This window comes from Hemicordylus capensis, chromosome 2 (assembly GCF_027244095.1).
Source record: "Hemicordylus capensis ecotype Gifberg chromosome 2, rHemCap1.1.pri, whole genome shotgun sequence".
Classification (NCBI taxonomy): Eukaryota; Metazoa; Chordata; class Lepidosauria; order Squamata; family Cordylidae; genus Hemicordylus; species Hemicordylus capensis.
In genome coordinates this window covers 177,268,896-177,390,868 of record NC_069658.1, presented here as the reverse complement: position 1 = coordinate 177,390,868, position 121,973 = coordinate 177,268,896, and the positions used below count along the sequence as shown (strand labels likewise).

Below are 121,973 nucleotides of genomic sequence, written 5' to 3'. Positions count from 1 at the left end.
TGGAACATCTGAAAAAAATACAAGCTACCTGTAGCCAAGAATTGGTGGGACCATAAAATTGAAAAAGTTGAAGAAAATGAAGATGTAAAAATATTATGGGACTTCCGACTACAAACAGACAAACATCTGCCACACAATACACCAGATATGACTGTAGTCGAGAAGAAAGAAAAACAAGTGAAAATAATCGACATAGCAATACCAGGGGATAGCAGAATAGAAGAAAAAGACATAGAAAAAATCACCAAATACAAAGATCTACAAATTGAAATTGAAAGGCTGTGGCAGAAGAAGACCCAAATAATCCCAATGGTAATCGGCGCCCTGGGTGCAGTTCCAAAAGACCTTGAATAGCACCTCAACACCATAGGGGCCACAGAAATCACCATCAGCCAATTATAAAAAGCAGCTTTACTGGGAACAGCCTATATTCTGCGACGATATCTATAACCATTGACAATAAAATTCTGGCATCCCAGGTCCTTGGGAAGGACCCGATGTCTGGATAAAACAAACCAGTCAATAACACCTGTCTGACTGTGTAAACAAGAAATAATAATAATAATAATAATAATTAATAATAATTTGATTTCTATACCGCCCTTCCAAAAATGGCTCAGGACGGTTTACAAAGAGAAATAACAAATAAGATGGATCCTTGTCCCCAAAGGGCTCACATTCTAAAAAGAAACATAAGACACACACCAGCAACAGTCACTGGAAGTACTGTGCTGGGGGTGGATAGGGCCAGTTACTCTCCCCCTGCTAAATAAAGAGAATCATCACGGTAAAAGGTGCCTCTTTGCCCAGTTAGCAGGGGTAACATATTGACTTCTTTTTGGTATTCTTTGGCTTTCTCAATTATCCAGCATGCATCGGCAATAATGTATCTTGTTCCTTGTCCTTTTCTGAAACCAGCTTGAACATCCGGAATTTCCCTTTCCATGTAGGGCTCTAATCTGCATTGGAGGATCCTGAGCATTATTTTGCTAGCTTGTGAAATTAAGGATATTGTGCAATGGTTTGCACAATCTATTAATTCTCCTTTCTTTGGTATGGGTATGTAGACTGACCTCTTCCAGTCTGTTGGCCCCTGTGTCGTTCTCCAAATTTGCTGGCATAGTTTGGTTAGAGACTTGACTGATTCTTCTTCTGTTGCCTGCCATATTTCTCGAGCTATTCCATAAATTCCTGTAGCCTTCTGACCTGGTAATGACCGGAGGTTAATCTAACTTCATCTTCCCATACTAAAGGTTCTTGCAAGTAGGCAATATCTTCTAGTGTATCTTGGATGTTGATGCCCCTGCTGTACAGATTTTAAGTATACTCCTTCCATCTCCATTTCAGCTTCTCTGAATCAGTTAGCACCTGTCCTTTGGCATTCTTTAACATGCCAATTCGAAGTTCGAACCTCCTTCTGAGTTAGTTATAAGTTTATTCGGTCATTGACCAGCAAACCTCCTTCTGAGTTCAGAGAGCTTTTGGAAAACTGTCCTTGTTTTTCCATGTCTGTTTCCATTCTCAAGTTCTTTACAGATGTCATTGTAGTACTGCTCCTTGTCTCTTCTAGTTCTAACAGCTTTCTGAAATTCCCTATTAAGTTCCTTCCTGAGGTCTTTATCTTTCTTGACTTTGGCTCCTCTCCTCTTCTTGGCAATTTCACTGTCTGTTGTTGTTGTTGTTTATTTGATTTGTATAGCACCCTTCCAAAATGGCTCAGGGCGGTTCTGACATTCATTTTGCTTTCTTCTGTTTCTTGGTCTTTGGCAGTCTCTTTTCGCATTCGTCCTTAACAACTTATTTGATTTCATTCCACAGTTCCTCTGGTTCCCTATCAATGAGGTTCAGAACTTCAAAGTGGTTCCTGATGTTCTGCTTGAAAATGGAGGGTACATTCTCAAGATCATATTGTGGAAGCTGGATAGCTTTGTTTTTCCACTTTAGCTTGACTTGGAGCTTGTACATGAGCAGTTTGTGATCTGTTCCAAAATTGGCCCCCAGCCACATTTCTGTGTACTCCAACTGGTGATGTCCATGTGTATAGGTGCCACTTTGAAGAATGTGTTCGCAATGAAGAGATCATTGGATTGGCAGAAACTAATAAGTCATTCCCCTGCTTCTGTTTCGGACTGTATAAGCCATACAGTCCGACTATATTTTCCTCCTTACCATTTCCAACTTTGGCATTCCAGTCTTCAACAAACACCAGCACATCTTGCTTGCATGTTCTGTCAATTTCAGACTGAACTTGAGCCTAAAAATAATCAGCTTCCTCTTCTTCTGCATCAGTCGTTGGGGCATAGACTTGAAAAACTGTCATGTTAAAGGGTTGTCCACGAAATCTAATTGATATTAGTCGGTCACTGACAGTATTGTATTCTACCAAAAGAAAACCACAGGGATCTGTAGGCGCCAGGAGTTGAAATCGACTTGATGGCACACTTTACCTTTACTGTCATTGCTATATCCTTCCTGACTATGAAAGCAACACCATTCCTTCTTTGTTTTTCGTGTCCTGAGTAGTAAACAGTATGATTTTCTGATTGAAAGTGTCCAATTCCAGTCCATTTCAATTCGTTGATGCCCAATATGTCAATTTGTAGTTGACTCATTTTATCTTTCACTGTGTCAAGCTTTTCCATATTCATGCTTCTTAAGTTCCATGTACCCACTGTAATTCTGTCTTTGCAGCTTCAGATTTTCTTTCCCCACATGGCAACATCACCAGCTAGACATCCAGATCCAGAAGGCTTTAACCTAACGGCGTCATAAACACCATCAGTACTCCGAAAGATCCTCAGCTCTTCCTCAGTAGCATGTTTAGTACTATCCGACCTGAGGGGCCCATCATCCGGCACTACACCGACAATTGTTCTATCTTGTCTATCTAAGTGGTTTTCCTGGTAAAATACAGGAGTGGTTTACTATTGCCTTTCTCCCATGCAGTATGAAATGATGCCTTTGTCATCCGCCTCCAGCACATTCCTCTATTGCAGCTGACCAATATAGGTGCCTGCATGCTTTAGCTGGCAGCTGGGATGACTTTTATGCCTTGGGTGACCTCCCGGCATATTCCTCCCTTATACCTCCCAGTGTACTTGGCTCATTCTTCCCAGGAAAACACATATCCCCCTGCCACAATGAGGCAGCATAGCAGGACTTGGGGCCACACTCACTGGGGCCCCCCAAATTCGCTTTAGTCTGTCCTAGGTGGTGTAGTCTCCATGCTGCGCCACCGACCCGCACGGCATCAGATGGCCAAGTGTGACTGTGATCTGTGCCAGGCCGCTGAGCATGACCTCTGCTTTAGAGACAGAGGGGGGAGTGCGGCAAGAAATCTGTGGGGTTGGGAATATGTTATGTTGCATGTTGAAATGTATCTGCTAATGCATATTTGCATAAATATACCTTTTTTATATTATTACATTCTTGTGACTTCCGTTGCTGTTTGTGCCCTCAAGGACTCACATGTTAAAAGTACTACATGTGTCATGGTGTGTGTGTGTGCATGCGCTTAACTTGCAGTGTGATGGTGGGGGGACCTCCAGAGGTCTTTAGGTCTAGGCTCCAAAATCACCTAGGTGCACCTCTGATGCCAGTAGCACGGTGCTTTGGGGGATCCCCCCACTGCCAGGTGCTCTTGCCACATGGTTTTGTCCACACGACCGGGGAGTGGTGTAGAAGAGTGTGCTTGTGCCCTTCTACTTCACTATTAGCCCAGGTAAAAAACCCAGGCTACCCCAGTGAAGCTCAGGACCAGTCTCGGCTAATCACACGAGCAGCCCTACCCAGGCAGGGCTGTGCAAGCCCAGGCAGGGCTGCTCCCATGAATTACCTTATTATCTAGAACCCCAGAAGCCTGTCTGTCTGCTGGTTTCTCCACCCAACTCCAGCCACCCTTACATCTTTGGAAGGGCTCATTTCTCCTCCACTTCCCACCTCCAGCTTCTTTTCCTATTTAGAAGTGTTTGTTTAGCTTTTCTCTTAAAGCCCTTCAGCAGCCTCATGCTCTTGGGTCTCATTAAATCTTTCAGGACCATAGGATATTATGAAATCCAGATAACAAGGTTTTGAGGGATTCAAGAAAAGGCCCCTGATCCCTTGCAATCTGAGCCACATTGCAGGGAAATCCCCTTCTGTGTTTCTGACCTGGAAAGAACAAAGTGTTTCTTTCTAGCTTGATTGCTCGTGTTCTGAGCACATTTTCTGACTAGGCCTATGTTGGCTGGCAGTGCCCATTCTTGCAAAACCCATGACACATGCTTACTGCCTCAGGGACAGGAGGAAGTGTTCTTTCTCTCTCTTTCATTTTCTCAAAGACATTTTCTCAAAGACATAACAGCATTGAATGAGCTCTCCCCACACCCTTTTACTGGTACCTCCAGCTAGCCTTCTTCCACAGGGTGGGGAAACTCCCTAAATATATAAGCAGTCATTCCAAAGATCAGTGGAGCAAATCACAAAAGGTACACTGGAAATGCCAAGAGAATAATCTTCAGTGGGCGGGTGAGATCTACAATTGAGTCTCAGTTTAACTTAAGGTGGATTGCACTAGTAGGAGCATCACAACTATTGTCTGAAGAATGAGAAGGAGAAGGGAGATTTAAGAAGAGAAGAGACAAAGGGCCTTCCTGCTCAGACTAAGAGTTCTCTCTACAAATACGAATATGACAAATATTTATATAACATTTTTCAACAAAAAAAATTCCAAAGTGGTTTACATAGATATAAATAAATAAATAAATAAAATTGCTCCCTGTCCCCAAAGAGCTCACACTCTAAAAATGAAACATAAGATAGACACCAGCAACAGCAATGGAGGGATGCTGTGCTGGGGATGGATAGGGCCAGTTGCTCTCCCCCTGCTGAATATTTATTTATTTTTAAATTTATTTTTTACATTTTATATCCCGCTCTTCCTCCAAGGAACCCAGAGCGGTGTACTACATACTTAGGTTTCTCCTCACAACAACAATCCTGTGAAGTAGGTTAGGCTGAGAGAGAAGTGACTGGCCCAGAGTCACCCAGCTAGTTTCATGGCTGAATGGGGATTTGAACTCGGGTCTCCCCGGTCCTAGTCCGGCACTCTAGCCACCACGCTGACTTCTGATAAATAAAGAGAATCACCACTTTTTAAAAGGTACTTCTTTGCTCAGTTAGCTAGTCCGGCATTCTGTTTCCAGCAACAGCCAGCCAGATATCTCTGGGAAGCCCACAAAAGGTCGTGATGGTGATGGTCCACCCATTTTGTTTGCATTAGCACTTGATATTCAGAGGTATACACTGCATCAGTAGCTGGAGGTTTCTTTAGCCATCAGGGCCACAGGAACATGGGAATATATTGCCATATACTGAGTCAGATCATAGATCCATCTAACTCAGTATTGTCTACACAGACTGGCAGTGGCGTCTCCAAAGTTGTAGGCAGGAATATCTCTCAGCCCTATCTTGGAGAAGCCAGGGAGGGAACTTGTAGCCTAGATGCTCTTCCCAGAGCGGTTCCATCGCCTAAGGGGAATATCTTAAAGTGCTCTCATATCGAGTCTCCCATTCATATGCAACCAGGGTGGACCCTGCTTAGTTAAGGGGACAAGTCATGCCTGTTACCACAAGACCAACTCTCCTCCCTTTCTGATTGAACTGTCCTCCATGAATTTGTTTAATCTTATTTTAAAACTTCCTATGTTTGTGGCCATCTATGCAGTGTATTCATAGACATCATATATAATTGTGCATTTTGTGAAGACATATTTCCTTAAGAGATGCTACTGCCAGTCCTCTTCATTGGGTATCCCTAAGTCTAGTATTATGAGAAAACATTCCTGTTACAAGAGAGATAAATAAACTAACAGGTGATAGGAGAGAAGAGAGGAGGTGTTATTTCCAGAACTCAAGAAACTGCAGGTCATGCAAAACTTTCACACAATTTCCAAATGCAGTCTTACTCCCTGTATATAAGCTGCAGCAAGCTTTCACACTACTTTCTAGTACATTCTCACCCTTTGAACTCATACTGAGCAGGAACCTCACGTGATTTTTACAATGCCACCTCCTGGCCAGCTCTTGCATTCTGAGAAGAACCTGCCATTTTACTCAGTCACCAGAAAAATAGTAATGAAAAAGGATGGGTTATTCTCAGAATGCAAGAGCTGACCAGCAGGTGGAGCTGTGAAAATTGAGCAAGGTCCTTGCTTGGCATGTATACATAGGATAGGATCGGTTTAGGAAGCAGCACAGAAGCTGGCTGCAGTGTGTGCACAATGAGTAAGATGGCACTTGGTAATTGTTCCACATTTTATTGCCATCAAGAAAGATCCACAGAGGTTACACAAGAGAAGGACAATAAGAAACTAAAGATTTAAATAAAAGATTTTAAAAAAAACACAAAAACACCACAAAACCCACCCAGTGCTGTGTTGCAGGTTGCAGGGGCGTACCAAGGTTGGAGTGGGCCCAGAGATGAGATTTTAAAATGGGTTAGGGTGTAGCCGATTAACTACACTATAGTGTAGCAGATTAACAGGGGACGGGACTACAGTTACAAGGTGTAAACAACTGCAGAACCAAATAATACAACAATATCAGCTTTATGAAATACAAGAGGGCAATTCATGCTTGCTACCACAAGACCAGCTCTCCTCCTCTTCTGTGGGTTCCAAATGAAACTTCTGTTCCAAACCTAGCAATGTTTGTCAGGGCTGTAGCATGGAAGGATTTAAAACACAAAACACAAAATTTTGCATTTGGAAACGGCAGGGGAAGGGTTATCCAGGCAAACCAGTATAGAATTAGCAAATAATCAGGAAGAATGCTAGGCTAGCTCCACTCTTCCCCAACCCTCAAGTATTGTGAGCCATTCTGGGAGCAAGGATCTTCTTCTTCTTCTTCTTCTTCTTCTTCTTCTTCTTCTTCTTCTTCTTCTTCTTCTTCTTCTTCTTCTTCTTCTTCTTCTTCTTCTTCTTCTTCTTCTAGAACTTGTTGGGTTGAAAAACAATTGAATATGTTTTCAACAACCATGGCACCATCAAAGAACCAATCAATAAACCCCTTGCCACCACCCCCTCTTTCCTTTCTACAGAGAGGGAAATGACTCATTGCAAGTCGGAAGAAGATCAATTCACATGGGTCATCTGGACTTAGAGAGAAGAACCCAATCACTTAAAATCATTTTTAAAAAGTTAAAAATAGCTCAGGCACAAACAACGGCTAGAATCATGCTCTCACTCTCTCACGTGCTCACTCTCTCTCTCTCTCTCTCTCTCTCTCACACACACACACACACACACACACACACACACACACACTCCATAAATGTGTGAAGCAGGAAAAAACAAATCACACACAAAAACCACACAGATGAGACTTGTTTGTTTGACTTTCCTTTCCACTTGAACAGCTTGCTAGCTCCCAGTCCCATCTCCGTCACTCAACTGCACTCAGTTGCCGAGTGGAGGAGGAGCTCAAGTCAAGGAGGACCAATGGCAGCAGATGCTGCTGCTGAAAGACAGGGCTGCTTTAAGCCTCTCTCTGCTGCAGCAGCCATTCTCCGACTGACAAAAAGGAAATTGGGAGTCACAGAGAACCTGCTTGGGGGGACTGAAGCTCACACTCCTGGCTATGGGACTGGAGAGAGGGCAAGAACTGGCCTTGGGGGCCCCTCAGAGGCTGTGGGCCAGGAGACATTCATCTCCTTTTGTCTTATTAGCAGTACACTCTGTCAGTTGAGGTTCTTCGTAAATCCAAGTTCTGGGCAGGATGAATGTGAGAGTAGTACACTGTTCCTTTAAGAATTTTTTGGATTTCATTATTGTTAAGATGTGGCTGAAGCAGGGTCATCAGAAGCATGTTGGAGTGTGAGCTAAAGATAAGCAAGCTGAGCTCTCCTAGAAGGGATCTTCAACAACAACAATAACAACAACATGGCAGTGGTTAAAGAAGAAAGAAATAGAAGGTCTCATTTTTGCAGCCCAGGAACAATCACTATGAACAAATGTTATAAAAGCAAAAATTGATAAGACCCAGAAAGACAGTAAGTGTTGATTATGCAAGGAAGCGGATAAGATGGTTGAGCACTTTGCATGTTGTTGTAAGAAAATTGCTCAGACTGATTATAAGGAAGGACACAACAAAGTTGCTGCAATGATCCAATGGAACTTTTGCAAGAATTACAAATTGCCAGCAAGCAAGAATTGGTGGAATCATCTAGGGATGTGCATGGAACTGGTCCGGAGGCCCTTTATGGGCCTCCAAACCCGTTTGAAGAACTGGTGGTTCCACTGCGTGCGTGACATGCATGTGTGATGTGCAACATGCGCAGCAGGCGCGCATGAGAGAGAGTGGCCACATGAGCACACAGTACTTCCTTCTTTCTGGCCAACAACGGAGGAAGGGACAGCAGGGAGGTACACTGCTGCCCCATGGATTTTGGCAATGTAGCAAAGTGCTGGCAGGGGAAAAGCAGTGGGAGGGGTAAGTGCACCCTCCCCCACCCTTAAAGAGCTACCCCCACCGCAGCTCCACAGTTCCGTGCACATCCCTAGAATCATCCGATTGAGAAGGTCACAAAAAATGAAGAGGCAAAAATCCTTTGGGATTTTTGAATACAAACTGATAGGCATTCAGCGCACAATACACCTGATCTGACAGTCATAGAGAAGAATCGGGTTCTGATAATTGATATTCCATTCCAAGGGGAAAGACAAGTTCATAAAAAACAACTGGAGATTATTACTAAATCCAAGGACCTTCAGACTGAAATTGAGTGGCTCTGGGGAAAGCAAACAGTAGTGGTGCCAGTAGTTGTTGGTGCCCTTGGTGCAGTACCAAAAGAACTTGAACACCATCTTGATACTTTGGGCATCAATAAAATTACAACACATCAGCTGCAGAAGGCCACACTACTCGGGACAGCCCGAATACTATGACGATATCTTTAATTTTTCTTTAGTTAGCCCTGGAAAGGGCCCAATAATTAAAGTACCAAATCCAGTCAATAATGTCTGGTTGACTGTGTGTAAATAGCATAATAATGCTCTCCTGCTGTTGCTTCCCAGCAACTGATATTCAGAATCATAGTTCCTAAAAACCTGAAGACAGCATATAACTATCATAACAAGTAGACATTGATAGATTTTTCCTCTATGGAATTTATCTAACTTCATTTTAAGGGCATCTAGTTGAGTGGTCTTCATCACTTCATGTGCCAACAAATTAAGAAATTGATTGTACACTATGTGAAGAATTTAAATGATAGCAATGGTTTAATGAATGTAGAAGAGGGGGTTTTGCTTTTTAGTTTGAATAAAAATACCATAGGAACATAGGAAGTTGCCATATATTGAGTCGGACCATTGGTCTATCTAGCTCAGTATTGTCTTCACAGACTGGCAGCGGCTTCTCCAAGGTTGCAGGCAGGAATCTCTCTCAGCCCTATCTTGGAGACGCTGCCAGGGAGGGAACCCAGAACCTAGATGCTCCTCCCAGAGGCATAATAGACAAGAACTGTGCATAGGAAGTTGCCATATACTGAGTCAGATCATTGGTCTATCTAGCTCAGTATTGTCTTCACAGACTGGCAGTGGCTTCTCCAAGGTTGCAGGCAGGAATCTTTCTCAGCCCTATCTTTGAGAAGCCAGGGAGGGAACTTGAAACCTTCTGCTCTTCCCAGAGCGGCTCCATCCCCTGAGGGTAATATCTTAGTGCTCACACTTCTAGTCTCCCATTCATATACAACCAGGGTGGACCCTGCTTAGCTAAGGGGACAAGTCATGCTTGCTACCACAAGACCAGATCTCCTCATACATCTCCATGTATGATGTAATGTTGCTCCAGTGCTTCCTTTTCACAGATTCATGCCCATCACCCACAGCATCATGCTCATGGAGATCATAGAGAACATTCCCGTAGAGGCCCATGATCACATCAGTCCTACAGTTACGATTGCCATCTATGACTTCCCCAGAAGAATCAGATCTTCAGTTGTATGCAAGTCAGACTCAAACCTGAAAATGGCATGATAGTGTAAGCAGAAATAAAGGTGGGTAAGAGCTGAGACACCAAAAGGAAAAAATTTCACTGCCAGTTTTTGGAGGGCATTTTCACACGCAAGTCTTAAAGCAGTTCTTGCAGCAATTAAGAACATAAGAACATAAGACCAGCCCTGCTGGATCAGACCCAAGGCCCATCTAGTCCAGCATCCTGTTTCACACAGTGGCCCACCAGATGCCACTGGAAGCCTACAGGAAGGAGTTGAGGGCATGCCCTTTCTCCTGCTGTTACTCCCCTGCAACTGGTACTCAGCGGCATCCTGCCTTTGAGGCTGGATGTGGCCAATAGCCCTTCGACCAGTAGCCATTGATAGAACTCTCCTCCATGAAGTTATTCAAACCCTTCTTGAAGCCATCCCAACTAGTAGCCAACACGACTTCTTGTGGCAGAGAATTCCACAAGTTGATTATGTGTTGTGTGAAAAAGTACTTCCATTTGTTGGCCCTAAATTTCTTGGCAACCAATTTCATGGGATGACCCCTGGTTCTAGTCTTATGTGTGCGAGAGAAATATTTCTCTCCATTCACTTGCTCCACACCATGCATGATTTTATAGACCTCTATCATGTCTCCCCACAGTCGTCTTTTTTCTAAACTCAAAAGCCCCAGGTGTTGTAGCCTTGCCTCATAAGGAAAGTGCTCTAGGCCCCTGATCATCTTGGATGCCCCCTTCTGCACCTTTTCCAGTTCTACAATCTCCTTTTTAAGATGTGGTGACCAGAATTGTACGCAGTACTCCAGATGTGGCCACACCATAGTTTTGTATAAGGGCATTATAATATTAGCCGTTTTATTTTCAATCCCCTTCCTAATGATCCCTAGCATGGAACTGGCCTTTTTTCACAGCTGCTACACATTGAGTCGACACTTTCAACATGCTGTCCACAACAACCCTAAGCTCACTCTCCTGGTCAGTCAATGACAGCTCAGTTCCCATCAACGTATACTTGAAGTTGGATTTTTTTCATCCCAATGTGCATCACTTTACACTTGGCAACATTGAACCACATTTGCCACTTTTTCGCCCACTCATCTAGTTTGGAGAGATCCTTTTGGAGCTCCTCATAATCTGTTTTGGATTTCAGCACCCTTAATAGTTAGGTATCATCTGCAAATTTGGCCATCTTGCTGCTTACCCCTACTTCTAGATCATTTATGAATAATTTAAAAGACACTGGTCCAAGTACAGATCACTGGGGCCCCCCACTTACTTCTCTCCATTGTGAAAACTCCCCATTTATACCTACCCTCTGTTTCCTGTCCTTCAACCAGTTAGTAATCCACACCTGTGGTATACTATGTCAACTGGATCACCTTTATCCACACACTTGTTGACATTCTCAAAGAACTCCAAAAGGTTTGTGTGGCAAGATTTACCTTTGCACAAGCCATGCTGAATCTTCACCAGCAGGGCCTGTTCTTCTATCTGCTTTACAATTTTATCCTTGAGGAAGCTTTCCATCAATTTGCCTGGAACAGACATTAAGCTAACCAGCCTGTAATTTCTCAGATCGCCCCTGGATCCCTTTTTGAAAATCGGTGTAACATTTGCTACTTCCCAGTCCTCCGGTACAGAGCCTGATTGTAGAGATAAGTTATATATTTTTGCAAGGAGGTTGGCAATTTCACATTTGAGTTCTTTGAGGACTCTTGGATGGATGACATCCGCTCCTGGTGATTTGCTAGTTTTCAAATTTTCCAAACAGTGTCGAACATCATCACTTGTCACTTCTATCTGACTCAGATCTTTAGCCTCCATTCCCAAAAAGCCTGGTTCGGGAACAGGTATATGCTCAGTATCCTCTGCCATGAAGACGGACACAAAGAAATCATTTAGCTTCTCTGCACCCTCCATATCCTCCTTAATAATCCCTTTCACTCCCTCATTGTCTAATGGTCCAACCACTTCCCTGACAGTTTTCCTGAATCTGATGTATTTAAAGAAGTTTTTGTTATTTCCCTTGATGCTTTTAGCTAAATGTTCCTCAAACTCTCTTTTCACCTCCCTTATTGTCACCTTGCATTTCTTTTACCAGAGTTTGTTTTCCTTTCTGTTCACTTCATTTGGACAGATCTTCCAATTTCAGAAGGACGTCTTCTTCCCTGTTATGGCTTCCTTGACTTTACCTGTTAGTCATGCTGGCATCCTCCTGGACTTAGTGATACCTTTCCTCCTTTGCGGTATACAGTCTAACTGTGTTTCTAGTATTGTGGTTTTGAGTAAACTCCATGCATTCTGGAGCGAAGTGACTCTTCTGGTTTTCCCTTTCAGCTTTCTTTCCACCATACTCCTCATTTTGGAGAAATTTCCTCTTCTGAAATTCAAAGTGTCCTTGTTAGACTTCTCTGGTGATTCTCTCCCTGCATGTATGCTGAATTTGATCGCACTATGGTCACTGTTTCCTAAAGGGTCGATGACACTAACATCACACACCAGGTCCTTGGTGCCACTCAGGATTAAGTCCAAGGTCGCCTTCTCTCTGGTTGGTTCCAAGACCAACTGTTCTAGGGCACAGTCATTCAGCGTATATAGAAATTTAACCTCTTTGTCATTATCTGACTGTGAATTTACCCAGTCTATGGCTAAGAATGCAGATGATCTTCAAACTCTAGTAATGAAAGTCATGAAGCACAGTGAAAAAATGGGTCTATGACTAAATGTAAAGAAGTCTAAACTAATGACACAGCAACCAGCCTCAGAATTGATAATGAAGATGCTGAAGTGGTGGATATCTTCTGCCTTTTAGGATCAGCTATCAACAGTAAAGGATCCAGCAGACAAGAAATATGCCCCAAACTAGCACTTGGTAGGGTTGTTTCAATGAAGGTCTTGGAAAGGATATTTAGATGACATGACATGTCTATACCTACAAAGATTAGAATCATTCAGACAATGGTTTTCCCCAAGACACTCTATGGATCAGAAAGCTGGACTTTGAAGAAGCAAGATAGAAAAAGTATTGATGCTTTCGAATTTTGGTGTGGGAAAAGACTTTTGAGGATACCATGGACAGCCAGGAAAACAAACAAATCAATCATAAAACAGATCAATCCAGAATTTTCACTCGAGGCACAAATTACCAGGCTCAAACTGTCATACTTCGGACACATTATGTGAAGACCCAGTGCCTTTGAGAAATCTATGATGCTGGGAAAAGTTGAAGGAACGAGAAGAAGAGGACGACCAGCAGCAAGGTGGATGGATTCTATTACGGCAACAATTAATGCACCACTGAGAGACCTGAAAGGCCAAGTTGAAGACAGATAGTCCTGGAGATAATCTATCTATGTGGTCGCTAAGAGTCAACACCAACTTGACTCTATCATTCAATCAATCAATCAATCAATCAATGTGTGGGCAATTGAAGTCACCAATTATTACCACCCTGCCTCTCCCTGAAGCCTCCCTGATTTCCTTCTGCAACTCCCAGTGACTGTCAGTGTTTTGATATGGAGGGCGATAGCACGGCCCCAGTGACACAGTAGGATATTTCCTTTCATTGTTTTGGTAATCTGGATGTGAAACTAAAGGCTTGTGGTGTCCTTGTAAGGATCAGTTTATATCTTCAGCTGAATGAAGTAGTGAAGCTTTTCGGAGCCTGGATTACTTCAGGTTGTATAGGGGGTGAGGGCAAGGAGTTCCATTTGAAGTCAGATAGCATGTCAGGGAGGAAGATTCAGCTTTCCCTTTTCTCTTCAAATACTACAGAAATCTCTACAATCAATGTGACCATAGTAGGACCAAAAGAGTGGTGTGAAAGAAAGTGTGTAGTTGTACAAAGTTGTCTTGGGGAGTGCTTCCACATTTGGACCCATTACTACTACGACGAATGTTTATATAACACTCTTTAACCAAAGTTCTCAAAGCAGTTTAACTAGAAAAATAAATAATACATAAATAAGATGGCTCCCTATCCCCAAAGGGCTCACAATCTAAAAAGAAGCATAAGGCAGATACCAACAACAGCCACTGGGCAGATGCTATACTAGGGTTGGATAGGGCCAGTTGCTCTCCCCCTGCTAAATATAGTCCCTGCACCATATTCCCCCCCCCCTTAGTCCTTCTTACATTTACATTTATGGTTTTGTTCTTGATAACTGTTCATAATTTCCATGCCTACAATTGCTCCTGAAAATCTGCAGCTGGTTGTACATTAGTGGTGGGAAATATCTGGCCAAACCACCCCCACTTGAGCTCAAAAAGCAAGTCATTAAAAAAAACTTTAAAAACAACAACTTTGAAGCTATTGATGGGACAGCGTTTCTGAGCACATAGCAGAAAACTAATGGAGGGAGTGGAGTTCCACAGTATCAGCTACCACATCATAACCCACACAGCCAGGTGATACAATAATGCCATGTTCACTAGGAGCTTTAATTATACTTCTACAATTATAATGAAAGCTATGGAAATCACTTTTTTTAAAATCAGCAATTAAAAATAGTGGAGGTCACACTACAGCTTTTAAATACAATGTTTGATTTTTGTCTTCAAACTTGAAATCTACAGGGAAATTTATCAAGCATTAAGTGTGATGCCATGTATGGCTGGGATGCCTGTATTTGGACTGGCAGGGCTTAAATTGTGCAGGTCTACCATAGCATGTTAATCAGAGAATCCCAGAGCAATTTGCAGACTATGACTTAAATCTCATATCACTTACTTCTTTTTTGAAGAGAGCTGAAATTGAATGGAATGTATGGCCTAAGAAGATTGATCCCATCCAAAGGCGTAGCTATGGTGGGGTAGCCATAGATATTCCATGTTACGCACTATTGTATCACATCCCCCCAGGTAATGGGGGAGGAATCATCTACAGCTCACTGTGATCAGTTTGCCTGTCACTTTGCAGATAAAGTCGCTCACATCCGTGTTGACCTGGACTCCAGAGTTTTGGCAGTTCTGGCAGATGTGCCTTTGGTACCATCTGGTCCCGTTGGGTTGGATTCTTTTTGGTTGGTGCGGCCTGAGGTTGTGGACAAGATACTGTGCAGTGTGCAGGCAACATCGTGCGCTCTTGACCCTTGCCCTTCATGGCTAATAAAAGCTGCCAAGGATGGTACAGGCAGATAGTTGGAGGTGATCATTAATGCTTCATTAAGGGAGGGCTGGATGCCACCATGCCTCAAGGAGGCGGTGGTAAGACCACTATTAAAAAAGCCCTCCCTTGATCCCTCCAACCCGGACAACTATGGACCTGTGTCTAACCTTCCCTTTTTGGGCAAGGTGATAGAGCATGTGGTGGCATCCCAGCGGCAGAGTGTCTTGGATGATACGGATTCTCTGGACCCTTTCCAATCTGGCTTCTGCCCTGGGTATGGGACTGAGACTGCCTTGGTCGCTCTAGTGGATGACCTACACTGGGAACTAGACAGGGGGAGTGCGTCCCTGTTGGTTCTGCTGGACCTCTTGGCAGCATTCGATACCATTGACCATGGTATCCTTCTGGGCCGCATCTCGAGTATGGGAATCGGAGGTATTGCATTGTAGTGGTTCCAGTCCTTTCTTGCAGGGAGGGTCCAGAAGGTGGTGCTGGGGGACTACTGCTCGGCCCTGTGGCCGTTGGCCTGTGGGGTCCCGCAGGGTTTGGTCTTGTCCCCCATGCTGTTTAACATCTACATGAAGCCGCTGGGAGAGGTCATCCAGGGACTTGGACTGAGTTGTCAGCAATATGCAGATGACACTCAGCTCTATCTCTCCTTGTCATCTGATCCTAGGGAGGTGGTGGATGTCCTGAATTGGGGGCTGGAGACCATGATGGGTTGGATGTGAGCTAATAAACTAAAATTGAATCATGACAAGACGGAGGTACTGTTGGTTCTGGACGGGGTTGTTGTGGATTGGGTTTTGTATTGGCTAAAAATTTTTCTGTTTTGAGTATTGGGTGCTTTGTTTGGGCTACAAAACAGCCGAAATGGCCTGTTTTGGACACAAAACATTTTGTATCCAAAACGAAATGCACATCCCTGAGAGGAACATGTATTTTCAGAGAGGTTATGAAGCTCCAAGCCACCTAATGGCACAGTGGGGAAGGAACTTGCCTAGGGAGCCAGAGGTTGCCGGTTCGAATCCCCACTGGTATGTTCCCTAGACTATGGAAACCACCTCTATTGGGCAGCAGCAATATAGGAAGGTGCTGAAAGGCATCATCTCATACAGCATGGGAGATGGTAATGGCAAACCCCTCCTGTATTCTACTAAAGAAAATCACACAGGGCTCTATGGTCGCCAGGGGTCGCCACCAACTTTACAGCACAACTTTACTTTACTTTATGAAGCTCCAGCAGAGCGAATTATCACAGAACAAATTTGCATCAAGGGGCTTTTCTTCAGCAATGGAGGATTTCAGGAAGGAAGGGGAAGATCCCACATGGTTCTATATTGACTTCAGGCAGTTAAACTGCTCTAGCGAGCTCACCATGGCCTGGACTCTGTTATTCTTGACGCTTCTCAATTACTGCTCAGGTAAGGGAATGCAGGGCCCGCATCACATTGCTCTCTGACCACAAAGCAATGTATCTTCAGTATTCATTGGGAAAATCATTATGTGGTATATGAAGGCAGCATTAATGTACGGATATCTTGACTGTTGGTTTGTCTTTTTTGTAAAGGTGTCCATTCCCAGGCAAGTGTGACTCAGCCTGCCTCCCAGTCTGTGTCCCTGGGCCAAACAGCAAAACTCACCTGTAGGAAAAGCAGTGGTGGTCGCTGAGGCAGCTTTTACTGGTATAAACAGAAATCTGGACAGGCCCCTCGCTTTGTGCACTGTAGTGGTTGCAGCAGAGGAGAAGGGATCCCAGATCGGTTCACTGGTTCTGCCTCTGGAGACAACGGCTATTTAACCACCACCAATATCCAGGCTGAAGATGAGGCCGATTATTACTGTGCTGTCTGCTATAGCACAGTGGTAGAGCAGAATGGGGAACTGAGACAAAAACCTTCGCCTGAGTGGAGAAGAGAATCAGAGCTTCCCTTGCAGTTTTCCCAGAGGTGCACCGAGGTGATTTTGGAGCCTGGAACTGAAGGCCTTTGGAGCCCCCGCCCCCCACTGCAAGTTAAGCAACATCCCTTACACACACACACACACACACACACACACACCATGACACATGCAGTATCATTTACACGTGGGTTCTTTAGAATGCAAACAGAAACTGAACTCACAAGAATGTATGACTAAAAAACAGTTATATTTATGGAAATATGCGTTAGCAGGAACATTTCAGCACGCAGCGTAACATATTTCCATCATCCATATTTCTTTCCCCACTCCCCCCATTGTCTTTAAAGCAGAAGTCAGCTCCGGTGCAGGCAACAGTCATGCTCGGTCGCCTGGAAAACAATGGGCCAGGATAGACTAAAAAGGATGTTGGGGCCCCCAGGATGTGTGGAGGCCTTGGAGTTCACCCAGAAATCCAGGGGTAAGAGTGCCTCTGAATGTTCCCTCTGATCTTTTTCATCTGTGTGCGGAATGAGTTTTGTTCCGAGTGGAAGAATCAAGGCAGTGTGCGCCTGATCAGCACACCAAAGTGGAATCCTTGTCCCCAGACCCCAGCCCAAGAAGACACGTAGACTTAGTATGGGTAAAAGGGCCACAACTTTATTAACTGTAACAAAAGACATGGCGGACGGGAACACCAGGTGATTAATCACCCTTAGAGAACAGTGCGGGCCAATAGGACCGGGTTAGAACTCTGACGTCCTACCCAGCACCTTACTGGGCGACACACCCTGGCTCGGGAAACGGGCAGGTACGCCCCGCCCAATTCCTTCAAAGCCAACCCCCCCTTTGTAAGAGAGGATCTGGATACTTCAAGGTCTTCACCCACCCCGGACCGCTCAGCCCAAAGGTGGGTGAAGTCCTGAAGCAGGTTTCATGGCAATCCATTCTCCCTGTACCACACAGGCCACAAAGGAGCGATTGACCAATCACCCTTTTAAAAATCCAAGGGTGCTCACCAATGTTCTAACCCTCGAATTACCACCCCGCCCGCACTGTTACTGCCATTGTGACCGGCCTAACTCTAACTACACACCTGGAACACAGAACGGAGTAGGCGAAAAAACCCACAACAGTGGCCAATGCGTTGGGAGCAAAAAATTCCTACTCGGCCCCGTTGGGCGACCAGTCGCTAGACCCGCTCTGTACCAGGGAGGGAGGGAGGGGAATGCCTGGCCAAAACTGAGGAGAACGGGGCGGGGATCGGCTGATCCCGGCCGAAACCCCACCCCCTAACCCAAAGGGCCAATCGGCCCGCTTCTTGGTCCTCATGCAGAGCGGGGCTGGGACACACTCCCTCCCCTCTGCACGAGGCCAAGGGGAGGGGGATTTCTGTAGTCCTGAACACGTAATGTAGGTTCTCTCTCAGTCCATTGCTGCTGTCATCGGAGTCCTGGGGAGGATGCAGTCCACCGAAGGATTCGTAGAAGCCAGCCTTGAGAGTATCTCTGCTGTTCTCAAGCCTTTTCAGCTCCCCTTCCATCTCCAAGCAGTTTACGTAGATAAAATATGAAAGACGGCTCCCAAAGGGTTCGCAATCTAAAAAGGAAGATGGTAGACCCCAGCAACAACACCAGGAGGGGGACAGTTGCTCCCCCCAATCAGCTAAATAGAAAAGAATCACTGAACAGAATTGATTGAACGGATCAGGACAGAGAAACAGAGATATGGCATGCTCTTAAAAGTGGCAGTAACAACAACAACAACATCAATAACAATAATAAGGATAATATCATTGAGGTAAAAAGAGCTCCGATGGATGGAGTAGGCTGTCCTTCTCTCCAACACGGTTTTGCAGATCTAAAATTCTGACCAAGAAGCAGAAGTCTGCAACAATAAAAGTGAGACCTCATGCAGGTAGGGACCTATCTGTCCCGCAACCTCCCACCCACTGTGAAGCGAATGCATGGTTTATGGTTTTATTTGGGGAGAAGCATCTCCATCAGCAACACATAGAGAAGAGATCCATAGGGATTTGAACAAGCAAGCTACCTTTAAAAAGGAGAGGCCTCTGGAAACCTCTGGCAACGCTGACAACTAGGAATATGCATCTCTGGTTGGAATAGCTTGGAATTCAAGTTAATGCAAAAAGACATACATCCAAGTCAGTTGAAGTTAGGATGACTTCCACAGTGGCCAGTAGTCAGGGATCATGGGAATTGTAGTCAAACATCTACAGGAGGGCCAGAGTGGTGCCGCCCTGGACTATGGGATAGCCACAGTTGGGATACCTACTCTTTATCGTTCTGGTCACTGGACTGCAAAAAAAAAAGGAATATTGTTGAGCTGCAATCGGTGCAGCAGAGGGAAACTGAAATGATCAAGGGGCTGATCCTGCCCTTACTAAAGTGCATGTGACGAATGTAGAGTTTCTTCTGGCTTTCTTCTTAACTTTTCCCAACCTATCTAGGAGAGTCACTAAGAAATGTCAGTGCCGAACTTTAATTTTTTTTTTTAAATGGAATCTGGTATGGAAAAGGCCCAGTATGGATAGGGGTTCATCCAACCAGTCAGGCCCAGTACACTCACCCCATCCTCACCACAGGACTCCTGCCGTCTTTGGTGATGTGCCTTCCTCTCCTTAAGCAGGTGCATTCACCTCCGTTCACTCTGGTGTCAATTTCTCAGGCCGGGCGTTCATGCAATCCATGTCTGAAGAGTCTTGAATGCTAAAATGCTTAACATCATCTTCAACAAAGACACAACCTTAGAACAGAAGTTGGTTCCCGCCCCCCCCCCCCCCAATCTGTGTGCAAGAAAGCATGATTTGCACCTAGGCTGTAGGCACCTTTCTTGCTGACAAGGCAATCAAACTATTTCTTTAGTCAAGACAGTTCTCAAAACCCTTGCATGACACAACCAATTTAAACATTTGCATGTGAAATGATTCCTTCCATGTTATCAATAGACAGAAAAACATCAAAACCTTGAGCCCAGCATTCAAAATCAAGGCTTTCCTTGAGTAAGGAATAAGGATCCGAGATGGCCATGAATGCACTAAACAAGAAGTCATCTCTTCATGGGTGACTCAACACTTGGGACACAGAGCATATAAAACACGCAACGTGATCCATTTGATTCAGACTTTATCTGTGGGTGGTCAGTCGATCCAAATTTAACACTACACAACTGGCTGAAAAATATGTCCACAAGGACCTGACAGAATTTAAAGACACCAATTGTCTTGCCCAGTTGAGCCATTGGAGATTCCAAGCTCATGGGAATCCAGTACACTGGCTTAAAGCTGCCCAGACTTGGAATTTTAAAAAAATGGTATCATGCCCAATTCACTCTAAGGGAACCTAGAGATTGTGTGCTCAGTCAAGATGAGGGATGCAATTTAAAAATCGAGGCCCACACAGGCCCTGATCTTGCCCAATTCCTTACAGAATTTAAAAACCCTAGAGATCTTGCCCAATTCGATCAAGACAGAGTTTAAAAACCCTAGAGGTCTTGCCCAATCAGAATACAAATGTCAATATCAAGCTGGGGGATGCAATTTAAAAATCGAGGCCCACACAGGCCTTGATCTTGCCCAATTCCATATACAATTTAAAAATCCTAGAGATCTTGCCCAATTCGATCAAGACAGAGTTTAAAAACCCTAGAGGTCTTGCCCAATCAGAATGCAAATTTACATGTCCAGACACACATTGTGGTCCGAACCTTGCCCAATCAGTCTGGGAATATCTCTTGTGCCATAACAGAGGTACCCCAAGATGTGTGCCCTACTGTTCAACATCTCCTGGTGTCAATGAAAATGTAGTGCTTTAACTGTCAAAAAGAGAGAATAAACCCAAGGTGGTATGGAAGCTTACTGGGGTTACAACAACAACAACAACAACAACAGCAACATGAAGCTGACGTTGTTTCCAGTTGTAGCTGTTCCTCAGAAGTAACTGTGAATGATACAGACATTGTGTTAGGCAATGTTCTGAGTACTTTTTCATTTCACCCTTTGGCCGAAAACCTTGGGGCAATGTACATCCATCTCTTCCTGTGCTCCCCACTCATGATTTAACCTCACAACTGTCTCATAATGTAGGGAAAGTAGCAAGAGATTGCTCAGGTTTCCCCCATGGACCTTTAGTCTGGATGAGGATTGGAAGCCAAGTCCTGATCAGATACTAACTACTGGCACATTGCTTGGGTTTCTATGAAAGCTGCAATGTCTGGGCAAGATGGCAACACTGAGGGAGGAGAAGACCAGTCATACTGTTCTCCCTGCTCAAACTGGGCCAGGGTTCCAATGCTTACTGTGGCTGATCAAGGCCTGCTTTGAACAGGGCTGGTGGGCCAGTCTGCTCTGGGTTTGGGGCCAGGAAGAAGAGACATTTTTTACGGCTTGCTCTTTCCCAACTGCATGAGGTGTGTGGCCCAATTTCATGGTGCCTGGGGAAACTAGAGCCTGGTATTTTGCCACATTTTGAATACTTACTGTGTATCGTTCCGGTCACCCGATTACAAAAAAGAGATTCTGTCGAACTGAAGAAGGTGCAGCAGAAGAGGGAAACCAAAATGATAAAGGGGCTGATCCTGCTCTTCCCAAAGTGTGTTCTTCCACTGTAGAGTCTCTTCTCTCCTTCTTCTTAGCTTCTCCCAACCTCTGTAAGAGAGTCATTGAGAAATGTTAGACTGCTTTACATTTATTTACTAATTCGGCATCTGTTATGGAAGAAGCCCAATACAGATGGGGCATCATCCAACCAGTCAGGTCCAGTTACTCACCCCATCTACACCAGTGGACTCCTGCCGCCTTTGGTGATCTGCCTTCCTATCCTTAAGCAGGTGCATTCACGGCCATTCACTCTGGTGTCTATTTCTCAGGCCAGGCGTTCATGCAATCCATGTCTGAAGAGTCTTGCATGCTAAAATGCTAAACATCATCTTCAACAAAGAAACAACCTTCCACAAGGCTTTTTGTGTCTGTGCAAGATAGCATGATTTGCACCTAGGCTGCAGCCACCCTTCTTGCTGACAAGGCAATCAAACTATTTCTTTAGTCAAGACAGTTCTCAAAACACTTGCATGACACAACCAATTTAAACATTTGCATGTGAAATGATTCCTTCCATTTTATCAATAGACAGAAAAACATCAAAACCTTGAGCCCAGCATTCAAAATCAAGGCTTTCCTTGAGTAAGGAATGTGGATCCGAGATGGCCATGAGTGCACTAAACAAGAAGTGATGTCTTCATGGGTCACTCAACACTTGGGACACAGCGCATATAAAACACGCAACGTGATCCATTTGATTCAACCTTGATCAAGAGCATGAATAAAAGTGGGTGGTCAGTCGATCTAAATATAACACTACCCCCGGCTAAAAAATATGTCCACAAGGCCCTGACAGAATTTAAAGACACCAATTGTCTTGCCCAGTTGAGCCATTGGAGATTCCAAGCTCATGGGACTCCAGGCCACTGGCCTAATGCTGCACAGATATGGAATTATTTAAAATAATGGTATCGTGCCCAATTCACTCTAAGGGAACGTAGAGATTGTGTGCTCAGTCAAGCTGGGGGATGCAATTTAAAAATCGAGGCCCACACAGGCCATGATCTTGCCCAATTCTTTACAGAATTTAAAAACCCTAGAGGTCTTGCCCAATCAGAATACAAATGTCAATGTCAAGCTGGGGGATGCAATTTAAAAATCGAGGCCCACGCAGGCCCTGATATTGCCCAATTCCTTACAGAATTTAAAAACCCTAGAGGTCTTGCCCAATCAGAATACAAATGTCAATATCAAGCTGGGGTATGCAATTTAAAAATCGAGGCCCACACAGGCCTTGATCTTGCCCAATTCCATATACAATTTAAAAATCCTAGAGATCTTGCCCAATTCGATCAAGACAGAATTTAAAAACCCTAGAGGTCTTGCCCAATCAGAATGCAAATTTAAATGTCCAGACACACATTGTGGTCCAAACCTTGCCCAATCAGTCTGGGAATATCTCTTGTGCCATAACAGAGGCAGCCCAGGATGTGTGCCCTACTGTTCAACATCTCCTGGCATCAATGAAAATGTGGTGCTTTAACTGTCAAAAAGAGAGAATAAACCCAAGGTGGTATGTTGCTTACTGGCAACAACAACAACAACAACAACAACAACAACATGAAGCTGACCTTGTTTCCAGTTGTAGCCGTTCCTCAGAAGTAACTGTGAATTATACAGACATTGTGTTAGGCAATGTTCTGAATACTTTTTCATTTCACCCTTTGGCCAAAAGCTTGGGGCAATGTACATCCATCTCTTCCTGTGCTCCCCACTCATGATTTAACCTCACAACTGTCTCATAATGTAGGGAAAGTAGCAAGAGATTGCTCAAGTTTCCCCCATGGACCTTTAGTCTGGATGAGGATTGGAAGCCAAGTTCTGATCAAATACTAACGCCTGGCACATCGGTTGGGTTGCTTTGAAAGCTGCAAGGTCAGGGCAAGATGGCAACCCTGAGGGAGGAGAAGACCAGTCATACTGTTCTCCCTGCTCAAACTGGGCCAGGGTTCCAATGCGGTGGATGTGGCTGGTCAAGGCCTGCTTTGAACAGGGTTGGTGGGCCAGTCTGCTCTGGCTTGGGGGCCAGGAAGAGGAGGAGTCATTTTTTACGGCTTTCTCTTTCCCCACTGCATGGGGTGTGTGCCCAAATTTCATGATTCCTGGGGAAACTAGAGCCTGGTATTTTGCCACATTTGGAATACTTACTGTGTATCGTTCCGGTCACCAGATTATAAAAAGGGGATATTGTCGAACTGAAGAACGTGCAGCAGAAGTGGGAAACCAAAATGATAAAGGGGCTGATCCTGCTCTTCCCAAAGTGTGTTCTTCCACTGTAGAGTCTCTTCTCTCCTTCCTCTTAGCTTCTCCCAACCTCTGTAAGAGAGTCATTGAGAAACGTTAGACTGCCTTATATTTATTTACTAATTCGGCATCTGTTATGGAAGAAGCCCAATACAGATGGGGCATCATCCAACCAGTCAGGCCCAGTTACTCACTCCATCCTCACCACAGGACTCCTGCCGCCTTTTAATGTTTCATTTCTCCCTTTGGCCAGAAGCTTGGGGCAATGTACATCCATCTCTTCCTTTTCTCGCCATTCATGATTTAACCTCACAACTGTCTCATAATGCAGGGAAAGTAGCAAGAGATTGCTCAAGTTTCCCCCATGGACCTTTAGTCTGGGTGAGGATTGGAAGCCAAGTCCTGATCAGATACTAACGCAAATTTGCAATGCAAATTTAGATGTCCAGACCCACATTGTGGTTCGAACCTTGCCCAATCCAGTCTGGAAATATCTCCTTTGCCATGATGCACCCTTAAGATGTGCACCCTACTGGTTAACTTCTCCTGGGTTTTGGCATAAATGAAAATGTGGTTCTTTACTTATCAAAAAATGAATAAACCCAAGGCTTTATAGAAGCTTATGGTGGAGGAGGACGAGGAGGACGAGAAGAAGAAGAAGAAGAAGAAGAAGAAGAAGCTGCTTAACTTCTTTCTCGCTGTAGCTATTCCCCAGATGTAACTGTGAATTATACAGGCATCACTTTAGACATTTCCCCACAAAATAGACAGAATATTTATACTAATTTGCCACTAGTGAGCAATTACAGTCTTACCCACCCTTTGGCCGAAATCTTAGGGCAATGAAAGTACATGGATCTCTTCCTTTGCTCCCCACTCAACTTTTAGCCTCACAACCATCTTATAAGGTTGGGTAGATAGCAAGAGATTGGCCCCAATTCCCCCCAGGGAGCTTCAGGCTGAGTGAGAATTGGGCTCCAGATCATCATCTGATCCTTATCTCCTGACACTTTTCTTGGGTTGCTTTGAAAGGCACAGGAGGAGAGGTTGGTAACCCCCAGGGAAGAGGAAGGCCAGAAGGACAGTTATTCCTGCTCAAACAGGGCCAGGGTTCTATCATTGATGGTTGCTGGTTAACAGTTGCTGCTCAACGGCTGCTTTGAACAGGGTTGTTTGTCTTCTAGGGGTAGTTTTCCAGTGCCTGCTCTGCCCCCACAGCATGTGGGGTGTGCCCCATTTCATGGTGCATTGGGAAATGAGCTTTTTGCTTGTTATGGGATTTTAGTTTTGGTTGGCCACTTGGGGCCTGTGGAGAAAGGCAGGGCGCAGATGTTCAAATAAAAGTCAAGTAATGATTAGCCCGGTCTGCTTGAAGAGGCAAGGTCCCCCTGTGGACTGAGCAACGGGGCACCCAGCAAAGCGGTGATGCCCTTTAGGTTAAGCAGGGGGAGAGCATATGGCCCTGTCCAGCCCCACCACGGCATCCCTCCAGCGGCTCTTGCTGGGGTCTCCCTTCTTTCTAGGTGGACTGTGAGCCCTCTGGGGACAGCAAACCTTTCCCCTGTGCAAACTGCTCTGAGAAGAGTTTGCTTTTTGTTGAAAAACAGTCTACAGATAATAGTAACAATAAAGAAACAAGAATTGAGGACCATGGTGCTTTCTATCTTCTAAATAAATATATATATTTAAAAATAATTATATGTATTATTACTATTATTATTATATTTACACACAATCTAGTAGATGTTATTGACCGCATTTGATATCATCATCATCATCATCATCATCTTCATCGTCATCGTCATCATCGTTGCTACTACTAGTATCCCAGCTAAAAGAGCAAAGAGGCAACTTTTGAAAGTGGTGATTCTCTTATCTGTAGCAGGGGGAGAGCAACTGGCCCTATCCATCTCCAGCACAGCATCCCTCCAGTGACTGTTGCTGGTGTCTATCTTATGTTTCTTTTTTAGATTCTGAGCCCTTTGGGGGACAGGGAGCCATTTTTAAAATTTATTCATATTTATGTATACTACTTAAGAGGACTTTTGTTGGGAAGTGGTATAGAAATATTATGAGTATCAGCTTTCTTCCTCGTCCCTGTTTTTCCTGCTTGTGCCACTTTCTAGTTCCCAAGCTACTGCTGAGTGTTTCCCAATATAGTTTTTACTGGGGAGGGCTAATCCAGTCCTGGACGAAGCTATAATTAAGCAGATGGACTAATAGCACAGCAGGAAAACGACTAGACTAGGGAGCCAGAGGTTGCCAGTTCCAATCCCCGCTGGTACTATGGGGAAAACCTCTATCGGGCAGCAGTGATATAGGAAGATGCTGAAAGGCATCATCTCACACTGTGCAGGAGATAGCAATGGTCAACCCCTCCTGTATTCTACCAAAGACAACCACGGGGCTCTGTGGGTGCCAGGAGTCGAAATTGACTTGATGGCACACCTCACCTTTTCCAGCGGTTACCGAGGAATACAGGAAGGTCCTCAATGCTTTGCATTCTCAGCGGGATGCTGCTGTTCCTCCGTCGCTCCCACAGTCACTGGCTGCTCTGGCTAGTAGCTTCTTTCCTTGGTCAGCTTGGCTCTTTGTATCCATGGCGCCACACACCCTGGAAGCTGCCATATACTGAGTCAGACCCTTGGTCCATCTAGCTCCAGATTGTCTCCTCGGACGGGCAGCGGCTTCTCCAAGATTGCAGGCAGGAGCCTCTCTCAGCCCTATCTTGGAGATGCTGCCAGGGAGGGAATCTTTAACCTTCTGCATGCAAGGCTGCAGATGCACTTCCCAGAGCGGCCCCTCCATCCCCTGAGGGAGGAATATCTTACAGGGCTCACATGATGTAGTCTCCCCTTCCCATGTAAACCAGGATGGATCCTGCTTAGCAAAGGGGACCATTCATGCTTGCGACCAGCTCTCCTCCCCTTCCTCTCCAAGAAGCCAAGCCACCCAGCTGCCTAGGAGCCACCGTGAACCAAGAAGACCTCCAGCTGACAACAAAGCCAGCTAGGGAAAGAGCTCCAGAGGGCCACCTGGGCCCTTTCAGCTTATGGCCACGCCCCCAAATGTGATGTCACACACAGGTATATGTGGCTAGCATGCAGGAGGGCTCCCCGGGGAGACGGGTGCACCTGAGCTCTCTGTCCCCTGACTCCAGTGGCAGCAGATGAGTCAGGCAAAAACGGTTGCTTTGGGATATCCCCCCTTCATGGAAGCCTCTTTAAAGGTCTAATTTGGGCTGTTGGTGGTTGTGGTCTTCCAGGCAACACTGCCTCCAGTGTGGTGTCATGGTTAGCGTGTTGGACTAGGACTGGGGAGAACGGAGCTCTAATCCCCATTCAGCCATGACATTCCCTGGCGGACTCTGTGCCAGTCACGTCTCTCTCAGCCTCGCCCACCTCACAGGGTTGTTGTGAGGATAAACACAACCACGCACACTGCTCTGGGCTCCTTGGAAGAAAAGCGGGATATTACATACATACATACATACATACATACATACATACATACATACTCCACTGTGCCCCCTGGAGCTGTGGGGGGCAAGTCATTCAAGTCAGGGCATCACTTCTAGGGTCAAGGGATCCACTTTCCACTGCTCAATCTACAGCTGTTGCTTGAAGGGAGAGATCCCTTTGGTTCTCCACAGGAGTTCCCCAAACGTTGGTTGGCTGATAGAAGCCAGGAACAGAAGGGGTCTCTTCTGCCAGTGGAGGCTGGTGGGCAGGGCAGTGAATGGGGCACAGCTGCGGGTAACCACAGGCCAACCCGAGACTGAGAATTCACACACACACACACACACACACACACACACACACACACACACACCCTTTTATCACTGTTTGCTCCCAGATGATGTATAATGAAATAATAACAGAATTGCACAGCCTGCAATAGTTTGAATAATAGTTCTCTGCAAGAGAAGCTGCTTTACCCATGAGTGCAAAGCATTGTCAAAGCTATGTCCCTCTGGTAGTATTCCATCCCCCATAGGTTACAGCGACCGACTGTGGAATGTAGATATGTAGAAAAGCTGATATGACTAGGATGAAGCTGGCTATCTGCCCGTGTACATGTTTGTGGTTTGTGCCTGGCCTTGGTTAGGTACTCTGGCAACAACATGCTGTTTTCTTTCATGGATGACTTTTGAATTTTTCTTGTATAAAGGTATGGATGTTTGAAAGAATTCTTGGTCCTGCACATTGGCATTAGCCAAGGCAGCACCTCTGTTCTTAAGGCAGAATAAAACGCTTTGATCTTAAAGTCCTCTCATTTGGGCTGATTATTGACTCCATCTGCCCAGAAATGAACCCCCCTTATTGGTTACAAGGTTACCCTGATACATCAAGTGGTGCCGTGACTCGGATATGGGGTGCAATCAGGGACCCCACTGGGCGGTGCGTCCCCTCCGAGGCTCTTGCTGGGTGAAAAGGCATGCCGGCTACCGGGAAGTTTCCTGGGTCCTTTTTCACAGGCAGAGCAGCCCCCGAGTGGCCACCAGAAGTGAGGAGTCCAGAGAGGCAGATCACTGGTTGAGAAGCGCACAAGGGTTAGAGTCCCAAGGAACAGGTGAGTGTTGTGCAAGCCTGGACACTATAGACAACGCAGAGTTAGGGTCCTAATATAGTCCAGGTGCACAGGGTGGGTCAAAGTCCCACTTGGTTTGAGTCCCACTCACTGGGTTAATCCCACCCACTGGGTTAATAGTCCCAAGCCCCACATAGTGTTGGGGAATGCTCAGAGCAATTTTGAAAGGGGAGTCATGAACCCCGTTGGAGTGTGTTTTAGGGAACTGGCAGGTTCTTATGGGCGGTGACCCGTTGAGGAAGAAGGTAATGATTGCTTTTTGTCCATGGACTATTGAAATATCTTTCAGCTGCTTTTGTTTTGTACCCAGACGGGTAGATAAGGGTTGTGGGTTCTGGAAGACCACATTGGTCGCTGTTGGCAAGGTACCTGCCAGCCCACTGTAATGATCCCCCCCTGTGTGTTTTACTATTAGCAGATTCTTCTATTCTGCCTGGGAAGTTTGTTTACCAGTATATGTTCAGAGGTTTATGGGATGAAATTAAAAGAGGAATTGGAACTGTGTTTTGCTGTAATCATGCTGTCTGTTGTTCATGCTGTCTGCTGTCTGTTGTTCAAGGCCAAACAGTCGCTGTTGTTGCTTTAGCTGGGAAGGTAGCTGGGAAAGAAGGGGGGCGAGGGTGAAAGCGCAGCCGCTGATGGAATGTATTGCTATGTGGTTGGAAGTTTGAGGGACAAAAGGGAAGTTTTTATTTAAACTGAATGAAATGTATGGAGTGGCATGTTGGAGATTTATAGACACTGTGGTCAAGAGTTATGGTTTTGTCTTGATTAGTATATGAGGGAAACAAGATAAAATTGTGGTTTGCAATATGAGGGAGGTCGGGGACAGAATGTTGATTTATAGACCATTTTGCTGATAATTGCGTTTTCTGGGCATTTCTTTTTTGTGTGTTCCGCTTGACTGGATAACTTGCTCATGGGCAAACATGCTTGGGTGATTCAGCGTTTATTAAATTGTTAAATGAAGCCACAGTTTTATTTGTTTATATGTAGTTGAAGTATGAAGCTGTTCATTTTGTTATGTTTTCTACAAAGTATTTGATTATATCACTGAACGTGGACCTGTGTATGTGTGTGTGCTTTTGGAATGATATTTAATTGTATCACTGTGAGCTTTTCTGCCTCCCATCAAGAGCTTTGTTTAAATATTGCCTGCGTCTGATGTTGATTTTAGGGTTGCTGTGGGGGTGTTTGTGTATATCTGGAGCGCTATGAAGGAGTGCTAAACGTGCTTAAAAGTTATGTCATCACAGTTTCTTTTGTTTCAATGCTGTTCAGAATATGTAGTTGTTCATTTTGTTGTGTTTTTATGATGGTGTTTAGTTGTAACACTGAGATGGGAGCTTCCCTGCTTCCTATCACAAATGTTACTATGTGTTCAGTGTTACTATGCTTGATGTTAATTCTAGGGGAACTGTGTATAACTCTGCCCCACCCCCCCGCCATCTAACACTGTTTAATATTGACTGCGTCTTATGTTGATTCCAGGGGGATGTTATGATTCCAGTTATGCTTCTGTTGAGTTTTGTGTGGAATTCCACATTTTGTTGGAATGCAGAGGGTATTCCGCCTTTCTCCCTATTCCTTTTGGTGTTCCTCTGCCTATTTTGCTTATTCATTTTGCTGATGGGACTTTTGTTATATATGTGAGAGTGTTTTGGTGATTTGCTATTATTTCTGTGACTTGTTACAGAACATTACTTGCCCTGGGATTGAGTTCCAAATTTATTTGGAATAATTAGCCGTGGTCTTAGCTACAAAGGGAACTTTTGCAGCACCCCGGTCCTGGCCAGAAACGGGTTCTGGATGACAGTTTTCCTTCTTGTGGGTCTTCCTCCTTTTGTAACAAGGGGGGGTATACTGCTAAGAGGCTGGATTGCATATATATATGCAAAGGAAATGGTGAGTTCTGTCCACTCCATTCTCCACCAATGTCAGATTGCGTGTGTCCTTCTTGTTACTCAGATGCAATTATTTTTTATTTTTTTGTCAGATGAGATTTTATACTGTAGTTATTACAAGCCTGTAATTATTTCTTGAGCTAAAGGGGATAAGCTTGTATAAACGTATATTTTTGGTTTTCTTTGCAATGTTTTCTGTAAGGCCTGTGGTTATAATGAAATTGCTTGATGGTAATTGCTTGAAATTGCTTGAGTGTATGTGTGAACACTCAAACCTACACAAGCCGGTATATTTCTTTGGAAGGGAAGAAGTATATGGTAGAGTGTTTCTAATGTGGAGTCTCCTCACTCCAAATACTGAGTGAGAAGGAAGGTCTCTGAAGAGTCACTTGTTGTTGTAGGTGACGGAGAAGGATTTTAAGTTAAATAGTCTAAGGGAATTATTGTTTTATATCTTTGCAATATGTATGAAATGTTTCTGCTAACTGTTTTTGATGTAAACCAAGAGTATTATCAATGGGTCTGAGGCTTCAAAATTTACACATTTTGTCCTACCGCCAGCCCTGCTTTTCCTTCACAGTAGCTGGATCTTGAAATTCCAGATCACAGACATGAGATTGGTGAAAGGAATTTTGTTTTGCCACTCCTCCAAGTAGAGGGGAGTTCCAAAGGACTGGTTTGCATATTACCTGGAAAACCTCCCAGATTGAAGGGGATCAAGTTTTTGTGTGTTATCATGGAATCCATACCCTGTTTTCACAGCTCCTGACTAGAGATTAGATAATATCTGTGTTTATTACAGGCTTCGCTCCTTTGCAAGACTATGGACATTTTTCTTGATGATATCTTTTAGTAAGGAAGCCTGTTTATTTCATGAGACTCTAGACCTCACGTAGAGGTTTTTAATCCTATTTTAACAAGTTATAGTGTTTTACTTGGACTGTTTGGACTGGGGGCAAGGTCTGTTTATTGTTGCCCTACCGAGCTTGCTAGTGATGAGGCTGAAGATGGAGAGCTGGAACACTTTCTACATGTGGCTTAGATGGGGATAGTGAAAATCCCAAAGGCCAGATGTTACTGGCAATCGAAGTCAGATACACTGGATGGAGATTGATTGCCCTGACAAAAATCTGTGAGTATGTAGGCAGCCAGCGTGGAGGTTAGGGTGCTGGGCTGAGAAGGGGAGACCTGAGTTCGGATCCTCATTTGACCATGACACTTGCTGGGTGGCACTGGACAAGCCACTTAGAATGCCTGCCTTAAAGGATTATTGTGTACAGAAATGAGACTTATGTAGTACACTGCTTTGGATTTTTCAGAAGAACAGAGAGAGACTCAGAAGAGAGACTCTATGAGGCTATGGGGGAATGGGACTGTCAGTTCCACCGAAAGGGCCTTTGTGACATTCAAGCGCTGGAATCTCTGTTGTGGCCTCTCGAATGATAAGACTATGTTTGACCTGTCAGATTTTGATGTTTTCCCACAAGGGGGGAAGAATGTGGACTTCCTTATTGTTTTCTCTTTTGGTTTTTAATGTTTTTGCCTCCTGCTTAGGATCGCTCATTGGGTGATCACAAGCCCCAATTGAAGACACTATCACCTGTTTTGGACTTTGGGGAAGGGGAAAGAGGGCAAGCAGGAAAGCAAAACATAAGTTGGAAAGGAAATGCCAAAAGATCAAATTGAAAATAACCTCAGGTTTATTTATTTGTTTATTGTATTGGTCTGTTCAGGGACTCAGTCTCAGCATGCTGTCCCTACCCAAGGGGGGGGGGGAATTGGAAATTCATGTGTCTATCTTTTATTCCCAAAATAAGCAGGATTGTCTTGAACTGTCTTTCCCGAGAGAAATGTCTTTCTGTTGAAAATCAAAGCAATGATCAAGTGAGAGGGAAGTGAGCCTTTGGAGGACAGAACAGGCTAACCAATGGCGGCTGCCTGAAAAGGGGGTTCCCCATCTATATTCCCAGTCCAGGTCAATGATGAAGGGACATCCATTGGCTGCCCTATTTTGGATTCGAGGAAAGGGCCGTGGTGCAGGTTTCTTGTTCCTGCTTCTCGTACGTCCCGGAGTGTTGTAGTTACTGATGCCAAATATCTGAATTTATGCCAAATATCTGAGGAAGGCCTGTATGCATCCAGAGGACGGCCTTGCATATGTCCCTGCCCTGAGGAGCCTATACCCGTTATATCTGTCCCCCGAGAGAGGCGGTGACAGAGGGAGTGGGCATTCATGTCGTGATTTGAAGTGTCAAGCAGCCATGCTGGGTGAAGAATTCCTGGATGGATAAGTTTTTAAAGAAACATTTGACATGTTTGGCTTTGGAGCTTCATTGAAACTGGGTTAGAGCATTGCCGTTGGCTCTCTCGTGTACGTCTGACCCTTTTGCCCCTTTTTGAGGTGTTCTATGGGCGGTTCCCATTTCGAATATCACGAATGACATTGACTTGCTTGTGAGGGGGGATGATGAACAGCAGGTGTATGTACAGGAACTGGTGCAGAGACTTGTTACCGGATTTGCCTGCGTCCCCAACCTACTGCTAACCAGCCTCTACGTGTACAGTCTGGGGAGCCTTGATGTCCGTGACTGTGGGATTGGGGATGGCTCTTGCAGCATACTTGTGAATGTATTTATGTGTATTTCTGTGTGTTTCTGTGGATTTCTGTCACAGATATTGGTTTGGGTGCCCCAACTCAGTGGGGTAGGAGAAGCCAAGTTATCTGTTTGGTCACTCAGGTTTGGCTGTGGGTTGCTGTATTCATATTGTTCCCAACCACTTGGGGCCAAGTGCAACCCCACCCCAAGGTACAGGCAGTAGTCCTTGCCACCAGGCTTAAGGGCTGCTGGCTGACATACTGCGAAATTTGCCTGGTTAGGGGGTCCAGTACCCCTCACATGGTGGATAAGGCCCCCACGTGTGGGATGAGGTCCTGTTTGGGTTGGCAACACTAACTGACCTTGCTTGGAGACCCACATGGAGGGGAGGTGGGGCCCAGGTTAAGACCTGGTTCTTCTTAGGAATACCTGAATGGTGGAGAGTGGAGCATTGGTTGCATTATCCTGTTGGCATCCAAAATGATACCACATGGCTACTGTGCCCACACCTGGCTTGTTGGCATTGTGAATGGGGAATTTGTCCCTGCATAGGATGATTATGGGCCCCCTCGGGAGGAGTGTCTGAGTGCACAGCTGAATGTGGGGAAGTGTTTCCCTCTGCATGATGGAGAACATACAGGTCCCTCAGGTACATTGTTCATTTGCATGAATATACTGCGCAAACACTGAGAGAACAGAAATTTCTACTAGATTGAGTCATTGTTGTGCTACCTATATTTCATTTCTTACCCGTTATGAGATTAAAGGGAAAAGAAACTGTAAGGACAGAGATATGGATCAGGCATCTCCCCTATCCTGAATGAACCAAGGATGTATTGGTTCTATAGCCGAACAGCATATAAAACATAACCTCCTGAGTGGAAGGGCCATTACGTCCCAGCCTATAGGGCCCCTTGGGTGGCAATACATAAGCGTGTGAACACCTCCAGAGTATTGAATCTAGCTTTCTCTATTGGCATCAAATGTCAACCGATGGCAGTGTGGAACACAGGGTTTCACATGGCCTGGAGGGCAATCCTATCCAGTCGGGGTAATTGGACTGGAAAAGGCGATAACCATCATCTCCCAGGAGGTTGAGGAGTCGTTTAATGCTGTTTTGTGTGTATTGTTGGACTTGCAAGGAGAGGTCCAGTCTTTATCTGTGATGATGATCTCTGAAATGTTTCCAATATGCTCATTGCCCAACAAGGGGGGGCATGTGCCCGTTGTTATTATATGGATAGTGACAATCAACGATCGATGTGTTCAATCAACAATTGAACCGGAAGGCCCAGGAACTTAGGAATGCCCTGCAGGTGTTTTATAACACAGGGATCCACACAAGTTGGGATTCCTGGGAACGGCTTCCCAGCTGGTTGCCTGACCTGAAATGCTCAGCTTGTATTGTCTTGATCAATATCATGAAGGTTCCAAATGGAACTATCCTGTGGCTTCCATGTTTTACTCTAGCTTAACCACTCATTTCTATGCCCTATGGCTTTGGGAGAGCACATTCCATGCAATTGCAAACACTGTTAATGTTACTTTTACTTGTAATACTATTGAAGGAAATGACTGATATAGCACTGCGTTTGGGGGTGGGGGCATATTTTCAATATGAACACGATAATTATCCTATTTCTAAATGGATAATCCCTGATGTGGGTGTCATTGCATGAGGGAATACTTATAAATATGCCCTTTATTTTGATTGAAGGACTTGACAAGATAACTGTGTATAAAAATGTGCAGATGTACGTGATATCCTGGTGTAACTTATTATTTCCCATGTTGGTTGTCAGAAGGAAATTATTTACTGTTTCTCCTGTACAGAACTGCTTCTTATGATAATGTGCACTGATGGTTGTGATGGCTTTGGCAATTATTCTGTTCGCTTGTTGTTGTTTTGCTAATTGTGTACCTCCCTTTGGTTGGTTGGTTAAACATGTTGTTCTAGAGAAACCAATGTACTTAAACGTGAGATGCTAGCCATGATGTATATGGATGGACAAAATGTTTTTAAGGGACAGGATGGTACTCTGGATAGGATGATATTCAATGAGTTGATATATACACTTAGAGACAGCTACCTAGAGGATGATTGTGTATAACAATGCCTTGTATGACCTCTGAATATGATATGTGTGAAGTGTTGGTGCACTCTAAGGAGGGGGGATTGACGGATCTGAAGGTTCAGATACTAACGACAGAAAGGGGGGAACTGATGTATAATGAAATAATAACAGAATTGCACAGCCTGCAATAGTTTGAATAATAGTTCTCTGCAAGAGAAGCTGCTTTACCTGTGAGTGCAAAGCATTGTCAAAGCTATGTCCCTCTGGTAGTATTCCATCCCCCATAGGTTACAACGACCGACTGTGGAATGTAGATATGTAGAAAAGCTGATATGACTAGGATGAAGCTGGCTGTCTGCCCGTGTACATGTTTGTGGTTTGTGTCTGGCCTTGGTTAGGTACTCTGGCAACAACATGCTGTTTTCTTTCATGGATGACTTTTGAATTTTTCTTGTATAAAGGTATGGATGTTTGAAAGAATTCTTGGTCCTGCACATTGGCATTAGCCAAGGCAGCACCTCTGTTCTTAAGGCAGAATAAAACGCTTTGATCTTAAAGTCCTCTCATTTGGGCTGATTATTGACTCCATCTGCCCAGAAATGAACCTCCCTTATTGGGGACAAGGTTACCCTGATACATCACAGAGGTCCTCAACCAGTGGTCTAGTCCAGATATTGCTGGACTAGAACTTGAGTTCCTTGTTGGCCTTCGAGAGAGCCCTTAACCCTCTGTTTGGCCTGGGGGCTTTACAGAAAGGGCTGTTACCCCGAATCTCCTCCGGAGGAGAGAGTGTGCTTTCATACACCAGCCAAACATACCCCAAAGTCCATTCAAGGTCCTTACAGCAATAATGTGGACTTGGGGATTTTTATTCCAGACTATAAGACAGATATGATTCCAGCATTTCAGAAGGCAGGATTACCACCAAAGCACAAGTCTGGCAAGGTTGGTGGATAGTATACTCATGCTTGTCTGTAGTGCTTTGGCCCTCTTGGGTAAGCCCTCCTTTCAAAGTGTCTGCAATACAGATTTACCACAAGGTTTTACAGGGAGAATGTTTTCTGTCCACTCATGCGCACACACACCAGGGAAGCCCTATTCAGACATTATGTTGTACTAGTGTACAGATATCTACCTGTTCATGTTTTTCTGTGAATGACAGGATGGGCTTCATTTTTAAAGGGAACCTGGGTACTGGCCCCACAAGTGTTTCATACAGATCTAAGATGGGTACTGCTGCACCTGTCTTCAACATAACATGTGAATCACTCTACCTGTGTTCAGAGCGGTATCTGTGGACAACGTACCCTCATTGTGCAAATGTTGAACATAACATGTGAATCAGGCTACTGAGTTCTCAACCTTGTGTTGCACTGTAGCATGCTAAGAAGCAGAAGCCCTGATGTGGCCATGCAGACAGGAGCGGGCTTGCTTTTGGTTTAGCTGCCACCCCACTGATGTGCCTGAGTGCGCCTCCTCACTTTCCCCCATATCAATGCACCACCTCTGTCCATTCCATCGGGGAAACCTCCAGTGCATCACTTGGAAATGTGGTTGCCTACCTTCCGCTCTGATGCTTCATGTCCCAGCCCTTACTGACAAGGATCCTTTTACGTGTGTCCATCTACTATCAGTGTTGGAGATTTTGTTCGTCTCTAACACTATGCTCAGTTTGTGCCTGAATCGTCTCCTCGGAAAGGAGTGCTGGTGAGTGTTGCTGCTGGGTCTCTCAAGAATTCCAATGGCATAAGCATTATGATATACAGACACTAGGCAAAAGAAACATTCCCTAAAGCCTGATTTTAGACATTTACTGTGCAATGGATTCCCTTTCAATAGGATCTGGGCCCGGCAGGAGCCGCTTATCGGTGGGTTCTTGGGACAGCTCTACAGTCATGTTCAATGGCCTGCAGCCACCTGGACAGAGCAGTTGTGCAGTTCCTGTAGGCACAATTGCTGCCCGACTGAGATCGGGGGCAAGAGTTTGGGGTGAAGCTGTTGTGCAATTCGCCCTGCCCATTGGTTGCGGGCCTTTAAGCATGCCATTCAGAATCCCGTCTCTAGCTGTTAGAATCTCATCTCTACCTGCTGCTGTTTCTAAGTTAACCTGCTAACTCAGAACAGCAGGCTATTACCATTGGAGAGATAAAATGTACTAGTAGATATTGAGGGCCTATCTAGAAACATCCGTCTTTTGGGCTACCAACTCCAAATGGCAAATGGATAATATCCATGAGATATTTTGGAAAATATCATCAAAGCCTGAGAATAGGGCATTATAGTTTTGATCAATCTGGAAACGGTTGTAAAGGAACTGAATAAGAGATAGTATCCAAAATACCTGTGATGTGAGTGAAGAGTGCAGTGACCTTCCAGTTGCAGATCATCTCAATGGCCATTAAGCAAGATTGACAGGAACACACTCTGATCCAGTTTCTTACTTAAGGTTGATGAATGTCTGTCACATATTCACTCGATCATTGAAACATCGGGCGGTAACTCGCATCTCTGAATAGGCTCCCCTAACAACACCGCAATTGCAACCTCCATATCACCTCAAGCACAAAGCTTTTCAATGGAGTTGTTGTTTCGGACATTTAGCCATGAGCTGGGTGAATATGTATGTATGAATTAGCCTTTAAAATTGTTTGCTTTGGGGGTCAGGATGGAGGAATCAACATTCTTACAATTTGGCACTTGCATCTCTGCATATCTTCGAATCCACTAGAGACGTCTCTTTCAAACTGTAACAGAGGTTACATGCACAAAGGTGACCAATTCAGATGTAGCATTTTCTCTGTTTTGTGTGTTTCCAGTGCTCAACTGCAGCCTCTATGAAATATTTTTCTTCATACAAGGTATATTTTTGTCTCCCTTACAGGTGGAAGACAGCTCGGAGCTCTCCTTTCAGGGAGAAGATGATGTGAATGTGTGGAATGGAGGAACACAGGCCAAATCAGGCAAGAAATTCAAGTATTGTTTGGGTTCCATGTCTGGGGGGAAGAAAAAGAGCTACCTGACCATCCTAAGATGAAATGTTCCTCCCAGGAAGTACAGAGCATCTGTCTTGGTGGAGGGAGTGTAAACAAGAAGGAGCGCACCAGGCATCAAGCAATTGCATCGTCTGCAGTTGGATTTTCAAACTGTGTTTTGGGGAACCCTGGAATCCCACAGAGGCATCTCAAGGGCTCCTCAATGAGAAGGTCAGGAATGGTGGGCAAATTCTGCCTGAAAGACAACCTGCTCTTTTCTTTTTAACCAACCTTGTGCTGGAGCTAGAAGAAAGAGTTAACTATGTTTCAAACCACAGTCAAAGTCCAGGTGAGGAAACAGTGAGTGTTGGAAGTTAAAGGACTTTGAGCTGTCTCTTTGTCTCAGACAGTAGAGGACAGACCAGTAAGTCAGAGGGCTAGAGAGTCAAGACATTGGTCATACCTTCTCCACTGCTCTGATGCTATCCCTTTGAAATGTAGATTGCTACTCTTAGGGATTCAACTTCCTCCCCCTCTCTCTTTCCTACCTGCCCTGCGACCTTGCAACATGGCAAGCCTCTCTCCCTGCACCATATGTGCAGAGAAGATGCAGAATCCATCTGCATCCAGCTAGATAGATAGATTAGAGATCCTAACCCCTCACTTTCCTGTCTAGAATGGAGTTCCTTCATAAATGCCTTTTATATTGCTTTGAAACTATGAATTGGCTCCAAGTTACTTTACTCTCAGCACACACGCATGCCTAACTAAATCCGCTGTGTTGTGCCTCTGTGCACTCTGCTATAATGAGAAAGGGATTCTCTCACCACCAGAGGCATAACGATAGGGGGGGCAGGGGGGGGCACGTGCCCCCGGCGCCATTTTTGCGGGTCACGTGGGGGGCGCCGCCATGACCCCCGCCGATCCCCCCAATTTTTTTAAAAAAATTTAAAATAAAAAATTCTCCTGCTCAGCAGCAGCAAAGGAGCGCGTCGGCGCCCCCTCCCGAGTCCCGAGCGGTCCCTGCCGTGCCCGCACCCCCCCCATTGCTTTGCTGGCCCCCCCACTTCTTCTCGATTTCTACAAGGAACTGGGACGAGTCAGAACGAGACATTCAGATTTTGAATGGAGGAGACCTGGGCTAGCCTGATGACATTGCCTCATCCGATTGGCCCTTCGGCGCAGTGACATCAAGGCTAGACGGAGGAGAATGGGCTTGGGCTTGATGATCAGTTTGAAGCAAGAGAAAGCCGGAGGAAAAAGCCTGAGTGGAGCCCTGCAGCAGGGATTGACATGGGATAGAAATATGGGCGCAGAGATACTGCTCAGTGCCAGTGGCTGAGCCAGTAACAAAAGCAGCCTCAGCCTACCTTCGACCCCAGCAGGGAACTCCAACCAGGAACAGATGCAAAGGGGTGGATTTTTCACACAAAGAAAAATTCCCCTTTTGTTGTGCTGCTTCTCACTCTGAATTCTGCCTTGTGCTCCGCCCCGCCCCGCCCCCTTAGTAAGCACTGCAGTTGTGCAGCAAGGAAGCGAAGCTGCATCATGGGACGGAGGAGGGAATTGTTTGCTGGGCTGCTCTCAAGGAAAATACAAACAACACCTTATGATAAAGCCCTTATCTGTTTTCCCCCTCTGTGTGTGTGTGTGTGTGTGTGTGAGAGAGAGAGAGAGAGAGAGAGAGAGAGATTTCTAACCCCCCCCTTGCTTAGAAGCCACTGGCATTTGATTTGTGTGTATGTGTTTCTTCCCTTCCCAGCCCGTGTGTGTGTGTGTGTCTTCCTCACTTCCCTCCTTCTTCCCCCTGATTTGGAACTGCTTATTTACTTGGGAGAAAGACCCCACCCCACACTTGATTTGGAACTGCTTATTTATGTGGGAGAAAGACCCCCACCCCACACTTGAAAAATCCTCCTTTTTGTTTTGCCTTGTGCTCCCACCCCCTTGGAATGCAGGCTTTCAAGTGGAGACAGTACTGCTCTCGCTCACACGTGGCAGCGAGAAGGGGCGCAATTTCAGTGCTTGCCCTGGGCGCCATTTTCCCTAGTTACGCCTCTGCTCACCACAGAGAATTTCCAACAGTGAGGCCCTCCATTTGGTGTTTCTTTTTCTATATAAACTGCTTTGGAAACATTTGTGGAAAAGCAGTCTATATAAATAGTAGTAGTGAATAGTAAGAACAAGCTTCCCCCAAGAAGGCTGAAAGCAGGATGCCATCCATCCTCAGGCAGTCAAGCTCCACATTATTGACCCTTCCAAGAGAATCTACAATTCCTGGGGAATATCATTTGTATGTATGAGGGCCAGCTTGGTTCCAGCATTTTTCAAAAATGGTGCGTCATGCTTACAGCCAGAGCAGCATTCTAGAGAGTGTGCTACACTTGGACTAAGACCGCCTGTGATCAAATGCTGGCTTTCCCATGAAACTGACTGAGTGATATTCCCCAGGAAGTGTTAATTCTCCTGGAAGGGTCAATAATGTGGAGCTAAGACTGCCTGAGGATGGATGGTATCCTGCTGTCAGCCTTCCTGGAGAAAGCAGAATGTTCTTATTAGTCACTACTACTACTACTACTACTATATAGATCTTGCTTTTCCACAAAGGATGTGCTCCAGTTCATGGCAAGGCTTTTTCAAAAAGTGCATTCCATTAACCCTCCTGTTCTTTATGTTACACAGGTCCCTGTTTTCCAAATTTACATTCTGTTGGACCAAGTTCATAGAACTCAGGGTACATGTACTGTGCGAAGCCCTTCAGTACATCAAAGCCAACCATGGAAGATACCTGTGAAGGCATGGGACTGGAAGACCACACTACCCAGTGTACAGCCCAATGGGATCTGGCCCACTGATGAATGGGAAGACGTCATTCAACTCGACTGACCTGTCTATATGACACAACCACTTGCTGTGGCCCTTATCCAGCCCTTCTTTCCCCCATCAGGAAGTCATGGCCAGAAGAAGTTTTCCGTTCTTTGATGCTCTCTTCATTTTGCTAGAAAGACCCAATAAAGGTTGTATTAATTGCGGGATTTTGTTTTCAGTATCATACAAATTTGGTGTCTTTCACATTTTCATACCAAGGACAATACATTATTTTAATGTTTTATTTTTATATAATGTGTACTGTTTATTGTAAGCCTCCCAGAGACATAACTTTTGGGTGGTACATAAATACGTTAAATAAAATAAATCAATTGATAATGTAATTCTGCTCTTGGAATCTTATTTTCTCTCTCTTGGGGTAGTTCTTCAAACGGGCCACCATGCAAGCACATCGCTTGGAGCATGTGCAGGCAAGGCGTCAGCCTGGGCACTGCTGCCTCCGCTCCTTCCATAAAGATCAAATTTCAACATTTTAACGAGTGGGGAGCAGGCTGTGCCCTTCCTTCTGGACGCCCTGATTGATTGGGTAGTGTCTCTCCAGTGGTGTTTCTGCCTCTCCCACTCTTGCAAATGTCAGGGGAACCTCACTTTTCTAGCCTCCATACATTTTCTGCAGGGAAGAAAAATAAACCAGGCAAAAGAGGAAGCAATGTAGAACACAGACGTCAGTGATTGTTGTTGGAGGTTGTTAATTTTCACCCCCAGTAGGTAAAGCAGCAGAGCACTAAGGAATGAGCACACACTCCCGTCCAGAGTAGGTAGCAGAGGATGGTCTAGTTGTTGCAGCTCTTTAGAGAAAATGCATGGAGATTCTTGTTGAACTGAATACTAAGCATTGATTGGTGAAGTACACTTGGATAGGAAAGCCTAACCCTAATCTAAAGGCCAACATGATGAATAGGTAAGGAGGGAGACAGATGTTTCCATCGGTTCTCTAAGAGGAAAGGAAGGATTATGACTCATGAGCACAGGAAGTGCGGAAGAGTCAGATCAGGGGTCATAGAGTAGAGGCAGGCAGAACAGTTGAGGGAGACCCCCACTCACGACCTCTACTCCCAATGCCCTGAGTGGTCATCATGAGGATAGTTGGTGCAAGAGGTCGATGCACTGGAACTCCATCTCCAAAAATTCATTCATTCATTCATTCAATTTCCAAACCGCCCTTCCAAAAATGGTTCAGGGCGGTTTACACAGAGAAATAATAAACAAACAAACAAGATGGCTCCCTGTCCCGAAAGAGCTCACAATCTAAAAGAAACATAAGACAGACACCAGCAACAGTCACTGGAGGTACTGTTCTGGGGGTGGATAAGGCCAGTTACTCTCTCCCTGGTAAATAAAGAGAATCACCGCGTTAAAAGGAGCCTCTTTGCCAAGTTAGCAGGGGAGACTGTGTGATTGGAAAGGCTGGTGCTACACAACCAAACGAAACCCCCCTCCTCTCTCTGGATGAGCTGCCTTGGCACCCTTTCCCTCTTCCCAGGAGGCTTGCTGGCCAGCTAATTGCTCAGCTAGGGAGGCATCTGCAGTCAGTGACATCTAAGGTAATGAGGACTAGTCATCCTGAAGAGGTGATAACGCACAATGTAGCATTACCGTGTAAGGACTGGAGGGAGGACTAGGCCTCGCTTAGAGCCAAATCAAAGGGACCAGCTCAGAGGACTGGGTGGGATTCCTGGCTTCACCCCCAGCAGAAGCTCTGGTCTCCTGGTGAGTCTGTCCCAGGAGGAGGAGGAGGAGGAGGAGGAGGAGGACCCCGAGGAAGAAGCAGGCCGAGAGCTGCTGGGGAGCTGGGAAGGCCGCAGCCTGTGAGGAAGAAGGAGCAGGACATCCGTGCAAGGCCTCCGGGGGGAAGTGGTTCTTCTGTGAGGATCGCTGGGGATCTGCATTGCCAGGTTACTGAGACCTCTCTCTGGTCATCTCTTTGATGAAAAGTCCTTGCTGCACCGCTTTTCCTTGGAATCCGAAACGAAATCCTGGCTGCTCTGGGTCTGCCTTCGGCACCTGCCTTTGGAGGCCGAGGACTGCTCAGCCCTTTGGGGAGGGTTTGGCCCCTTAATCCCCCACCCCCAGGCACCGGATATGGGGAGCGTGTTTCCCCACATCAAAATAATAAAGTGGATGGTGGCAGCAGCCTCCTGGGAACCCCTTCCGGGCAAGGATCCCACCCCAGTGAGGGAACTCCTCCCCGCTCCCCCTGGGCCTCCTCCTTGACGAGAGCTGCTTTCTATCGGTTTGGTTGACCTTTTGGGGCTTGATCAAAAGGGAAGGTGGATTCTTCATTGCTTCCTGTGTTTGAAGCGGTGTACATGATTAGGTTTACCCTCACAACAAGCCTGTGAGGTAGGTTAGGCTGAGAAATAAGTTACAGGCCAAGAGTCACCCAATGAGCTTCATGGCTGAACAGGGATTTGAACTCAGGGCTCCCCAGTCCTAGTCCAAGTCTACACCACACTGGCTCCAGTGTGGACAGCTATCGGATGCAGAAGTTGGCCATTCCTTCTCCTTGTCGCCTGTGTGAGGAGGTGTGTCAAGCTGCACCTTTCCAGTCACTTCCCCATTGCAGACTTCTTGTTTGTCTTGTACTGCACGGTCTCAACACTCGGTCCCAGTTTGTATGTTTCTGGAAGAGTGCGCTTGTCTGTGGCTGGATCCCATACCGCTCAAGTAAGGGATATACTGGCGGACCTCGATATCCGGCAGGGTTCCATTCTCCGCTACAACTGCCAATTCCGAAACGGCATATACCAAGGCATTAAGTCAATGAAAAAATCGCTTGGGAAATGGCCACAGAATGTTTAAAAGAGTGAAATAATGCACCCTACTGTGCTCTGCAGGCACCCAGCTAGTCGTCCACCCACCCACCCCCGTCTTAGTCCTTTCCATTATTCAGTGATTTTTTTTTTGCAGAAAATAGTGTTTTTAAAAACTTAATGAGCTCCATTTTACAACATGGCAGCTGGAAATATTTTTGGAGGATATTTTCGGGCATCTCCATACCGTGGATACATGGAAATTAACCATTTCTTTTCCATTTATGCCGGGGTCGGGTGTCAATTGCCCGACCACGGATACGCTAAACCACAGATATAGGATCCATGGATAACTGGGTTTGAATTCAACCTGAGGACAACTTCAGCCATGCCCTTTTAATTCCACAATGCTCCCATGATATCTGTAAAGAAGATCCAAAGAAGGCCCAGGGAATGAATGAATGAAGGGGTTTTCTTTCATATCACCATCTCTGGGAGGGCTAAAAAGGGTTCTGCTTTACAGGCAAGCCCTGTTCTCCATGGATCCTCCTCCTTCATGGCCAGGAGGCACGTTGGTGCTGGCCCTTTCTGGCCCTCTTCATGCAACCTCACTTAGTGACTTGGACAACTATGGAGCAAGAGAGGGTGGAGGGGGAGAAAAATGACACAGCACCGACAAAATGAAGGCAGAAAGCGGGGGGAGGAAGAATTCCCCAGGTGCTGGTAGATTTATCTCAATGTTGTTATTGGTATATTTTCACAAAATAGTTTTGGTGTTGCCTATGTGCTAACAACCAAAAAACCAGCCCACTGACTTCTATCAGAGGTTTTTACTTTTTAATGGCATATTAGATAGATAGATACCCATGGTCAGCTTATAAAACAACTAAAAATGGTAGAATAAAGAAATCCTACAAAAGATTAACAGTTGCTAGAAAATAACAAAACATCAGTCACATACAGTACCAATCAAAGACTTAACTAGCAATTGCTAACAAGAAATATAAATATAAACTAAAACTTCAGGAAGAACATACGCATGAAATAAAAAACTGACGTAACCACATAGCATTAGAGCAAATCTTCACCACCTTATATGTAATAGATGGAGATTGATCTGTCCAAAGATAAGAGACACAAAAGTCTTCTGAGCATCCTGGAAAGGGTGCCAGACAAGGAGATATCAGGGAGGGTCTTAACTCTCTGTAAAACAGACAAGGGGGGAGCAATACATGTTGGATGGTTTCAATCTCCCTAAACCACAAGGGCAGATTCTATCTTCCCTAGGTATACTCTTTATTCTCCCCGCCTGCACAACCGACGGGAGCAGGTCATACCTTGCTCTAAAGCAGGGCTGGGGAACATTGGCCGTCCAGCTGTTTTTGATTTGGGATCGTGGAAAGCTCGTGTTGCTTTTCATTATCCAGGATTCTCTGCTTCAGAGCCTGTAGAGCTCAACAAAACCAGATAATCCATGGAGAATCCCAATGAAAGAATTTTAGCATGGATTGCCTGGGCCCAAGAAGATTGAAAACTATCAGCCAAAATGGCCAAAATCCATCCTTGAGGAAAGAAGTTTATCCTAAGCCAAAATGCTAGGATCAACATCCAAGCTCTAGCCTCAATTCTCAGAACACCCAGATCAAATCTCAACGTCACAGAATGAGCACATCTTGGTGCTCTTAGTATTGTCCTAAGAAATTGATTTTGCACAGCCTCCAGGGGTTTATAAGAAGGATAGGGGCCCAACTGCGTGCCATACAGTGACTGACTCCTAGCTTTGGTCTCCCTGGCTTCTCCGAGAGAGGGCTGAGAGAAATTCCTGCCTTCAGCCTTGGAGAAGCCGCTGCCAGTCTCTGTAGACAATACTGAGCTAGATGGACCCATGGTCTGACTCAGTATATGGAAGTGTCCTAGGTTCCTAAGAGGACAGCATCCAACAGGGATGCTTTCGACCAGTGTTTCTCAATGTTTTTGGAGTCAAGGTACATTATTCATCCACAGTTTCCTGGACCAGAAGTTAGTGAGGGAGTTGCACTCCTCAGCCCCACCCCCACCCCCACCCCCAGGCACCTCCCAAAAAACAATTTTGGGCAGTTCTCTGGAGCTCATTTCCAGGTGGCTCTCTCCTGGATAAAGTGTGAGATGAATGTTATCCAGCAGCAAGGGCTGCCTGCAGATGAGCTCCGGAGAGGTCCCGGTGGCCCCCGCCAGCCCAAAATTGGTTTTTTGGGGGGTGATTTTTATTAGTGATGCCTCATGGACTGGTACCCAATGCCTCACAAACCGGCACTGGTCCACGGACCAGTGGTTGAGAAAGAGTTGTTTAGACTTAATGGAGAATTACACAGAGAAAGCACAAGTGTGTTGGTGTGTTGAAGTATTTGTGGCTTTGGAGATTACAAACTTGGTTCCGGGGTGTCCAGCATCTGCCACATTCATTCTGAACTCTAACTTGAGCGAGGTGCAATTCAGCATTGGCTGCTAGGTGCCATCCACCAAAGTGAGAAGCACAGAGATTTGCATAGACCAGCTTGCCTACCAGTGGGAGGAGAAAGGTGTGTGGGTCTGCTGGCCCTCCCCTCCGCTCTGCTCTTTGGTGGCACAGGCTTGTATGTGGGCTTCTTGTATTTTACTGCGGATGACACTTGCCCTTGGCTAGCAGCAGCAGCTGCTCCTGCTCCCAAGACTCCAGGATGCGAAGGGCACTTGCAATAGGGGGCTCCCAGCACCAAGGCCCTGATCAGGCCCATAGGCAGCCTTAATGTACACCCTGGGACATCCCCTGGCTACGGGTCCCTGCTGCTCCCATGGCAGCTCTTGTGGAGAAGTGCCAAAAGATAGTCGGCCATTTCCACCGGGGTGAAAAGGCTCAGCATATGCTGAAAGAGAGGCAGCTTGAGCTGGACCTACCTGACCTACCTGAACACCTGATCCCTTTGCAGGTTCCTACCCAGTGGAACTCAAACGTTCTTCTCCAGGAGGGTTTGGTTGGGGGGGGGCGGTTCTCCTCCATGCTGTGCCTCAGGAGAGGCAAAGAGATTTGATTTTCTAATGTGCTTTTCTCTGCAGTGAGTGTAATAACGATCTGGTTTTCCTGGATCTCAGATGGACAAAAGCAGTACCTGGGTGCCTTCCTTCCTTCCTTCCTTCCTTCCTAGAGCTCTGGTTTGGTGGTCTGTGTGTGAGATGGTGTTGTGGAGAGAAAGGGACTGTGGCAGCTCAGCTCTATGTGTCTGTGTGTAATATTTCTTGGTGATTGCTGTGATGAGCTCCATGTATGGCCTTGAGACTGACTTGTGCTGCACTCACTGCTCTGCTCTGCTCTGCAATCTGAATTCTTCTTTGCACTTAGATTAGAACACTCTCTATCTAGGGTTACCTTTGAGGATGATCAGGAAGCTACAGCGGGTCTGGAGTGCGGTGGCTCGCCTACTCATGGGTGCCAGAAAATATGACGGGGTAACACCTCTCCTGCAGTCATTGCACTGGTTGCCTATTCGCTTCCGAGTTCAATTTAAGGTCCTGGTTCTGACCTTCAAAGCCTTGCAGGGCTTGGCGCCTGTCTACCTACAGACCCGCCTCTCCCTTTCCAGTTACATCCCATCCAGTTAGTTCATCTCAGATGGCCCTTTTGTCGGTCCCTGATTTTCGAGAGGTTCGGGGCTCTAGGACCTGGGAAAGGGCATTTTCGGTTGCTGCCCCACTTCTTTGGAACACTCTTCCCCTTCAGATCCATCTAGCCCCTTCCTTACTGATCTTCAAATCTCTATTGAAGACTTTTCTTTTTCACCAGGATTTTGCCCTGTAGTTTACTTATTTGGTTTTTGTTAGTTACTTTAGTTTTTAATTTAGAATGTAATTTTTAATGTTGCCTTGTTTGCATGTTTTTGTGCACCGCCCGGAGTCTTCGGAGTGAGCGGTGTAGTAATTGTTTCAAATAAATAAACAAACAAACAAATAAATAAATAACAGGCTTCCGGGGGCACCAGAGTGGGTTGAGCATGGTGGGTGCTACCCACCACTCAACCCACAGAGCAATTGGGAAATCAGGTGGTTTTTAATGATTTCTTTTTAATTGTGTCAGAGTCATTTCAGTTCATTGCCCGATTGAGCCAGATAGAATTACATCTGGTGAGAGCTAGTCTCTCCGTTGGTTTTCTGGGAGGACTAGTCTTCCCATTGGTCAGCCTTTTCCTTCCCACTGTCAGCAAGGTGCCATTCGCATTTCCAATGTCTTCTTTGTGGTTTTATTGCTGTGTTACAGTCCTATAACATTGCATGTGTGCCATGCAAAAATAGCTGTATTTTCCTATTGTGGAATTTTCTTTGGGCAAGCTAATAAAGACTGCTCCCCCTGCTGGTGGCTTTGCGCAACAAACAGCTTCAATCCTTTATTTACCTTTTCAATGCCATCTGCCCAAGCCGAAGCATTTTATTGAAGCACCAGTAACGTTAAGCCCGTTAAATTAACGGACGCTAGTAGACCGCTATTGCATCCCACATAGTCCGCTATTGAGTCCAGCATAGTCCCTGCTTTGCACCCTGTCCTCATGGTCCCCGCTTTGCTCCCCTTTATCCTAGTAACTTTGAGCCCGTTACATTAACGGGCGCTAGAAGAGGTGGGGTCTGACTCAGTCTATGGCAGCTTCCTATATTCCTATGCAAGACTACTCCTTTCCTTCTCCTGGAGACTTGGAGCCTGGGGCCAACCCCAGCCCTGAAGGGGTGGCCGGGCTAGTCCCAAGGAGCACAACCCAAAAAAAGCAAAAGAGAATTTGAAGGCAGGGGGTCTGTGGGCATGGCCTACTGAAGGGCACGCACGGTGGCCGAGCCTCACCTGTCTCCCTCCTCCCCACGCGGCGGCACTTCCAACGGTCGCTGACCGCCGCCGCCACCACCACCAACAACCCCCGGCCGTGGAAAGCATCCGCTGCCGTGCGCTGCTCGCTTCTTCTGCCTGCCACTCTGGCTCGTTCCACTTTCGCTGCCCGGCCGCTGTTTGCTGGCTGGCTTGCTCCGCGCCTGAGAGCCCCCCAGCCTCTGAGAGCCCCCCAGCAGCAGGAGGAGCCGGCAGCAGCTTATTATTGTTCAGCCAGCGCTCCACTCCGCTCACTCGCTCGCTCGCTTTACCCCTGGCTGGCCGGGGTTGCACCGGAGAGCAGCTGCCGCTCTGCCTCGGAGAGCCGCTCAGCTGGAGCAAGCCCAGCTGCTCCCCGCTCCCAACAGCGGTCGGCTCATTCCGCGGCCGGCCTCCGCGGCTGGGCTGCACCCGCCGCCTTGCCTCTGCCATCCCCGTAGACAATTTTTGGCCTGCCGCTCTCCTCAACATGGCCGCCTAGTGCCAGCAGCCATATCTTCCTCGGACGTTCTGGGCATGCGCTCCGCGTATGCCCAGAACAGCCAAGGAAGACACGGGCGCAGAGACACGGGCGCACGCCTTGGCTCTTTATTATAGAGGATCTAGCACATAATCTTGGAAGTGCCATGAAGAGAAGAAAAAAATCTTCTTTTCTGAGGGAATTATGTGACTTTCATTTCTCAGCACTGTTGATAATATGCTTGCAGTCCTATTGCTAACTATCTGGTTTTGCTGGATCTCAGGTGCAGAAAGGCAGGATTTGGGTGCCTGCCTTACTTGAGTTGTGGTGTGTGTGGAGTGGGGTGGGGTGGGGTGTGTTGACCCAGAAACAACAGCAAAAAAGTTAGGGTTGAATTTTTCCTGGACTAGTAACTTAGGGTTGACCTTCTGACCCAGGAAATATTCAACCCTAACTTCGGGTTGACCTACTGACAGCAGTCACCAGCATGGCCACCAGGAGGCAGCGTAGAGCACATGGGTGGCTGCTGGGCCTTCTCCATTCTGCCTCTTTTGACTTTACTCACTGCTGCATTATGCAGCTGGTGGGGGTGGCAGTGGTGGCAGCAGGATTCTCCCTCCCTCCCTCCAAGCCAAGAGCTGATGCCCCAAGCGGAAGGAAACTCCGAGCATCTGCCTGGCTCCCCCCAGACTCTCTTCTTTTAGTAACAGCAGGTCTCTCCGCCCCTCACTTCCACTGGCTCTCGTTCCTGTTCTTGGAGAGGAAGAGACCCAGAAGGGGTGGATGGAGGGAGGATGCTGCTGGCTGGAGATGAGTGTGGAAGGTCAAGAACAGTCCAGTTTTTTAAAAAAAGAAGTTACAAACTTAGATGGAAATCCTGCACCCTTTTCTAGCTCCATTATGGGGGTGGGAGGGAGTGTCCCAGTAGTGGGTTGTGAAGAGCCTGCAGCTTTTGCAGATGGCTCCGCAGGAACTCCCCCAGGAGTGACTCCATGAAGGGCAAGTCCCCCAAATGGAGGTTCTGGAAAGAAACTGTCACATACAGCCAGCTCCAGCTCCAGCTCCCGCGGGACTTCGCAGACTTCCCGCCAGACCTCGGGGAGGCTTGGAGACGAGATCTTGGCCAAACCTGAGATCTCACGAAGATTGCTCTGTCTGCTGGGGGATTTATAACAGGCAGGTGGCCTGAGATGAGAGGCCAGACTGGGAGGAGGGCTCAGAAGCAAAAGAGCCCTATGACCCCTGGGAGAGCTGGCAGTAGGTGAATGAGGGGTTTGTGAACATAACAAGTCCCTCTGCGGAGGCTAAGGTCCCAGTTCCAACAATTCTCTGAGGCCCGCCTGCCCCAAAAGCCCCAAGTCGGGAGTCGAGAGTGCACACCTGAAGAGGGACGTGGGGCTATGCTTACAGGCTTACAATCTCACGTCCAAGCCAGACACATCTTGTATGAAAGGAAACTGCCCTTCCGACCACACTACCCCGCACCTTAAGGGTCCCAGTGAATATGGGCTTGTGGGCCAGCCCCCACCAACAGGCACAGTTACCATCCACATCCCCAGTCAGCTGGTGTGACTCCACAGACCAAGACATGGGTGACAGAGCATTCCTTCCTCCCCAAAGTTTTGCCCAGCAGCCAGGCGAGATTTTGCCATTTGGCAGCAAGCCGGCTGTCTTCCCGATGGATTATTGACTTGTGCTGTAACCAATCAATGGTAGCCAGCTTTCATTCCACAAGACGGCGTCCCACCCCTCTCTGTTTCTTTTTCCATTCCAGGTCTGAGGACTGCAAAGCAGAAGGAAGGAAGGAAGGAAGGAAGGAAGGAAGGAAGGAAGGAAGGAAGGAAGGAAGGAAGGAAGGGCGGAGGCCAGGAACCATTGAGTAGAGGGCCTTCCTCCACCCAGCCCAGGACATTCCCCAACACTTGCTGGCTTGCCATGATGCTCTGCTCTAGATGAGCTTCCGTGGGCTGGATCACCAGCCCTCCTCACACGATGAAATCTAAGATTGGCTGCTGTCTTTGACTTAGCAGATCCCCATTTCTGTCATCCTGATTCCATGCCTTTGGTCTTGTGTTCCAGACAGCAATCATGTGCAGGCTCTGCAAAGTTTTTGCTCAAATTCCAAGCGCAGTGATCTCACCCTACAGAAGCTCCTGTAGGTGCCTCTTGGCCAAGTTAGCCTCTTGGCCAAGTTAGCAGGGCTAGCTATTTTACTTGGTATGTTAAGAAGGTGCAAGATACAGAAACACAATATTGATGCAAAACAAAGAATTCATGGGACTGCAAAATCATTTTTTACTATGAACATTTTGCCTTTCCATTATCAAAATGATGTGGTCGCTATGAGGCGACACTGACTTGACGGCACTTAATCCATCAATCAAATGCGTGCAACAAAGAAGCAGTTCTTTTCTGCCCGCATTGCTTCTGCAAGTTCACATTCAGCAGAGTTGTCTCGAGTTGTGAAAGGGCTAGTGCATGGCCCTCCCCCCTTGAATGAGTATTTGGATCCATCAGCTACCCGTTGTGACATTTCAAATGAGATCTTTGCAGATGAAAACTCTCTTCATCGAACTGAACTAGACTCTACAGGTACTGCAGAGCCTACTGTAGAGGTGTTCAGCAGTTCCTCTTGCACAGTGAAATTGGATCATTTTCCATTTGTGAGCGCAGAGCATGTGGACAACCTGCTTGGGACACTTCACTTGAATACTTGTTTTCTTGATCCTTGCCCAACATGACTTATACAATCTAGCAAGGAGGTTATTGGAGAGGGTCTTGGAAGCATCATTAATACTTTTTAATGGCAGGATGCCTCCTTGCCTCAGGAAGGCCATGATTAGACCACTGTTGAAGAAACCTGCATTGGATCCCATTCTAGGCTTTTCTCCAACCTCCCATGGTAGGGCAAGCGGATTGAGAGAGGGTAGTGGCATCTCGGCTCCAGGCAGTCTTGGAAGAAGCAGATGATCTGGGCCCATTTCAAAATGGCTTTCAGGTGGGCTGTGGGGTTGTGAAGGCCTTGATTGGCCTGTTGGGTGATCTCCAATTGGGAATCGACAAGTTGAGTATGACCCTGTGGAACCTTTTGGATCTCTCTCAGATCCTTTTGATATCAGTGAATCATGGCACCTCCTGGAGCGCCTGAAGCGGTAGGGAGTGAGAGGCACCGCTTTGCAGTGGCTCCACTCCTACTTCTCATGTAGGTCCCAGATGCTGTTGCTTGGAGATTGTTGCTCTTCCAAAGGAGAGCTATTGTATGGGATTGCACAGGGCTCCCTTCTATCCCCAATGCTTTTTAATATCTACATGGATCGGTGCGGGGAAATCGTCAGGGATTTGGTGCAGGCTGTTACCCATATGCTGACACCCAAACCTCTTTCTCCATTTCAACTTCATTAGGAAATGGCCCAACTTCCCGAGAGACTTACCTGGAGTCCGTGATGAGCCGGATGAGGGAGAACAAACTGAGGCTGAATCCAAGGAAGACAGAGGTACTCGTGGTGGGAAGGTGGGACTTAGGAAGTGGCTCAGATCTGCCTGTTTTGGATGGGGTTACACTCTCCCATAAAGAGCCCGTATGTAGTCTGGGGGTACTTCTGGACCCAAGCCTCTTCCTGGTCTCTCAGGTTGAGGCAGTGGCCAGGAGGCCTTTCTGTCAGCTTAGGCTGATACGCCAGCTCCGTCCATTCCTGGAGATAGACCACCTGGAAACAGTGGTGCATATGCAAGTAAGATCCAGACTGCACTAGTGCAATGCACTGTACATTGGACAGTTTTTGTCTGTAGTATGCCGAATATATGTAGAATACAGCAGCCAGGCTGCTCTCTGGGGCTTGGGCCCAAGATATTAAAGGAAATGCCACCTTCTTCATGAACCCTGCTGCTGCCTATTCAGATCATCTGGGGAGGTTCGGTGGCAGTTGCCACTGGCTCAGCTGGTGCTGACCTGAAACAGAGCCTTTTCTAGGGTTCCCCAGGACTTTGGAATGTGCATCCTAACTAAATACAGTTGTTCTATATTTCTTTTTCTTCTCAGCATCTTTCACCAACTACAAATGAAAAGATTCCTAAGTCAATGCAAACACTACACTGTGCTGCCAACAGAGTGTAGCCCGTCAAGCTCGTCACTCCCACCCCAATATCTCAACTGCCTAAAATCACAAAAAATCTCAGTCATCAGCTCTGATTCTAAAAAAGGTGATTTTGGTATTTGCAGACCCTAAGCTTGCACAGTGACTTCCGGGCCAAAGCAGGGAACATGACGCTCCCAACATAGACTCGCGAGACCGCTCCATTCCCAACAAGAGAGACACCAGAGAAGTCACACCAAGATCACCCTCCAATCCTGAACATGACTCCAACCCAGCTCAAATGGAGGATTATACCATCAACCCTAGCTGGTCTTCTCAACACCGACTGCCTCCGGACTGAAAAGCATCCCCTGCATGATACTGACTATATAGAAGAGACCCTATGTGATACCAACGCTCTCCGGATCACAGGGAATCCCTTCACCATCTCTACTCTCCTAAACGCTATTCCATAGGATCCAGTGCATTGCTACTGAGAACGTCGACATTGAGACTACTCTCCATCTGATCATGCCTGATCATTCCACTTACATCTTCGATGACAGATCTGTCATTGATGATAGAGAACGCTATCTCCACCCTTGCTCTTGGGCTCCACATCGAAACCAATATCCGGGGAGATTGGACTATCCAGACTCTCGGACCCAATCACACTCTCCTCAGCACTGCAGGTCTTGGTCTCAGTCAAGAGATAAGAGAACTCAACCACCTAAGCAGCTGGACTTTGACCTCCTACCACTGGATTCCTCGACTGAAGAATCCGCCTCAGATGCAGAAACAACCCTGGACATCGCATCGGGTTCCACACCTTCAAATCTAATCAAAGATCCAAAGCCTCTGCCTCCCTCGGAGTACCTGAAGCTCTTCACTGACCAAGTGGCCTATATGGCTACCTCTTTAGGTATCCAGGTTAACAAACCTCCTAAATCTCCTCCTGATCCCATTTTTGGGCCAACTGATGCTGGAACTTTGCACTCTTTCTTCCTACCACTGAACTCTGCTTGAATGGACATTGTCAACACTTGCTGGGCATTTTTGCCACCTGCCTCTCAGAAGCTGGAAGGTTTTTTACAAGGTTCAAGCCAGGGACAATCAGTTCCTTCTGTGCCATCCTACTCCTCACTCCATTATAATGGAATCTGCTCAGTCCTGTTCAAAGAACAGAATCCATTCAGCAGCATCTGACACAGAAGGCAGAAAAGCAGATGCCCTTGGGCCTGTCCCCTTTCCAAACAGCTCCTCCATATACGTCTCGCCATGCCACTGACTGTTCATTCAATGTTCGCTGCAGCAACTCCGCACTGGCACACGTGGATGTGTTCATCTACATTGGCACCTGGAACAAGAAGAAGAGGAGAGAATTTGACCTTTTGATGGCCAGGCTCTTGTTGGAAAGGAGACAAAATGGAAAGGAGACAAAAACTGAAAAATATGGCAAGACCTATGACCTCCCAACGACCTGCCTACAATTCCTCAAGGGGCAACAAATCCTCTCCTTCTTCTTTTGCTATATCATTTTGTCCTTCCAGCTACTCTCAATCAACTAACCGTTCCTTTCGTCCTTCTAGGACCTCCCTATTTCAGAAAAGACAGGACTCCTTCGTAAAATCACAACCTTCCAAATCTCATCCACCAGTGCATAGCAAGTGCTCGGGACTCAAGCAGCTGCAAATATTATTCTTTGAAGCACTCCACACACAAATCGGGCATTGCCTCTAGCTTATCTCCATGTATTTCTGGGTTTTTAAAATGCTGCTTTTAATGAGATTTTCTGAAAACACCAGAGCAAATAGGGAGAGGAATTGACGTAGAATCATTCTCATGATAAGAGGGAAATAATCTTTTAGGAATGCAGATAGAGGCTTTAGAAATCTCTCTCCCCACCCCGCCATTGGCTAGAAGGAAAATACGGAGGCACGCGATGTGAACTTGCACCAAAAGAAAACCTGAGAGCAGAGGGGAGGGGCTGCTTCCCTCCTTGTCGCGAGTGTGATTCGAAGTGTCTTCACTCAACATTGACCCTGAAGCATGAAGCCAGGTGCGAATAACTCCCTGGCCTTCCAGGGTTTTTTAACGGCTTTACATGTTTTCATTGTTCATGGTTTTAGACTGTTTTTAAAATTGTTTTGTAAGGATTGTTTTTAAAAGTGCCTAGGTAATGAGAGCAGCAGTAGCCATCTTGCTGCCCCTCGGGCATCCAAATAATCTGCCCATTGAGGGAACTGCCTGACCTTGCCTCATGGAAGGACCGCCCTTACCTGTCATCACTGCTCCATTAAGGGTGTGGAGAGCTCACTTTACATAGGCCTCTGGATTAAAGGCAGCAAAGTTAGTTGTCCTGTGTGTCCATCAGGTTAACATGTTCCTTTTGTGATATAGTCTGGGATCCTGTGTAACTTTGTGGCAAAGTTTGTGTGAGATGTCTATGGGTGGTTTTGTTTGATTTGAAAACCAATCTAGATCCCATACTTTACAATAGCCTGCTGCAATGTGTTCATTTTTGGAAAGGTTGACGTCCTGACCCCCAGTTCATTCTTGTGCTGAAGTGTGTGTGTGTGCTTCCTTCCTTCCTTTCCTGATTGAGCATGTCCTGGGCTTCACTGAGTCCACTGAGTCACTCTTAGGGGGCAGAAGTCAGGGACTGGATTGTGTCCAAGTACCTTGTTTTAAACTATTAAGCCAAGCTCACAATGCTTGGAATTCATTACAATGGGAAGCTTGAGATTCCCACTTTAGCCTTCTGGAGGGGATGTCTGGCCAGTTTCCCAACATAGCACCAAATGAAGGATGCCCAGAAGCCACATGTGTGGTCACACATGGGTGGTGAAGGGGAGCAGGAGAACATTTGCCATCCATGGGTGCTCTTTCTGGGCCTTTCTGACTGAACGCCATCAGGTATAGAGATAGAATGCAAGCACATATCATAGGAACACAGGAATATAGGAAGCTGCCATATACTGAGTCAGACCATTGGTCTGTCTAGCTCAGTATTGTCTACACAGACTGGCAGCAGCTTCTCAAAATCTGCAGTGAGGAATCTCTCTCAGCCCTATCTTGGAGATGCTGCCAGGGAGGGAACTTGGAAGCTAGATGCTCTTTCCAGAGCAGCTCCATCCCCTAAGGGAAATATCTTACAGTGATCACACATGTGGTCTCCCATTCATAGGCAACTGTGGCAGACCCTGCTTAGCTAAGGGGAAAAGTCATGCTTGCTACCACATGTGGTCTCCCATTCAAATGCAACCAGGTTGGACCCTGCTTAGCTAGGGGGCCAGGCCATGCTTGCCACCACAATACCAGCTCTCTTTGCTAGACCAGCTCTCCTCAATATGCAAGAACATCTATGCAAGAACATAGCCTGGGACTCTAGTCCGATTTAGAATGGGCCCCATCCATATGTGCTTCTATCCATTCTGAAAATAAAGCCCACCGCTCCAGAACCTGTGAAGTAGGCCTAACCTACTTCACAGGGTTGTTGTGAGGAGAAACTCAAGTATGTATTACACCGCTCTGGGCTCCTTGGAGGAAGAGCGGGATATAAAATGTAAAAATAAATAAAATACATGGGAGCACTCTCTGCTGTAAGATATTCTCCTTCAGGTAGGGGTGGGCAACCTTGGCTGTCCAGCTGTTGAGGAACTACAACTCCCATCATCCCCAGCTTAAATAAATTGTGATTGGAGTTCCTGGTATCGTTTCTGAAAATGCCCTTTCTTTATGTCCCTGGGGACCTTTTTCATTGTGATTTCTGCTACCACGGCCTGATTTTGATCCAGGGAAAGTAAGCAGCTTCTTCCAAAATCTGGCATCATCTCCTTTATGCACATTTCTCCTATGATCATTGGACTGACTTGAGCAACTCAGATTCTCAGGGGAGACACGAGCTGGAAAGCAAGCCAATGACCGTAAGGCAAATTTGTATCGGGGGTGTCACTCTGTGGCTCCAAAGGATTGAAGAGCCGACATGGAAGGTCCCACCCTGTTATCTGATGGGTTCAGAAAGCTCGCTCCTCAAGAGAGAGCTTACCATGGCCCGGGCTCTGTGCTTTGTCGCCAGACCCCGGCCCCCAAGAATACACGGACAACAAATGTAGTGGGTAAAAAGGGTCACAGCTTTATTGATAAACTATAATTGGATTAGCGGACTGGATAGGGTTAAGCCCACCTCCCCAAGACAGTGCGGGGCCTAGCAATGACTGGGTTTGGACCACCGCATCCTCCCCCGTGCCTTGCTTGGGCGACACATCCTGGCTCAGGAAGGCAGCAGGTGGAAAACCTCCCTTCCCTTCATGGCCAACCCCCACGGGGGCCTGGATCCTTCTAGGTCTTCACACACCCCGGACCACACAGCCCATGGCTATGTGAAGCACCTGAATTATGTTTCATGGCGAATCGTCCTCCCTGGGCCGCACAAACCACAAGGGAACGATTGACCAATCACCCGTTTTGACTGTCCAAGGGTGCTCACCGATGTTCCATCCCATCTACTTACCACTCATCCCGCACTGTCAATGCCAAGCCGTGACCTAACTATCTGACCATTGATGCTAGGGTAGCAGAATGGAGTAGGCGGGGAAAAAACCCCAACATGGCCAATGCGTTGGGAGCCAAAAATTCCTACTTGGCCCCCAAGGAGGGCAACCAGCCTCTAGACTCGCTCTACTCCTAGGGAAAGGAGGGTGGAGGAATCGTGCTCCAAACTGATCCTTCGGGGTGGGGAGCTGCCGGAGCAGCAACCTTAGCCCCGCCCACCAGATGCTGAGGCCCAATCAGGAGCCTCTTGGGGCCCGTGCTAGGGAGCTGGGACAAATCGCCTTTCCCCCAGCACGAGGCCAAGGGAAGGGGCATTCTTGCCCTTCTCAGTTATTACTCAGGTAAGGGAGTAGAGGACACTTTTAAAATTTGCTTCCAGGCCAATGACAAAGAATCTATTTCTATTGTCTATTTATGCTTCAATCAAGGTCCAAAATATGTCTTTCTCTACCCAAGAACATAGTCTGGAACTCTGGGATGGTTTAGAGACTGGCCCCGTTCATATGCGGTTTCATCCAACAAGAAGAAAATGCACCCTCTGTAACAAATAAAATGAAGCAGTGGAAGAGGGTGGTATATCCTCCCAATGGCCATTTATTGCCTTTCATTTTTCATTCTTTTTTGAGATTAGCTAACATTTATTATAGTCCACGACCAGAAAACAAAAACAGAAACAAAAAGAAAAAATATATACAATTACAGGAAATGAATGCAACTTATGGCAACTTACATTGCATGAATTTGTGGTTTTACGTTTACTTTAAATCATGGATCAAGCTTGGTCTCATGCCATTGAGGTCAACCTTGACCTCATGTCATTGGCTCTGCTCAGGTATCACCTCATCCAGTGGAGGAGTTCCATTTCGACCACAGCCAATGAGTGTGAGCAGATTTGCATGGTGGACCATTCCTCAGTTCCTGGGGGATGTAAGAAAGAAGGAAGATTCCAGACAGATCTACACACCTGCCTCACCTTTCACCACCATGCCCTGGTCCCTGTTTCTCCTCACGTTTCTCAGTTATGCCTCAGGTAAGGGTGTGGAGGATGCAGTTTGCATAACCTGAAGCACAGACCGCAGAGCAATTGATGCTCTGTATTTAAGGGAGAAACCTAGCGATGATGTGCTATCTCAGAGCAGGGAGAAGGTACTAAGGCCATGATTGCTGTTTTGTGTTTCTTGTAAAGGTGTCAGGACACAGCCAACGGTGAATCAGCTGGCCACTCAGTCCGTGTCCCTGGGCCAAACCGTTAAACTATTCTGCACAAGACACAGTGGTAATAACTGGGGTGACTACTTCTACTGGCATCAACAGAAGCCTGGACAGGCCCCTCGCCTTCTGATTTACGACAGATCGGTTCACTGGGTCTGCGTCAGGGAATACTGGCTATTTAACCATCACAAACATCTAGGCTGCAGATGAGACCAATTATTACTGTGGGGCCAGGGAGCGGAGTACTGCTGTGTATCACAGTGGCACAGGCGAATGAGGAACTGAGACAAAAACCTTCATTCCTCCTTCTCAAAGTGAGGGCTCCCTAACCTGAATGTGTTCTGTGCCTGCAACTGTCTCCTTTAAAGGGGTTCTGCTTTGCCTTGTGCCACTCAGGGCCAAAGTGTGCATATGGTTAAATGCAGAAACCCTGGTCACATATTGAGGTCATTCACACAATCCAAAACTGTGTTCTACTTGGGTTTGGGAGCTATCTGTGCTCCCAATTTCTGGTTTTGGAGAAGCGATTGTGTGGAAGTAAGGTAGGAGGAAAAGCTACCCAGGTTTTCCTCCAACCTTGCTTCCACACAATTGAAAATTGGGAGTACACACAGTTCCCAAATCCGGGTAGAACCCAGGTAGAAGGAGGTTGTTATTTGAACAATCAATCAATCAATCAATCAATCAACCAATGTATGTATCTTTAAAAAAAAATTGCAGTTGCCTGGCTCTCTCAATTGCAAAGGAAATTAACATTTATGTAATGATTGTAAGGCGTCCGTACATGTGGAGGAAAATCAAAGTCCTTGGTGGTTACGTTCTCAAAATGTGTTTAAATAGGACTTGTATGGCTATTTATTTATTCATGACATCTATGAATCATCTCTGAAGATCAAAAAACTCCAAAAGGTGTTTAGCATACACAGCAAATTTTGTGTTCTGTTTCTTTATTTGAATCCTACATTGCTATATAGCTTAGATTTGAAAAATATTTCATCTCTTCACCTACATTACCTTGCAGAAGCTGCGAACAGTCTGTATAGAAAGGAGTAAGCTAGATGGACCAGTGGTCTGATTTAATATAAGGCAGCTTCCTATGTTCCTAGAGGAACACGTATTTTCAGAGAGGTTATGAAGCTCCAAGCCACCTAATGGCACAGTGGGGAAGGAACTTGCCTAGGGAGCCAGAGGTTGCCTGTTCGAATCCCCACTGGTATGTTCCCTAGACTATGGAAACCACCTCTATTGGGCGGCAGCAATATAGGAAGGTGCTGAAAGGCATCATCTCACACAGTGTGGAAGATGGCAATGGCAAACCCCTCCTGTATTCTACCAAAGAATAGAATACCAAAGAATAGAATACCAAAATATTCTATTCTACCAAAGAATAGAATACCAAAGAAAATCACACAGTGCTCTATGGTTGCCAGGGGTCGCCACCAACTTGACGGCACAACTTTATGAAGCTCCAGCAGAGCCAATGATCACAGAACAAATTTGCATCAAGGGGCTTTTCTTCAGCGATGGAGGATTTAAGGAAGGAAGGGGGAGATCCCGCATGATTCTCTGTTGACTTCAGGCAGTTAAACTGCTCTAGAGAGCTCACCATGGCCTGGACTCTGTTATTCTTGATGCTTCTCCATTACTGCTCAGGTAAGGGAATGCAGGGCCCGCATCACATTGCTCTCTGACCACAAAGCAATTTATCTTCAGTATTCATCGGGAAAATGGTTATGTGATATATGAAGGCAGCATTAATGTACCGATATCTTGACTGTTGGTTTGTCTTTTTTGTAAAGGTGTCCATTCCCAGGCAAGTGTGAAACAGCCTGCCTCCCAGTCTGCGTCCCTGGACCAAACAGCAAAACGAAAAGCATGAAAAGCACGAAAAACTGTACGAAAAGCAGTGGTGGTCGCTGAGTCAGCTTTTACTGATGTCAACAGACATCTGGACAGGCCCCTCGCTTTGTGCACTGTAGTGGTTGCAGCAGAGGAGAAGAGATCCCAGCTCGGTTCACTGGTTCTGCCTCTGGAGACAACGGCTATTTAACCACCACCAATATCCAGGCTGAAGATGAGGCTGATTATTACTGTGCTATCTGGTATAGCACAGTGGTAGAGCAGAATGGGGAACTGAGAGAAAAACCTTCCCCTGTCTTCCCCTGAGCGGAGAAGAGAATCAGAGCTTCCCTTGCAGTTTTCCCAGAGGTGTACCGAGGTGATTTTGGAGCCTGGAACTGAAGGCCTTTGGAGCTCCCCCCCCCTGCAAGTTAAGCACCATCCCTTACACACACACACACACACACACCATGACACATGCAGTATCATCTACACATGGGTTCTTTAGAATGGAAACAGAAATTGAACTCACAAGAATGTATGACTAAAAAACAATTATATTTATGCAAATATGCATTAGCAGGAACATTTCAGCACGCGGAGTAACATATTTCCATCATACATATTTCTTTCCCCACTCCCCCCATTGTCTTTAAAGCAGAAGTCAACTCCGGTGCAGGCAACAGTCATGCTCGGTCGCCTGAAAAACAATGGGCCAGGATAGACTAAAAAGGATGTTGGGGCCCCCAGGATGTGTGGAGGCCTTAGAGTTTACCCAGAAATCCAGGGGTAAGAGTGCCTCTGAATGTTCCCTCAGATCTTTTTCATCAGTGTGCGGAATGAGTTTTCTTCCGAGTGGAAGAATCAAGGCAGTGTGCGCCTGATCAGCACACAAAAGTGGAATCCTTGTCCCCAGCCCAAGAAGACACGTAGACTTAGTATGGGTAAAAGGGCCACAACTTTATTAACTGTAACAAAAGACATGGCGGACTGGAACACCAGGTGATTAATCACCCTTAGAGAACAGTGCGGGCCAATAGGACCGGGTTAGAACTCTGACGTCCTACCCAGCACCTTACTGGGCGACACACCCTGGCTCGGGAAACGGGCAGATACGCCCCGCCCAATTCCTTCAAGCCAACCCCCCCTTTCGTAAGAGAGGATCTGGATACTTCAAGGTCTTCGCCCACCCCGGACCGCTCAGCCCAAAGGTTGGTGAAGTCCTGAAGCAGGTTTCATGGCAATCCATTCTCCCCGTACCACACAGGCCACAAAGGAGCGATTGACCAATCACCCTTTTAAATATCCAAGGGTGCTCACCAATGTTCTAACCCTCGAATTACCACCCCGCCCACACTGTTACTGCTATTGTGAACGGCCTAACTCTAATTACACACCTGGAACACAGAACGGAGTAGGCGGAAAAAACCCCAACAGTGGCCAATGCGTTGGGAGCAAAAAATTCCTACTCAGCCCCGTTGGGCGACCAGTCGCTAGAACCGCTCTGTACCAGGGAGGGAGGGAGGGGAATGCCTGGCCAAAACTGAGGAGAATGGGGCGGGGACCAGCTGATCCCGGCCAAAACCCCACCCCCTAACCCAAAGGGCCAATCGGCCCGCTTCTTGGGCCTCGTGCAGAGCGGGACTGGGACACACTCCCTCCCCTCTGCACGAGGCCAAGGGGAGGGGGATTTTTGTAGTCCTGAACACGTAATGTAGGTTCTCTCTCAGTCCATTGCTGCTGTCATCGGAGTCATGGGGAGGATGCAGTCCACCGAAGGATTCATAGAAGCCAGCCTTGAGAGTATCTCTGCTGTTCTCAAGCCTTTTCAGCTCCCCTTCCATCTCCAAGCAGTTTACATAGATAAAATATGAAAGACGGCTCCCAAAGGGTTCGCAATCTAAAAAGGAAGATGGTAGACCCCAGTAACAACACCGGGAGGAGGACAGTTGCTCCCCCCAATCAGCTAAATAGAAAAGAATCACTGAACAGAATTGATTGAACGGATCAGGACAGAGAAACAGAGATATGGCATGCTCTTAAAAGTGGCAGTAACAACAACAACAACATCAATAACAATAATAAGGATAATATCATTGAGGTAAAAAGAGCTCCGATGGATGGAGTAGGCTGTCCTTCTCTCCAACACGGTTTTGCAGATCTAAAATTCTGACCAAGAAGCAGAAGTCTGCAACAATAAAAGTGAGACCTCATGCAGATAGGGACCTATCTGTCCCGCAACCTCCCACCCACTGTGAAGCGAATGCATGGTTTATGGTTTTATTTGGGGAGAAGCATCTCCATCAGCAACACATAGAGAAGAGATCCATAGGGATTTGAACAAGCAAGCTACCTTTAAAAGGGAGAGGCCTCTGGAAACCTCTGGCGACGCTGACAACAAGGAATATGCATCTCTGGTTGAAATAGCTTGGAAGAGAATTCAAGCTAATGCAAAAAGACATACATCCAAGTCAGTTGAAGTTAGGATGACTTCCATAGTGGCCGCTAGTCAGGGATCATGGGAATTGTAGTCAAACATCTACAGGATAGCCACAGTTGGGATAACTACTCTTTATGGTTCTGGTCACCGGACTGCAAAAAAAAGGAATACTGTTGAGCTGCAATCGGTGCAGCAGAGGGAAACTGAAATGATCAAGGGGCTGATCCAAGGGGCTGGTCCTTCCCTTACTAAAGTGAATGAGATGAATGTAGAGTTTCTTCTGGATTTCTTCTTAACTTCTCTCAAACTAAGTAGAAGAGTCACTAAGAAATGTCAGTGCCGAACTTTTTAAAAAAAATTTAAAAATTGGCACCTGGTATGGAAAAGGCCCAGTACGGATGGGGTTTCATCCAACCAGTCAGGCCCAGTTACTCACCCCATCCTCATCACAGGACTCCCGCTGGCTTTGGTGATCTGCCTTCCTCTTCTTAAGAAGGTGCATTCACTTCCGTTCAATCTTGTGTCAATTTCTCAGGCCGGGCGTTCTCGCAATCCATGTCTGAAGAGCCTTGAATGCTAAAATGCTAAACATCATCTTCAACAAAGTCAGCCTTCCACAAAGCTTTTTATGTCTGTGCAAGATAGCATGATTTGCACCTAGGCTGCAGGCACCTTTCTTGCTGACAAGGCAAACTATTTCTTTAGTCAAGACAGTTCTCAAAACCCTTGCATGACACAACCAATTTAAACATTTGCATGTGAAATGATTCCTTCCATTTTATCAATAGACATTAAAACATCAAAACCTTAAGCCCAGCATTCAAACTCAATGCTTTCCTTGAGTAAGGAATAAGGATCCGAGATGGCCATGAGTGCACTAAACAAGAAGTCATCTCTCGTGGGTCACTCAGCATCTGGGAAACAGCGCATATAAAACAGGCAACGTGATCCATTTGATTCAGACTTGATCAAGAGCATGAATAAAAGTGGGTGGTCAGTCAATCCAAATTTAACACTACACCCCTGGCTGAAAAATATGTCCACAAGGCCCTGACAGAATTTAAAGACACCAGTTGTCTTGCCCAGTTGAGCCATTGGAGATTCCAAGCTCATGGAACTCCAGTCCACTGGCTTAAAGCTGCCGAGACATGGAATTTTTTAAAAAAGATGGTATCATGCCCAATTCACTCTAAGGGAACCTAGAGACAGTGTGCTCAGTCAAGCTGGGGGATGCAATTTAAAAATCGAGGCCCACACAGGCCCTGATCTTGCCCAATTCCTTACAGAATTTAAAAACCCTAGAGGTCTTGCCAATCAGAATGCAAATTTAAATGTCCAGACACACATTGTGGTCCAAACCTTGCCCAATCAGTCTGGGAATATCTCTTGTGCCATAACAGAGGCACCCCAAGATGTGTGCCCTACTGTTCATCATCTCCTGGCATCAATGAAAATGTGGTGCTTTAACTGTCAAAAAGAGAGAATAAACCCAAGGTGGTATGGAAGCTTACTGGGGTATAACAACAACAACAGCAACAACAACATGAAGCTGACCTTGTTTCCAGTTGTAGCTGTTCCTCAGAAGTAACTATGAATTATACAGACATTGTGTTAGGCAATGTTCTGAGTAATTTTTCATTTCACCCTTTGGCCAAAAGCTTGGGGCAATGTACATCCATCTCTTCCTGTGCTCCCCACTCATGATTTAACCTCACAACTGTCTCATAATGCAGGGAAAGTAGCAAGAGATTGCTCAAGTTTCCCCCATGGACCTTTAGTCTGGGTGAGGATTGGAAGCCAAGTCCTGATCACATACTGACGCCTGGCACATTGCTTGGGTTGCTTTGAAAGCTGCAAGGTCAGGGCAAGATGGCAACCCTGAGGGAGGAGAAGACCAGTCATACTGTTCTCCCTGCTCAAACTGGGCCAGGGTTCCAATGCTTACTGTGGCTGATCAAGGCCTGCTTTGAACAGGATTTGTGGGAGAGTCTGCTCTGGCTTTGGGGCCAGGAAGAGGAGGAGTCATTTTTTACGGCTTGCTCTTTCCCCACTGCATGAAGTGTGTGGCCCAATTTCATGGTGCCTGGGGAAATTAGAGCCTGGTATTTTGTCACTTTTGGAAAACTTACTGTGTATTGTTCCGGTCACGAGATTACAAAAAGGGGATATTGTCGAACTGAAGAAGGTGCAGCAGAAGAGGGAAACTGAAATGATAAAGGGGCTGATCCTGCTCTTCCCAAAGTGTGTTCTTCCACTGTAGAGTCTCTTCTCTCCTTCTTCTTAGCTTCTCCCAACCTCTGTAAGAGAGTCATTGAGAAATGTTAGACTGCCTTACATTTATCTACTAATTCGGCATCTGTTATGGAAGAAGCCCAATACAGATGGGGCATCATCCAACCAGTCAGGCCCAGTTACTTACCCCATCCTCATCACAGGACTCCTGCCGCCTTTGGTGATCTGCCTTCCTCTCCTTAAGCAGGTGCATTCACCTCCGCTCAATATTGTGTCAATTTCTCAGGCCGGGCGTTCATGCGATCCATGTCTGAAGAGCCTTGAATGCTAAAATGCTTAACATCATCTTCAACAAAGACACAACCTTCCACAAGGCTTTTTGTGTCTGTGCAAGATAGCATGATTTGCACCTAGGCTGCAGGCACCTTTCTTACTGACAAGGCAATCAGACTATTTCTTTAATCAAGACAGTTCTCAAAACCCTTGCATGACACAACCAATTTAAACATTTGCATGTGATATGATTCCTTCCATGTTATCAATAGACAGAAAAACATCAGAACCTTGAGCCCAGCATTCAAAATCAATGCTTTCCTTGAGTAAGGAATGAGGATCCGAGATGGCCATGAGTGCACTAAACAAGAAGTCATCTCTTCATGGGTCATTCAAAACCTGGGACACAGCGCATATAAAACACGCAACGTGATCCATTTGATTCAGACTTGATCAAGAGCATGAATAAAAGTGGGTGGTCAGTCGATCCAAATTTAACACTACACCCCTGGCTGAAAAATATGTCCACAAGGTCCTGACAGAATTTAAAGACACCAATTGTCTTGCCCAGTTGAGCCATTGGAGATTCCAAGCTCATGGAACTCCAGTCCACTGGCTTAAAGCTGCCCAGACATGGAAATTTAAAAAAAATGGTATCGTGCCCAATTCACTCTAAGGGAACCTAGAGATTGTGTGCTCAGTCAAGCTTGGGGATGCAATTTAAAAATCGAGGCCCACACAGGCCCTGATCTTGCCCAATTCCTTACAGAATTTAAAAACCCTAGAGGTCTTGCCCAATCAGAATACAAATGTCAATGTCAACCTGGGGGATGCAATTTAAAAATCGAGGCCCACACAGGCCTTGATCTTGCCCAATTCCATATACAATTTAAAAATCCTGGAGATCTTGCCCAATCAGAATGCAAATTTAAATGTCCAGACCCACATTGTGGTCCGAACCTTGCCCAATCCAGTCTGGAAATTTCTCTTTTGCCATAACAGAGGCACCCCACAATGTGCACCCTACTGGTTAATTTCTCCTGGCTTTTGGCATCAATGAAAATGTGCTTCTTTACTTATCAAAAAATGAATAAATCCAACACTGTATAGAAGCTTATGGAGGAGGAGCAGGAGGAGGAGGAGGAGGAGGAGGAGGAGAAGTAGAAGAAGAAGCTGCTTACCTTCTTTCTCGCTGTAGCTATTCCCCAGATGTAACTGTGAATTATACAGGCATCACGTTAGACATTTCCCCACAAAATAGACAGAATACTTATACTAATTTGCCACTAGCAAGCAATTATAGTCTTACCCACCCTTTGGCCGAAAGCTCAGGGCAATGAATGTACATGGATCTCTTCCTTTGCTCCCCACTCATCTTTTAGCCTCACAACCATCTTTTAAGGTTGCGTAGGTAGCAAGAGATTGGCCCCAATTCCCCCAAGGGAGCTTCAGGCTGAGTGAGAATTGGGCCCCAGATCCTCCTCTGATCCTTATCTCCTGACACTTTTCTTGGGTTGCTTTGAAAGGCAGAGGAGGAGAGGTTGGAAACCCCCAGGGAAGAGGAAGGCCAGGAGAGTTATTCCTGCTCAAACAGGGCCAGGGTTCTATCATTGAAGGTTTCTGGGTAACAGTTGCTGCTCAACGGCTGCTTTGAACAGGGTTGTTTGTCTTCTGGGGTAGTTTTCCAGTGCCTGCTCTGCCCCCACAGCATGTGGGGGTGCCCCATTTCATGGCGCCTTGGGAAATGACCTTTTTGCTTTCTATGGGATACTTGGGGCCTGTGGAGAAAGGCAGGGCGCAGATGTTCAAATAAAAGTCAAGTAATTATTAGCCTGGTCTGCTTGGAGAGGCAAGGTCCCCCTGTGGACTGAGCAACGGAGCACCCAGCAAAGCGGTGATGCCCTTTAGGTTAAGCAGGGGGAGAGCATCTGGCCCTGTCCAGCCCCACCACGGCATCCCTCCAGAGGCTCTTGCTGGGGTCTCCCTTCTTTCTAGGTGGACTGTGAGCCCTCTGGGGACAGCAAACCTTTCCCCTGTGCAAACTGCTCTGAGAAGAGTTTGCTTTTTGTTGAAAAACAGTCTACAGATAATAGTAACAATAAAGAAACAATAACTGAGGACCACGGTGCTTTCTATCTTCTAAATAAAGATATATATATTTAAAAATAATTATATTTATCATTATTATTATTCTATTTACACACAATCTAGTTGATGTTATTGACTGCATTTGATACCATCATCATCATCATCACCATCATCATCATCATCATTGCTACTACTAGTATCCCAGCTAAAAGAGCAAAGAGGCAACTTTTAAAAGTGGTGATTCTCTTATCTGTAGCAGGGGGAGAGCAACTGGCCCTATCCATCTCCAGCACAGCATCCCTCCAGTGACTGTTGCTGGTGTCTATCTTATGTTTCTTTTTTAGATTCTGAGCCCTTTGGGGGACAGGGAGCCATTTTTAAAATTTATTCATATTTATGTAAACTACTTAAGAGGACTTCTGTTGGAAAGTGGTATAGAAATATTATAAGTATCAGCTTTCTTGCTTGTCCCTGTTTTTCCTGCTTGTGCCACTTTCTAGTTCCCAAGTGTTTCCCAATATAGTTTTTACTGGGGAGGGCTAATCCAGTCCTGGACGAAGCTATAATTAAGCAGATGGACTAATAGCACAGCAGGAAAACGACTAGACTAGGGAGCCAGAGGTTGCCAGTTCGAATCCCCGCTGGTACTATGGGAAAAACCTCTATCGGGCAGCAGTGATATAGGAAGATGCTGAAAGGCATCATCTCACACTGTGCAGGAGATAGCAATGGTCAACCCCTCCTATATTCTACCAAAGACAACCACAGGGTTCTGTGGGTGCCAGGAGTCGAAATTGACTTGATGGCACACCTCACCTTTTCCAGTGGTTACCTAGGAATACAGGAAGCTCGTCAATGCTTTGCATTCTCAGCGGGATGCTGCTGTTCCTCCGTCGCTCCCACAGTCCCTGGCTGCTCTGGCTAGTAGTTTCTTTCCTTGGTCAGCTTGGCTCTTTAGATCCATGGAGCCACACACCCTGGAAGCTGCCATATACTGAGTCAGACCCTTGGTCCATCTAGCTCCAGATTGTCTCCTCGGACGGGCAGCGGCTTCTCCAAGATTGCAGGCAGGAGCCTCTCTCAGCCCTATCTTGGAGATGCTGCCAGGGAGGGAATCTGGAACCTTCTGCATGCAAGCCTGCAGATGCACTTCCCAGAGCGGCCCTTCCATCCCCTGAGGGGGGAATATCTTACAGGGCTCACATGATGTAGTCTCCCCTTCCCATGTAAACCAGGATGGATCCTGCTTAGCAAAGGGGACCATTCAGGCTTGCTACCAGCTCTCCTCCCCTTCCTCTCCAAGAACCCAAGCTGCCCAGCTGCCTAGGAGCCACCTTGAAGCAAGAAGACCTCCAGCTGACAACAAAGCCAGCTAGGAAAAGAGCTCCAGAGGGCCACCTGGGCCCTTCCAGCTTATGGCCACGCCCCCCCATGTGATGTCACACACCTGAGCTCACTGCCCCCTGACTCCAGTGGCAGCAGATGAGTCGGGCAAAACGGTTGCTTTGGGATATCCCCCCTTCATGGAAGCCTCTTTCAAGGTCTAATTTGGGCTGTTGGTGGTTGTGGTCTTCCAGGCAACACTGCCTCCAGTGTGGTGTCATGGTTAGCGTGTTGGACGAGGACTGGGGAGGCCGGAGCTCTAATCCCCGTTCAGCCATGACATTCCCTGGCGGACTCTGGGCCAGTCACGTCTCTCTCAGCCTCGCCCACCTCACAGGGTGGTTGTGGGGATAAACACAACCCCGCACACTGCTCTGGGCTCCTTGGAAGAAAAGCGGGATATTACATACATACATACATACATACATACATACATACATACTCCACTGTGCCCCCTGGAGCTGTGGGGGGCAAGTCATTCCAGTCAGGGCATCACTTCTAGGGTCAAGGAATCCACTTTCCACTGCTCAATCTACAGCTGTTGCTTGAAGGGAGAGATCCCTTTGGTTCTCCACAGGAGTCCCCCAAACGTTGGTTGGCCGATAGAAGCCAGGAACAGAAGGGGTCTCTTCTGCCAGTGGAGGCTTGTGGGCAGGGCAGTGAATGGGGCACAGCTGTGGGTAACCACAGGCCAACCCGGGACTGAGAATTCACACACACACACACACACACACACACACACACACACACACACACACACACCCCTTTATCACTGTTTGCTCCCAGAGGTCCTCAACCGGTGGTCCTCTAGATATTGCTGGACTAGAACTCGAGTTCAGTGTTGGCCTTCGAGAGAGCCCTTAACACCTCTCTGTTTGGCCTGAGGGCTTTACAGAAAGGGCTGTTACCCCGAAACTCCTCCGGAGGAGAGAGTGTGCGTTCATACACCAGCTGAACGCACTTCAAAGTCCATTCAAGGTCCTTACAGCAATGATGTGGACTTGGGGATTTTTATTCCAGACTATAAGACAGATATGATTCCAGCATTTCAGAAGGCAGGATTACCACCAAAGCACAAATCTGGCAAGGTTGATGGATAGTATACTCATGTTTGTCTGTAGTGCTTTGCCCCTCTTGGGTAAGCCCTCCTTTCAAAGTGTCTGCAATACAGATTGACCACAAGGTTTTACAGGGGGAATGTTTTCTGTCCACTCATGCGCGCACACACACCAGGGAAGCCCTATTCAGACATTATGTTGTACTAGTGTACAGATATCTGTCCACTTGTTCATGTTTTTCTGTGAATGACAGGATGGGGTTCATTTTTAAAGGGAATCTGGGTACTGGCCCCACAAGTGTTTCATACAGATCTAAGATGGGCACTGCTGCACCTGTCTTCAACATAACATGTGAATCACTCCACCTGTGTACAGAGCGGTATCTGTGGACAACGTACCCTCATTGTGCAAGTGTTGAACATAACATGTGAATCAGGCTACTGAGTTCTCAACCTTGTGTTGCACTGTAGCATGCTAAGAAGCAGAAAACCTGATGGGGCCATGCAGACAGGAGCGGGCTTGCTTTTGGTTTAGCTGCCACCCCACTGATGTGCCTGAGTGCCTGATGAGCCCCTGGTGGCACAGTAGTAAAACTGCCACCCTGTAACCAGAAGGTTACAAGTTCGATCCTGACCAGGGGCTCAAGGTTGACTCAGCCTTCCATCCTTCCGAGGTCGGTAAAATGAGTACCCAGAATGTTGGGGGCAATATGCTGAAATCATTGTAAACCGCGTAGAGAGCTCCGGCTATAGAGCGGTATATAAAGGTAAGTGCTATTGTTATTGCTATTGCACCTCCTCACTTTCCCCCATATCAATGGACCACCTATGTCCCTTCCATCGGGGAAATCTCCAGTGCATCACTTGGAAATGTGGTTGCCTACCTTCCGCTCTGATGCTTCATGTCCCAGCCCTCACTGACAAGGCTCCTTTTACGTGTGTCCATCTGCTATCAATGTTGGGGATTTTGTTCGTCTCTAACGCTATGCTCAGTCAGTTTGTGCCTGAATCGTCTCCTCGGAAAGGAGTACTGGTGAGTGTTGCTGCTGGGTCTCTCAAGAATTCCAGTGGCATAAGCATTATGATATACAGACACTAGGCAAAAGAAACATTCCCCAAAGCCTGATTTTAGACATTTACTGTGCAATGGATTCCCTTTCAATAGGATCTGGGCCCGGCAGGAGCCGCTTTTCGGTGGGTTCTTGGCACAGCTCTACAGTCATGTTCAATGGCCTGCAGCCACCCGGACAGAGCAGTTGTGCAGTTCCTGTAGGCACAATTGCTGCCCGACTGAGATCGGCGGCAAGAGTTTGGGGTGAAACTATTGTGCAATTCGCCCTGCCCATTAGTTGCGGGCCTTTAAGCATTCCATTCAGAATCCCGTCTCCTGCTGTTAGAATCTCATCTCTACCTGCTGCTGTTTCTAAGTTAACCTGCTAACTCAAAAAGAGCAGGCTATTACCATTGGAGAGATAAAATGTACTAGTAAATATTGAGGTCCTATCTAGAAACATCCGTCTTTTGGGCTACCAACTCCAAATGGCAAATGGATAATATCCATGAGATATTTTGGAAAATATAATCAAAGCCTGAGAATAGGGCATTATAGTTTTGATCAATCTGGAAAAGGTTGTAAAGGAACTGAATAAGAGATAGTATCCAAAATATCTGTGATGTGAGTGGAGAGCGCAGTGACCTTCCACTTGCAGATCATCTCAATGGCCATTAAGCAAGATTGACAGGAACACACTCTGATCCATTTTCTTACTTAAGGTTGATGGATGTGTGTCACATATTCACTGGATCATTGAAACATTGGGTGGTAATTCGCATCTCTGAATAGTCTCCCCTAACAACACTGCAATTGCAACCTCCATATCACCTCAAGCACAAAGCTTTTCAATGGAGTTGTTGTTTCGGACATTTAGCCATGAGCTGGGTGAATATGTATGTATGAATTAGTCTTTAAAATTGTTTGCTTTGGGGGTCAGGGTGGAGGAATCAGCATTCTTACAATTTGGCACTTGCACCTCTGCATATCTTCAAATCCACTAGAGACGTCTCTTTCAAACTGTAGCAGAGGTTACATGCACAAAGGTGACCAATTCAGATGTAGCATTCTCTCTGTTTTGTGTGTTTCCAGTGCTCAACTGCAGCCTCTATGAAATATTTTTCTTCATACAAGGTGTATTTTTGTCTCCCTTACAGGTGGAAGACAGCTCGGAGCTCTCCTTTCAGGGAGAAGATGATGTGAATGTGTGGAATGGAGGAACACAGGCCAAATCAGGCAAGAAATTCAAGTATGATTTGGGTTCCATGTCTGGGAGGAAGAAAATGAGCTACCCGACCATCCTAAGATGAAATGCTCCTCCCAGGAAGCACAGAGCATCTGTCTTGGTGGAGGGAGCGTAAACAAGAAAGAGCCCACCAGGCATCAAGCAATTGCATCATCTGCAGTTGGGTTTTCAAACTGTCTTTTGGGGAACCCTGGAATCCCACAGAGGCATCTCAAGGACTCCTCAATGAGAAGGTTAGGAATGGTGGGCAAATTCTGCCTGAAAGACAACCTGCTCTTTTCTTTTTAACCAACCTTGTGTTGGAGCTAGAAGAAAGAGTTAACTGTGTTTCAAACCACAGTCAAAGTCCAGGTGAGGAAGCAGTGAGTGTTGGAAGTTAAAGGACTTTGCGCTGTCTCTTTGTCTCAGACAGTCATCCCTTCTCCACTGCTCTGATGCTATCCCTTTGAAATGTAGATTGCTACTCTTAGGGATTCAACTTCCTCCCTCTCTCTCTTTCTTTCCTACCTGCCCTGCTACCTTGCAACATGGCAGGCCTCTCTCCCTGTACCATACTTGCACAGAAGATGCAGAATCCATCTGCATCCAGCTAGATAGATAGATTAGAGATCCTAACTCCTCACTTTCCTATCTAGAAAGGAGTTCCTTCATAAATGCCTTTTATATTGATTTGAAACTATGAATTGGCTCCAAGTTACTTTACTCTCAGCACACACGCATGCTTAACTAAATTTCCGCTGTGTTGTGCCACTGTGCACTCTGCTATAATGAGAAAGGGATTCTCTCACCACAGAGAATTTCCAACAGTGAGGCCCTCCATTTGGTGTTTCTTTTTCTATGTAAACTGCTTTGGAAACATTTGTGGAAAAGCAATCTATATAAATACTAGTAGTGAATAGTAAGAACAAGCTTCCCCCAGGAAGGCTGAAAGCAGGATGCCATCCATCCTCAGTCAGTTAAGCTCCACATTATTGACCCTTCCAAGAGAATCTACAATTCCTGGGGAATATCATTTGTATGTATGAGGGCCAGCTTGGTTCCAGCATTTTTCAAAAATGGTGCGTCATGCTTACAGCCAGAACAGCATTCTTGAGAGTGTGCTACACTTGGACTAAGACCACCTGTGATCAAATGCTGGCTTTCCCATGAAACTGACTGAGTGATATTCCCCAGGAAGTGTTAATTCTCCTGGAAGGGTCAATAATGTGGAGCTATGACTGCCTGAGGATGGATGGTATCCTGCTGTCAGCCTTCCTGGAGAAAGCAGAATGTTCTTATTAGTCACTACTACTACTACTACTACTACTACTACCACCACTACTACTACTATATATATCTTGCTTTTCCACAAAGGTTGTGCTCCAGTTCATGGCAAGGCTTTTTCAAAAAATGCATTCCATTAACCCTCCTGTCCTTTATGTTACACAGGTCCCTGTTTTCCAAATTCACACTCTGTTGGACCGAGTTCATAGAACTCAGGGTACGTGTACCGTGTGAAGCCCTCCAGTACTTCAAAGCCAACCATGGAAGATACCTGTGAAGGCATGGGACTGGAAGACCACACTACCCAATGTACAGCCCAAGGGGATCTGGCCCACTGATGAATGGGAAGACGTCATTCAACTCGACTGACCTGTCTATAAGACACAACCACCTGTTGTGGCCCATATCCAGCCCTTCTTTCCCCCATCAGGAAGTCATGGCCAGAAGAAGTTTTCCGTTCTGAGATGCTCTCTTCATTTTGCTAGAAAGACCCAATAAAGGTTGTATTAATTGCGGGATTTTGTTTTTAGTATCATACAAAAATTGGTGTCTTTCACATTTTCATACCAAGGACAATACATTATTTTAATGTTTTATTTTTATATAATGTGTACTGTTTATTGTAAGCCTCCCAGAGACATACGTTTCGGGTGGTACATAAATACGTTAAATAAAATAAATCAATTGATAATGTAATTCTGCTCTTGGAATCTTATTTTCTCACTCTCGGAGTAGTTCTTCAAACGGGCCACCATGCAAGCACATGACTTGGAGCATGTGCAGGCAAGGCGTCAGCCTGGGCACTGCAGCCTTCTATAAAGATCAACTTTCAACATTTTAACGGGTGGGGAGCAGGCCGTGCCCTTCCTTCTGGATGCCCTGATTGATTGGGTTGTGTCTCTCCAGTGGTGTTTCTGCCTTTCCCACTCTTGCAAATGTCAGGGGAACATCACTTTTCTAGCCTCCATACATTTTCTGCAGGGAAGAAAAATAAACCAGGCAAAAGAGGAAGCAATTTAGAACACAGACGTCAGTGATTGTTGTTGAAGGTTGTTAATTTTCACCCCCAGTAGGTAAAGCAGCAGAGCACTAAGGAATGAGCACACACTCCCGTTCCAGAGTAGGTAGCAGAGGATGGTCTAGTTGTTGCAGCTCTTTAGAGAAAATGCATGGAGATTCTTGTTGAACTGAATACTAAGCATTGATTGGTGAAGTACACTTGGGTAGGAAAGCCTAACCCTAATCTAAAGGCCAACATGATGAATAGGTAAGGAGGGAGACAGATGTTTCCATCGGTTCTCTAAGAGGAAAGGAAGGATTGAGTCTCATCAGCACAGGAAGTGCAGAAGAGTCAGATCAGGGCTCATAGAGTAGAGGCAGCTAGAAGAGTTGAGGGAGACCCCCACTCACGACCTCTACTCCCAATGCCCCTAGTGGTCATCATTAGGATAGTTGGTGCAAGAGGTCGATGCACTGGAACTCCATCTCCAACAATTGTGACTGTGTGATTGGAAAGGCTGGTGCTACACAACCAAACGAAACCCCCCTCCTCTCTCTGGATGAGCTGTTAGGGCACCCTTTGCCTCTTCCCAGGAATCTTGCTGGCCAGCTAATTGCTCAGCTAGGGAGGCATCTGCAGTCAGTGACATCTAGGACAATGAGGACTAGTCATCCTGAAGAGGTGATAACGCACAATGTAGCATTACAGTGTAAGGACTGGAGGGAGGACTAGGCCTCGCTTAGAGCCAAATCAAAGGGACCAGATCAGAGGACTGGGCGGGATTCCTGGCTTCACCCCCAGCAGAAGCTCTGGTCTCTTGGTGAGTCTGTCCCAGGAGGAGGAGGAGGAGGAGGAGGAGGACCCCGAGGAAGAAGCAGGCCGAGAGCTGCTGGGGAGCTGGGAAGAAGGCCGCAGGCTGTGAGGAAGAAGGACCAGGACATCCGTGCAAGGCCTCCGGAGGGAAGTGGTTCTTCTGTGCGGATCGCTGGGGATCTGCATTGCCAGGTTACTGAGACCTCTCTCTGGTCATCTCTTTGATGAAAAGTTCTTGCTGCACCGCTTTTCCTTGGAATCCGAAACGAAATCCTGGCTGCTCTGGGTCTGCCTTCGGCACCTGCCTTTGGAGGCCGAGGACTGCTCAGCCCTTTGGGGAGGGTTTGGCCCCTTAATCCCCCACCCCCAGGCACTGTATATGGGGAGTGTGTTTCCCCACATCAAAATAATAAAGTGGATGGTGGCAGCAGCCTCCTGGGAATCCCTTCCGGACAAGGATCCCACCCCAGTAAGGGAACTCCTCCCCGCTCCCCCTGGGCCTCTGGCAGGAGTCCTGACACACACACAGGAGGAAAGGGATCTGGCTTGGAAAGACCGGCTTCTTCCTGCCTGAGGGATGGTGAGTCCTCCTTGCTGCCTCTCTCTGTGGGCACCAGCCAGAACTGTGGGCAGCGAATGCCTTGTGCTGAATACGTGTTGCCGTCCTGGTATGTTTTAAAGGGTCTCTTAGGGGGGTGGGGAGAAACCATCCATCCCAGAGGGAAATAACTAGGAGGAGGATGGAAGGCACAGACAAGACCGAAGATCGGAAGTCTCTGTGAAGCCTGAGCTGTCCATTGATTGAAGTTACCACATCTCGACTTCTGCGAGACCTTTAGACTAACACTAGTGTCATCCCAATCTTGATTCTGAGATTGCCCTGGATGGACAAATGTTTCCAGGAGTCCAGATCTGCAGGGCTTGTGCCACCCCCACCCCTCATAGCCCACCAGGAGTGTAGTGAAACTCCCTGGTTCTGCTTACTTCCCAGCACCGCAAAGACAGGGGAGTTGCTGAGCATCCATCAAGGCCCTTTCCATGCCTGGTGGGTCAGCAGCGGTGCAGCCACCTCGTTGACGAGAGCTGCTTTCTGTCGGTTTGGTTGACCTTTGGGGGGCTTCATCAAAAGGGAAGGTGGATTCTTCATTGCTTCCTGTGTTTGAAGTGGTGTCTGTGGTTAGGTTTGCCCTCACAACAAGCCTGTGAGGTAGGTTAGGCTGAGAAATGAGTGACTGGCCCAGAGTCACCCAATGAGCTTCATGGCTGAACAGGGATTTGAACTCGGGGCTCCCCAGTCCTAGTCCAACTCTACACCACACTGGCTCCAGTGTGGACAGCTATCGGATGCAGAAGTTGGCCATTCCTTCTCCTTGTCGCCTATGTGAGGAGGTGTGTCAAGCTGCACCTTTTCAGTCACTTCCCCATTGCAGACTTCTTGTTAGTCTTGTACTGCACTGTCTCAACACTCAGGCCCAGTTTGTATGTTTCTGGAAGAGTGTGCTTGTCTGTGGCTGGATCCCATACCGCTCAAGGAAGGGATATACTGGCGGACCTCGATATCTGGGAGGGTTCCATTCTCCGCTACAACCGCCTATTCCGAAACTGCATATACCAAGGCATTAAGTCAATGAAAAAATTGCTGGGGAAATGGCCACAGAACGTTTAAAAGAGTGAAATAAAGCACCCTACTGTGCTCTGTGGGCACCCAGCTAGCCACCCACCCACCCCCGTCTTAGTCCTTTCCATTATTCAGCAAATTTTTTTGCAGAAAATAGTTTTTTTAAAAACTTAATGAGCTCCCTTTTACAAAACGGCATCTGGAAATATTTTTGGAGGATATTTTCGGGCATCTCCATACCGTGGATACACAGAAATTAACCATTTCTTTTCCGTGTAAGCCGGGGTCGGGTGTCAATTGCCCGACCACGGATATGCTAAACCACAGATATAGGATCCATGGATAACTGGGTTTGAATTCAACCTGAGGACAACTTCAGCCATGCCCTTTTAATTCCACAATGCTCCCATGATCTCTGTAAAGAAGATCCAAAGCAGGCCCAGGGAATGAATGAAGGGGTTTCCTTTCATATCACCATCTCTGGAAGGGCTAAAACGGGTTCTGCTTTACAGGCAAGCCCTGTTCTCCATGGATCCTCCTACTTATAATGGCCAGGAGGCACATTGGTGCTGGCCCTTTCTGGTCCTCTTCATGTAACCTCACTTAGCGACTTGGACAACTACGAAGCAAGAGAGTGTGAAGGGGGAGAAAAATGACACAGCGCCGACAAAATGAAAGTGGAAAGCAGGGTGGGGAGAATTCCCCAGGTGCTGGTAGATTTTTCTAAATGTTGTTATTGGTATATTTTCACAAAATAGTTTTGGTGTTGCCTATTTGCTAACAACAACAAAACCAGCTCACTGACTTCTAGCAGAGGTTTTTACTTTGTAATGGCATATTAGATAGATAGATAGATAGATAGATAGATAGATAGATAGATAGATACTGTAGATAGACAGATATTTTATTCACGACCCATGGTCAGCTTATAAAACAACTAAAAATGGGAGAATAAATAAATCCTACAAAAGATTAACAGTTGCTAGAAAATAATAAAACATCGGTCACATACAGTACCAATCAAAGACTTAACTAGCAATTGCTAACAAGAAATAGAAATAGAAACTAAAACTTCAGGAAGAACATACGCATGAAATAAAAAACTGACGTAACCACACAGCATTAGAGCAACACTTCGCGACCTTATATGTAATAGATGGAGATTGATCTGTCCAAAGATAAGAGACACAAATGTCTTCTAAGCATCCTGGAGAGGGTGCCAGACAAGGAGATATCAGGGAGGGTCTTAACTCTCTGTAAAACAAACAACGGAGCAATACATGTTGGATGGTTTCAATCTGCCTATAACCACAAGGGCAGATTCTATCTTCCCTAGGTATACTCTTTATTCTCCCCACATGCACAACCGACGGGAGCAGGTCATACCTTGCTCTAAAGCAGGGCTGGGGAACCTTGGCCGTCCAGCTGTTTTTGATCTGGGATCATGGAAAACTCGTGTTGCTTTTCATTATCCAGGATTCTCTGCTTCAGAGCCTGTAGAGCTTGATTATGGCTCAACAAAACCAGATAATCCATGGAGAATCCCAATGAAAGAATTTTAGCATGGATTGCCTGGGCCCAAGAAGATTGAAAACTATCAACCCAAATGGCCAAAATCCATCCTTGAGGAAAGAAGTTTATCCTAAGCCAAAATGCTAGGATCAACATCCAAGCTCTAGCCTCAATTCTCAGAATACCCAGATCAAATCTCAACATCACAGAATGAGCACATCTTGGTGCTCTTAGTATTGTCCTAAGAAATTGATTTTGCACAGCCTCCAGGGGTTTATAAGAAGGATAGGGGCCCTACTGTGCGCCATACAGTGACTGACTCCTAGCTTTGTTCTCCCTGGCTTCTCCAAGATAGGGCTGAGAGAAATTCCTGCCTGTAGCCTTGGAGAAGCCACTGCCACTCTGTGTAGAAAATACTGAGCTAGATGGACTAATAGTCTGACTCAGTATATGGCAGCTTCCTAGGTTCCTAAGAGGACAGCATCCAACAGGGATGGTATCCTAATGGAGAATTACACAGAGAAAGCAAGAGTGTGTTGGTGTGTTGAAGAATTTGTGGCTTTGGAGATTACAAACTTGGTTCAGGGGTGTCCAGCATCTGCCACATTTTTCTCCAAATCTAACCTAAGAGAGGTAGGCTGCAGCATTGACTGCTAGGTGCCATCCACCAAAGTGAGAAGCACAGAGACTTGCATCGACCAGCATGCCTACCAGGCAGAGGAGAAAGGTGTGTGGGTCTGCTGGCCCTCCCCTCCGCTCTGCTCTTTGGCAACACAGGCTTGCGCGTGGGCTTCTTGTATGTTACTGCGGATGACACTTGCACAAAACCATTCATGATCTTCTCTTTCATCTCCCTGACGCACCTCAAGGCTGTCAGACAGATCAAGGAGAAGGACAGTACACACTTCTTTGCTTGTAACAACAGTTTCTAACTGAAGTTGAGGATTCCAATAGAAAAGGCTCTCTTCTAATGTGTTCCTTGGGATTCTCACTACTGAGTTTTGCATGGTGTCAAGACATGCTGCTCTGTGCTGGATTGACACCTCTTTCTGATCCGTCTGTTGTTTCTCATGTGGTACAAACGTGGTCACATCTTCAAGAGAAGTGTAGTTTTGTATTCCACAGCAGAGCAAATAATAGCAACTTCCTTACAGTACGTTCAATTGCAGACCAAATTCAAAAGGAGCATGGAAGTCTCCTGAGCAGAGACAAATGAAGAGGTTTATCTCTCCCTCCCTCCCTCCCTCCCTCTCGTAATGTCAAATACATCTCATGGACAGCATCAAAACTTCCATATGGCCTAGAAAGCTGGGCTTTGGAATATGTTGAAGACAATCTAACTAGCAGAAAAAACCAACAGTAGGATGTTGATGCACTTGTTCCCAGGGTCGGTGCCAGACTCTTTTGCGCCCTAGGCAAACACATTGACACTCTACACTCTGCGCCCCCCTGAGGTCTGAGGTCTGCACTCTGCTGCCTAGTTGGCCTAACGGTAGCACTGGGCCTGCTTGTTCCTCACAAGGGGGACACAGAACTGTAAGGCACTTGCATCTAGACCTGAAACTTGCTGAAGGTGCCTCCGATTAGAAGAGTCCTTGAAAGTGAAGATCCTTTTGACATGTAATCCTGAACCTGAGACAAGGAAACCCTCCAACAGAGGCCAGGCTGCTTGCTTCTTGCCAGTGATGATGAGAACTTGCTGCATCTCTCTGTGTGAACTAGCCAAAGGTATGAGCAGGGACTGACTGATGTTGAATACATGTTGTGAAGGAGATGCTGACTGCTTTGGCTGCTAGCCCAACCAGAGTGGTCTCGCTTGGAGATTGGTCTCACCATGCCCCCAATCCCCCTTAGCAATGCGAGTCTCCAGTTGTGATGGTGGGGTCCCTGAAGGAACAAGCAGCCTCACCACCCATGGGCCGGTGAGCATGGTGGCAGCCTGGTGTGGGATCACTTCAAGTTCTGCCTTAGTGACCATAGACATGCCATCTGCACCTACTGAGTAGTAGGTACTGGGTAGTAGGTACTGTCTGCATCTTCATGAGTCAGCAGGGGAAAGGACCACAAGCGTCTTGGGACGATGATGGTGCTGCTGTACCTGCGACCCCTTTCACCCCCTTTCTCCTGCTGGCAGCAATGGTTCTTGCTTTCCCTCGGCTAGCAGCAGCAGCTGCTGCTGCTCCCAAGCCTCCAGGATTCGAAGGGCACTTGCAATAGGGGGCTCCCACCACACAGGCCCTGCTAGGGCCCATAGCCAGCCACAATGTACAACCTGGGACACACCCTGGCTACGGGCCCCTGCTGCTCCCATGGCGCTCTTGCGGAGAAGCGCCAAAAGATAGCTGGCCATTTCCACCGGGGTGAAAAGGCGCAGTGCATGCTGAAGGAGAGGCAGCTTGAGCTGGACCTGCCTGAACAGCTGAACCCTCAGGAGGTTCCTACCCAGTGGATCTCTGACCTTCTTCTCCGGGATGGTTTGGTTGGGGGGGTTTCTGCTTCATGCTGTGCCTCAGGAGAGGCAAGGAGGTTTGATTCTGTAATGTCCTTTTCTCTGCACTGAGTGTAATGCTGTTCTCTTGTCAGTATAACGACCTGGTTTTGCTGGTTCTCAGATTGACAAAAGCAGTACTTGGCTTCCTTCCTTCCTTCCTTCCTTCCTTCCTTCCTTCCTTCCTTCCTTCCTTCCTTCCTTCCTTCCTTCCTTCCTTCCTTCCTTGAGCTCTGGTTTGGTAGTCTGTGTGTGAGATGGTGTTGTGGAGAGAAAGGGACAGTGGCAGCTCAGCTCTATGTGTCTGTGTGTAATATTTCTTGGTGATTGCCATGATGAGCTCTCTATCTAGGGTTCCCTTTGAGGACGATCAGGAAGCTACAGTGGGTCCAGAATGCAGCGGCTCGCCTACCCATGGGTGCCAGAAAATATGATGGAGTAACACCTCTCCTGCAGTCATTGCACTGGTTGCCTATTGGCTTCCGAGTTTAATTTAAGGTCCTGGTTCTGACCTTGAAAGCCTTTCAGGGCTTGGCATCTGTCTACCTACAGACCCGCCTCTCCCTTTCCAGTTACATCCCTTCCGGTTAGATCGTCTCAGATGGCCCTTTTGTCGGTCCCTGGTTTCTGAGAGGTTTGGGGCTCTAGGACCCGGGAAAGGGCCTTTTTGGGTGCTGTCCCACTTCTTTGGAACACTCTTCTGGCTTCTGGGGGCACCAGAGCGGGTTGAGCATGATGGGTGCTACCCACCACCCAACCCACAGAGCAATTGGGAAATCAGGTGGTTTTTAATGATTTCTTTTTAATTGTGTCAGGGTCATTTCAGTCCATTGCCCTACTGAGCCAGATAAAATTACATCTGGTGAGAGCTAGTCTCTCCGTTGGTTTTCTGGGAGGACTAGTCTTCCCATTGGTCAGCCTTTTCCTTCCCACTGTCAGCAAGGTGCCATTCACATTTCCAATGTCTTCTTTGTGGTTTTATTGCTGTGTTACAGCCCTGTAACGCCAGCCCCCACCAACAGGCACAGTTACCATCCACATCCCCAGTCAGCTGGTGTGACTCCACAGACCAAGACATGTGTGACAGAGCATTCCTTCCTCCCCAAAGTTTTGCCCAGCAGCCAGGCTAGGTTTTGCCATTTGGTAGCAAGCCGGCTCTCTTACCGATGGATTATTGACTTGTGATGTAACCAATCAATGGTAGCCAGCCTTCATTCCAAAAGACGGTGTCCCACCCCTCTCTGTTTCTTTTTCCATTCCAGGTCTTAGGTCAGGAACCATTGAGTAGAGGGCCTTCCTCCACCCAGCCCAGGACATTCCCCAACACTTGCTGGCTTGCCATGATGCTCTGCTCTAGATGAGCTTCCGTGGGCTGGATCACCAGCCCTCCTCACACGATGAAATCTAAGATTTCTTCCTCCAGTGAAATGAAGCCAGCTCTGCCAATTAATCTAATAGCAGCAGTCCTGCACCTGGCCGTGTCCAGAGTCAACCAGCTGGACCCAGGGACGCAGGGATATTCTTATTGACCTTTTTTTCTCCTGCGCCACAAACTCCTGCTGCTTCCACTCCCGGGCTACTTGTCCCATTTGAGACCACTTCAGAATCTTTTCTATGTAAGGATGCCACAGTTTTGCTTTGTCATAATATGTTCTATGAAGAAGGGAGAATTCAGTGTCAACTGAAAATCTCCTAGTTGGCCCCAACTGGAACCCGAAGCAAAGCCCTGTAGTGGTAACCAGTTCAGAAGATGGCGTTCCATCATTCCATCACTGGTTTCATTCAGAAAGACTGGCATGATGCTTTCTTCTCAAGTCAAGTCCCATGGTTGTCTTTTTCTAGAGTTACATGGCAAGCTAAAGAGTTTGGATATTATTCTGTAGGAAATGTAACTAAATTGGTTCAAGGTGTTTGAACTGGTTACCAAAAGACTTTGGAAAGTGAATATTTGACCCCACACTGAATGGGAGAGTTCCAAAAGAATGACCAAGTTAGAAATGGTGTGACTCCCTGCACAGGTGATTTCTTACTTTTCTGAGATTTAATGTATAAGCTCTTCTTCGGGGTTAATTGTGAGCACCCTTTCCCACTTCCATATGTCCTGGTGGTTTCTTGGCCCAATTGGAATCAAACACAATACCACAATAAACATGAGTGCTTTTTCAATGTTGCATTCTCAAGACCGGTTGTCACTCATATACTCATGTCTGATCTTTTCTCCCCGCCCCCCATAGAACGAGAACATTGAGGCGCTCCAGAGGATGATCAGGGCTTTGCTGGAGGAGGCCCCCTCTGTCTGGAACTTAATCAGCATCTTGAAGGCAAGTGCAATGAAAGCCCTATTCAGACAGTCGGTAGTACATGTGTGCAGGTGTCTGAACACTGGTATGTGATTTTGTGTGAATGACTGTAGTTGCATGTGTTTTAAAAGTGAACCTGGGCACGAGCCCCTCACATGCCTGGTCCAGCTAGGAAGTGTCATGCAGTGCCTGAAAACAGGACTGCCTTTTGGTTACACGGTTTCCATTCACCCCTGAGCTCGTTCATGGTTCTTCTCTGCACCTTTCCCAGCTCTAACATAATCTGGCTGAACTGGGCTGACCAGAACTTCACCCCATATGTCAAAGGTCTCTGCCCCAAAGCGTTGGAGCAGCTGTCTTGACCCAATTCCTCAGCCAGAAGGAGGAGGATGCACCATCTGGAAGCCTATTGGGCTACCTGTATTGCTGCCCCTCCTTCTGTTCTGCACTCCTTCCCTGCCCCATTGGCTCCAACTCCTGCCAATGTCTGCTTAAGGGTCGCATTCTCACCTTCTCCCTGCTCTCTTCTAGGTTGCGAAGAGTCTGCCTTTGCTGTAGGCAGATCTTTAAGTCCTCCCCTACCAGTGACTCCGCCAAGGGCAAGCCCCCCAGAGGGAGGTTCTTTAAATGGAAACACCGCATTGAGCCTACTCCAGCACCACCTCCAACTCCCACAGGGGGCTCCCCGGCAGTATCCGGAGTCACCATCGATGAGCAGGTGCCCCTGGTTGGGACTGGGGCCGACTCTTTGGGGAAGGTGAGACAGCTAGTGCTTGGGAACCTGGCAGACTTGTGGGTCTGAATGAAAAGGCCTTTGGTGAGAAGTCGCTTCCCTTGGGGAGATGCTAATCTCTCATTATTCATATAGGCTGGCTGACTTGGGATGTAACCTCGAACTGGTAGCCCGCCTTAATTCCAAGAAAGGGAATCCCCATTTTTAAATTCCAAATGGGAATCAAAGTCCTTAAACCCACTCACCCCCGACTCTTCTTCCCTTCCAGATCTGACTACTGGGATCTGACTACTGGAGTGGAGAAAATGGAAAGAGCTGAGGTAGGGATCCATTCAGAAAAGGGCCTTCCTCCCTAGAGCCCAGGACATTTCTCTGAGAGGCATTTGCCCCATACGGGATCTGAAAGCTCCCACTCTCTGCTCTGATCCCTTTCCCACTTCTGCATTATCCCTGAGAGGCAGAAGCAGAATATTCCATGGAGGGGGTGGGGTCCCCAGAAAGGACCTGAGAGCAGCCCACCAAGTAAGGGTGCCCGCTCCATTTCCAGGAAGGCACGGAGAGTCCTTCATCTCTAACAGCTCAATGCTTCGAATATTCAGGTCATCCTCTGCTGGACTGAATTCTTGACGTCCATTATTGACGGTATTAAGGATGCCAAGTCCTGTGAAAGTGAGATGCTGTCGTATGAAAAAGACAAGGCTGTGGATGCCGTACTAGAGAGTGAGATGTGGCAGAGAATGGAACATGATGACCAAGCGCAGGCTCAGTCAAAACCTGACTGCCAAAAGTGTGTGTTTGAGGCTGGTGCTATCCCAATGAAGTCCATGGGTACTGACCAACTCTCTTCTGCTCTTTGATCTCTGCCAGGAAATTATGGAGGACATCAAGAAGCATCCAGACCCTGGGTTTCTCTTGAGCCTCACCATGGACACTCTTACGGAACTCAGGTATGCTTATAGTCCACAGAGAAAGGGCAGTGGCAAACCAGGAAAGATCTGTAACTGGATCTCCCCCTTTTAAAAATATAGCTTTTAATTTGTTAAGTATTAGGGCCTTCTCCAAATCAGGTCCTTCCCAGACCGGGATTGGACCTTTTCAGGGAAAAGAGGAGAACCCATTACAGACCTTGCTGGGTTGCTATGTTCCTCTTCTTTAGAGGAGCTTCCATTGGCTGGATCACCAGTCCTTCTCACACTACAAAATATCATCTTTCTCCCTCCAGCAAAATGAAGCCAGCTCTGCCGTTCAATGTAAAAGCAGCCGTCCTGCACGTGGCAGTGTCCGGGGTGGATCAACTGGACCCAGGGACCCAAGTAAATTCTTCTTGGGCTTTTTTCTCTTGCGAAGAAAACGTGATACCGCTGTCATTGTGAGTGATTTTTCAATGTTGTATTCTCAAGACCGGTTGTGTCTCCTACTCATGACTTATCTTCTCTTTCCCTCCTTGAAGGAGAAAATGGCATCCTTCAAGAAGATGCTCAGGGGGTTGCTGGAGGATGCCCCGTCTATCCAGGACACAATTGGCATCTTGAAGGTAAGTGAAATGGAAGCCCTATTCAGACATCGGGTAGTAGATGTGTGCAGGTGTCTGAACACTGGTATGTGATTTTGAGTGCACGACTGTAGTTGCATTTCTTTTCAAAGTGAACCTGGGCACGGGCCCCTCACAGGCCTGGTACAGAGAGGGAGTGTCAAGCAGTGCCTGTATTCAACAGCATGTATGAAATGCTGTCCTTGTGTCCAGATCTGCACCTGTGCACTGTCCACTTGTGGTCCGAGTGTGGAACATAAGGTGTGAATGGGGCTTCTGACTTTTGCCTCTCCAACATCCGAACGTGGCCTGACAGAAAGAGGCAGCAGACTCCATTCTCTTAGTTTACTGAAGATATGTCTAGATCATTTCCATATTAGAAGTCAACTGGCTGAGAAGACAGAGAAAACATCACTCCCATAAGCAACCTTCAGAAATGTTGAAGATCTTGTCAACTTTATGGGGGCGGGGGTGTTTATACGGAATTAGATCATCCTTCGATTCCTTTGGGCCAGCAACCAAAGGATCTTCCTGTAGTGGGACAAATTCCTTCCGGGCTTAGCTCTCAGTAGCATGGCAAGGGATGATTTAGGGCAGTGCGATGACTCTGAGCTGCTGTTTCAACCCACAGGAGCTCCACAAGTACATCAACTCGGAGAAGCCCCGGCTGCAGACTCTGGGCCGAGAAGCCTACATTGATGCTCTGGCTCACGTGGCCAGACTGCCCAATGTGGAAGTAAGTACCCTGCTGTGGACATGGCTTCAGCATCCTCTGCTTCATCTTCTGCTTCAGCATCCTCTGTGGGACCCCTTGTCAGGTTCCAGGTTCAGAAGAAGACCTCCCATTGGTCTTTGGTCACACGGGGGCTGCCGGGCAGCATCCTTGCTGGAGAGAGGCTGTTTACACTGGGGATCACCGAATGCCCCTGGGTACACCAGCAGGGGCAGGAGGAACAGAAGAGAGCTGGGTCCCCCCAGTGTCTCTTCCAGCTGCCCAGTGCCCAGAAGAGCCACGCTACATCTTTGGGAATCCTCAACTTTGTATCCAACTGGATCATCTTCAATTCTTAGCTGCTTTGGATATGGTGTCACATTGACATGAAAAGTACCATTTCCATCTCTATTTCTGCAGCTGGCCACATGGAAGGTTTTCTTTTGCAAGGCAAAGGAGTTGGATCATCATGACATCCAGAGCAAAATCAAAGGTAATGCCAATTTCCAGGGAATTGGGGAGCTCAAAACTGTCTCCTTGGAATCCCAGAATGGGCCTGAGCGACAAAGGTCATCGTTTGTCCAAAGAGCCCCAGTTTTGCTCTGACCTCTCTGTGGCAGGCCTCCCTAGTGGGCATGTCCCAAACTCCCAACCCCTCTCACAGGGGTAAAAACGGTTCTTGCAGGCAAAGACCTTGCAGCAAATCTGTGAGGTCTCGAAGCCATGCTTGCCTTCCGCTTTGCGAACCCCAAGGCAAAAAGTGACCCATTAGACCTTCCTCCATTTGTTCAACATGTATAAGTCCCTCCTTACCTAAATCAATTAACATCAGAATATTACCTCTTCTCTTCTCTTCTCTTCTCTTCTCTTCTCTTCTCTTCTCTTCTCTTCAGATGGCCTTGTCTTCGAGGACTTCCATGAAAAGGAGGATCTTTGTCTGATTGCCCATTTGCTTCCTTTTCTTTTTAATGCTCCTAAAGCTAGGAGAATAGCTGCCTGAAAGTATTATATGTTTTTAAGAATCATACATATCATACATATTACATAACTGATTTTAAGAATGACTTTGAAATGGTTCTGTATTGTATTTTGTATTTCCTTCACCCCTCCCCCCTTTTTTGATCTGTTATGATTTAATTTTTTGTTTGTTTTATCTTAATAAATACTGTTTATTGTTCTTATTCTTATTTGAATTCTTATTCTTACTATTAGTGAAACTGCTATATATCTTGAATTTCTGCCCAGACATTTACAAAGCAACATAACAGCTGGGGGAAGCACCGTGCCTTGTAGAGGTGCACTAGGCAGAAATTCATCTGGGGCATCTCTGGGAAGTTGATTGGGAAAGCTGCAATTCTGGAATGTCTGCCTAGACACATCCCTCCCCAGCCCAATGTCCAGCTGAGAGATCAAGGCAAAGTGTGGCTACATGGAGCCTCTTTTTGAAAGCCACCATACGCTCCCAGACTGTACAAAGTCTTGACAGCTTCTATGGTGCGGAATTTAACATGGCCACCTTCGCTTGGAATTTCTGTGCTTTTTAGAGTAGAACTGGAAATGGAAAGCATCTCAACTCTCATCTGAAAGAAGAGGTTTTTGGATGACTGGAGAACATTGAAGCCCTATTGAGTTGCTGTATCTAAAACTTTTCTGATCAGATCAGCTTAAAGTTAAAAGATGAGGCCACCTGAAAAGATGACACTACTTCCAAATGACAGTCAGGAGAGCGCTGAGGACTAATGCAGAGAACGAAGAAGGACCTAGTTTGGGGCCTTCTTATGTGGACCAGCTCAGTCTTTCTCCTATTCCAGTTGGACTACTGCAAACATTATTACTGTCCCCAAAGGGAAGAACTTTCACAGCTCTTCCTTTTTAATGAAACTCTTACCTTCAGCATCATTGATCTCAACTAGAAATTAAAATGTCTTACTCCCTGAAGCGTATCACACCATCCATAGATGGCAGAAGTAAGATTAAAGCAGCAATCCTAAACATAGCTGCTTGGAAGTAAATCCCTTTGAAATCAATAGGGCTTACGTTGAGTAAGCATACTTCAGTTCAGGGCTGTAAGATCCGAAACATTCCAATTCACAGACTAGCCCAGTGGAGCAGAACTTCTCAATGATTCTATTGACAGGCTTTTGATCTTGCTTGATTTTGGGCTGCGTTGTGTGGAATCCGATCGAATCGTTTGGAAGTCTTGTATATTATTGCATAAGTCTATATACACTGACGTTATGAAGAGGTTTGTAGAGAAGAGGTTGCAGAGGAGCTCTGTACTGACAGCAGTGCTGCTGGATGATAGTCTTGACATAGCTTCTTTTATTGTACACACCATTTTCTTGGTGGGATTAATCTGCACCTAACTGGGTGAGTCATGATAGCTGCTGTTTTACCAGTGGGCAGGCAGGATCACAGTGTGACTTGCTCGAGACCACCCGTGAGTTTATGGCTGAGCACAGATGTCAGCCGGGGTCCAGATCAAGACTGCTGCCCCACCCCACCCCCGACCCATTACATTTATACCCCACTCTTCCTCCCTGAGGGTAGAGTTCTCCATGTTATTCTTGCAACAGCCTTCTGAGGTAGGCTAGGCGGAGAATAGTGACTGGCCCACGGCCACCCAGTGTGTTTCATGGCTGAAAGAGAATCTGAACCCAGGAGAGGTGGCTCAGTCATGCATTATGAGAGGCTGTCTCCACAGGAGCACCAATGGCCATAGGGCTGGATCTGGGGCTTGCTCCTGCTCTCAGTTTACAATCCTGCTGGAGGCTCAGCACTTGATTAGACAAGAGGACATCTGGAACTTGGTGATGCTAGAACGCCCTCTTTATTTCATGCTGAGACATTGAACAGCTGGCAACAGACCTTTATGACCAATTCAGGTTTTCTGTTAGGCGACAACTCCAGAACAGCATTCCTTCCGTGACTGGCACTAGCTTCTCCCTTGTGCTTCTTTTTAGATTGCGAGCTCTTTGGGGGAAAGGGGGCCACTTTCTTCTCCTTTTTGTATGTAAACCACTTTGAGAACAGTTGCGTTGAAACACGAGATATAAATAAGATAAATAGTTGTTTGCTTCTGTATTCCATTTCTCAACATCCTTCCTTCACAGAGGGGGGAAGCGCCAGTTGGACTTCCAAGGAGACCCTGACCTGGATGAAGCCGGCTCAGTTTTGAACAATATCATGGCTTGAGTTGCCCTCCGAACAACTTGAGTTGCCCCCCGTAACATCACGAGCTTGTGACGATCTCTAAACTGCACAGGCGTGCATCTCAGTTGCTTCAAGACACTCAGTTGCTTCAAGACACCATCCCTCCCCCCTTGCTGCCACCCCTCAGCCACCATTAGAGTCTTTGGTTTGGTTTTTTAATGGAGCTTTGGTGGGGTGGGCCCCCAAAGGAAGTTTTGGGGAGCCTCGCATGGGGGTGGGGGCTCGTGGCTGGGCGGTCCGGATGCCCAAATTACCTTGGTGTGACCCTAGAAGGATCTGCTCTGCTGCTAACACCAGACATGGATCTCCTGACCAATGACCCCTTTAACCACTGCCACCAAGTAGACTTGTGTGTTCTAGACTGAATCTACCGCAATGGCCTTCCAACCTTCTGTTGCAAAAGCAAACTTCTTTCAAGGTAGTAAAGCCTATAGGCGTGAGGTGGAGTCCACAGAAACTATAATTTTCCTTTCGCTATCACAAGAAATCTGACTTTGTAATTAGTTCACTTCAAGTTTGTTTCACACGTTCAGTACAAAACAACGACAACAGCAACTAAAAGAGCAAAAGGAACAGACAAAATGTGGTCAAAAACGCATCCAAGATAGATAGATCTCTGTCTTAGCATGTGGTTATGAAATGTCTTGGTTTGATGTCCAGTAACAACATAGCTATGCATCTTATTGATCTTATTAGCAAGGCGGCAAAAGGAAGCTACCCACACCAGTTACAGAGTAGAGTGCAGAGTTGAGTTGTTGCCATTATGTGAAGAACACGCATGGAGATTGTTGTACAATCTAAACGAAAAAGATGTATTGGTGACGTACATTTAGAGAGGAAAAACCTAGTCCTATCTATCAGCTACATAATGAACAGGAAGGGAGAGAGAGATGTTTCCATCTACTCTCTAAGAAGAAAGGAAGAGGACTGACTCTTGACTGGAAATACCTGAGGAGTCGAGGCAGGGGCCATCGAGTAGAGGCAAGCAGGGACAGGTAAGGAGACCCTCACTAACTACCTCTACTCCCAATACCCCAAGTGGTCATTAGGAGAGCAGGTGCAAAAGCTCGATGTACTGGAACTCCATCTCCAACTCTAATAGTAGTAGCTTCTTTACAGTAAGTGCAATTTCTGACATAATTCCAAAGGAGCATGGGAGTCTCTTGTGCAGAGTTGAATCTCTCTCTCTCTCTCTCTCTCCATCAAAGTTTCATGGTCAGCATCAAAACTTCCATATGATCTAGAAAGCTGGGCTTTGGAACATGTTCATGACCATCTAACTAGCCTGGGACGAGTTTACCCTTTAGCAGAGGCCTGTACAGAGCAAGCCAGGCTGCACATGGGACATCTCAAGCTGTTTGATGTGGCTTGTCATGCACAGAAATCACGCTTGATGTGGAAGAGGGGAGTGGACTTCAATGTTCTAATCAAAGAGCTGCATCTGAGTTGGCACAATACAAGCGCCAGTTGCTATTCTCTTAGAATGAGCCAGCCCTATTGGTATCCCAGGTATATTTTGGTGTACTTAAGCTTTGCCCATATATGGCAAAGCTTTTCTGCAAGCAAACCAGACTGTGAAAAGTCAGAACAGATATTGGTGGTCACCAGGAAGCTGTTGCTGAAAATGGCCTCCACGGATCTGATCTCCATCTTGTTGCTAACACTTAGAAGCATTGTGTACAACATGACAATTGAACTGGGATTCTCCATGTCTCCTTCGAATGGGCTTGTGGAGATTTACAATGTGGTTGCTGCATTGTAATTTCACCGAGTACACATGCGCAAACCCAGTGAAGGTCATTCACTTCAAGGAGGCTGTTGTTGGGCTTTGTGATTATTTAGCAAAGCACCAAGGAAGCTACCAGGCATTGGAGAAGATCCTTTATCTTCTGCTTCTGGTGGAGAAGGAATGCCCCTTCTGGTTGTGGTACAGATTCTTTGGGTTCACGGTCTGGCTCTTGCATCGTGAGACATCTTGCCTCTTTCACCTGGATCTCTGGCACAAGTTCTGGCACATCATCCCTAGTTGGCCCTTGTCTCTCATCAAAAGACACCACATTGCAGATCCTGACCTCTCCATTTGTAGGATCAAGGGTTCTCTATCCCTTTTGGCAATGCAAATATCTAACCAACACTCCCAGTTCACAGTTGCGATTGAGTTTGGTTCTCCTGGCCTTTGGGACGTATGCATAAGCTTTCTATCCAAACATTTTGACATGCTTTAGAGAGGGTTTGTGCCCAAGCCATCTTTCAGACAGTGTCTTGTCTATTGCTTTGGCTGGCAATCTGAGTGGCAAGGACTTAAGAACACATGGGAAGCTGCCATCTCCTGAGTCAGACCATAGGTCCATCTAGCTCAGTATTGTCTGCACAGACTGGCAGCGGCTTCTCCAAGGTTGGGAGAAGGTTGGGGTCCACCCTGGTTGCATATGAATGGGAGGCTAGCACTGTAAGAGATTCCCCTTCGGGGATGGAACTGCTCTGGGAAGAGCAGAAGGTTCCAAGTCCCCTCCCTGGCTTCTCCAAGATAGGACTGAGAGAGATTCCTGCCTGCAACCTTGGAGAAGTCGCTGCCAGTCTGTGTAGACAATACTGAGCTAGATGGACCAATGGTCTGACTCAGGAGATGGCAGCTTCCTATGTTTCTATGACATCAAAATGTATTAGCTCCAAAGGACACTGTGACTCTGTCTGTGCAGAAAAGCTGGGTCTCACCCCTTGATTAAGTAAGCAACACTGACCCCTTGTGGCAGCTTCTCTGCATGACTCCACTTTAAAGTCCTTCCTAAAGCCATTTCTCCCAAGCTCATTTATCACATGCATTTGCCTATGTGCTAGTCTTTTCAGCCATATGGTCGAACAGTTCTTGTGTTTGCATGAGGCTGCAAGCCTGGCCTGTTAGTTACACAGTCCAGTTGAAAAAGCACATCTTTATGCATATAGGCTATATATATTATGCATCAGGAAATCATCCTTCTTAGCTGATGTAGCAAACTTTGTCCTGCAAAGTCACTTTGCAACTTTGATTGACTCCATCTCCCACAGAGGTTAAGTTACTCTCCATATCAGGGACTAAGAGGGCATCTTGGATCAAAATCTTTTCCATTTCCCCATCCAGTTGCTTACTAGACAGTTCAGCAGTTGCTCTCCTGGATGAATAACTATTGTTCCCATCAGCAAACCAAACAGCAACTTTGTCATTTTTGTCTACATCTATCAAACAGTTGAGGGGAATTCAGGATGTCTGGCGTAGCGCCAGAATCAATAAAAAAACTATTCCTCTCATTCCTGGTTGCTACATTGAAAGACTTCGCTCTCTCTCTCTCTCTCTCTCTCTCTCTCTCTCTCTCTCTCTCTCTCTCTCCCCCGATCTTTCAATCCAACCTGCTGTTTGCTTCTCTGTCTGTGAGAAACGGGTATCCTCCTTTCTATTGTGTAGACAGACTGTCAGTCATCTCTGGAGCTATGCTGATCAGGTTTTCCTCCTCTAGGTTTCTTTCAGCATTTGCCGCCTTTAGGATCTGAGCAATGAGCGTTCAAGCCTGGAGCATGTGCCTTTCCTGAGAGAAGTCCACCATCAAGTGTGTCATGTTGTCACTCACGTTGGGGTTCAAAGGCAGGCCGGAAGCTGGTGCCGTTGTGACTCTGAAGAGCAGACATCAGGAAACAGACTTCCCCAAGTCTTCAAACGTCATCAGGCAATGGCTGTGCTGTTAAGCATAATATCAGTTGTCAGCTCTACAGCCCTATGAAAGCAATGTAGCTGCGGCGTATAGCAGCGAGAAATGTTGGTATCCAAGCAGTTGTGGAAAGCTAAACAACACTTGAGATTGACCCTCATGGTTGCCCACTTGCCCTTTTTAGGACAGGGAACTCCCTCTACTTGTAAACCTCATGAGCTGGTGAGGACACAGCCATTAAGAGTTCAGAAAACTTTTGCTCTCCACCTGAAAGAGACATCCCACTTCTCAGAGAAGTTTAAGGTCACCCCTTCAAACCTGCACATACACTTCACTCAAGCCATTTCCAGACTTCTCTTCCTTGGGTCTGCACCCAAACGGACCAACTCCAGCATCCATGAACTCATTCTTCTACCTGAATATTGGCCCCTCCAGCTATGACTGATGCATTGCCTCCAAGCAGGTTTTGAAGTATGACTCCAGAGGCAGCATGGAGAAGACACGTGGCTGCCTCTCTGTGGTTGACTGCTGCACTATTACGTCAGTAGCCTCCTCCCTCCTTCACTTCCACGGGGTCTCCTCCTCTCCAAGCATGGGAAGGAGAGCCCTGCTGTTCCCTAAACAAGAGGGTCCAAAGGGAAGCCAGGCAGCTGCTCAGAGCTTCCTTCCACTTGGGGCATCAGCTCTTGGCTTTGAGACTCAGAGGGAGGGAGGGAGGGAGAATCCTGCTGCTGCCTCTTCCGCCACCCTCCGCTGAATAATGCCAAAGTCAGCGATGAAGAGGCAGAGTGGAGAAGGCTAAGCAGCCACCGACCTGCTCCACGCTGCCTCCTGGCAGGCAAGTGACAGCATCGCCACGCTCTGGAAAGAGCAAAGAGCAGTGGCCAGAGGGCAGAGCCAGCAAAGTGATGTGTGTCCCCTCAGGTGAGAATCAGTGTCAGGATTGCGCTGAAGGAAGGAGTCCCCGTGCCGGGCTGAAACAAGAGCACATCCCAGCAACCAAGGTGGCTCTCGGGATGAATGGCAGTGGGCGGAGGTGGAGGGGTCTGCTCTGAGGGGCCTGTGGTGGTGGTTTTGCTTTCAACATGGTGGGGAAGAGAGTCCTCTGATTTCTCAGATCAACAGACATATGAACAGGAAGGGTGAGGTTTGGAAGAACTTCGACTACTACTACTAATATTGATATACCGTTTTTCGACACAAGTTTCCAAAGCAGTTTAAGTGGAGTAAGAATAAAGGAATAAAGATGGCTCCCTGCCCCCAAAGGCTCACAATCTACAGAGGAACCTAAGATTGACACCAGCAACCACCACTGGAGGGTTACTGGGCAGGGGGTGAGTAGGGCCAACTGCTCCCCCGTGCGGCCTCTGTTCAATAAAGAGAATCAGCCCTTTGAAAAGGTGCCTCTTTGCCCGCTTGGCAGGGGATGCCTCCAAGTCCTGAAGCAACCACTAGAGGCAAGAGGACCAATGGCCATTGCTGAGGCTCATGACACATCCTCTTTTATGACACCTCCGGGGCTCAGCTGCTCTTTGTGGGTGAGTTAGGCGAGGAGGGAGGAGGCGAGGTGGAGAGGAGTTGGAGAGATAGCGAGAAAAGAGTGTATTAGAGAGTCTGTTTCTGTTTCTGTTTCTGTTTATCCATCTATTTATTCATCTATTTGTTTCTTTATCCATTTATTTATTCATCGATTTATCCATTTATTTATCCATTCAGTGTTAAAGTTAGTGTTAGTGTTTGTTATTTTGTTGCTTGTTGTTTGTTGTTTGTTTGGGGTGGTTTTGGGAGGGATCTAGGGGGGGAGGGAGGGACAGTCAGGTTTTAGGAACAGGAGGGATAGTTAGTCAGGGGGGAATAGTTAGACAGGGAGGGAAATGGGGGAGAAGATGAGAAAATACGTCTTCGCACGGTTAGTAGGATTCCATAACAGCTTTGCCTTGCTCCCTCTGTTCCGGGCCAGGTCTGACTAGAGACCCCCGCCTGCCTGCCTGTCCACCTGCCCGATTAGTAAGGGCACCAGCTCTGAAGATGCCTACTGTGACGTGCTTCACGGAGGTCCCGATTGTAGAGGGGAATAATTGAATCAACCCCTCCTTTAGCAGAGCAACCCGATTAAATGAGCTCAGAGTAGAGGAGGAGGCTGGGTCGCAACCAGGAGGAGGGGGCTGGAGCGCCTAGGAGTGTGCAGTCCGGCACCAGCAGCACCACCTCTAAGTTCAGCTGCCTGGTGTCCCTGGCAGTGCCTTCGGAGCCTGTAATTCTGCCTCCGTGTTCCACCCCTCCGCACCTTCGTGGGCCTTTTCTGCACCTTTCCCAGCTCTAACATAATCTGGCTGAACTGGGCTGACCAGAACTTCACCCCATATGTCAAAGGTCTCTGCCCCAAAGCGTTGGAGCATCTGTCTCGACCCAATTCCTCAGCCAGAAGGAGGATGGTGCACCATCTGGAAGCCTATTGGGCTACCTGTATTGCTGCCCCTCCTTCTGTTCTGCACTCCTTCCCTGCCCCATTGGCCCCTCTCTCCTGCCAATGTCTGCTTAAGGGTTGCATTCTCACCTTCTCCCTGCTCTCTTCTAGGTTGCGAAGAGTCTGCAGATGCTGCAGAAAGTTCTTTAAGACCTCCCCCGCCAGTGACTCCGAAAAGGGCAAGCCCCCCAGAGGGAGGTTCTGGCCACGAAGCAAGCGGGTTGAGCCGACTCCAGCGCCACCGCCAACTCCCTCAGGAGGCACCCCAGCCATCTCCGGAGTCACCATCGGTGAGGAGGTGCCCCAGGCTCCTGGGGAATGGTTGGGACTGGGGCTGACCCTTTGGGGAAGGTGAGCCATCTGGTGCTTGGGAGCCCGGGAGCCAGCCTGAATTCCAACAAAGGGAATTCCCGTTGGTTAATTCCTCATGGGAATTCAAGTCCTGAATCCCCCCTCCCTTCCCATTCTTCTTCCCTTCCAGGTCTGACAACTGTCACGGAGGAAATGGACAGAGCTGAGGTAGGGAACCTTTGAGTAGAGGGCCTTCCTCCACAGAGCTCAAGACAACTCTGTGAGAGGCATTTCTTCCATCCGGGATCTGGGAGCACCCACTCTCTGCTCTGATCCTTTTCCCAGCTCTGAACTCTCCCTGAGAAGCAGTAGCTGCAGGATATTCCATGGAGCAGGTGGTGTCCCCAGAAAGGAGTTGAGAGCAGCCCACCAAGTCAGGGTGCCCGCTCCATTTGCAGGAAGGCACGGAGAGTCCTTCCATCACTAACAGTTCAGTGCTTCTAATTTTCAGGTCATCTTCAGCTGGACCCAGTTCCTGTCCACTGTAATAGAAGACGTCAAAGAAGTCAGTTCGCAGGGTGGTCAACTCCTGACCTATGATAAGAATGAGGCTGCGGAAGCCGTACTTGTGAGTGAGATGTGGCAGAGAATGGAAGGGAATGCCCAAGCGAGGGCTCAGTCCAAAGTGTGTGTTTGGGGCTGGAGCTATCCCAAGGAAGTCCGTGGGTAGTGACCAACTCTCTTCTGCTCTTTGATCTCTGCCAGGAAATTATGGAGGATGTCAAAAAGCATCCGGACCCTGGGTTCCTGCTGAGGTTAAGCCTGGACACCGTCACGGAACTCACGTATGCTTATAGCCCACGGAGATTAAATAGGAGGGGGTTGTGTCAGGAAAGGGCTGTGGCAAACCAGGCCAGATCTGTAACTGGATCTCCCCTTTCCCAAAAGATGGCCATTGAAGTGAAGGTTTTTCTTTTAGAAACAAATCTTCTTAAGTACTATGGCCTTTTGCGAACCAGGGCCTCCCCAGACGGGGATTGGTCATTTTTGGAAAAGAGAAGGGAAACCATCACAGACCTGTCGTCGTTTTTGACGCTTGCTGGGTTGCCATGTTCCTCTTCTCTAGAAGAGCTTCCATTGGCTGGATCACCAGCCCTCCTCACACTACGAAATCTCATCTTTCTCCCTCCAGCAAAATGAAGCCGCCTATGCCCTTCAATCTCAAGGCAGCAGTCCTCAACGTGGCGGTGTCCGGGCTGAACCAAGTGGACCCAGGGACCCAGGTAAATTCTTCTTGGGCTTTTTCCTCTTGTGAAGAAAAAGTGATACCACTGTCAGTACCAGTGATTTTTCAATGTTGTATTCTCAAGACCGGTTGTGTCTCCTACTCATGACTGATCTTCTCTTTCCCCCTCGAAGGAGACAATGGCATCCTTTAAGAATATGCTCAGGGGGTTGCTGGAGGAGGCCCCCTCTGTCTACAGCACCATTGGCATCTTGAAGGTAAGCACAATGAAAGCCCTATTGGGACATTAGGTAGCAGATGCGTGCAGGTGTCTGAACGCTGACATGATTTTGTCTGCATGACTGTAGTTGCATTTCTTTTCAAAGTGAACCTGGGCACGGGCCCCTCACAGGCCTGGTACAGAGAGGGAGTGTCAGGCAGTGCCTGTATTCAACAGCATGTATGAATTGCAGTCCCTGTGTCCAGATCTGCCCCTGTGCACTCTCCACTCGTGGTCTGAGTGTGCAATATAAGGTGTGAATGGGGCTTCTGTCTTCATCCTCTCCGACATCCGAACGTGGCCTGACAGAAAGAGGCAGCAGACCCCATCCTCTTAGTTTATTGAAGATACATCTAGGTCACTTCCTTATTAGAAGCCAACTGGCTGAGAAGACAGAAAAAATCATCACTCCCATAAGCAACTTTCAGGAATATTGAAGATCTTGTCAACTTTATTGGGGGGGGGGATGTTTATATGGAATTAGATCCTCCTTAGACTCCTTTGGGACACAAGCAAGGGATGTTCCTGTAGTGGAACAAATTCCTACTGCGCTTAGCTCTCAGTAGCATGGCAAGGGATGATTTAGGCCAGTGCAATGACTCTGAGCTGCTGTTTCAACCCACAGGAGCTCCACAGGTATATTGAATCAGAGGAGCCCCTTCTGCAGGCTTTGGGCCGAGAAGCCTACGTCTACGTCCTGCAGCATGTGGCCAGACTGCCCAATGTGGAAGTAAGTACCCTGCTGTGGACATGGCTTGGCTCTGCTTCAGCATCCTCTGGGACCCCTTGTCAGCTTCCAGGTTCAGAAGAAGACCTCCCATTGGTCTCTGGTCACAAGGGGGCTGCCTGGCAGCACACTTGCTGGAGAGGGGCTGTTTCCACTGGGGCTCACAGAGGAACAGGAGGAACAGGACAGAGCTGTCACCCACCCCCACCCCATGTCTCTTCGGGCTGCCCAGTGCCCAGAAGAGCCACACTCCATCTTTGGGAATCCTCAACTTTGTTCCCAACTGGGTCATCTTCAATTCTTCACTGCTTTGGATATGGTGTCACATTGACATGAAAGAAACATGTCCGTCTTTATTTCTACAGCTGACCACACACAAGGCTCTCTTGCGCATAGAAGATGACTTGACACATCGTTTGATTAAAAGCACCATCAAAGGTAATGCCAATTTCCAGGGAAGTGGGGAGGGCAGAACTGTCTCCTTGGAATCCCAGAATGGGCCTGGGTGACAAAGGTCATCATTCGTCCAGTGAGCACCAGTTTTGCTCTGACCTCTCTGTGGCAGGCCTCCCGAGTGGGCATGTCTCAAATTCCCAACCCCTCTTACATGGCCAAACATGGTTCTTCTTGGGAAAGTCCTTGCAGCGAAACTGCGAGGTCTGGAAGCCATGCTTGTCTTCCACTTTGGCAAGCCCAGTGCAAAAAGTGACCCATTAGAACCTCCTCATTTATTCAACATGGACCTGTCCCTCCTTAACTTTTCTCTTAGCAAATTGAAAGAAGAAACCCCAATCTTTTCTCTTCTCTTCCCTTCAGATGATCTTGTCCTGGAGGACTTCAATGAGGAGGAGGAGTATGGTAATTGTATGAGTATCAGAATGGAGTGGGTGGGAGTGGTTGAATAGCCATTTGAACCGGAGACTCAATCTTTTGTCTTTTTGTTTGGTTTTCTAGACTGAGATAGAACAACTACTACAACAATAATAGAACTTGGTTACCCAGTGGCAGTAGATTCAGGACAGACTGCTTTGCACAATGCATCTTTATGTTGCGGGATTCCCTTGGAGATGTCGGGAGTGCCACCGGCTTCGCTTAAGAATTACGCCAATTAATGGAAGATAGGTCTGTTGATAGACAGGTGAGCTCTGGGGAGCCCGGTGAACGATTGCAGGTATCCCTCTGAGGGCTGGATGCTGAGGAAAAACAGAAGAAAGAACAGGGAAAGGCGGAGAGGACTTGCCCCAGCTTGTGCCCCATTTTATCCTCTGATGCAAATCTCTAGAGTAGTGTTGCTTGTCAAAGTGAAAGTGGCTCTCATATGGAAACCCTGACACCTTCCGTGCACACGTAAGAACAGGATCACTGGTTGGTGTTCCCATATGGAATTGTACACAAACATTGAATGCAGGTCTAAACCACCCAGGATCCACCAAGCCAAGTGTCGTCATATACGTTGGCCCACCCGGCCTCAATGAACCTCCTGTCTTGGCTGCTGTCTTTGACTCAGCAGATCCCCATTTCTGTCATCCTGATTCCATCCCTTCGGTCTTGTGTTCCAGACAGCAATCGTGTGTAGGATCTGTAAAGCATTTGCTCAAATTCCAAATACAGTGGTCTCACCCTGAAGACACACCCTTCAGGTTACTCCTGAAATGGGAAACATGTTCTTTGGCTCTAATTTCATTTTCTGACATTAGAATCTGGATAGATCCAATTTGGACGTATTTATTCTTTATAATTTATTGTATTTCTATACCGCCCTTCCAAAAATGGCTCAGGGCGGTTTAAACAGAGACATAATAAATCAATAAGATGGATCCCTGTCCCCAAAGGGCTGACAATCTAAAAAGAAACATAAGACAGACACCAGCAACTGTCACTGGAGATACTGTGCTGGGGGTGGATAGGGCCAGTTACTCTCCCCCGCTAAATAAAGAGAATCACCAAGTTAAAGGTACCTCTTTGCCAAGTTAGCAGGAGTAGCTATATTACTTCTTATGTGAAAAAGGTATATGATACAGAAACCCAATATTGATGCAAAGCAAAGAATTCATTCGATGGCAAAATCATTTTTTATTAAGAACATTTTGCCTTTCCATTATCAAAATGATGTGGTTGCTAAGAGTTGACACCGACTTGACAGCACTCCATCCATCAATCACATGCGTGCCACAAAGAAGCAGTTCTTTTCTGCCCGCATTGCTTCTGCAAGCTCACGTTCAGCAGAGTTGTCTCGAGTTGTGAAAGGGTTAGTACATGACCCTCCTCCCTTGAATGAGTATTTGGATCCATCAGTTACCCACTTTGACATTTTAAACGAGATGTTTGCAGATGAAAACTCTCTTCATCCAACGGAACTAGACTCTACAGGTAGTGCAGAGCCTACTGTGGAGGTGTCCGGAAGCTCCTCTTGCACAGTGAATTTGGATCATTTTCCATTTGTGAGAGTGGAGGATGTGGACAAGCTGCTTGGGAGACTTCACTTGACTACCTGTTTTCTTGATCCTTGCCCAACATGGCTTATACCATCTAGCAAGGAGGTGATTGGAGAAGGTCTTGGAAGCATCATTAATGCTTCTCTGAGGAAGGGCAGGATGCCTCCTTGCCTCAGGAAGGCCATGATTAGACCACTGTTGAAGAAACCTGCATTGGATCCCATTCTAGGCATTTCTCCAACCTCCCATGGTAGGGCAAGGGGACTGAGAGGGTAGTGCCATTTCAGCTCCAGGAGTCTTGGAAGAAGGAGATGATCTGGGCCCACTTCAAAATGGCTTCCGTTTGGGCGATGGGGTTGAGAAGGACTTGGTTGGCCTGTTGGGTGATCTCCAATTGGGCATTGACAGGGGGAGTGTGAGCCTGTGGATCCTTGTGGATCTCTCAGCCGATCCTTCTGATATCAGTGAATCATGGCACCTCCTGGAGCACCTGAAGGGGTAGGGAGAGGGGTCGGGAGTGAGAGGCACCGCTTTGCAGTGGCTCCACTCCTACTTCTCATGTAGGTCCCAGGTGCTGTTGCTTGGAGATTGTTGCTCTTCCAAAGGAGAGCTATTGTATGGGGTTGCACAGGGCTCCATTCTATCTCCAATGCTTTTTAATATCTACATGGATCGGTGCGGGGAAATCGTCAGGGATTTGGTGCAGGGTGTTACCCATATGCTGACACCCAGACCTCTTTCTCCATGTCAACTGCCTTAGGAAATGGCCTAACTTCCCGAAAGACTTACCTGGAGTCTGTGATGAGCCGGATGAGGGAGAACAAACTGAGGCTGAATCCAAGGAAGACAAAGGTACTCATGGTGGGAAGTTGGGACATAGGAAGTGGCTTAGATCTGCCTGTTTTGGATGGAGTTACACTCTCCCAGAAAGAACCCGTATGTAGTCTGGGAGTACTTCTGGACCCAAGCCTCTTCCTGGTCTCTCAGGTTGAGGCACTGGCCAGGAGGGCTTTCTATCAGATTAGGCTGATACACCAGCTACGTCCATTCCTGGAGATAGACCACCTGGAAACAGTGGCGCATATGCTGGTAACATCCTGCACTAGTGCCATGCACTGTACATTGGGCAGTTTTTGTCTGTAGAATGCCGAATGTATGTAGAATACAGCAGCCAGGCTGGTCTCTGGGGCTTAGGCCCAAGATATTAGAGGAAATGCTACCTTCTTCATGAACCCTGCTGCTGCCTATTCAGATCATCTGGGGAGGCTTGGTTGCAGTTGCCACTGGTTCAGCTGGTGCTGACCCAAATCCGAGCCTTTTCTAGGGTTCCCCAGGACTTTGGAATGTGCATCCTAACTAAATCAAGTGTTTCTATTTTCTTTCTATTCTCAGCATTTTTCACCAACTACGAATGAAAAGATTCCTCAGCCAATGCACACACTACACTGTGCTGCCAATAGAGTGTGGCCCGTGAAGCTCGTCACTCCCACCCTGATATCTCTAGTGCCTAAAGTCCACAAAAAAGTCTCAGTCATCAGCTCTGATTCCAAAAAAGCTGACTTGAGTATCTACAAACCTTAAGTCTGCACAGTGACTTCCGGGCCAAGACAGGGATCATTACCATCCCAACATAGACTCAAGAGACCGCTCCACTCCCAACAAGGGAGACCCCAGAGAAGGTCACACCAAGATCACCCTCCGATCCTGAAGGTGACATCAACAAAGCACATATGGAGAATGATACCATCAACACTAGCTGATCTTCTCAAGACCGGCCGCCTCCGGACTGAAAAGAGTCTCCTGCACGATACCAATGATCTAGAAGAGACCCTACGTGATACCAAGGCTCTCCGGGCCACAGGGAATCCCCTCACCATCTGTACTCTCCAAAACACTATCCCATAGGATTCAGCATATTGCTACTGAGAACCTCAACACTGAGACTACTCTCCATCTGATCATGCCTGATCGTTCCACTAACTTCTTCGACGACAGATCTGGCATTGGTGATAGAGGACGCTATCTTCACCCTTGCTCTTGAGCCCCACATCGAAACCAATATCCGGGGAGATTGGACCATCCTGACGCTCGGTCCCGATCACATTCTCCTCAGCACTGCCGGTCTTGGTCTCAGTCAAGAGATAAAAGAACTCAACCACCTAAGCAGCCGGACCTTGACCCTCTACCACCAAATTCCTGAACTGAAGAATCCGCCTCAGAGGAAGATGCTGAAACAGCTCTGGACATCGCATGGGGTTCCACACCTTCAGATCCAATTGGAGATCCCAGGCCTCTGTCTCCCCCTGGGAGTACCTGAAGCTCTTTCAGCACCTGGAGCGAAGAAAGGGAGGGCCAAACTGAATAGCATGCCCTACCAGTTTTGAAAAATGCTGGAACCCAACTTGCCCTCATACATATAAAAAATGATATTCCCAAGGAGGTGTTGATTCTCTTGGAAGGGTCAATCATGTGGAGCTTTGACTACAAGAGGATGGATGGCAGAAGAATGTTCTTCAGAGCTGTGTAGTTATTGGGACCATTTTCAGCATTTTTTAAGTGCCAAAATGTCTTCAGAATCCGGTTACAGAATTCAGCTTCTTGAGTCTCAGCTTTCTGTCCCTCTTTGAAACCAAAAGCCAATTTCTAGCCCCTGTGATTTTAGAAAGGTACGCAAATGGTTCTTAAGAGGAAGTTGATACTGTTGAAGGACCCCTGGGCCTTGAATGCTGAAGGACCCTGCTAACGCGGCAAAGAGGCACCTTTTCAACATGGTGATTCTCTTCATTTAGCAGGGGGAGAGTAACTGGCCCTATCCACCCCCAGCACAGCACCTCCAGTGACTCTTAGGTTTCTTTTTAGATTTTCAGCCCTCTGGGGACAGGGATCCATCTTATTTATATATGATTTCTTTATGTAAACCGCTTTGGAAACATTTGTTGAATGTGGTATAGACATATTTGTTGTTGTTGTTGTTGATGATTTCCATTGTTCAGAGGCCACAACTTCATGGCTGTGTACCCTTCCCTTTCCATTCCTATAGTCAACAGAAGCACAATGGTTTTGTTCAAAGTGAGAGAAATAATGGGAAGGGGTTTAATTTGCATCAGTTATCTCATTGCAGAACTCAACCTTGCTTGTTGCAGAATTTAGGCTGTCAGTGCACACACAGAATTTAGGCTGACAGCACACACAGTGCTGTCTGCATGCAGTTCTTCCACATAGCAGCATCATAAGAAGTTGTGCTCCAGTTCATGGCAAGGCTTTTTTAAAAACTGCATTGCGTTAACCCTCCTCCCCTTTATGTTACATAGGTCCCTGTTTTCCAAATCCACACTCTGTTGGACCGTGTTCATACAACTCAGGGTACGTGTACCGCGTGAAGCCCTCCAGTATATCGAAGCCAACCATGCAAGATACCTATGAAGGCATGGGACTGGAAGACCTCACTACCCAATGTACAGGCCAATGGGATCTGGCCCATTGATGAAAGGGAAGACGTCATTCAAATCTACTGACCTGTCTATAAGACACAACAACCTCGAACAGGGATGTCCAACTCAGGGTCCGTGGGCTGGATCTATCCTGTGGCGCTCCACTGTCCAGCAGCCGAGCAGGTCCAGCTGATTCCTGCCGTGAGTGCCGCCACATTACCTGTCTTCCCTCTCGCCAGCACCGCTGCAGCGACCGCTGAGCAGGGGCCAGGAAGTCCATCACCACCATGGCCGAGAAGCGGCCCTTATCCAGCCCTTCTTTCCCCCATCAGGAAGTCATGGCCAGAAGAGGTTTTCCCTTTTGAGATGCTTTCTTCATTTTGCCCAACAGACCCAATAAAGGATTTATTTTGTTTTCAGTTTCATACAAAAATTGGTGTCTTTCACGTTTTCACGCCAAGCAAGGACAATAAATGATTTTCATGTTTTATTTTTGTTTCATGTGTACTGTTTATTGTAAACCTCCCAGAGACATACGTTTCGGGTGGTACATAAATACGTTCAATAAAATCAATCAATCGATAATGTATCTCGGATCCTGGAATCTTATTTTCTCTCTCTCGGAGTAGTTCTTCAAACTGGCCATCATGCAAGCACATCGCTTGGAGCATGTGCAGGCAAGGCGTCAGCCCGGGCACTGCTGCCTCCGCTCCTTCCATAAAGATCAACTTTCTACACATTTAACGGGTGGGGAGCGGGCCGTGCCCTTCCTTCCAGCCACCCGGATTGATTGGGAAAGGAAGGATTGAGACTCATCAGCAGAGGAATTGCGGAAGAGTCAGATCAGGGGTCATAGAGTAGAAGCAGGTAGAATAGTTGAGGGAGACCCCCACTCACGACCTCTACTCTCAATGCCTCTAGCGGTCCGCAGATATAGGATCCATGGATAACTGGGTTTGAATTCAACCTGAGGACAACTTCAGCCATGCCCTTTTAATTTCACAATGCTCCCATGATATCTGTAAAGAAGATCCAAAGAAGGGAGGTCTACCGTTGACCACTGTTTTGTTCTGCATCATCTAGCACAGAAATATGCTCAGTCCTTGCATGTTGCCTTTGTCGATCTTAGGTTCGCCTTTGACTCAATCCCACGGGACAGGCTCTGGGATAAACTGAGAGTTTCCTCCATTGACCGGCGACTCTTAGCCCTAATTAGAGCTTTACACGTATCACCAATCATGAGGATTAGGTGCAACCCGCAAGGAGGATTAACCAGAGCTATTCCAATTGGAAAGGGGGTCCATCAAGGATGTGTGCTGGTGCCCCTGCTGTTTAACTTTTATATTAATGATATGGTGACCCATCTAGATAGCTGTGATTTCCATCCTCCCAAGCTAGCTGGAAGAAGTATCTCGGTGCTGCTGTATGCAGATGACGCGGCCATTCTGGCTAGAACCCCAGTTGGGCTTAGGAGGGCCTTTGGGGCATTGGCTGTCTATTGTAAAGAGTGAACGGCTGAGTATTAATTACCAGAAAACAAAGATGCTCTCCTTTGCTAGGAGACCCAAGAGATGGGTTTGGAAAATCGACGGACAAAGGATAGAGCAGGTCCAAAACTTTGTATATTTGGGGGTAGCTGTTCACTCATCGAATACAAGACGGGCTCATGCTTTGCACGTGGCCCAGGCTGCCCAAAACAGCGCCCGAGCTATTTTGCGGTTCTACAGATCCAGGGGTGGGCATCTTATCTCAGCGGCCTTAAAACTTTTTCAGGCGAAATCATTGGCACAGTTACTGTACGGTGCCCAGCTGGGTCCTTACTCAGATCTGTCCCCCTTAGAAGTGGTGCAGTGGAGGGACCTCCTGGTCGAACACGTGAAGCGTGAAGAGGAAAGGAGGCTAGGGATAGGTAGTGCAGCAGACGACCAGGAGGAGGGGTCTTGGTCGCAGGCTGGCACTGCGCATCCCACCCCCAGCAGCAGCAGCAGCAGCACTGCCACCCCCCCCACCACTTCTTCCCAGTCCAGCGGCGTGGTTTCTCCAGCAGTGGGACCAGCAGAGCAGCCAGTGCGACCTCGAACCACCACCCGGTGGCTCAGGGGCTATGCTAGTCTCATGCCGGGGAGACGGGAGGAGCCTGTCCCTCGCCCCAGCCGTGCTGAGCAGACTGTTCTGCAGTACCTGGAGGAGGCGACGGAAGACGAGGAGAGTGAGCCGTTCCCCTTTTGGGCAACGCGTCGCAAAGTCTGGCCGGACTTGGCGTCCATTGCTGTCCGGTTTCTCTCTTGCCCGCCAACCAGCGTCTCGAGCGAGAGGTTGTTCTCCATGGCCGGGGACGTGGTGACTCCTCTGCGCTCATGCCTGGATGCTGAGTTGGTCGAGCAGCTCGTCTTCTTGAAGGCCAACCTCCCCCTGCTGGGCTACCCCGAACTGGCTGTGGAGGGCGAGTGACTCGCGTCACCCCCCCTATGCAGCGCCTCCAACGCCACGGCAGTTCATCCCGGCCAGAAGATGTGTCACAGTCCATCCCTCTAAGCCCACCCTGCCACTAAAACATGCCCCTTAGTGCTGCTGGCACATCCAGACACGCATGCATACACAGGCACCGCTGCACTGTCAGCCTGGGATGGTGGACTGCCAGGTGAGTGCTCCCAGCATGAGGGAGGGGTTACCATAGATGTGGCAGAGAGAGACTACAACTCCCATTTCCCACTGTCTCGATGGCTGGCCACCATCAAGACTAGGGACAATGGGAGCTGTAGTCGCTGTCTCTGCAGAAGAAATCTGTGGTGCCCCCCCCCCCCGATGCTGGGAGCACCCACTTGCCCAGTGCTGAAGGCTGGGCCGTAGGGCAGCGCACCATCCATCCACAACCTCAGAGACAGGCTGCTGCGTGTGCATGGGGGGGGGCACAGTCAGGATTGGAAGGGACATCCCTGGGGGGAGAGTAGTGGCTCTGTGCAATGGGCCTGTGCCTCCTGGCAAGGGGGGCACACACACTGTCACTGAGAGGGCTTGCTGCTGCTAATTGCTAGCCTGCTTGCCTGATAAAACTGTCGTCATCATTGCTTCCTCCCATGAACAATAGCATTGAAGCTGAAATCTAAAAAACGTCTGTCTGCTGCGTTTCTCAATGTGATGTGCTTATTTCTGATTTTGGCTTGCTTGTCAGGTGATGTTCTTTCTTAATCTTCATGCTCTCCTCTGTTCAAATCCAAATATGTGGTTTGCCTTGGTCTACTGAGCTATTAGGTTGTCGCCGCCGCCGCTGAGTGAGATGGTCTGCTCTGCTGCTGCCTGCTTTTTCTGGCCACAATGGGAGTAGTACTACTGCTGTGCCTGAAGCGGCACACACACACACATGCACCCCCCCTCCCCTCCCCTCCCCCGCAAAACCTGTGTTGCCAATGATGAGCTTGATGCTGGTGCAGCCCTCACACAAATGTCTGTCTCACGCAGACAGAGAGAGCACACATTGCAAGCTGAGGCGACACAGCCCTTTCAGCCCTAACCCTCTTGCAGAGTGAGTGAGCAGCACACCCGCACAGTGCACACACACAGGGGAATAAAGGCATCTAGACTCCAAACTAGTGGTAATGTTGTATCATGTGATTGCACACAGTCTTTCTGCCCAGTATCTGCGGTATGCATTGGGATGCAATCCGAAAAAGCCTGCAAATTCTAGCTTGCTTTGTTGCAGAGACCTCTTCGTGGTGTGTGGTGTTGTTGTGTGATGTGGTGTGGTGTGGTGTGGCCGTGTGGGGCCCGGTAAAGGACAGGACAGGTGCAATTCACTGTGCCTGTGCGTGTGTGTGGGGAGATGTATTATGTTTCCAAATGAAGATCGGGTCATGTTTGAGAGTTGATTGACAGCATTTTATTTGAAGATTGTGCTTGCCCATACATAGATGCGGCGATCTCATGCCACAGAGTCAGACAGGAAAAGAAATGTCCAGAGACACGTGCGTGCTGCCATTCTCTTCTTATCTGCCATCATCATCCGTTACTCTTCAAAGCTGTGTGGGCTAGGAGGGGGCAACAACAACATGCCAAGCCTTGCTGCTCCACTTGCGGAGTGTTGTTGTCTTGCGTGCGTCCTCCACATGCTATGCGTGTTCCCTCCTGGCTGTGCCTGTCTGTTTACTGTAGTGGGCCAAAAAAGTTTGGATGAGGTGAGGTTCAGGGCAGGGCACTGTTGCTGGACTTGGAGTGGGATATGGGGCAGCAGAGTGGGGTGGGGTGGGGTGGTGGTGCCTAATGGGTGTAGGCTGCCACCCCAATTTCAGGGGGGTGGGACAGAGGGCTGATATTTTGTGAATTTCTGAAGTTTTTGTGTCTTTGGGGCAGATGGGGGGGCAGAAAGTGGATCTGCCCCAAAAGAGTGGGGTGGGGTGGTGGTGCCTAATGGGTGTAGGCTGCCACCCCAATTTCAGGGGGGTGGAACAAAGGGCTGATTTTTTGTGAATTTCTGAAGTTTTTGTGTCTTTGGGGCAGATGGGGGGGCAGAAAGTGGATCTGCCCCAAAAGAGTGGGGTGGGGGGGTAGTGCCTAATGGGTGTAGGCTGCCACCCCAATTTCAGGGGGATCGGACAAAGGGCTGATTTTTTGTGAATTTCTGAGGGTTTTCTTGGGTGCAGCAGAGTGCTAGATTGATTCATTCCCATACTCGTCATAGTAATAAAGGAGAGAGTGAGAGAAAGTGAGAGTGTTAGGGTCATTTAGAGTTGAGAGTACTATATGCTGCTTGATGAATGAATGAATGAATCTAGCACTCTGCACCCAAGAAAACCCTCAGAAATGAACAAAAAATCAGCCCTTTGTCCCACCCCCATGAAATTGGGGTGGCAGCCTACACCCATTAGGGTGGGTGTGCCGCTTAGTATTAGCGGACTCTGATCAGTCGATCTGGAAGCGCTCACTGAACCAAAAGATGACTTCTTTGGGCCTTGATCAGTCTGCCCTGCTTACGCAAAGTTGGGAGACAGCTAGGAAGCTCATCAAACAGAGGTTATTGAGAGACAAACAGATATGGCAAGGGTACCTGACTTTCAGTGCCAGGAATCAGTGAGGTATTGTTTGGCCCCAGCCCCCTATCTCACTGTCTTGGAGGTGCCCCCTCTTAGAAGAGTTTTCACCCTGGCAAGATGCAATGCCCAGCCTTCAGCCCTCTTAGAGGAACGATATAGAGGGATCCCCTACAGGGAGAGGCTCTGCCCATGCGGTGAGGGTCAAGTTGAAACAGTTACCCATGTGTTGTTGGAATGTCTGCTCTATAGAGACCTGCGCCGGGATCTCATACACCCTTTGACAGTCAAATGCCCAGGTCTCGATTTACCTCAGATGACTGCTAGGCTGCTGGAAGGAAGCAATTCCTGTGCCACTAGACGGGTAGCCAAATTTTGCAGTGCAGCCCTTCGCTTTTGGAAGAGCTTAAAAATGGGCAAATAAACGACGGACTTAATGCCAGAGCAATTTGTAGCCACAACTTGGCTAGTTGCAGGTGGGCATGTGGGGCCAGGTATCGCCAGCTCAAAAGCAGCTAATTTAATGATAATATTTTATAGAGCGCCTGAATTGTATATCCCCTCCCAGTTTTGGGAGTTGAGCTGAGCTTTGAGTTGTAATAGTCCTATAAGCAGGAATATGCTGCCCCTTTTATCTTAAATTATTTTAGTAGTATTTTAGTAGTATTTCCAGTGACTTTGTGCTGAGGAGGACTTTTTGGATTTTATTGGGTGCTATTGATCCCATAGAATGCTGATTATCTCCTCTTTTATATTTGTCTTGACTTCACGCTGGTCTCCGACTGAAACAAAGTGTCAGATTGTGTCCTTTTTAGCGTACCCTGTTTCCCCATAAAATAAGCTGTAGCAGGATTTCTAAGCAGTTGTGCAATATAAGCAATATAAGTAGTGGCTACAGCTTCTTGCCCAGCTGCCCATAATAAGGGATGTGACAAATCCACATTTCCAATGGATCTTAATGGCTGGAAGCAGAATATGTGAGCTCCTAGTTAGGAAATGGGACAGGAAAACCTTGCAACAAATGCTAGTGAGAGCCAATTCACACAGTATTCAAAGGACACGGCTGATGTTTTCCTGAGCTTGAATTCCACAACGCCCCAATAATATCTATAAAGAAGAAGCAAAGTAGGCCCAGAGGATGAAGGGGTTTCCTTTCACATTGGCATCTCTGGATGGGCTAGAAAGGGATCTGCTTTACAGGCAAAGCCCGTTATCTGTGGATCTGATATCCGCCCTTTTGCATATCCGTGCTCAGGTAATTGACACCCAACCTCAGCATCCATGGGAAACAAATGGTTAATGTCTTCTTATCGTATGAGGACGACTGGAAGCTTGAGGCAAGATCATGTTGTCCAACCTTTCCCAACCACATTGAGCTTAAGAGGTATTTAAGAACATAAATGTATGGTTAAAACTACTGAGAGGTTCCAAGGTCTCTAGTGCATTTCCCAGGAACTCTTCAGACGGGATCTGACCACAGAGCAATGCAGATAAAGAGTGCAACAGTCACCACAGTAACAGATCTCTTACCTGCAACACTAAGAGATCTGTGGTGGAAGGTCTCAGCAGAGTTGCTAGAACCTGGAGATGGCACAACTTTTTAAGCCAATGTATTTTTAGATAGTGCCATCACTCAGAAGGTAAGCTTGGGGGGCGGGGGACACAAAATGCGAAGAACAAGGTTATACACGGACATACCCAAAAAATTAGACCGTGAGTGTTATGAAATGACCTCAAAGGTTATTTCCAGTCATCCTCATATACCACGGATAGTTTCCAGGTCCTGTCCAACAGTGCAAAAAGCAGTGAAGTCCACAGGGAGCACAGAGGGAGCACAGAGTACGTGCATTCTGAGTTGCCGCCATCAGGGGAGATCCTAACAGGGAGATCCTGACAATCATAACAGATCAAAAAGGGGGAGGGGCAAAGAAAATACAAAATAAAATACAAAACCATTTAAAAGCCATTGTTAAAAACAATCATGTAATATGTATGATACGTATTTTTAAAAACATGTAATTCCTCCAGGCAGATATTCTCCTAGCTTTAGGCTGCTAGCATTAAAAAGAAGAGGAAGGAAATGTAGGATGCGACAAACTCCTCCTTTTCATGGAAATCCTCTAAGATGAGGCCATCTAAAGAGAAGAGAAGAGATGAGAAAAGATGTGATATTCTGGTGTTAATTGACTTAGGTAAGGAGGGACTTATACATGTTGAACAAATAGAGGAGGGTCTATCTAATCGGACACTTTCTGCCTTGGGGTTCCCCAAAGCGGAAGGCAAGCATGGCTTCCAGACCTCACAGTTTAGCTGCAAGGTCTTTGCCTGCAAGAACCATTTTTACCCCTGTGAGAGGGGTCGGGAGTTGGAGACATGCCCACTCGGGAGGCCTGCCACAGAGCGGTCAGAGCAAAACTGGTGCTTCTTGGACAAACGATGACCTTTGTCGCTCAGGCCCATTCTGGGATTCCAAGGAGACAGTTTTGAGTTCCCCAATTCCCTGGAAATTGGCATTACCTTTGATGGTGCTCTGGATGTCATGATGAGCCAACTCCTCTTCCTTCCGAAACAGAACCTTCCATGTGGCCAGGCAGAAATAGAGATGGACTTTTCCCCGCCATGTCAATGTGACACCATATCCAAAGCAGTTAAGAACTGAAGATGATCTAGTTGGATACAAAGTTGAGGGTTCCCAAAGATCTAGCGTGGCTCTTCTGGGCACTGGGCAGCCAGAAGAGACACTGGGGGGACCCAGCTCTCTTCTGTTCCTCCTGCCCCTGCTGCTGTCCCCAGGGGCATTCGGTGAGCCCCAGTGGAAACAGCCTCTCTCCAGCAAGTATGCTGCCCGGCAGCCCCTGTGTGACGAGAGACCACTGGGAGGTCTTCTTCTGAACCTGGAATCTGACAAGGGGGCCCACAGAGGATGCTGAAGCAGAGGATGCTGAAGCCATGTCCACAGCAGGGTACTTACTTCCAAATTGGGCAGTCTGGCCATGTGAGCCAGAGCGTATCTGTAGTCTTCTTGGCCCAGAGCCTGCAGTCAGGACTCCTCTGAGTTGATGTACGTGTGGAGCTCCTGTGGGTTGAAACAGCATCTCAGAGTCATCGCACTGAAACAGCATCTCAGAGTCATCGCAAGGCACCTAGACATATCTTCAATAAACTAAGAGAATGGGGTCTGCTGCCTCTTTCTGTCAGGCCACATTCGGATGTCAGAGAGGATGAAGAAAGAAGCCCCATTCACACCTTATGTTGCACACTCGGACCACGAGTGGACAGTGCACAGGTGCAGATCTGGACACAGGGACAGCAATTCATACATGCTGTTTAATACAGGCACTGCTTGACACTCCCTCTCTGTACCACGCCTGTGAGGGGCCCGTGCCCAGGTTCACTTTGAAAAGGAACGCAACTACAGTCATGCACACAAAATCACGTACCAGTGTTCAGACACCTGCATACATCTAATACCTAATGTCCGAATAGGGCTTACATTTCACTTACCTTCAAGATGCCAATTATGTTCTGGATAGAGGTGGCCTCCTCCAGCAGCCCCCTGAGCACCTTCTTGCAGGATGCCATGTTCTCCTTCAAGGGGAGAAAGAGAAGATCAGTCATGAGTAGGAGACACAACCGGTCTTGAGAATACAACATTGAAAAATCACTCGTACTGACAGCGGTGTCACGTTTTCTTCGCAAGATAAAAAGCGCAAGAAGAATTTACTTGGGTCCCTGGGTCCAGTTGGTCCACCCCGGACACCGCCACGTGCAGGACTGCTGCTTTCACATTGAACAGCAGAGCCGGCTTCATTTTGCTGGAGGGAGAGATATTATATTTCGTAGTGTGAGAAGGGCTGGTGATCCAGCCAATGGAAGCTCCTCTAAAGAAGAGGAAAATGGCAACCCAGCAAAGTCTGTGATGGTTTTTCCTCTTTTTTCCTAAAACGTCCAATCCTGGTCTGGGAAGGACCTGATTGGGAGAAGACTGTAATACTTAACAAATTAATGGTCATCTTTTTAAAAAGGGTTGATCACAGATCTTGCCTGGTTTGCCACTGCCCTTTCTCTGTGGACAAATGAGATTTTTCAATGAGACACCATGAATCCACTCTAATATGCTATCATAGAATCCACACAATACCTCAGAAACAACAGAACCCTGTACCCCATGGGTTAGAAACCCATGGGGATGGTTGACACCCTATGTGCACTACACCACCACTCGCTCTGGGCCTTCTGCTGCAATCCTCATTATTCTCTATGAGGAATTCAAAAATATTTTAACAATTCACCAATAATCAGAGGAGTGTCCAATTGCCTTGGGATTTTTTGGGTGGTAGGCACCCCTGCCTGTCTACCACCCATCTGGCTTTTGTGCCCCTAGGTGCTCCACAATAGGGGATATGGACTGGTTTGCGTCCCATTATACTCTATGAGAAAAATAATTAAAAATATTTCAAATATTCATAAAAAATCATAGGGGTGTCTGATTGCTTCAGGGTTTGCATGGTTGTTGGCACTCATGGGTGCTCCACAATAAGGAATAATGGTCTCGTTCAAATCCCATTATATCCTATGAGCAAATAATAATAATAATTTTCAAAAATTCATAAAAAATCGTACGAGTATCCGATTGCTTTGGGGTTTGGATGACAGGTACCCCTGGGTGCCAGCTACCATCCTAGCTACGTTTTCAGCTCCAAACCAGTTCGGTTCAGCTCCGAACCGAACCAGGGGGTGGTTCGGACAAAACCAAAACCGAACCACCCCCTCCCGGTTCGGACCCGGTTCGGACCTGAACCGAACCGGGCAAACCAGTTTTATACACATCCCTAGCATCTCCCAAAGGGAAGCGACTTCTCGCCAAAGGCCATTCATTCAGACCCACAAGTCTGCCAGGATCCCAAGCACTAGATGTCCCACCCTCCCCAAAGAGTCACCCCAAGTCTCAAGCATTTCCCAGGAGCCTGGGGCACCTCCTCACCGATGGTGACTCCGGAGACTGCTGGGGAGCCCCCTGCAGGAGCTGGATCTGGATCTGGAGTTGGCTCAATGCGGTGTTTCCATTTAAAGAACCTCCGTCTGGGGGGCTTGCACTTGGCGGAGTCACTGGTGGGGGAGGTCTTAAACAGCCGCCTGCAGCAACGGCAGACTCTTCACAGCCTAGAAGAGAGCAGGGAGAAGGTGAGAAAGTGACCCTTAAGCAGACATTGGCAGGAGAGGGGGCCAATGGGGCAGGGAAGGAGTGCAGAACAGAAGGAGGGGCAGCAATACAGGTAGCCCAATAGGCTTCCAGATGGTGCACCGTCCTCCTCCTGGCTGAGGAATTGGGTCGAGACAGCTGCCCCAACACTTTGGGGCAGAGACCTTTGACATGTGGGGTGTAGTTCTGGTCAGCCCAGCTCAGCCAGATTATGTTAGAGCTGGGAAAGGTGCAGAAAAGGACCATGTACGAGCTGAGGGGTGAATGAAAACCATGTAACCAAAAGGCAGTCCAGTTTTCAGGCACTGCATGACACTTCCTAGCTGGACCAGGCCTATGAGGGGCCCGTGCCCAGGCTCACTTTTAAAATGTATGCAACTACAGTCATGCACACAAAATCATTTACCAGTGTTTAGACACCTCCACACATGTACTACCTACTGTCTGAATAGGGCATACATTGCACTTACCTTCAAGATGCTGATTAAACTCCAGACAGAGGGGGCCTCCTCCAGCAAAGCCCTGATAATCTTCTGGAGCACCTCAATGTTCTTGTTCTATGGGGAGGAAGAAAAGATCAGACATGAGTATATGAGTGACAACCGGTCTTGAGAATGCAACATTGAAAAAGCACTCATGTTTATCGTGGTATTGTATTTCATTCCAGTTGGGACAAGAAACCACCAGGACATATGGAAGTGGGAAAGGATGCTCACAATTAACCTGGAACAAAAGCTCATATATTACATCTCAGAAAAGTAAGAAATCACCTGTGCAGGGAGTCAAACCAATTCCAACTGAGGGTCAATTCCAGTTCAAATTCGTGATTCTTTTGGAACTCTCCCATTCAGTGTGGGGTCAAATACTGACTTTCCAAAGTCTTTTGGTAACCAGTTCAAACACGTTGAACCAGTTTAGTTACATTTCCTGCAGAATAATATCCAAACTCTTCAGCTTTCCATGTAACTCTAGAAAAAGACAACCATGGGACTTGACTTGAGAAGAAAGCATCATGCCAGTCTTTCTTTCTGAATGAAACCAATGATGGAATTATGGAACGACGTCTTCTGAACTGGTTACCACTACAGGGCTTCGCTTCTGTTTCCAGTTGGGGCCAACCGGGAGATTTTCAGTTGACACTGAATTCTCCCTTCGTCATAGAACATATTATGACAAAGCAAAACTGTGGCATCCTTACATAGAAAAGATTCTGAAGTGGTCTCAAATGGGACAAGTAGCCCGGGAGTGGAAGCAGCAGGAGTTTGTGGCGCAGGATGGAAAAAGCTCAATAAGAATATCCCTGCGTCCCTGGGTCCAGCTGGTTGACTCTGGACACGGCCAGGTGCAGGACTGCTGCTATTAGATTAATTGGCAGAGCTGGCTTCATTTCGCTGGAGGAAGAAATCTTAGATTTCATCGTGTGAGGAGGGCTGGTGATCCAGCCCACCGAAGCTCATCTAGAGCAGAGCATCATGGCAAGCCAGCAAGTGTTGGGGAATGTCCTGGGCTGGGTGGAGGAAGGCCCTCTACTCAATGGTTCCTGGCCTCCGCCCTTTCTTTCTTTCTTTCTTTCTTTCTTTCTTTCTTTCTTTCTTTCTTTCTTTCTTTCTTTCTTTCTTTCTTTCTTTCCTTCCTTCCTTCCTTCCTTCCTTCCTTCTTCTGCTTTGCAGTTCTCAGACCTGGAATGGAAAAAGAAACAGAGAGGGGTGGGACACCTTCTTTTGGAATGAAGGCTGGCTACCATTGATTGGTTGCAGCACAAGTCAATAATCCATCGGTAAGACAGCCGGCTTGCTGCCAAATGGCAAAACCTAGCCTGGCTGCTGGGCAAAACTTTGGGGAGGAAGGAATGCTCTGTCACCCATGTCTTGGTCTGTGGAGTCACACCAGCTGACTGGGGATGTGGATGGTAACTGTGCCTGTTGGTGGGGGCTGGCGTTACAGGACTGTAACACAGCAATAAAACCACAAAGAAGACATTGGAAATGTGAATGGCACCTTGTTGACAGTGGGAAGGAAAAGGCTGACCAATGGGAAGACTAGTCCTCCCAGAAAACCAACAGAGAGACTAGCTCTCACCAGATGTAGTTTTATCTGGCTCAGTAGGGCAATGGACTGAAATGACCCTGACACAATTAAAAAGAAATCATTAAAAATCACTTGATTTCCCAATTGCTCTGTGGGTTGAGTGGTGGGTAGCACCCATCATACTAAACCCGCTCTGGTGCCCCGAGAAGCCAGTTATTTATTTATTTATTTATTTATTTATTTATTTATTGTTTGTTTGTTTGTTTGTTTGTTTGTTTGTTTATTTGAAACATTTACTCTACTGCCCACTCCGAAGACTCTGGGCAGTGCACAAAAACATGCAAACAAGGCAACATTAAAAATTACATTCTAAATTAAAAACTCCAGTAAATAACAAAAAACAAATATTTAAAGTACAGGGCAAAGTCTGGTGAGAAAGAAAAGTCTTCAATAGAGATTTGAAGATCAGTAAGGAAGGGGCTAGATGGATCTGAAGGGGAAGAGTGTTCCAAAGAAGTGGGGCAGCAACCGAAAAGGCCCCTTCCTGGGTCCTAGAGCCCTGAACCTCTCGGAAATCAGGGACCAACAAAAGGGACATCTGAGACAATCTAACCGGAAGGGATGTAACCAGAGGCGTAACTAGGGAAAACGGCGCCCGGGGCAAGCACTGAAATTGCGCCCCCCCCCGCCGCGCTCCCCCCCCGGCCGCCCCCGGAAATATGGAAATGTGTCACAGCCATAGTCAAATGTGGGTTGTGGGCTGCATCCGTGCAAGTATACTGGGACAGGAAAAAGGAAACATGAGGCTACAAGGCTCTTTAGAAATATATATTTTAAAGAAATGTCTTGCATACCAACAGCCTAAGTTTGCAGTCCTCATGGCCAGAAAATAAATGCTTTTAAACATAGTAATAGGTTTTGTGTCCCAAAATGGAAAAGACAAGACAGGTATTCTAGTCTTTTCCATCATAGATATTCTCGTCTATTCAAGATTTATGCTTATATTATAATAGAGACTTAAATTATAATAGACATATATTCTCGTCTATCATAGATATTCTATGTTTATTAATTCTATAATAATGTCTATTTGTAGCACACTTTATGTTGGTTGTATTTCTGGGAAACTCAATGGCCACATTCAGCCACCATTATTTGAGCCATGATCTCCTCCTCTTTCTGCTTCCCTCTCATACACAGTCTTAATAAATAACCTCCTGGTTTAATTAAATCACCGTTTGCCTATGCACCTGAACAGCAAAACTGAGGTTTGGGCCCTTCATATACCAGAATTGCAAACCACACTGTGTGATCCTAGTTTGGAGGGCTTACTCAGCAGTTTATTGGATGTAAGCTGTGAATGTGAATGCATCCAATTGAATTGAACGTAAGGGCAAGTTATGGTTTGATTACATAGGAAGCTGTCTACAGAGTCAGATATTGGTCCACCTAGCTCACTATTGCCCACAATGACTGGCAGCAGCTCTCCAAGGTTTCAGGCAGGAGTTTCTCCCAGCCCTACCTGGAGGTAGGGATTGAACCTGGGATCTTCTGCATGTTATTTGCAATTACATCTGACTTGCTTGAAATAAATACACATAAATAAATACCCCCCAACATACATCTGACTTGCTTGAAATAAAAACACAGGCAAATCAAAAAGATTGTGAATAAGTAGGGGTGAGATTTTTCTTTGTTTTAAAAAAGCCTTCCCAATTTCCTCTTATTTTTAAAACTCTCTCAAAGGAAAATATAAGTTTAATATGTAAAACAAAATACACATTGAATGAAAAACCGTGATTAACTTTTAAAAAACTATTAAGTATGTAATTAGAAGGATTCCATTACATTAAGATACCAATTTCTTTAAAGCCAGAAATAATACCTACTGAACCTTTAATTATTTAAACAAGGAGAGAAAAAGGCATGTTATATTCCCTAACAAAGATTAAAATCAATTTAATTGGTTCTCCACTGCCTTGACATGATTCTCGCTGTGAGTCAAGCAACCAAAAAGGGAAATTAATATCGCAGCTGTTAATCAAGTGATATTTGTGCACTCTATCTTATTAAAGCTACAGGGGCAGAAAGAAAAACTTCCCATTGCTACTTTTTGGACCAATTTGTTCACACTGTATTAAATGGGATTCCCCCCCCCCTCTAAAATATAGATGCTGTACTTATGTTTTGGAGACAGAACATCTACAATATGCACAAGGCACAAATGAACAAGGCTGAAAATGTTGTAGACTGTATGTTGCTAGACTTTCCTCAATGTTGTTATTGGTATATTTTCACAAAATAGATTTGGTGTTGCCTATGTGCTAACAACAAAAAAACCAGCCCACGGACTTCTAGCAGAGCTTTTTACTTTTTAATAACATCATAGATAGATAGATATTTTATTTATGACCCATGGTCGGCTTACAAAACCACTAAAAAATAGTAGAATAAAGAAATCCTACAAAAGGTTAACAGATGCTAGAAAATAATAAAATATCAGTCACATACAGTACCAATCAAAGACTTAACTAGCAATTGCTAACACGAAATATAAATATAAACTAACAATTCAGGAAGAACATACGCATGAAATAAAAAACTGATGTAAAAACATAGTATGAGAGCAAAACTTCGCCACCTTATATGTAATAGATGGAGAATGATCTGTCAAAAGATAAGAGACACAAAAATCTTCTGAGCATCCTGGAAAGGGTGCCAGACAAGGAGATATCAGGGAGGGTCTTCTCTCTGTAAAACAGACAAGCGAGCAATACATGTTGGATGGTTTCAATCTCCCTCTAACCACAAGGGCAGATTCTATCTTCCTTAGGTATACTCTTTATTCTCTCCGCCTGCACAGCCGACGGGAGCAGGTCATACCTTGCTCTAAAGGAAGCTCTCAGAAAGCACGGGTTCTCTAGACCGAATGGAGAATTGCACAGAAAAAGCAAGAGTGTGTTGGTGTGTTGAAGAATCTGTGTCTTTGGAGATTACAAACTTGGTCCGGGGGTGACCAGCTCCTGCCACATTCATCCTGAACTCTAACTTAAGCGAGGTGTGGTGAAGCATTGGCTGCTAGATGCCATCCACCAAAGTGAGAAGCACAGAGACTTGCATAGACCAGCATGACTACCAGGGGGAGGAGAAAGGTGTGTGGGTCTGCTGGCCCTCCCCTCCGCTCTGTTGGAAATTCTCTGTGGTGAGAGAATTCCTTTCTCATTATAGCAGAGTGCACAGAGGCACAACACAGGGGATTAGTTAAGCATGCGTGTTTGCTGAGAGTAAAGTAACTTGGAGCCAATTCATAGTTTCAAATTAATATAAAAGGCATTTATTAAGGAACTCCATTCTAGATAGGAAAGTGAGGAGTCAGGATCTCTAATCTATCTCTCGAGCTTGATGCAGATCGATTCTGCATCCTCTCTGCACATATGGTGCAGGGAGAGAGGCTTGCCATGTTGCAAGGTAGGAGGCCAGGTAGGAAGAGAGAGAGAGGAAGGAAGTTTGAATCCCCTAAGAGTAGCAATCTACATTTCAAAGGGATAGCATCAGAGCAGTGGAGAAGGGATGACAAACGTCTTGACCCTCTAGCCCTCTGACTCACTAGTCTGTCCTCCACTGTCTGAGGCAAGGAGACAGATCAAGGAGAGGGACAGTACACACTTCTTTGCTTGTAACAACAGTTTCTAACTGAAGTTGAGGATTCCAGTATAAAAGGCTCTCTTCTAATGTGTTCTTTGGGATTCTCGCTACTGAGTTCTGCATGGTGTCAAGACATGCTGCTCTGTGATGGATTGACACCTCTTCCTGATCCGTCTGTTTTTTCTCATGTGGTAACAAATGTGGTCACATCTTCAAGAGAAGTGTAGTTTTGTATTCCACAGCAGAGCTGATAATAGCAACTTCCTTACAGTACGTTCAATTGTAGACCTAATTCAAAAGGAGCACGGATGTCTCCTGAGCAGAGACAAATGAAGAGGTTTATCTCTCCCTCCCTCCCTCCCTCTCGAATGTCAAATACATCTCATGGACAGAATCAAAACTTCCATATGGCCTAGAAAGCTGGGCTTTGGAATATGTTGAAGACAATCTAACTAGCAGAAAAAACCAACAGTAGGATGTTGGTGCACTTGTTCCCAGGGTCGGTGCCAGACTCTTTTGCGCCCTGGGCAAACACATTGACACTCTACACTCTGCACCCCCCTGAGGTCTGCACTCTGCTGCCTAGTTGGCCTAACGGTAGCACCGGGCCTACTTGTTCCTCACAAGGGGGACACAGAACTGTAAGGCACTTGCATCTAGACCTGAAACTTGCTGAAGGTGCCTCCGATTAGAAGAGTCCTTGAAAGTGAAGATCCTTTTGACATGTAATCCTGAACCTGAGACAAGGAAACCCTCCAACCGAGGCCAGGCTGCTTGCTTATTGCCAGTGATGATGAGAACTTGCTGCATCTCTCTGTGTGAACTAGTCAAAGGTATGAGCAGGGACTGACTGATGTTGAATACATGTTGTGGAGGAGGTGCCGACTGCTTTGGCTGCTAGCCCAACCAAAGTGGTCTCGCTTGGAGATCGGTCTCACCATGCCCCCAATCCCCCTTAGCAATGCCAGTCTCCAGTTGTGATGGTGGGGTCCCTGAAGGAACCAGCAGCTTCACCACCCATGGGCCGGTGAGCATGGTGGCAGCATGGTGTGGGATCACTTCAAGTTCTGCCTTAGTGACCATAGACATGCTGTCTGCACCTACTGGGTAGCAGGTACTGGGTAGTAGTGGGTAGTAGGTACTGTCTGCATCTACATGAGTCAGCAGGGGAAAGGACCCCAAGCGTCTTGGGATGATGGTGGTGCTGCTGTACCTGCGACCCCTTTCACCCCCTTTCTCCTGCTGGCAGCAATGGTTCTGGCGTGCCCTTGGCTAGCAGCAGCAGCAGCTGCTGCTGCTCCCAAGCCTCCAGGATTCGAAGGGCACTTGCAATAGGGGGCTCCCACCACACAGGCCCTGCTAGGGCCCATAGCCAGCCGCAATGTACAACCTGGGACACACCCTGGCTACGGGCCCCTGCTGCTCCCATGGCGCTCTTGCGGAGAAGCGCCAAAAGATAGCCGGCCATTTCCACCGGGGTGAAAAGGCTCAGTGCATGCTGAAGGAGAGGCAGCTTGAGCTGGACCTATCTGAACACCTGATCCCTCAGGAGGTTCCTCTGACATTCTTCTGTGGGATGGTTTGTTTGGGGGGTTTTCTGCTCCATGCTGTTCCTCTGGAGAGGCAAGGAGGTTTGATTCTGTAATGTCCTTTTCTCTGCACTGAGTGTAATGCTTTTCTATTGTCAGTATAACGGTCTGGTTTTGCTGGATCTCAGATTTACAAAAGCAGTACTTGGGTGCCTTCCTTCCTTCCTTCCTTCCTTCCTTCCTTCCTTCCTTCCTTCCTTCCTTCCTTCCTAGAGCTCTGGTTTTGTGGTCTGTGTGTGAGATGGTGTTGTGGAGAGAAAGGGACAGTGGCAGCTCAGCTCTATGTGTCTGTGTGTAATATTTCTTGGTGATTGCCGTGATGAGCTCTCTATCTAGGGCTCCCTTTGAGGATGATCAGGAAGCTACA

The 121,973-nt window shown here is 46.9% G+C and overlaps 2 long non-coding RNA genes across 5 annotated transcripts; one reads left to right on the top strand and one right to left on the bottom strand.

The window, feature by feature from the left end:
- Window positions 1-17,625: 17,625 nt before the first annotated feature.
- LOC128346526 (uncharacterized) lies at window positions 17,626-43,229 on the bottom strand. Of its 3 annotated transcripts, XR_008317016.1 has the most exons (6): window positions 42,473-43,229; window positions 40,875-40,985; window positions 26,303-26,470; window positions 23,754-23,921; window positions 21,776-23,210; window positions 17,626-21,653 (listed from the first exon to the last, which is right to left on the bottom strand). It is a non-coding gene; the product is annotated as an uncharacterized LOC128346526 (long non-coding RNA). The 3 variants fall into 3 exon arrangements; XR_008317017.1 differs by lacking the exon at window positions 26,303-26,470; XR_008317018.1 differs by lacking the exons at window positions 26,303-26,470; window positions 40,875-40,985; window positions 42,473-43,229 and adding an exon at window positions 24,669-25,157.
- A 7,512-nt stretch (window positions 43,230-50,741) lies between these two features.
- On the top strand, window positions 50,742-62,126 carry LOC128346530 (uncharacterized). 2 transcript variants are annotated; one of them, XR_008317023.1, is made up of 4 exons: window positions 50,742-52,444; window positions 52,990-55,082; window positions 58,410-58,607; window positions 60,589-62,126. It is a non-coding gene; the product is annotated as an uncharacterized LOC128346530 (long non-coding RNA). The 2 variants fall into 2 exon arrangements; XR_008317024.1 differs by lacking the exon at window positions 60,589-62,126 and adding an exon at window positions 58,764-58,828.
- Window positions 62,127-121,973: the final 59,847 nt, after the last annotated feature.